The sequence below is a fragment of the Rhododendron vialii genome, chromosome 10a (genome assembly GCF_030253575.1).
Source record: "Rhododendron vialii isolate Sample 1 chromosome 10a, ASM3025357v1".
Taxonomy (NCBI): Eukaryota; Viridiplantae; Streptophyta; class Magnoliopsida; order Ericales; family Ericaceae; genus Rhododendron; species Rhododendron vialii.
The window spans coordinates 9,811,467-9,955,645 of record NC_080566.1 but is presented as its reverse complement, the minus strand read 5'-3'; the positions used below and the strand labels follow the sequence as shown (position 1 = coordinate 9,955,645).

At 37.5% G+C, this 144,179-nt stretch overlaps 9 protein-coding genes and 1 non-coding gene across 14 annotated transcripts; 5 read left to right on the top strand and 5 right to left on the bottom strand.

Annotated features, from left to right (window-relative positions):
- The first annotated feature begins 8,098 nt into the window (after positions 1-8,098).
- Positions 8,099-17,578, top strand: LOC131303312 (nodulation receptor kinase-like). The gene is made up of 15 exons (XM_058330117.1): positions 8,099-8,519; positions 10,574-11,120; positions 11,738-12,378; positions 12,673-12,823; positions 12,983-13,054; positions 13,139-13,207; positions 14,362-14,433; positions 14,585-14,656; positions 14,740-14,906; positions 15,164-15,390; positions 15,520-15,646; positions 15,726-15,794; positions 15,869-16,058; positions 16,195-16,327; positions 16,949-17,578. The coding sequence occupies exons 1-15, from the start codon at positions 8,426-8,428 to the stop codon at positions 17,279-17,281; spliced, it is 2,964 nt and encodes a 987-aa protein (XP_058186100.1). The 5' UTR covers positions 8,099-8,425; the 3' UTR covers positions 17,282-17,578.
- Positions 17,579-19,912: 2,334 nt separating this feature from the next.
- Positions 19,913-23,116, bottom strand: LOC131303311 (transcription factor RHD6-like). 2 transcript variants are annotated; one of them, XM_058330116.1, is made up of 5 exons: positions 22,469-23,116; positions 21,492-21,605; positions 21,065-21,130; positions 20,518-20,583; positions 19,913-20,238 (listed from the first exon to the last, which is right to left on the bottom strand). In XM_058330116.1, exons 1-5 carry the CDS (start codon positions 22,868-22,870, stop codon positions 20,116-20,118), a joined length of 771 nt encoding a protein of 256 aa, XP_058186099.1. In that variant the 5' UTR covers positions 22,871-23,116; the 3' UTR covers positions 19,913-20,115. The 2 variants fall into 2 exon arrangements, with proteins under 2 accessions (XP_058186099.1, XP_058186098.1); XM_058330115.1 differs by having other exon boundaries at positions 21,492-21,608; positions 22,469-22,976.
- Positions 23,117-27,946: 4,830 nt separating this feature from the next.
- Positions 27,947-120,263, bottom strand: LOC131303306 (double-stranded RNA-binding protein 4-like). Its single transcript, XM_058330110.1, has 6 exons — positions 120,248-120,263; positions 32,885-33,028; positions 31,690-31,952; positions 30,509-30,719; positions 28,920-29,373; positions 27,947-28,329 (listed from the first exon to the last, which is right to left on the bottom strand). Exons 2-5 carry the CDS (start codon positions 32,967-32,969, stop codon positions 28,931-28,933), a joined length of 1,002 nt encoding a protein of 333 aa, XP_058186093.1. The 5' UTR covers positions 32,970-33,028; positions 120,248-120,263; the 3' UTR covers positions 27,947-28,329; positions 28,920-28,930.
- Positions 39,039-39,112, top strand: TRNAN-GUU (transfer RNA asparagine (anticodon GUU)). The gene has a single exon. It is a non-coding gene; the product is annotated as a tRNA-Asn (tRNA).
- Positions 49,489-54,396, top strand: LOC131303304 (probable serine/threonine-protein kinase PBL7). The gene is made up of 6 exons (XM_058330106.1): positions 49,489-50,289; positions 51,099-51,356; positions 51,653-51,825; positions 51,931-52,010; positions 52,098-52,245; positions 53,782-54,396. Exons 1-6 carry the CDS (start codon positions 49,794-49,796, stop codon positions 54,121-54,123), a joined length of 1,497 nt encoding a protein of 498 aa, XP_058186089.1. The 5' UTR covers positions 49,489-49,793; the 3' UTR covers positions 54,124-54,396.
- Positions 55,688-56,190, bottom strand: LOC131303310 (polcalcin Che a 3-like). Its single transcript, XM_058330114.1, has one exon. The coding sequence runs from the start codon at positions 56,114-56,116 to the stop codon at positions 55,859-55,861; it is 258 nt and encodes an 85-aa protein (XP_058186097.1). The 5' UTR covers positions 56,117-56,190; the 3' UTR covers positions 55,688-55,858.
- Positions 63,841-65,030, top strand: LOC131303307 (calcium-binding protein CML24-like). Its single transcript, XM_058330111.1, has one exon. The coding sequence runs from the start codon at positions 64,063-64,065 to the stop codon at positions 64,561-64,563; it is 501 nt and encodes a 166-aa protein (XP_058186094.1). The 5' UTR covers positions 63,841-64,062; the 3' UTR covers positions 64,564-65,030.
- LOC131303305 (GDP-L-galactose phosphorylase 1-like) lies at positions 66,643-70,789 on the bottom strand. Of its 3 annotated transcripts, none has more exons than XM_058330108.1 (5): positions 70,162-70,789; positions 68,645-69,072; positions 68,371-68,493; positions 68,016-68,276; positions 66,643-67,158 (listed from the first exon to the last, which is right to left on the bottom strand). In XM_058330108.1, exons 1-5 carry the CDS (start codon positions 70,307-70,309, stop codon positions 66,826-66,828), a joined length of 1,293 nt encoding a protein of 430 aa, XP_058186091.1. In that variant the 5' UTR covers positions 70,310-70,789; the 3' UTR covers positions 66,643-66,825. The 3 variants fall into 3 exon arrangements, with proteins under 3 accessions (XP_058186091.1, XP_058186090.1, XP_058186092.1); XM_058330107.1 differs by having other exon boundaries at positions 68,371-68,556; positions 70,162-70,787; XM_058330109.1 differs by lacking the exon at positions 68,016-68,276 and having other exon boundaries at positions 68,371-68,556.
- LOC131303308 (protein C2-DOMAIN ABA-RELATED 4-like) lies at positions 102,364-106,299 on the bottom strand. 2 transcript variants are annotated; one of them, XM_058330112.1, is made up of 3 exons: positions 105,991-106,299; positions 103,620-103,715; positions 102,364-102,871 (listed from the first exon to the last, which is right to left on the bottom strand). In XM_058330112.1, the coding sequence occupies exons 1-3, from the start codon at positions 106,099-106,101 to the stop codon at positions 102,581-102,583; spliced, it is 498 nt and encodes a 165-aa protein (XP_058186095.1). In that variant the 5' UTR covers positions 106,102-106,299; the 3' UTR covers positions 102,364-102,580. The 2 variants fall into 2 exon arrangements, with proteins under 2 accessions (XP_058186095.1, XP_058186096.1); XM_058330113.1 differs by lacking the exon at positions 103,620-103,715.
- An 8,669-nt stretch (positions 120,264-128,932) lies between the features above and the next one.
- LOC131302864 (protein PTST, chloroplastic) lies at positions 128,933-139,067 on the top strand. The gene is made up of 10 exons (XM_058329657.1): positions 128,933-128,936; positions 129,735-129,973; positions 131,691-131,728; positions 132,119-132,431; positions 133,560-133,649; positions 134,625-134,693; positions 137,718-137,823; positions 138,103-138,191; positions 138,579-138,691; positions 138,772-139,067. The coding sequence occupies exons 1-10, from the start codon at positions 128,933-128,935 to the stop codon at positions 138,872-138,874; spliced, it is 1,164 nt and encodes a 387-aa protein (XP_058185640.1). The 3' UTR covers positions 138,875-139,067.
- Positions 139,068-144,179: the final 5,112 nt, after the last annotated feature.

The following is a 144,179-nucleotide window of genomic DNA, read 5'->3' as shown; positions in this document are numbered from 1 at the left end:
CCGCTGGAGTTGATTTTTTACAGGGCCCCATAAAATAATATTCAAAAATTTATGAATATTTTTCTAGATTTTTTCGGGATCCAAAATAGGGTCAAACGCGTTTATCTCTGCATGATTCTCTACGGATTGTCCTTACTGTTAGAATTTTTGTTTTTTTTTTGTCGACCTCCAATCATTCATTGTCAGGAATATTACACGAGAAATTTTATTCTCATGAAAAGTACTATAAGTAAAGTTTTTCTCAAAAGAAAAAAAAAGGTAAGTACGGTTAAGGAAGAGAACTATTTTCTTATATGTGTTCTGTTGTCAAATAATTTTACAAGAAAAAAGTCTCTTTTTTTGTTGGATACATTTTGCAGAAAAGTGTTTCCAAGCGAAAAAATTAAAGTTGTGGATAATGGCGTAGCCAAAAATATGCATCACTAGGGGCACTATAAAAATAAAAACTCCAATTATAGCTAACCCCCGACAACAACCCATGTACCCAAAACTTGATGATTGTTAGCGATGCGATAGTGATTTGTGTGTCGGTTGTGACTTCATGCAAAACGAAAGTGAGTTTTCCAGTTTTGGAGTACATTTTGTTCACTCATCCACGTAAACAATATGAACATCATTGTCCATATTTGGTGAAAATTACTTGCTTTTCAAAAAGTTCACGTCGATTTTTACTTCGATGATCAGAAATATTGGTTTTGTGGGACTTATTTTTAGGAAAATGATAATGCCAAAACTGTTTTTGTTGGTGCCAAAACTCTAATACACAAAAGGCTTGTACCATGTGTAATGTACAAGACTATATGCGCTGAACTTTTGGCACCAACAAAAACAGTTTTGACATTATCATTACCCTACATTTATAACAATTAAAGCAAATCATTCTTATTTTGATAAGTATTTGATCAAATAACACGTGTCTTGCTTTAAATTATTGGCAACATTTTTAAAACTACCAATTTCAAGTAAAACTAAAACTATTTGCAATATAAATTATAAAGAAAAAAACTGCCAATTTTAAGTAGAAAAATGTGCAGTGGGGCCCGTACCCTGGTGACCCTAGAGCGGTGGGTCTCACTCTTTATCTTTCACAGTAACTGAAGATTAAAAGAATGTCAAAAAAGAAGAAGCTAGTGGGTGGTGCAAGGACGCGGGGGCTCTGCTGCCCAGGGGTGGGCAGCAGCCCCTGCCCACACTCACACACACTCACACACGGCACCGTTTTGTTAAAAGAAAAAAAAAAATTCTTCCGCTTGCAATTTTAAGGAGCAGAAACGTGATTATGAGAGCTTTAGAGTTAAAATTTAATTATGTCTCTTTAGAATAATATGATCAGAATAATAAGATCTTCACGTCAATTCAAACGGATTGAAAATTGGAGCACTTAATTTTTTAATCATATTTTTTAATATATAAACGGTCTAAAAAATTAAATTAAGTGTGCCACTTTTTAATTCGTTTGAACAAGTACGAATATCTTATTATTCTAATCATATTATTTTAAAGAGATATAATTAACTTTTGTCTATAGGACTCTCATAATCACGTTTCTGATCTACAGGATCCTAAATAAAGAGCAGATACTTAATTATGAGAGTCCTAGAGACAAAAATTAATTATATCTCTTTAAAATAATATGATTAGAATAATAAGATATTCGTACTTGTTCAAACGAATTAAAAAGTGGCACACTTAATTTTTTAGACCGTTTATATATTAAAAAATATGATTAAAAAATTAAGTGCTCCAATTTTCAATCCGTTTGAATTGACGTGAAGATCTTATTATTCTGATCATATTATTCTAAAGAGACATAATTAAATTCTAACTCTAAGGCTCTCATAATCACGTTCCTGCTCCTTAGGATTGCAAGCGGAAGAGTTTTTTTTTTTTCTTTAACGAAACGGTGCCGTGTGTGAGTGTGTGTGAGTGTGGGCAGGGGCTGCTGCCCACCCCTGGGCAGCAGAGCCCCCGCGTCCGTGGTGCAAATGCGCAATCGGTATTTGCAGGAAATTGTGAGTAAAATGGCAAATAAAAGTGGGGTTGTGTGAAACTCTACAAGTAAAATCAACATATAAGCTCTGTTTGTTTGGCCGTAAAATATTTTCAGCAAAATTACTTTACACATTTTTGTCAATTTGGCTGCACAAATGCTCTGTAAATTATTTTATGGCATAAAATGACTCCCGAGAAGAAAGCTCGTAAATTGTTTTCTGAGTTGAGGAAGCGTCCATCCCCTCCATCGAGTCAATGAACAAATACACTTGGAGTAATTATTCCATGCCCTTTGCGAAACTACGTGGCGGTGTCCCAAACTCTTTATCTATCACACAAACTCTTCTCTATCACACATTTGTGTGGGCTTTACACAAAATAAAGAGTTTGTAACACCACGTGTCGGTACCCCAGAGGCATTGAATAATTTTCCATACGCTACATTCTATACCAAAGGTACCTTGGGCAACAACTGGTGGCTACATACACAACAAACCATGGCAACTCCTTGTATAGTTGTATCAGCCAAACAGTGAAAATACTAAAAAATTATCGGTAACTAATTTACAGTAAAGTATTAAACATAAGACACATACTTTTATGAAATATATTTGTCATTCAAACAAACGGAGCCATACGTGATCTTTTTTTTCTCCCCCTTTCAGAGCTTTACAATTTCGGAAACAATTGAAATTTCAAATTTCTTTACAAAATCAAGTTGTCACAGAGAGGTGTGAAAGCTCTGTTCCTGAAATATTATACTCACAGCATTCTATTCTTTAATCGCCACAGTAATTCGTCAAGAGGAGGGGAAATTGGAGAACAGAGAGAGTGCACTGTTGATCATAGAAGCGGATGCTTTGATTATCGCACAACTTCTTGCCCAATATAATATTGATGATCATCCCCTTAGTAATATGAGTATGACTTATTCACACAACCTGCCCGATCACATCCGTCTGTTTCAGCAATTAATGATTGAGATCTGCTTTTAAATTTTGACTGATAATAGGTATCTATCACCTCTATTAGATTGTTTTTAATCCGCATCGTTCAAAAGACTTTTGAACGATCGAAATTGAGCATCATAATCTTATTTACAAAGGCTCTGTTAATAAGATTTTCTCTAGTAATATATTATTTTTGACTACAGGGTCCTCATGAAGAGGTTTGAAGCTTTGACCATCAACCATATCTACTGTGCATGTTTACTGCGCGAATCTAATTAATGTGCGGATGCTCTAACAAAAGATGCACCCATTTCTGTTGGAGATTTTCATATTTAGTATTCGATTCCTAGTTGTATTGTTAGTTCAAATATTGTAAGGAGTTGAATACCACTGACTTGTATCCGTTTAAGTTTCTTAATGCACCTTCTATTACAAAAAAAGAAAAAGAAAGAGAGCTTAAAATTTCTTAAAATTTTAATTTCAGATATAATGAGACTTCCTAAGCCTCCAACTATATACCATCTTTAATTTCTTAAAATTTTATTTATTTTTAAAGTGTGTGTGTGAGCTAGGGGGGTGGTTAGGGCTTTCTTTTGTATTCAAGGTAAATGAAAAATTGTTCATTTTGATTTTTGTTTATTTACTTTATTTCTGTTTTTGCTAGTGTATATGTTACACACGTATGTTAGGATGTTTTAGGATAATAATGTTGTGCTATTTTTAGGAAGCATACGTGTTTTTGTTGTCTTCTAATGTATTTATCGTCAGCCCAGTGGACTGACAATAGTAAGACCGTTATAAAAAAGCCTTCTTTCATGAATTTTTTTATCTTATCCATGACTTAAAAAAAAAAAAGAAACCTAAAGAAAAACCAGCAGGTGCTAAAGAGCAACGACGGACGGATCAAGGAGCGAATATACCGGATGACCGCCTAGCTCGAATTTTAAAATTACTTTAAAGTTCTAGTACTTTTTATTTGAAAAACTTTACCAATTTATATGTGCGCCTACCCAATGATTTATTTATTTATTTTGAAATACCACAATTATAGGATGCTCTCTCTCTATCCACATGCACTCTGCACACACCAAGCCAGTGCAGAAATTTCCCTTCTCGTCTCTCCTAGACTTTTTTCAAACATTAAACAAGAACAAAATTACAATCACGACAACAAAACAAAACTCAAGAAAAGTCGTTCAGCTCCGATTTCAGACCCATCACTCTTGCTCGTGGAGGTGGGTGGAGGATCGCTACTAGATTTGGTCCTGTCGTAGTATCAATTTGCATCATTACGCTTTCATCGTCACTGTTGGAGAGCTCAAAAACCGCTGCCCTAGCTAACCGATTTCAAGAACCAGTACCCAGATCTAGAATCTAGAACTCCAAATCTGGGTCTCTGTAGTCGTAAAATAATGGGGAGAATGTGAGACTTCCTTGACCATCTCGCAGCCATTTAGGTAGGAGAGGAGGAGGAGAGAAGAAAATGGAGAGGACGGAGAAAGCAGAGTGGCTTGGAAAAGAAAAGGAAATTAATAAGGCAAGAAAACTTTCCCTCTCTAGGAAGAGAGAAGCTCTGGAGAGTTTTTTTTTTTCGGTAAGTGCTCTTGAGAGTTGCTCGCACTTTCACTACAAGAAAAATTGCATTGGGTGACGAATGAATATCGTCACAAATTGCTTGTTTTTCGTCACAAATAATATAGGTGACGAAAAAAAATTTGTCGACTAAAGGTTGTCGAGGATTCCTACCTGGTGACGAAATCTATTTTTCGTCACCTATAGTGTCTTTTGATGACGAAATATTTCGTCATCAAAAAGTGAATAATTGGTGACGAAATTTTTTTCCTCACTTATTGTGTTTTTTGACGACGAAGTTTTTTGTCATAAATTATTCCTTTTGGCAACGAAAAAATTCGTCACTGATGAGTCTCATCGGTGACGAAAATTTTCGTTGCAAAAGACATTTTCATATGGGAAAAAAATCCTTCTTTCTTGCTCTTGCTTGGTTTCGAACCCGAGTCTCTTGAGATTTTCGCGCAAGCTCTAACCAACTGCACCACACACACTTTTCAGTAAATATTTGAAATATCTAATATATAACATATATGTTTAACATAAAAATATATTTCAAATGTAATTTTGAACTTTTAAACATTAAAATTAGTAATTTTGATAAACATGAAAGTTGTAGGCAATTGAGTTATTGTTCAAACCCAATTTGAATTATCTCAATCGGAGTTTTTAGTAAAGAGTTATGTTCGAAATACATTTAGTGACAAAGCGCAATTCATAAATTTCGTCATGAAAGGTACCCATTTGATGACAAAATATATTTTTCGTCACTAAAAGCGTTAAAATGGTGACGAAATTATTTTTCGTCACCAAAGTTAAGCATTTGGTGACAAAATAAATATTTCATTACTAAATTGGACTCATTTAGCGACGAAATTTTTTTTTTGTCATCAAATGATTATCTTTGGCGACAAAAAATAATTTCGTCACCTTTTTTTAAGCTTTTAGTGACGAAAAATGTATTTCGTCTCCAAATGGGTACTTTTGGTGATGAAAATATTTTTTTCGTCGCTAAACAGGCATATTTGATGACAAAATTATTTCGTCACGGAAGTTGTCAAAACGGTGACGAATTTACTTTTTCGTCGCCAAATATACTCATTTAGTGACAAAATTAAATTTCGTCACCACTTTTTCGTCACCAATTTTCATTTTTCTTGTAGTGTTTGATACTACAGTAGCCCAATGAGATGAGCTATTGTTTTTTTTTTTTTTGGAACATGTAAGAAATGCATTGATAAGAGAATATTACAATCTACCGTGTTCAACTAATACAACCATTACAAAGACCTATTACACACAAGGAGACAGATAACACATCCAAATCAAATGAAGGATTCAAGTTCAGCGATATAAATTGATCAGACAGTCAGGTGTCCAAGTTGTGCATGGTACTGAGCTATTGGTTTGTAATAAGAATAAAAAAGGTGCCAGACCATGGCAATACCATGACTCAAAATGAAATGACTTGGTCTCATCTCTTAATTTGCTAAATTGCATTAAATTACTTAATTATGACTATGACAATGCTAGCTATAAGACAGTAGTAATTTGACCGAGCAATCTATCACCCATATGTCAGGAACATACATACATCCCCATCATATATATATATTCCAATCTGTCGTAATTAAAATTAACAGTCATCCAATTACTGCTAATGCCGTTCCTACTCCAGCACGGTAATATAATAAAAACACAAGTTAATTTCACTACAATATAGTTAGGAGTAGTATTAAGTGAAGATTGGTTATTTAAATTAAGACTTTTTGAGTTACATATACATAGGTTAATTTAATCCTTATACATACCGGTGTTTGCGATAGTTGTCGAACAGATTTTGTGCCTGTTGGGTATAAAAATTCTACCAGGGGATTAATTTGATGTTTTAGCATTTAAAAAGCACGCAAATTTTTGCTTTAGATTCTGTTTTAGATTATAGTATATATTGATTAGGAATTCACGTAGGAGTGGATACACTTGTTTATTATAACTATAAAATTATGATTAATCTATGATAAAAGCTAATAGTACAAATTGCGAAAAGCTAAAAATGAACTTTCAAATTCCTTATAATGCAGAATCTAATAAATAAATAAAAAAGCGCATCTCAAATCCAGCTTTTGTTTCTGAAACCTAGTTTGTGCCATTTTTTTATCTTATCTAATAGGGAAACATTTATATCTTAAATTTTGGTCATAGATTTTTTTTTATTTTAAAAACACACAGTTTGAGAAAAAAAAGAATTCCAAAATATGAAAAAAAAAAAATGCTGCAGTAAGAACTCAGGGGGACAAGATAAGTTGAGGCTTTTTTTTTTTTTTTCTAACTTTAGAAGTACTTTCATTGATATGAAAATCATATATTGGGAATGGGTAGCCACCCCAAGAAAGGAGGAAAGCAACCACAAATGAGGCATAAACTCACAAACGAACATTCAGAACTTCACACAGACAAGACTCATCTTCGATCTCGAAAAGCCATCAAGACGAAGTAGAAAGCCCACTAGAACTACACCCACAAGGAGTGAGAGAAAGTCTCATGCAAGGGTAGAAAACCAACAAAAAATAGCAAACAAAAACTAAAGCAAAATATACGATCGAGTAAACAACAGATTCATACCCCTAAGTCCAGCCACCCAAAAAACGCTGATCAAGACCCTTACTGCCGGCACCACCACTGCCACAAGGCCGACCGAGACACAGCTAAGATCACGGAACAGAACCTCGATCACCATAGAAGCCACACCCCACCGTACAACACCACAAACTGCTACCTCCGTCCTAAGAAACTACGCCCTTATCAGGGCACGAACCTATGTGAAGCCTAAAACGACAAGAACGGAGCCGGCTTGAAAACGTCAATGGAGCTGCAGAACAATTGGTAAGAAGAGCACATGGTGAAAAAGATCGGACAAAGGAGCAAATAGACGGACTGCTTTGTCGAAGAGAGAGAGAGAGAGAGAGGATAAGTTGAAGCTTGAAAGCCTTACAAGGGTGCAAATGAGGAGAGCTTTTTACAAGTCGAACACCAGTTAAACTTGAATAATCCATATGGTGGAAGGCAGATAAAATTAATTAATTACGATTCTGCATAATTCTATTTTTAAGTAAGTAAAATTTATGTGATTAATAGTTGGTTTGTATAAGGGTAGGTATTACTAACAACATTTCATAGAGGGTAACAAACAACATTTCATAGAATTCCAAGCCAAATCTATTTTCTCAATATTTCATAGAGGGTAACAAACAATTGAAGAGATTGAGACAATTTGATCCGCCCATTATTTTAAAGGAAATTATGAGTCCAAAATAAAAACGAACCATCACACGTAAAAATCCAAATGTTAATAAGTAAAAGTCAATTAAGGAATAAGTAAAAGTCAATTAAGGAATATGATGATGTTAATCATATTTAGATAATCTCAATTCAAACTTTTTGAGATTAAGACTGTCGAATAAAAATTTAAAAAAAAAATCAAATGTTAACATCTCTCTCTCTCTCTCTCTCTCTCTCTCTCTCTCTCTCTCTCTCTCTCTCTCTCAAACACACACATTGCTTCAGCAATACCACCTACATTTGAAGTCAAACACAGTTTTAGCATATTCTCTTCTCTCTGCTTCTCATTAGATGCTCTTTTGTCACCCATTGAAGCTTTTGAACCAAGCAAATTCATTGAAGACTCTCATAAGCTCGAAATTTTGCTTGTGTATATTTTTTTTACCAAAATTAAATATAGGAACTGAAGAGCTTTCTTTTCTTTTTCGACACGGGGACGCAGTGAGCTAGAGATGAGATTGTTGATAGGATTTAGAATAATAGCCAGTTGGGTAATCGGAGGAAGTTGATGAGTTTAAGAGTCTGCTTATAAGTTTTGATTACTCAATGGACCGATTTCTGCGTTGGAACTTTCGATGATGGAGGGATTGGTTATTCAAAATTCGAGATTGGTCAACTGTTTCATCATCTGCCTCTTAATATCTTTCAAATCAGCTTGTGCACAAGAAGGTTAGTATTTGAAAAGTTTTGTTGCAAATATATCATGATTGTCAATAGAATTAAGAAGACAGGGTTTTACCTTAATTTCTCAACAGTATTTACTACTGTTATAGATGACACAATCAGGTTAGTTGTAAGTACTAATTGATGTGATTGTCCGTTCGGTGCCAAGCTAGTTGGGATTGGTGGTTTTGGCTGTAATGCCTTTTTTCATCTTCCATTTTTTTTTTATCGGCATTTTTTTACCTTCCTTTTAATCTCTGTGATTCTTTATTGCCATGATTACTAAAATTCTGCTTATCAAAAAAAAAAAACTAATTGATGCACCACTAGTTTCAATAATATTTGCATCTTAAACATAAATTTCAAGGTCGGATTATCTGGAAAAGAATCACTTGTCCTTCTAGCAATAAAGACCATATGAAATTCCTTAGCAATAAAGATCAGGTGAAATTCCTCTGCAGAAATACTACCATCATTGTTGGAAGAATTAGTATAATATACATATTGCTAAGGATTTTTATTTATTTATTTTGTTAAATAGTCCATGTTTACCCCGTATGATTAACAATCAGGGGCGGCTATACAAGGGTATGATGGGGTTTGCGAACCCCCGAGTTCAAGAAATACACTAAAATTTTACATTTTTAATTGTACAAGTAATTTAATTTCTGTAATATTGTCTACATTGAATCCAAGTAAATAAAAATTCACTTAGCTTTGTGAGGTAGATATAATATAGCTCGATTAAACAAAACAAATCAGGCCTAATAAATTTTCAACAAAAATAAATATCTTTAATTTATATAGTATTTCGTCAACAAAATGTTTAAGTTTATTTTTGTCACCACTGAGTAAGAATCTTAGAGCCGCCCCTTGTCGACAGTTACAAGGATTGTTAAGTTTGTGACTAGTTAGATCAATCCAAATGTTACAATTTCTAATGAAGGGTATTTAACCTTCCTGTATAGTATATGAACCTGTAATTCAGTTCATAGAAGTCTATTACCCTGTAGTTGCCGAGTCCGGCTCCTCTACGATCCCGGCCCGAAAAAATTCCTTACAATCTCACGTCAATGATCGAAACAGTTCATAGTTTTACTCATTGAGAACATGAAGTATGCCAAAATCAAATTTATTGGACATCATTCGATATGATTTTGGAACACATTACCTTGCACCTAACTAATACCCATAATCGACAGCCGTTTGAAGTCCACGTGACACAAGTTCTATTTTTCCTTCTTCTTTTTTTGATATGTAATAAGTTTCTATTGAAAAGCCGTTAAGAGAATGCCAACCATGTTCAAAAGAAAGCAAGGAATAGAAAAGAAATTGTGAAAATTTAAATCCATGGTAGATACTTTGAGTCAATTCTTTGACATGTTAGATATTTTTGGGGGTAGAGGGGTTTATAAGTCCATGTTACATAAGTGATGGGCATATCTTGTGTAATGTGTAACTTTGATCAAATAACTTGCTTTCCTCTCTCCTCCGCCGCTGGTTGTCCGCCGGATTTCCTGTTGGGGTTATCCGGTGGGTTGTTGGAGCAAGGTTGCGTGTGTCTCTGCCGATTTTTCTCCTTAGATCAATCGGATTCTTGGCCTAACGACTTATGGGGCGGCCGCGGCGATCGGTTGGCTTGTGGCTGTCTGTTATTCCGTCGTCGTGGCTGGTGGTGAAGTTGGTGGTGTTTGCTTGAGCATGCAGTAGTAGGGTTAGGTTTGGGCTTGTCCCATTTAATCTGGGCTTGTAGTCCTTTTAGCGGTTTGGGTTGTGTCCCATCAGGTTTAATTGTATGGGCTTGTCCCATTTTATATGGGCTTTTAGGCCTTTAGGTGTTGGGCTTGTCCCATTAGGTGTTTTCTTGATTAGCATCTTGCCAATTAAGGGACTAGGTCTCTGATTCGACATTTGTGTTGTTCTCGTTGTTTCTGTTAGTCTTTGTAACAATTTCAAAGGTTAATAAAATTCTTTTTTGCTGTTAAAAAAAAAAATCAAATAACTGATGACATAACATGGTAAATTCTTACTGTAATACTGTTGAGTGTAACTTGATGCAGATTTTGTGAGTATAAGGTGTTGTGCGGATTCAAATGTTATTGATCCAATTACCAATATAAGCTGGATAACGGATAGCGAATGGTATCCGGATAGATCAAATTGCCAAGACGTAACCAGCAGGGCAATGCAAAACAACACAGTCGGATATGGTAGAGTTCGAATTTTCAGTTCACAGATTGGAAACAACAAATGGTGTTATAACTTGACGACGGTGAAGAATCAAGATTACCTGATAAGGGGAACATTCATTTCCGAAGGGACGCCTTCCAAGTCCTTCTTCAGCTTCAATGTCTTGATTGGTACTACGCTGATAGGAACGGTGAATTCATTGTTTGATATGGAAGTGGAAGGAGTTTTCAAATCTACCGGCGACTACATAAATTTTTGTTTAGAGAAGGACGCGAAAGTGGAGGAGGGAGATCCTTACATTTCCAAGCTTGAACTGAGGCCTTTGGGTAATTCGGTTTATCTAATGCAAGAAGAGCCCTCTAGTGTTTTGAAGCTGATTGAGAGAGTTGATGTCGGAAGCAATGAGCTAAAAATCAGGTATCCTCGGTCTCTGTTAGTCAAAAAGGAAAATAAAAAGATGAGACAATCTTCAAAAAAATATTGCTAAAACAAAATATTGACTGTCACAAACACAAGTGAAAAGTCATCTGCACCGAACCACCCACGAACACTGCCAACTGGTTCATTATCATAGATACGTACCAACCCTAATACTGCCGCCATTCTTAGAACATTCACGTCATCGCAACCTCTGTCACTCCACACGCATTGCTATGAGCGCCACTGCCACCGAGGTTTTCCTCCATTTTCGCCTTCTGGCCCTGCCAAACCGCAAAAACTTTCATATGACAACATACCAAAAACTTCCTTGTGACAAATCCAAGAAATGAAGAAATAAAATATCCTCCATTCCTCTAGTATGCATGTGAACATGAAATAAGGATCAAGATGTTCCATCTAAGGTCAGAAACGTTTGTGTTGGAGTACTTCATAAAACTCCTACCACCTCAATCAGAGTTGAAAACCGAAAACATTAATCCCGAAATAAATCAGCTGTAACGCAAGTTGCTTTAATCCATACCAAGGTTTTCTATATTTCCGACACACAGAAGAAACTATCTTTGTTTTCCCATGTTCACCATTTGCAATCTCAGGTATCCAAATGACCGGTATGATCGAATTTGGAGAAAGGAGTTGCATACCAACCAAGAAGCTAACCATACATCATCATCCGCTGCCAACATTAACAACACTGAAACCGCAGCGCCTCCTATCCAAGTGCTACAAACAGCTGTAACACATCCAGTTCGTTTAGTGTTCCTGCACAATGACCTTGTTCCCGGGAACAACAATTACAATCTGCACCTGTACTTTCTCGAGCTCGATGACTCTGTCCAAATGGGTCAAAGGGTGTTCGATATATTCATCAATGATGAGAAAAGACAGGAGAATATTGATATATTGGCTGGAAATTCCAATTACAAAGCAGCCCTATTGAACTTCAATGCAGATGGATTTCTTAATCTGACCTTGGTCAAGGCATCAAATGGATCACAGTTAGGGCCCATTATTAGTGCATACGAGATCTTGCGGGTACACCCATCAGTTCAAGGGACTGTGCAAAAAGATGGTAACCGAAATTCCAATTACAAAGCAGACCTTTTGAACTTCACTGTAAATGGATTTCTCAATCTGACCTCAGTCAAGGCGTCAAATGGATCACAGTTTGGGCCCATTATTAGTACATACAAGATGCAGGTGCACCTATCGGTTCAAGAGACCGCTCAATATGATGGTAGGTTACCATCACTTCTCACACCTGGATTTATAGTCCCACTTTCTTTGTCCATTTTCAGCATCCGTGCCCTTTAATTGGATCAACAAAAGAAATTCTCCCATCTCAAGATTTCAAGTAGTTCTCATCTACAAAGTTTTTGAAGTTGTCTGGAAAACAACAAAATAGGAAATATTAAAACTGCTTAGCAAAAAACAAAAAATTAGGCAAACGAAATGGGATGGAGGGGTGTAGCTGTTTACTTTGTGATGCTATAGAACAGTTTTATAGATCTGTCTCTCTGTCTCTCTACAGTGGATGTCATTACGGAGGTTAGGAATGAGTTAATGGGGGATAACCAGAACAATGAGGTCTTGAAGACCTGGTCTGGAGACCCATGTTATCCTATTTCCTGGCACGGTCTATACTGTGAGGCCGTCAATAATTCCTTAGTCATCACTATATTGTAAGTTGCAATTCCTCTCTGTACTTTTCTTAACGTACATCGATTACCTCGAAAAAGCACTATTACAATTCTGTATGGCTGCAGTGTCATACTTCCGTTTTTATAACTTGACCTGATCGTAGCAATAACTAGCAACCGAACCTGCCAAAACTTTTTCAGGAATATTTCTTTCAGTAACTTCCAAGGACCACTCCCCCCCAGTATGGCTGAGCTGACCCACCTAAAGGAACTGTATGACTCTCAACTCTTTCTGTTGTTGAACTGATCATGATGTAAAGGACTGTATGTAGCTAAGTACTTGCTTATGGAATGCAGGAACGTGAGCAACAATGGCTTCACTGGCACCATCCCAGCATTTCCAGCTTCTTCCATGTTGACATCAGTGTAACCTACTCTGCCTAACTCAAAATGAACAAGGCCTTTCGAATTCTCATGTGAAATATACAACTTTTACAAGATACTACAATTTGACAGTTAAACCAATCCAAAGTTTTCGTTCATCTTAAGTTTTATTTTTACACCATCTATTGGGTAAGGCTTGCGGATGTGGCTAACTCAGTTAAACGTATATAGAGAGTCAGTATTTCAAGTTTGCCTTATTGCTGCTTTAATTTCATCCCAACAAAGTGGGCCAAAAGTTCCCAACAATCCAAATGTTAATGAGCTCCGTAAGATGACTATCAACTAGAGAGAATTTCTAAACCCTTTTGTAATGTCAGGGTTCAAAACATTACATTCAGCCATGCTGCCTTGTCTGTGGTCTATGTCTAAGAAGCATGGATACAGATTACAGACACATGACACAACAGAGATACACAAACACGACATTTCTGTAAAAATTAGAACGTGGACACCTTGAGGGCACGTCAAATAAAATATAGTATATCTCTCCTTTATTCATGTATCTTGAAAATTCATATAAACAATAAAAAATAGTATTTCTATCAAATTAAGATAAAAACCACAAATGGTATTAACGTTGTGAAGATACAAATCAACTGTCATCATATGAGTCTTCAAGAACTAAACATCTACGGAAATTTTAACTCTGGGCCATGTTCTAAAAATTATTCTTTTACCTCCTACTGTCTCCTTAACGTGTCCCAAGAGTGCCTCACTGTATCCTAGAGTGTCCACAATGTCTGAGTAAAAAAACATCATAAAAGTTTGAACATCTTTTTAGGCTTGTTTGCATTTGTCAGAGAGTATCATCTCGTGTCCAACACGGATACATGAGGCTGTTATATGTTTCTGTGCATCTTAGGTCTATATAAGCAAAAAGCCAAATCCTTCCTTGCATTATAGTTAAGGGGTAGCCAAATTCAACATTGCAGACAAAGTTCTGTGCAATGTTAGCAAACCGACATATGTCATCTGTCAAAACCAGAGTTACCAAAAAGCATATATGCTAACAATTTAATGCTTCTCTATTTTTTTTCCTCCACATTTTCCACATACAACTCATCCCATGATATAGGTAGTGTCCATGAGTTGACTTCATGTTTTGACTGTTGCTTCTTTTGAATTGTCTATATCAGGGATCTGAGCCACAATGATCTTACAGGGAATATTCCAGGATCTCTTATCTCCCTTCCGTATTTGGAAACACTGTAAGGGAATCGCATTTTTTTGTTGTCATTATATATAAACTAGCAGGACTTTATCGGTATCCTGTTCTGAACTCCTGCAATAGAAAGGAAGGAAAAACAAAGTCCTTTAGTCCACACTGCAGCAAACTCAATATCTTATGGGCTACCACAGGTACTTTGGATGCAATCCTCATTTTAGTCAACAGCTTCCTGCCAGCCTTAACAGTTCAACACTTACCACAGAGTATGTTAATTTAAGCCTATTATTAAGTTATTGTTGTTAGTACTAGTATTCTTGTTATTAGTTCAAGTTATCGTTTGTTTCAGTGATGGGATATGTGGCAGTCAAGGATCCTCACATGCAGTTCATCAAAGAGTCATTGGCGCAGTTGCAGGTGGATGTTCATTACTCGCTGTTGCAGTTGCAATTTTAGTTATTCGCTTTTACAGAAAAAAGAGAAAATTCGACAACGAAAGTCATCCGATGCCAAAGAGTGAGTGCACCAGTTTCTCCTTCCCCCCAGAACTTCCTAAATATGTCCATGGTGACTTCAATTCAAACTCTTATTTATCTTATTGGTAGTTGACAATCTTGAAACTGTAATTTCCATCAACGATTGACCAAATACATCGATTATTGATAGCTTACTCAATCATTGGGTTCTGATATTTCTATGAGTTCATTTATTTTTCTAGTCTGCGTGTTTAATGGGGAAAATGGTTTCTCAATGAACTTCTCCTAAATTTGCAGATTTAATATTTTCCTTGCCCAGCATTGATGATCTTTTTGTGAAGTCAATATCCATAGAGAACTTTACTCTGGAATCTATTGAAGCCGCCACACAGAACTACAAAACTTTGATAGGTGAAGGAGGTTTTGGAGCTGTCTATCGAGGTACTCTACCCGATGGTCAGGAAGTAGCGGTAAAAGTCCGTTCAGCCACTTCAACTCAAGGAACTCGTGAATTCGATAATGAGGTAGAGTATTATATAAATGCATATTTCCATGATTGCAATCAGTTAAACCGAGATACGTGTATGAGTTTTACCTGTTTCACATGTAAGCCAACTGACACCTAATTAACTTGTTATCAATACTCTCTACAGCTAAATCTTCTCTCAGCAATTCGGCATGGAAATTTGGTTCCACTCCTGGGCTACTGTTGTGAAAATGACCAACAAATTCTCGTGTATCCCTTCATGTCCAATGGCTCCCTGCAGGATTGCCTTTATGGTACGTCTTGTCTTAAGTCTATAGTTCTTTAAGTACATCTTTCTTAATGCTACATAACCTTTCACCAATCTTTCAACAGGGGAAGCGGCAAAACGAAGAACTCTGGACTGGCCAACTAGACTATCTATCGCTCATGGTGCTGCTCGAGGCAAGTAGCACGGAATTTGTAGCATTCGTGGTTTTTGTTATTGATCTCTTCTTCTAAGCAGTTTCACTTTTCAGGTTTGACGTATCTTCACACGTTTGCTGGGCGCTGTGTCATACATCGGGATGTGAAATCGAGTAACATACTCCTAGATCAAAGCATGTGCGCCAAGGTGGCAGACTTTGGTTTTTCAAAATATGCCCCTCAAGAAGGGGATAGTGGTGTTTCTCTGGAAGTAAGAGGGACAGCCGGATACTTGGATCCAGAGTATGGATGCCTTCTTTGATACATCATTTCAAACTTCCATCCTGTTCTTTAACTCTTGTTGACTAAACAGGATGTGGATTTACTATTTTAACCACACATAAAGAAAAAACTAATTTGTGCACTAAAAATTGTTCAGGTACTATTCTACCCATCATTTATCTGCAAAGAGTGACGTCTTCAGCTTTGGTATTGTTCTGCTTGAAATGATAACAGGACGAGAGCCTCTCAACATCCACAGGCCACGGAATGAGTGGAGCTTGGTCGAATGGGTAAGGACTGGTTTATGCTTCTATGGTCTACCTACTATGCAGTTGCCACTCAAATGTTTCTCTTTACATGCCACAACTAAGGACCTCTCAAGCATGCATGCTTCCACACCTTCATTCAAGTTTTTCTACTCTAGAACTTTTGCTGCATAACTTAATTTCCCATGTCCTTAGAGGCCACGAACTATGGGCTTTGAAAGGACAAAAATCAAAAGTCAACAAACAATTGGTTAGCCGGTGGGGCATGCATATCCAGTTCTCACCTGTTCATCTCCTAGAGAAAACAACACTCTGATATTGTAGTTACGTCCACAAAAATTGAGTTGATGCAAGTCAGTTGTTTGCACTATGAAATGGTCAAGGACGTAAGGCTCGGCTACCTACATCCAATACTTGTTCCTACTCTGGTCCTGGCCTGGGATGCACTCAAACTGACAAAATACTCTGTAGAAACTACTAGCGGACATATTTTAAGGAAACTAAGTCCCAACATGTCTCTATAAGCTACTCATTCTTGGAATTTCAGAATCATATTTTTTTCTTTGAAATTGTGCATAAACGCTATTTGGTTCTTTAATCTCTATGGAGGAAAACGATTGATAATGAAGCACATTCTGTGTACAGGCAAAACCGTTTATACGAAACTCAAGGATTGATGAAATCGTGGATCCTAGCATAAAGGGAGGGTACCACGCAGAGGCCATGTGGAGAGTGGTGGAGGTGGCACTAGCATGTATCGAGAACTTCTCTGCCAATAGACCATGCATGGTTGACATTGTCCGAGAGCTGGAGGATGCATTGATCATAGAGAACAATTCATCGGAATACTTGAATTCCATAAGCTTTGGAGTATCTAATGGCTTCTCCATAGAGAGGACAATCATCCATCCGCCGCCGACAACACCAGCAGAGGAATCCCCTATCCCTTCGCAGCCCGCTCCTCCACAACCAAGATAGTTCTTTGGGTCGATGAGATTTCCTTTAGTCGCATCAGACGATTAGTTTAAGCAAACGACACACGATCAATCATGAGAGAGAGTGAGATTGATTCCTCAGTTACTGAGGCAACTTGATGTCAATCCCATTTTTTAAGAGCCAGAAAGACTCCAGCAACAACCATGAACTCTTACTAGATATATGTTTAGGCATTCTTCTGCATAACATTCTTGTCATTATTATCCAAAATTGGAGAGATTACTCAAACTGGTGCCTCAACCGTTTGTAATTACCAGCAATCAGACATCCAGTTGAAATGATGTTTAGCAAGTTCTATCTGCAGATATCGATAGAGAACATCTACGGTACACAAGTATGTACAATATGCACCCGTATAACTAAACCACTAAGAGGCATACCCAAACCATTGAAAGACATAACATTTTTACCAATAGACATAACAAAGTCGTAACCAAAACTAGGCGTAACCAAAACATTGAGAGGCATAACATAGGCGTAACCGTGCATACCGTATGCACCCTTAACCATTGAGAGGCATAACATATCTAGTTATACCGGGTGTGTATTGGAGTTTTTTTATTGATAATGAATCAGGTTTTTTGGCTCGGCTCGTTTATATAGGCTCGACTTGTTAAGTAAATTGGCTAGGCTCGGCTCGTTTACACCCCTAATTGTGAGACATAAATTCCTGCTAATTTTAACATCGCCTTGATTATTCATTGTACTACTATTTCCCTTTGGAGAGAAACTTATTCACAGTGAAGAAGTTATTCACGGCTCCGTGCGATCTCGGCCGTCCGTTTCAGCTTTGGATGGTCCGGATATCAAAAAAACTTTTCCGGGGAGTTAAACTCTTCCCTGGAAAAGTTTCATTAACATCCGGACTATCCAAAACACTTTTGGACGGCCGCGATTAGTGCCGTAAAAAAAAATTTCTCCCCTTTGATGACACTGTGTTGAAATCCTTCTATCTTGAGGGCGACCGTAAACAGCATGCCTCTTTTCTTTTCTTTTTTTATTTTTTGCCAATATTGTAATATGCATCAGCCGTGGGGTGTTAGAGTTAGTATGTTAGTCAATAGAGGATCTAGAGGCTGTCCATTACCTTGAACCCCAAAGTTGCTTCCCATGGGGCTCGAACATCCGCCTCCACTATGGAGGGAGGGTGAAAAACCAACTTCACTAAGAATCTTATCATTTTTATTGGGGCCTGTTTGGGCGCCCTGGTTTTTCGTTTTCTTTATATATATACCAAAATGCCGTCTGAAAAAAACAGAATGTAAAAATCATCAAAGATGAGCTATTTCAAAGGGAAATTGATTTTGGCATTCCCATTTTAGTTACTGGCTCTCTACTTTGTGTGTTAATCATGAGAGAAAATAAAACTAAAAGTAAAGTATCAAAATCATTCTAATTACACTTTACACAAAATCCCAAGTCGGTACGACAACACGAAACCCACAATGTACATCCAGATAAAGGGACAAATGATTCCACAATATCCAAGCAAGGAAAGGATATATCCCAAAGAAAGATTAAAATCTATTATGCACATATCATCCAAATATTTTTCCAAATTTCTGATTCAAAAATCATAATCTAAAAAATAATTGACTCCCAAACACTCCCATAATGTTACTCTCTTTTTTTTTTCTGGTACTTCAGAATGTTATAAAACTAAACGATCAAAATGTTATGCATCAGATGTGCGAGCATAGTTGAATTACTACAGACCCAGAAATCAAAAGTCTAACCCTAACCAATCAAGGAGCCGCCTTAAATTAAGGCGAGCCCGAATCCAGAATTCCCTAAGCCAAGCCAGAGTGGTTTATCCATCGAAGCCACTAAGTCTTCATTCTGCTCATCTCCTAGCCTTGCCAAATGTTCATTGGTTTGCCTCCCGGTATATGTTACACTTTTGAACTATAACCAAACCAAACCAAACCAAACCAAGCCAAGCCTTATGTCCCAAACACTTGGGGTTGGCTACATGAATCTTTTTCCTCTATTGAGCTCTGTCAAGGGTCACTTGTTCACACAAACCCATAATACTCATATCTTTGCGCACAATAGCATTTAATGTCAATTTAAGTCTACCCCTCCCCGTAGCATTGCTACCCAAAGCTATCATATCCGCTCTCTTAACTACTGCATCTCTTGGACTACGGTAGACATGTCAAACCAGCTTAGCCTATTTTCCATCAACTTCTCCACTATAGGTTTTACACCTACCATCTCACGAACTGTTTCATTTCTAATCCTGTCTCGTCTAGTCTTACCACACATCCACCTCAACATTCTCATTTCCGTTATACTCATCTTGCTCACTTGTTGTTTCTTAATAGGCCAACACTCTGTCCCGTAAAGTATTGCTGGTCTCATGGCAGTTTCATAGAATTTTCCTTTCAATTTTGTTAGTACCCTCTTCTGACATAGTACACCAGTACCGCTCCTCCACTTGAACCACCCCACTTGGATCCTATTGGTCACATCATCGGCAATCTCTCCATCTCTACTAATAATTGAGCCTAAATACTTAAAATGATCACTCTTTGGTATCTTCTGGTTTTGGATCATCACTCTTTCTTCATGCGCACTGCTAGTCTTTTATTATTTTTTTGAGCATGAATGAACGAGAACTTTTAACTTATTTCATCAGATCCAATCTAATAGATACAACCTTCCCAACTCATATTTTAACATACAATTAGAAAAGACAAAACAAAACAAGGTTGCATCTCAGAGTAGTAAATTCCAATGGACAACTTTTTCTTCACAACAAAAACAAAATTAATAATAAAATTGTCTTCTTCTTGTGGTTGTTTAAGAATTAATCAATCTGAACTTGAGTTTCTGTCCTTGTGAGAAGAGAGGATGGAATCAATGGCTTCTTTCACTTGAGAAATATCAGGAGCTTTTCCTCCTCGTACTGGCCAAAATTCATCTGTTGCCAACACCTTAATCCAAACATACAACGTTAATTACTAAGATTACCATAATAAGATTTTCGTTCTGAATCCTACATTAGTCGTTTGCGAAAAATTTTGAGCGCGGATTATGGGATTCGGACTTCTAAAAATCCGTAGTGGAGTGTATTTTGCATATTCTGAAAACAGCTGATTTTTTTAGAAGCTGTGTTTTGGATGCTTTTACAAGTTCTGAGAAGCTGTGATTAATTTGCGTAAAGACGAAGATATCCCTTGCCATTCTAGCATGATTTGAGTTCTCATACGTACCTTCACTTGTAATTGAAGAAACTTGACGTAACTTATGGCTTTCTCTAACATGGTCACCAAATCAACCTGCAAACAGTCAATATGAGCAGAGCAAAATCGTTGTAAGGTTTTCTCCAACTAACATATTTTCGTGCACAGATCGAGGTGTCAAAAACTGTTCGGTGTAGGTGAGCCCCACTAAACAATGAGGGTCCAAATGTATCAAAACATTCCGCACATATCCATGTCTAAATCTATATACGTAACATTTCTCGAAATAATACTCTAATATAACAAAGTAAATCAAATGACTTATAAGGGATCTTTCCGAGTAGCACAAAACTACAAATTTCATTAAACATATGTTGAGGACTTTCTGAAAACTACAAATCCAAATGATAGCATTATAGGTGGATTCGGATCATATCATATTCAGATCGAATCCAAATCCAGTCCATCGGCAGGCCTACACGGACGACTCTAAATATGTGTCGCGTACAGGAACAACATGAGATTTTCGCAATCCGAATTGAAGAAAAGTCCTTATCCAACTAATAGTGAAGCCTACCTTGGAACCATTGGGAACAAGTTCCTGCAGAACCTTGAGCCTCTCAGTAATCCTTTCCCGTCGATTCTGCAACAGTACAAACATATATATTCGCTCAATATTAATGCTAATAAGTTCCAGATCTCATAAATATTTGTGGATACAGATAGATACATAGATAGACGTAGATGAAAATTTAAGTAGGTATTTTTCAGCAGCCAGTTATTTGGGCAAGCTTGCGAGCTCCTTGACCAAACCCGAGGTCCTAAAGCTGGAGACCACGCAAAGCTCCGATGACCTAGTTTAGAATGTAGGCCTTCGTGAGATCCCATCTTGTGACCTCTTAATTGGTAAGCTCTTGAGTTGTTGTCTCATGCCACTCGACCAAACGCCCCAGGGTTATGAAAATTTAAGTAGTTAACTATAAGAATTAGACGAAAACCACTACCTTGGCTGCAATACTTTGTGGGTCCTTGGATTGATGAGTTGGCTTTGGTTTTGCCTTCCTTGTTGCAGTACCTGTGCTGCTGCACTGCTTCTTGAGAGGTTGCATGCTCTCACCCTGCTATGATTGTTCATGCCATTTATATATATAGTCAAGAAAAAGATGAAAATACCAAAATACCTAAAGGATTCACATTAGGAAAAATGTGATGAAAAAGACAACGCAAAGGATCCTCTGTTTTCAAAATCTGCACTTTCAATTACCACCCGTGGGCTTGCCCCAGCGGAAGGAGAAGACTCTTGCTTAGAAGTGGGCAGGGTTTGACTCCTCTCCAGGGCTGGTACCGCGATTTACCTGGAGGGTTGGGGTGGTAGTTGCTAAGGTCCTAGTTTTGGGACCTCGGGCCTGCTGTGCCCCAAGTCATGGATCTCATCTCAATCGGCCTAAAAATTTTGTGCAAACCACTAATTTTTTCCGGCTTCTCCTTTGTCTTCTTGTAGACAGTCAGACTGATCGAATATCGGTAGCTATACGAACAACATACTTCTCTTTTGAAAAAAAAATTGGCTAGTGTAATTTTTAAAATAAATTTCTAGACAGTTATGTGCTACTGCAATTCGATTGGTGCAGATTGGTGCAGCTTTTTACAAGCACGATAAGCCGAACAAAGCAAACAATTTGAATCACATCATTTTGAGCCTTAGATGGAGTCCATGTTGATAGGCGCAGCAGGATCTACTGTCCAACAATCACATCAAGCCCCAAGGTCTATAGACAAATGAAAAGCAAAGCATAGACAAATGAAGTAAATTTTACATTACCCAAAACATATTTTGTCTGAAAATCGCAATCACATCGTGCGGCTAAGAGTGCAGTGAAACAAAAGTAAACAATTTTTCGGTTCAGAGGTTCCTTGGTTGAAAAGAAACAAAGAATTTTGAGGACAGAGAATCCGAAGGAAGAGAAAAATAAAAAGTTACCGTATGAGGACGCTTATTGGAGCATGCTTCTTGTGTTCCGAACTCGCGATTCGTTCCACTTGTGGGAATGACATTTGCCTCGTCTGAATCTGGCCACCCGAACGCATTGCCGCATTGATCAACACTATCGATATCTTGCAACAGGCGCGAGTTGGAGGCGGTGCGCTGGGGATTCAGCTGATTCTGGTAATTCTGAATCGGGTCATAATTGTCTTCCCAAATTGTGTAACCATGCTGTTGCGGGTGCGGGTTTTGTAGGATTTGATCATTTTGGTCGAATATAAGAAGAGATCCACTGTTGTGAATGGAATTGCTGTACCCTGTTTTGAAGTTAATCACAGAGTGAGATTCTTCACGCTGAGAGCTTGTGGCAGTATACCCGTTAGAATTGGCAAGAGCCATGAGAGAGAGAGAGAGAGAGAGAGAGAGAGAGAGAGAGAGAGAGAGAGAGAGAGAGAGAGAGAGAGAGAGAGAGTAATCAAGGCCTCATCTGTGTAGCAGCACTCATGTGTAGAGTTTAGACTTACGGTTCTTATATTGGTGCAGATGGGCTTACTTGAATTCATAAACTTGTGGTTCTAGCTCACTTGGTCGTGTGTCAATGCCTAGGTGCTTGGAGGTTCTGGGTACTTGGGTGATGGAGATTCTGGGTTCGAGCCGATAGAACATCATCCATTACGTTAATCTATATTTGGATAACCGAAATCTTTAGTAGGAATAAAAATATGATTACTAAGAATCAAATTCCTAAGAATTTTCTTGAGTAGGAACATGAATATGTATGAATTAAATTCCTAGGAGTACAATACTTGGAGTAATTTTATTCCGGTGTTTGGATTAATTCAGTAGTCTTACACATAAATCAATTATTTTGGAAATTTATCAATTCATCAGAGGTTTGTCAGTTTCAGCTTTGGGATTGAACAGGTAAGCTGCGGTGCCTCGTTTCATCGGCCGCCATGGTCATGGGTCGTTCGGAATTTTAGCCCAGGAGGATTTCTTTTCCGTTCGTCGTGCCCGGAGCCCGTCGTGACAGCGAGGGCTTGCCGGAGTTTCTTAGCTCCATCACTTTGGTTGTGGTCCGTCCTAGCATCTGATGACGTCGGGCGTGCATCCTACGGCCAGAGCAGGCCGGCGTGCTTTTTTGGGGCTTCTCAAGGTGGCGCGGCAACCGACCTGCTTGTGTTCAATCTGTTTCCATCAGTGCTTGGTTGCTGTCTTTGTTCAAGTTTCTTCGCCTACCCGAGGCAGTTTGGTGGACAGATTTTATGCGCCACGTGACCCGACCCTTTGAGGCGGTGTGGAGGGAGCTTAGGCTCGGCATAGATCTAGAAGCTAGCTTGTCTCTTTATCCTTGTGTTTTCATGTATTTTTTCTGTGATGGGTAGTTTGTAGATTCCTTTACATTGTATTCGGATGGTTTCGCTGTAAGTGCCGCTTGGCTTTATTGAAATGAATTTCGGATCAAAAAAAAAAATATATATATATATATATATATATATATATATTTTCTTTTTTTATGAATCTAAGATTATCACGGGGTAACAGATTCTCACTCAATCTGTAATGTGATTCCTGGTCGGACGTGTTCTCGGAATCACAATCCTAATAATGTATTTTCCAAACATGGAAATCCTAAAAGTATGACATCACATTTCTATTGATGTCTCTTTCAAACGTCAGAATCATGAAAGTATGGCATTCTCATTCCTTCTCAAAATTTCTAATCTAACTAACTATCATATTAACATATTGGTTGTGGGGGGGGGGGGGGGGTTTGGGTTGGTTGTGTGTGTGGGAATCTTACGAGATAGTTGGAATAGCTAATGTATAAATTATTCATGCCAAAAACCAGAATTACCGAACATATATTGGTTGTCATCTGAACAATTCGTAGTCTTCTCGAAAAAAATACAATGGGAGTACTAGTTACGTGTTAATATTCGATTAATTGGATACTTTTTGTACCAATATATAGTATGTTAAATATGTACAAAATAAACAACTCAGATCATCTAAATTGAATCGTAGTAATTCATTTGGTGTCCAAACAGAGCTAGCAGCTACAGTCGCATTTTGAATCACACAAAAGAGGATACAACTCCATGGTCGCATTTGCAACCTTTCCTTTCAATATACTGCCCAAATGTTATGGTAACAAGAAATTTGTGGTGTAACCCCAAGGGTCGGCCAAGTGGCCGGTCTTGACTTGGGGCAACCTCACTTCCACACGCGTAAGCATGTAAAATAGCCATAGAAGAGCTATATGGATTAGTGTGAAATGCGAGCCGGACAGTAGGTGAAGACCATAAGAGAAGATTGCCCTCTCGGTAAGGAAGAGGCGAAAAAGGTGCTGTCATCTATTTCAACTAGTTTCCCTAGGCGTTGGAAATTCAGACAAAAATTTGCTCGGGACACCTTGCATTTCCCAAATTGAAAAGAAAAATAAATTTGTAGTGACCATGCATATAGATCTAATGAACATGCCATAGAATGTTTATTTTATTTTTGTATGGGGATTGTTAGCTGGCAGAGATTGAAAGAAAGAGATTAGATTGAAGAAGAAGATGATGAACAGAGAGCAGATCAGCAAAACCCTCGCCGTATAACTCGCCATCCCCACGTATCGGATTCCCCCCATACTACTGTTTTGTAGTCTCTCACCTTCGATCAGGAACCTCCATTTTTATATGCATTCCCTGCACTGCACATGATTATTTATGATTAAAAGTTGTCTCAGTTGCCTAGAATATACTAGTAGGATTTTCATATGAGCAAATATTACTTTCGAATATTTAAGGATGAAACTTCATTTCGCACTTTCCCTTGGGGTCAATCTCCTCAGTCCTCCTGAAAACCCATACGCTTTTGTGCCGAGCGATTTTTCAGTGGTTAGATTATATGAATTTTTTTTTTATGCTTTAAATCTAAACGGCTAGAAAACCCTACGGCACAGAGGCACAGGGGGTTTTCGGCATAGAGGAATCTATCTCCTTCTGAAGTCCGATCTCTTTTGTCCCGAAAACCCATATGCCTCTGTGCTAAGCGGTTTTTTAGCTCTTGAATTGTATGAATTTTTTTTATATTTTAAATTTAACGGCTTAAAAACCCCTTGATACATAGGCATAAGGATTTTCGGCATAGGAGTACCTGCCTCCTCCCCCTTGAGGTCACTCAAGCCTCAAGGCTTAGGCCTATAGAATTACTGGTTTATAATTGTGTACACGAGACTATATATACATGGGAGGAGGTTTCTATGTTGTGCGCCCGTTATTTGACCCACCCTACGCCTGTCTATTTAATCTGAATCGTTTACTTTTTATTGTTTGCTGAATAGGTGTCTCATGTAAAAAACTCAAATGGATCATATGTTCTATACCAGTAGTCATGTGATACAAAGCACATTTTCTTGATGAATTTGGCTTGTCTGCAGTTCAAGTTGTTGCGGTCCAAATAATCTCAACCGTCGAATAATGTTTTTAATGGTTCAGATTTGTTTTCAATTTATTACTGTTAATAAAAAACTTTTACCGATAATAGATTCAACAAATCTGAACCATTGATTGTCAATATGAATGGTTCATATTGAACCGCACATCTTTTTCCGCAGTTGACTGCAGAGAAGCCGGGTTCTACTTGATAGCTTACTTTCAAGATCATTTTCAAGGTTTTTTTTTTTTTTTCAACACAAATTTGTCCTTACTGCATGGCTTTCAATGTTTGATGAATTTGAATTCTTACATGGGACACCTACTTGGTAAGACGAAGAAATAATAAGGCCTAAATCACAAAAAAGAGACCCCAAAAAAAAAAAAAAATCAGTTTTGAAGAATGAAGATACTCTAAGATATGAAATATGAATTTGGGTACCGAAAAAAAAGGAAATGATTTTCACGCTCCTATTTTTTATATCTGCACTCCCTTTTTTGTCTTTCGGCAAAAGAATGCACACACTTTCAACACTAAAAAATAAAATAAAATGTGAAAATCACTCAAAAAAAAAAACAAAGGGGAATAAAGAAAAAAAAATAGTGTCAGAAAACCAGGCATTCAGACCAACTTCTCCAATTCGGTTTCTTTCCAAAGGTAAATAACTCGATCACGAACACATCTATACCAAAAGAACAGCAAGGAGCCCAATGATTAATCCTGTTGGTCAGTGTGTTTGCTTCTCATACAATTAATCAGGGTTTGATTATTGGGATCAAACTGCAAGAAAGAAATTTCTTGTGAACTCCCTAGTCCCAATGTAAATGAACTACCTTTGACCTAACCGAAAAGGAAGTCAATTGAGGTACGTGTAAGCTGACCCTCACAATTTGACCTGACCAAGAAGGAGATTAATTGAGGTGTGTGAATCCTTTAGTCCCGACATGGAATACCTACCTTTGACTTGACCAGGAAGGAGATTAATTGAGGTGCGTGAATAACCTATTCCCGACGTGAATGCCTACCTTTGACCTGACTGTGAAGGAAATCAGTTGAGGTGCGTATAAGCTGATCCACCGTGTGACCTGACCAAGAAGAAGATTAATTGAGGTGTGTGTGGGCTGGCCTGACCATCAAAAAAAAAAACACACACACATAAGGATGCGCTAGGAATTATACAAAAGTGTGACCAGAGTCTCTGATTCAGTCAAATAGCATATAAGTATATAACTACTCCCATTCCTACATAATTTGGGTCTTCACAAGTGCTTACTTGAAAGCACTTCACAGCTATCTTATGCAAAGTTGTGAAATTCGTTCCCGGTGCTTAAACGGAACACAAAGAGTCAAGATCCGTTCCGGTTGAAATATCGGCCTGCTCCGGCTAATACCGGATGTACCGGACGATACCGGTCTATTTCGGACATTTTCCGGTATTCCGGATGGTACAAAATTACCTTCTCTTTTTATTTTTATTTTATGACACAAGTTAAAAAGCTGGCTGAACCAAAAAAGAAATAGAAAAAGAGTATTCTCAATCAATACAAATATTTTCTAATCGTCCCCATGATATCACCCCTCACGTTTTTCTCTTTCAAAAATTTAAAATATCAGAACTGATTCGTGCACAGCAGTCTGTGCACGTAGCGCAGCTCTTAAAATATAAAGGAAAAAAACAACATTCTCAAATTAAAAGAAACTTATGAGCTTGTATATGATTTTCTTCAATTAAGATCACGTTGAAATCCTGATCTGTTTCATAACTTTGTTTTGAGTCTTTTTGGATAATTTTTTGCTGCCATTTGTTTCACGGAAATAGTTTTGCAACCGGATAAATATATAAAAAATATTAATTACGGTAAATCCGGAACGGTACCGAGATACAACCCGGTACCGGTACAGGATTGACAACTTTGATCTTATGCTAAGTTTACCACGGACAAAAATTCCATCTGCGGACTTCTAATTAAGTTAAACCCAGAAGACAATTGTCCTTGAAACCTACCAGTACTGCCTCAATGCGACTCCGAATAAGATAACAAATCGAGCTCACGAAAAGCGAGACTTCAATTGGTTGCCGGTACAAGATTACAAATTTGAGAAAGCGAAACGAAGATTTCATTCCCTCTTATATTTGCATAGAAGGGAACTCAGCAACCACATGGGACTAACATAGAATACAAGCAAGGGGTTCAACCATTACACATAATACCGCAACAGATAACCACCACCAAAACATACTAACTAATCATGACTGGTTTGTCCTAAAATAATCTTATACAGTACAGGAAAGATATCAATGGTCCAAAAAGGAAGAGGGAGGCCCTGAACTGCACCGCGCAGAGTACACAAATGGAATTGCACTTCTCATCGAACAAGTGAATGAGGATACGAGGATGGGCTTCATTCAAAGCGTTACAGCAGCTTGAAACCTGCATGTTTTATCCAGGGATATCAATTAATTTCATTATTTGGCCTACTGAAAGTGCTTAGGAAAGACAAAGAGGCACATACAAATATCTTGACATATTCGTAAGTTAGAGAATGTGCAGAAAACTGGAAGCAACCCATAAAGGAGATTCCATCGAGAATGACGTCTGAATGAAACATTAAATGGCTACAAACGGGCTTCGCTGGGTGAGCATCCAACAGCGTGAATACGACGGTACAGGGATTTGAGCTACTCTCTACTCTCATTGAACAACCAAACAAGAATTTGATGCAATCAACTAAAAGAACAGATACTAATTCAGTTTAAAAGAATAAAAACTTATCGAATTTTAACAAGGGAACAGACACAGCCGACAGACACAAAATCACATACAATAGCACAGAAACAATATACACAAATCGGAAACCATAAACACAAGAAGGTGCAGCAGTGACACAAGAAGCCACTAAGCATCGCACAGAAGGAAGCCTGTGATACAAACATAATTTCGAACCTCAAACCAAAGGGTTACCAAAGCAAATAATGAATTATGGTAAAAACTACACCTTGGTTAATATAGACATTACTTACAGAGCAGAGCATCAAGCTGGATTTTTCCTTTTAGCCTTCTTGTTCTTACGATTTCTCTTTTTAGCTGAACTTGAACCAACACCAAGGGACTGTTCGAGCACTGGAGGCACAAACACAATCGGTGGAGTGATTGCTTCAGAGGATGGTACGAATTTAGGTTTTTTGAATTCATGGAAAGACTCGAATGTTGCTGGAACATTTCTAAGTTTGCCAGACAATGTCTTTGGACTAGCCGTGGTTGGCATGCTATTGGTACACCCAGTACCTTCCAGTTCCTTACCCTTGCTGAGCGGAAAGCCTAAACTATCTCCTGAGTTCACAGCCGCAGGCATCACAGACACAGGCATAAAGTCATTGTGGGCATTGTTTGAGTCTGTAACTTCACTTGAAGGAGCATAAAGCTTGAATTTACACTTAATGATCTCAGACATAGTAGTTCCAGAATCAGAATTACCTGCACAATAGCGTCACCAGCTCAGTCACACAACAGTTTTATACACACTCAAACATGTGTGTGTGCGCGCGCTTTTTATATGGTAAGACTTCAGAGAATCTGTTGGGCCAATTCTAGGGAAAGAAACACAGGCCTCCAGGCAATTGGTTGTAGATTTTTTTGCTGCTTATGAAGTCCACTTCATACTTTAGGGGAAACCTAAAAAAAGCCACTTTTCAGGACTGAAATCTGATTTTCAGCTTTTACTACACACAAATCTTAACATATTCAGCTCTTTTAGACAGCCTAAATTAACACCTAAAGTAACAGTTCTTTTTATTTTTATTTTAGAACACAGAAATTTAGCTTATCTAAAATGCAATTCAGCTACAGCTTTAGCAAACCTAAAATAATTGTGAGTTGATTTATGGCATTTGCCACTCGATAAAATCGTTTTATATTTTGTTCTTCGAAGACAGGATGCAAGTATGCTATTGTAACTTCAAAACTTGTAAGTTGTAACACAATGTAATGCGGTGTTTGCAATAGAATCGTTTATCACTCTTTTTTTCTTCCAATGTTTAACTTCATTGATTGAGTAGGTGACGGGAGACAATTATAGGAGGATGGGAGTCATGGGACACTCAAAAGACAAAAAGTCGAGAAGTGGTGATTCCGTAAAGGATCACGGAGACCATATCATAACGAGAATAAAGGATCACAGAGACCATATCATAACGGGAATAATGCTCTTAGGATCATTCATTGGCTTTTCGTATACACAATTGGACTCCTAAGAATCCTCTCGAATAAAATTTTAAATAGATCAGTTAGCTGATTTCTAAACAAGTGAAATGGTGTGTGTGAGTGTGTGTGTGTGTGTGTGTGGTGGGGGGGGGGGGGGGGGGGGGGGGGGGGGGTTCCGTGCGGGCTCAAAATCAAATGGTTCTTGAGATCAAAACACTTTAGACCATTCAAACTCCATCAAACCAATACACTAGTCAGCAAATCCAAATGTTTAGTTGATCAATTAGGTGCTGCAATTTGCTACACATTCCGCACACGTTATAGCCTAGTGAAGCCAACACACAGAAAGATTATCCATATACCTAGTAGATTGAAGAACAATTTGTCAAAAAGGATTTAGAAAGGATACCCATGATAGATTGGATAACAACCCGTGCTGCCAACTGCTCAGCCTCTTTCTTGCTTTTGGCTAAGTCACCAGTGTAAGTAGCACCGTTGAATACCAAATTAGATACAAAAACTGGAAGCACGCCCCCTGGCTGAATTGTAGTATAAGTGGGCATCTCTAGATTCATCTTGACTGCATATTCATTGAGAATAGATTTACAAAATACTGTATCCTGGATGAGAGAGAGAGAGAGGGGAAGAGAGAGGGGGAGAGAGAGAGAGAGAGAGAGAAGCCAAAAAGGACGAAAAAACTCAGACAATGGAAAACAAAACAAAAGAAGTACAAAAAATTACTACTGTCGCCAATGTTCTAAATGGCGCTTGGCGCTAGTAGGGTGGAGACCCACCTCCAAGCGCCAAGCCGCCTAGGCGGCACCAAGCAATTTGGCGGTTTTTTTATTTTTTAACAAACCATTATCCAATCAAACTATATTCTCTGTATCCATAATGCAAGTTCAAAATTCTACATAACCATAATGCAAAGTTTAATATACAAACCCAAATGAAATTAAGTAGTAGCAACTAGCAAATAAGTTGAATAAAACAATTAGTAGAAATAAACGAGATCGGAGATCCCTAATGCCAAGTTCAAAGTTCATCTCCTTCCTTTAACTCTTCTCCTCCATACCTTTCCAAAACTTGATCTCCATTAGTTTAATACTATACATTTTAGGCTGCCAAAGGCCTCCAAAGACCCCGATGACGCCGCCATGCCCCGCCAAGGCGGCCGCCAAGACCGCCAAACCTCCCTGGGCACCAAATCAAACGCCAAGGGGTATTGGCGTGCTGGCAGGGCACCTCCAAGCGCCTAGGCGGCCTCGGCGGCCGCCTTTTAGAACACTGACTGTCGCATCAATGAAAATCTAAAAATACAAATTGAGCATACTTAGCACCATTAGTGCAATGAGATATACAAATAAAACAATAACTATTGTCATCAACAGTAGACTGCAAATAACTTGCTTTAGTTATAGAACATTTCTGCAGGAAATTAAGGATCAGAGCATCAAGTCTATCAAGCAAATTAACACATCCACCATGCATTCTAATCAAGTGCGACGTGGCACTCTTGATTTCTAAGCGAAAACAGCAAGGAAAAAGGTAATTAAAAGCTAAAAAGGAAGAATAGTGTGCACCACACACCTTACAAATAAGACGACGTCCTTCATCTTTCATCTTCGGTGTTAGTTCATCCAATGCCACCCTGGAAGCATCTTGCTCTGCAGCCTTTCGCTGTAGAAATGTGTCTGTACTAGTATAGGATGATCCATCCACTAAGACAGTGGACCTAAACCTCGGGGCATGCTGAAATCCTTCATTAGTTGTTTGATATACGGGGAAGGGTAAGCCTAATCTTTGGGTGTACTCTTGCAAACGGTTCTTGTACAGTTGGCGTTCTCCAAGATCTAACATTATGAACGAAAATAGAATATCAGAATAATGTACCTCAAGCACTTAATGAAGCATACACAATATTATCATCTCATGCAACACGGCCATGCCAATACCGATACTACATTCATATTATCAACTCTATAGTGTCTTCAAAGAAGTGCAAGACTTGAATCAGAACTCTTGACTCTTGAGCACAACGACTAGTGATTGTGCGATACGCGATATTGTTATTGTCATTCACATATAAGCTCTAAGGGAGTTCACCTCAGTAAGCTGGCACTTTGTTTCTGTGCAAACCTACTTGCAAAACTTCAGTTCAAAATTGTCATCATAGCTTCATAGTCAAACACATTTCCTAAAAACCACAGGGAAAAGAACTCCTAGAGATAGTAAAGATTCGAAATGCAAATTCTAGCTGATAGATTTCAATAAGCTACATAAATTTTTCTGCACAGTCCAACAGAAACCTCTCAAAAACCCAGATAAATAAGAAAGCCATGAAATTAAAGTAACATCCCATGGATCGATGCTTTTCCAGTCAAGAATGCAGTAACTATCATAAGCCAAGTTGACAAGCACCACAAAAACCAAGATTTCACAAGAAAAGTCGAAAGTCAAATGATAAGCAAAAATCCCGTGGGTTACCAAATACCCAACTGGAAGAGCTCAAAATTGCATCATTTCCTAATAAACTCAGGTCACCGGTTAAAAAAAAAATCAAGGGCTATCAGCATTTTCTCAGCATCCAAACAAAATCAAGAAAGTGTGGACCCAACATGAAACCCGGCAAATAACCAAAAACCCACAAGGAAGAGCTCAAGTTGGATTCTTCCTATCAGAATTAGGTCACATATCAAGAAATCTCATGGGTAATCTGCATTTTCTCAGCAACCAAACAAAATCAAGAGAACGAGGGAAAAGCGAGGTGAGAAAAAGGGCTTACTGTTGGGCTGATTAGGAACTGGCTTGTTCAAATGTTCAGCAACTGCGGGTTGTTGGGGAGAGATGATCGTAGAGAGGTGAACCATGGCCGAGTATTCACAGAGCACAGTGATTGTAGTGAAAACGGTTAGGGCTTTTTTCGGCAGTCAAAGCCTAGGGTTTCATTTCGTTCAGTGGGCGTACATACATAGGTTATCTGTTTGCGTAATCCTAGGTGTACCGACGGAACTCTAAGTACAATGTACCGACAGCGTGTGGGTCCCTTTTGAGTTCCACACAAAAAATTTGATTTGCTCTTAATTTTAAAATAGCTTTTCGAGTATTCTTGCAAAAAAATCAACTGGTTTTGTTTGGTAGGTATTTTAGTTTAGTTTAGTTTTGATGGTAGGTGAAAAGAAAAATAGAATAATGATTGAAGATGTGGGTAATGATTGGAGAGAGATAGAAAGATATGAGAAAATAATAATTGAAAAAATAGAATAATAATTGGAGAAATAAATAGAATAATAATTGAAAAACTAAACTAAAATGGTAACCGAACAAGGTGACTGTATAATTGCAAATGTATTAGTGGTTAATCCAATTTCTAAGTCGAATTCAGAATCTTAAACTCTGAATGAAAAGTTGAAAATTGAATCAATCTTTTGTATTTGTCTAATTTAGTTGATTTTTTGTAAGTCTATTTAAAAAATTATTTTAAAATTAATGAACAATTCGGATCTTCTTTGTGAGACCCAAAAGTGAGTCTCACTCTCACACTGCATCGGCACATTGTATATACGATTTCCGTCAGTACCTACGGTGGAACTCGCTGTGGAAATACTCTCCACAGGCCTGTTTTTAGCTAGTTCCAGACATGGTAAAGATTAAGGAACACCGTGCTTGGTTTCCTAATTTCTCACGTGGAGAGATTTTGAGTTCGAGTCCTCGTAGAGGAGGTGTTCAACTCCCGATATAAACACTAACAACTAAGTCCCAATGTCTTATCGTATCACAAAAAAAAAAAAGAGACATATTAGGGCTAAGGAATTTTCTGCTTCGCTAATACAGATCCGGATCCTATGTGAAGATCTCTCTGTGGGCATCTTGTGAGGGTTTTAATGTGAAGCTGCCACCACATCAATGAAGAGATCCAACGGTACGGTCCATAACAGTCCTCCCCTTTTTCTATCCAAACGACGCAGTTTTATAGGATAAAAATGTAACAGAGGAACGGGAGAAAACACCAAACCGAAAATGATTCGCTCCCTCTCAATTTGACCGAAACTAAGATTCATTTTTTTTATTTCCCAAATTCATGTGTTTACCAAGGAATCTAATTTGAAATTGACAAATTTTGATTTTTTTTTAATTTTTCTTGATATCCGACACTGAGATCAACTTATTTTTGGATCTAGATGTTAGGGTTTCTAAGCTACTGCTTTTTCTTACAAACCCATGAAGTGGGTGAAGAAATTCAAGCTTGTTATGAGTCTTGAGCAAAGTATTCAGGGTTCCAAGGATTTTCCAATTTCTCATTTGAATTAGAAACTCCCAGCAAGCAACAAAGTACTATTTCCCCTAGAAATTGAAGTGAGTCTATACAAACACTGAATATCACAAGGTTCGACTCGATTCGGTTCGTTTCCACCCTTACTCACAGGGAGATCCTCACGTAGGATCCAGATCCAATAATACTAGCTACTTGTGACTGAGCATTTTTACCAAGTAAAGCTAATATGAGCATCTCCAGCATAAATTGCAAAATTTACCAAAACTAGCTTCAAAATTGTACTTTTTTATTTTTCTATAAATTTGACAGGTGGCTCTAGCAGAATCTACAAATTCGAGATTTTTTATCATTTTATATTTTTAACAATTTATGAACAAATTGACCCATTTCTTTTGGATATTACATTTGTGTCATTTATGTACTACATCTGTCCCAGTTTATTTGTCTATCTTCGATGTTTTGTGCCATTTTTCAATTATTCATATCTTTCAATCTATAATATTTTTCATAATTTTAAAATTTTTGTATAATAGAACTAACCAAGAACAAGCAAATAAGATTCATATCGCATATCTTTGAAAATCACATTGAAAGATACTAATTTTGAGCTATGCCTTCACCAACACAATGTCTTCAACCATAGAGAAATTGTCACCTTTTTTTAGCCTTACCACTTGCCAATGAATTATCTAGTTTTTTGTATGTGGTTCAGAGGATTGAGAAGCAAATTAAGATTTTTTTTTTCCCCTCGGAGCAAATTGAAATTGTTCATCATCAATACATGTAAAAAAAAGATATTTTTGTAATATAAAAATCATTTTCTGCAACATTTTATAAAACTCATGTTGAGATTAAATTTTTTTTAGGAGTGTAAAAAGTTCAGAAAATTTGGTAGTGAAAAAACTCAAGAACCAGTAGTATTTATGGGCGATGATTAAAAAAAAAAGTACTCCCTCGGTCCCTTTTTTAGAGTTCAGTATTCTATTTTGGATTGTCCCTTAATAATCTCCATTTTGTAAAGCTAGTAGATAAAAATTGGTACATATTCCATTTTGTCCATAAAAGTATATTTCATTTTGAAAAGTTAGTGAGTAAAAGTGTGATGATGATGTCTCTATAGAGAGAGTAAAGTAGGAAAAGTAGAGATAAAAGTTTATGTGAAAAGTGTAAAGATAAATGTATCTTTAATAAGTTGGAATTACAAAACTAGACACTTAAAAAATGACGGAGGGAGTAGTATTTATAGGCAATAGTGTAAAATGATTAAAATAAACAATAAATGAAGATTTGAATTAACTGTTTCCTTTTTTTTAGTGAAAGAGCAAGAAATGCATTGATGATATGAAAGAGTACAGATACTGAGTTCATAACTGAAACAAAATACAACAAACAACATAAGCTATAGACATAAACATAAAGCATGTAGATCCGCAGTAGCGCCAGTCCAAAACGGTGTGCCTCTGGCAGCTGCTAAAGAAGAAGACACTAGTGTTACCTGCTTTGGCCAGGCCATGGGCAAGATAAACGTCTTGGCAGTCAACCTTGGTAATCCTGCAAAAAACTAACTTCAAAATTTCCAAACCAAGGTTGTGCAACAAAAAGGTGTTGGCAAAGTGCGGCTCAGAGCACCTTGCTAACTGCATGACAGCATTTAAACAATCAGAATAAAGGAAAACAACATTGAAATTGTGAAGTACAGACCATGCGACACCCAAAAGAATGGCCATGAGTTCAGTTTGTAAGGGCGAGGCACTGTGGCATGCTACAAAACACTGTTGGAAGATAGTCCCATCATTATGGGTGGCATAGAAACCCAGTCCACTCCGTGGGTTGCTAGCTTTCCAAGCCCCATCAATATGAAAGTTAACCACTCGTTTTTTTTTTTTTGGGTAAGGTAGTTAACCACTCGTTGTTCAAACATGATGTAAGGAGGATAGGGTTTGAGAACAAAAGTTGGTGGTGGCTGTGCGGGAGACGGAATGTGGTTCTGGTTGGTAAGAACGTTTCGAGTGTTCCATAGAGATGCTCGCTTAAACCAAAGAGAGCTGTCATGAGCCATGGCTAAGGCAGAACTGCAAGCAAAAGGCCTAGCGGAAAAGGCTTGCTCATTTCTCGTTTTCCATATCGCCCACAGAATTGCAATGAAGTGACGGAAGGTGTCTAAGTCAGTGGCAGAGGCTGTGAGTTGTAAGATCCAATCCAAAAGCCAATTCTTAAAAGAAAAATTTGCCATTTGGTCCACCGGGGTGGTTAAGAATGGGGTTCCTGCCCAAACAGGGACCGTAAGCGGGCATTGCAAAAAAAGGTAGGTTAAGGATTCCTCATCACCCGCACACAATGGACAGATGGGTGAGAGGTGTTGCATTCTAGAAGATCACCCTTTTTTGACCACCAGGATACCCTTGACGCATTTCCAGATGAACATGCACTTTGAGTCGTTCAGGAAGGTCCAAATGCCAAATGGTTTTCCAAACGTTAACACCTCTATGTAAATTCAGAGAAACAACTGGAATATCTGAGGAGTTTCGTTTGGCGTCGTACAAACACCGATACCCTGATTTTGTATTATAGTGACCCGAAGCCATGTGTGGCCAAATGCGGATATCATCTTGTGGCTCGGAAGGCAGATGGATGGAGAGAATTTTGGGGATAGCCTCCTGAGGGAAAAGATCTCAGATTTTTGGAAGGTTCCAACTGATGCTATTCTCTGTAAAGTTGAGGATACTAGAAAGTTTAGGTTGAGTAGGACCAGTGGCGGGGAGGATGTGACTGAGGGGGGCGGTGGGGGATCCATCAGTCCGAGAACAGGTCAATTGACTCCCCATTACCAACAGTCCAAGAGACGTGATTAGCAATAAGGTCACGGCCATAAAGCAAGCTTTTCCAAGCCCATGAGGACTGAGGGTGAGGCCTAACGGAGAGGAGATGTGAACGAGCACACAAGTGGTAACATTTTGAGAAGCAAAAAAGTTCATGTAAACCAATCGGTTAGTCTCACCAATAAAAAGAAAAAAGGAATATACCAAAAGGAATACAATAGTGTGAATTTGGTGTTTGAAGGTTGGTAGGTAGGTAACAATTTTGCAGAGAGAGAAAGTGATTTTGAAGGTTCAGTTAAATTAGATTGGTGTTTGCTACCTCTGCTGGAGCACCTAAAATCTATCAAACGTAACAAATTAATTTGATGTTTGTAAACTCAGAGATGCTCTAAACGGATTGAAAAAAATTGTTAAGCCTCAAGGGTTAGTTCAGTTGGCATGTTAGTCCCCACATGGTTGGATTAAAATTTTCAAGCAAAGGTTTTTTGCAACGCCTCACATGAAATTTTTTTTCACAATTAATTAGGATTCGATTCTTGAGATCAAGTCACAAAAGAGTAATTTCTTGTGAATTCTCAAGTGACGGTGCGGTGGCCAGCTTTTGACTAGATCGAAAAAGAATTAATAGAGTTGCGTGTTAATTGGCAAACCTCTTTATCTTTACGCCATCGAACCCTAAACTTTAGGGATGTAAACATTTTGGTTTGGTTTGATTTAGGCATTTTTCATACCAAACCGAACATTTCACTTTGAACATTTCACAAACCAAACCAAATATAAATGGTTCGGTTCGGTTCAACTTGACCAATTTATTCCAGTTTCCGATTCGTTACTCATGCCGCTTATAACAAGAAAAATAAATATTGGAATTCGGACAACATGAGCTGTCAATAAACCTTTTTCCTTGCTTCTATCCACTGTCCACAAAACAACTCCCTCTAGATAGGCATGCCTAAGGTTGTAAACGAGTCGAATCGAGCCAAATATTAGAATATTCAGATTCGTTCATTAAGTTTTTTAGCGAATTCGAGCTCTAGCCGAATTCAATAAAAATTATGACGAGCCAAACTTGAACCGAGCTTGCCCAAGTTTGTGTCAAACTCGAGTTTATTCACGAGCCTTAATGATCCAATAATATCATATTTTTATGCTCTCATACAGGTCTAAAACTACAAATAAATTTTTCATTATGTACATAAATATGTTCATATACATATAAAATGATAAAAACATATACATAAGTAAATTCTAAGTAATTGTAAACGTTTGGACTTGTACAAGTTTTAAAATTTTCGCTATATAACCATATAAAATCCCCATGATACACATATACTCTAGGTTCGAGAGTCTAATCGAGCCGAATACTGCTGCATTCATGTTCGGCTCATTTATGAAACAAACCTAAAATTGAGGTTCAGGTTCGGTTCATTTAGTAGACGAATCAAACTCGAACGAGCTTTTACCGAGTCGAGCCTCGAACAGTTCACGAACGGCTCAATTCATTTACAACCCTAGGCACGCCACACATGTAAATGGAAAGTGAGCCCTCCTTCATTTCTTCCACAAGCACTCAAAAGTAAAAAAAACTACTGCCTGTTTGCCTAGTTCATAAAACGAGAATTTAAAAATATTGCATTTCTTTTAAAAAAATTCAATTTTTTTTCATAATTTAAAAGAATTTATCAATATTTAGTGAATTGTTGAAAAATAATTAAAATTTTCTTGCATAAATTGTATTACTTTTACATCATCGTTTTGTGGACCAAACAAACTTGGTAGGGTAGAGGGAGTACTAGCAAAATCTTTAGTTAAAATAAAGTTTCGGCCGAGAACACTTCAAAACGGCTGGAATAGCTCAGTTGGCTAGAGCGTGTGGCTGTTAACCACAAGGTCGGAGGTTCAAGCCCTCCTTCTAGCGCAAATCAGTATTTTGTTTTTTAGGGCCCACTACCTCGATTGTCAAGTAAAAAAACCCATGGGCTTCAACTCCTTGTTTTGGGCCTTCTTTGGGTTTCGAGACAGATGGTGTACCCATTTTTAGGGCCATAATCGAGCCGAGTCGAGTTTTGAGGTGTATCCTGTCATTTTATTGGTATACCCTACTACAACAACAGTGATGTGTTTTTACAATTTGGTACGGTTGTGCGCCCAAACGGCTAGTGTGTTTGACATGGGTGGACCCATGTATGGACAAGGAGGGTCTATTGACCCCACTGAGTTGGGAAACCCGCCTGAGATATATATACTAAATTTTCGGACATTTTCGGTAATTTTGCTCCATAGGCTTTTGAATCCGTGTTTGTTGCCCCAAGGATAATAGAATTGCCCCATAAATTCTATATTCTTTGGTTCTTGTCCCATAAGTAAAATATTTGTCCAAATTTTTAAGGTAACTCTCTCTCTCTTTCTCTCTCTCAATAAGAAAGACACCGACTTTGGGGCAAAATAGATTGACTGTGACTTTTTTTTTTTGAGAAGTTATTCCATTCTCCTGGAGATATATTGAGCATGAACTTGGACCACATATTTAAGAGGGTTTTACACATTTGGAAGTGGACTTCATGCATTTGTGTGATCGTATTTCTTGTGTGTGTTTATGGAAGAAAATGATTTTCATATACCTTTTTTTTTTTTTTATAAAGGCACCCTGTTTTTTTGTCTGTAAGTGAGGGCTTTGTGTGTATTTTTTATTAAAATAAAATAAGAAGAGTGGACTTATAAAAAAAAAAAGAGTGCGAAAATCATTGCTCTTTTGGAATTGTAATTTTATGGTATAAATAGATATCCTTTTTATTTTGAGAAATTGTATAAATAGATAATCCGTTTAACTACTTTTTGTAAGGCATTTCAGTGTAATTTTTGAAAGTCTGTTGTAAATTGACTATATAATATCAACAGATGTCTTCTTTAATCTTTTTGTATATGTGTTGCAGGTAATTGATACCACTGTCAATAAATTCTGGGTCCGCTCTTGTTTGATCACGTTTATTTTTTTGATTAACTAGAACATTACAAAAAACTAAAACATAGTCCTTGGAAACATAACTCCCCTAGAATCGTTTAACAATTACTGTTTGAGACTGTTTGGATACAAAGCAAAAACAACGAAAGAACTAGTATTACTGCTGCTGAAAATTTGGCATGACACATGAAAGAAGTGACAGTGTAGCCAAATTTAGCACGTCTGATGTTTGAGGCATTGTGGAGTGCAATCGGGCAACAAGTGACACTTACGCCTTGAATTTAAGTTACCTTCTTTTAGTAAAGGGTGATTAATCCCTGTCTAATTCTTGTTTTTGATAACCGGATGTCTAAATCAATTTACGCATACCTCGACTAATTTCAAGTTAGTTCATTAAGCAACATTGACAGTGTCAACGAAAACATTTTGGGGTCTAAAGCGAACTTAATGTACATCACAAGCAAAACAATACAATGATAAATCCACTTCAAAACCATGACTATTAATAGTCAACAAGCTACAATAACAAAATCATATGTCATGACAAAAATTCCAACATTATACCTTACTACAAAACTTTGATACTATCACTTAGAGACAAGGCTGGGGCTGGGGCCTGGGCCTCGGGCATTTAAAAAATTTCAAATTCTAGGGGCATTCCAATATTATTTATAAATATATTATTTGTTCTTTTTATAATATAGATGTTTTTACTAGCTTAGTGGTAAGTTGATTTTAGTCCATGTGGAGTGTCCAAATTTGAGTCTTCTGGGTAGTTTTTTCTTTTGAAATATTTTTTTCCAAAAAATAATCTATTGCAATTGCTAGGTTTCGAAACCAAGTTAAGTAAAATCCAAGGCAACCACTTTGGCCGTTGATGACAAAGTAATTAACATATATGCATTATAAAGTCTAAAGTAGTAATATAAAGAAACATTTCCATTTGTTTAATTCTAAAAATACATAGGGCACCACCCTACAATTTAACCTTGGGCATCCAAATCCCTTAGGCCGACACTGCTTAAAGATCAGCCGTCTTGCATTTTTAGCAGCAATAATACTAATTACTCTAGTATAATCAATTTTTGTTCTATCTCGTTTCAATGGATAGCATATCTAATCTACTTCTTAATTATTTTGTATAAGTTGTACTCTCTTATTTGATGGGTTCAATTTTGAATGGATTTTAATTTTATATACCTATAGTAAAATACATACTACTACATAATTTTAAGGGGCCTCTCGTTTAGAAAATTTTTGAAAGCCTAAAACGATCGCTTTGCTCACTTCTCCTGATCATGGCCGCCACTAAACATTGGTCTAATGGTCTCCGATTAGTCTGTTCAGTGGGGACTACCCAGTCTTTATAACCTGTTGAGTACTAATAAGCCTACAAGTCAATGCACTTTGTGAGAAAGAATAATAATTCGCAAGGGATCCCGTCCGGATTGAAAAACAAACTTTTCCAGTAGGAGTTAACTCTTTCTTGTAAGAATTTGTTTTCAATCCGGACCATTAATTGCCGAGAGGAACGATCCGAATGCACCCTATATCCGCTGGACAGGGATCTGCTTGGCAGCTTTCCCGGGTCCGTATAACACATGCTAGCTAATAGTATATTCTCATGGGACTAGTAGAATGTGGCACTGATAATTGATGGAGAGCAAAAAAACGTGGCATAGATCCGATGCTTCCGGATCCAAATGATTTTTCTAATGACATCCCTGTAAGAAATTACTATTGTCGGACACAATAATTTGCTTGGAGTCATGCAACAAATCTCATGTTTGAAGCAGAGGTGGTTTTCTTAATCTTTTTATATCTCAGGTTTTCTTTCGCGCACCTCTGGCTCGTTCGGTTCATCTATCTGCCTTACTGAGACTTTACGAATGAGTAAACCCCTTACTCTTATAAAGCATGGATTTGAAAATCCTGTAGTGCGGTTGTGTACTACTGGGTTGTAGCGCAGTCAATCCGACCATTCATTTCAGCACAGACAGATCGGATTTAATCCGTGCTCTTACTGTCCGTTGCCGAAATAAACGGCCAGATCGGTCGCACTACAACCTTGTAGGGCAGCCTGCCCTACAGGATCCCCGGATGGCTCATATTGCTCCATCATCTCTGATGTTGCCTGATTATATGGTGCAATTTATTGAAATTCAAACAGCAGGAAAGAAAAACAACAACAAAAAACCAAAAACTGCAAAATGTTGTCAAACTGTCAAAAGGGAACAAGGAGTGTGTATGCATGTGATCATAACTGAGAACCCTCTAACTGGTTTCAATTTAAGGGGACCATCTGTATTCTTTTGATGAGATCCCATTCAGTTTTTTAGGTCCTGCTATCTCTTTTTTTTATGGAAAAAACAATTAGATTGATTTGATAATCGTTGCCACATAATTTTATCATATTTGGGATCCGGGGGCCAGACAATAATACCATCCGGTCCATTTTTATAACCCGATGTTCCGGCTAGTTTGCACACATCTCGAATAATTCCGGATTCTTGAAGATAATGGCCGTGTAAACCCTCCAGTAGTTCCAAAGTTTAGAATGTTTGGCATCTGTGAAAATATATAAACTTGATTGGGAGAAGCTTAGTCCATTTTCGGGCGTTACATTTAGTTCTCGTTATTTATGGCTCAACTGTAATTTCGGCACTCAATACTCTGGTTTTTCTAATTTAGGACCCACGTTATGAGAAAGTATTTCCAATTTTGACGGGTATGTGCATTTCATCGGCAAAATCCAAACAATGAACAATTCAACTAGGACCGTAAACGAACCGAATCGAGCTGAATCCTGTAAGTTCGGCTCGGGTTCGTTAAGGTACTAATCTGGCTCGAGTTCGATTCGAGCCTGAACTACTTGGCTCGGGTTCGGCTCGATAAAATTTTTCAAGGCTCGGTTGGGTTCGTTAAAGTACTAGTCTCGCTCGAGTTCGGCTCGGGTTCGATTCGAACCAGAACATCTTAGCTCGAGTTTAGCTCGTTAAACTCAAACAAATCGAGCTGAGCAGAATCTAAGCTCGAATTGAGCTCATTAAGACTTGGGTTTGATTCAGCTCAGCTCATTAAACTCAAGCCAACCCAAACTCTCTTATTGATCGTGTAAAATTTGGAAGAAAAATAAGTATTGAATTATATGTACAATCTTAAATTTTTTTTATATTTACAAATAGACTCCTATTGAATTATTAATTAAATTTAAGTATAGGTTCACGAGCCTAATCGAGCCGAATACCGTTAGGCTCAGGTTTGGCTCATTTACAAAACGAGCCTAGAATTGAGGTTCAGGTTCAGTTCGTTTAGCAGACGAATCGAACTCGAATGAGCTCTTGGTGAACCAAGCTTTGAACAGTTCGCGAATGGCTCAATTCATTTACAGCCCTAAATCCAACCAATTCGAACAATTTACAAGAATAGTACTTATAAAAAAAGAAAGAAAGAAACAATTCAAACAAATAAAAGATGCAAATATACAGAGCCCAAGTGTTATTCAAGAGCCACTGAAAATTAGTCCGATTCATGATTTTAGGTTTCAAAATTAATCGAGGTGTCTATAAAATCACTTTGGACACCCATTTACAAGATATGGAGTAGATAATAGCTACATGCGTACATATGTACACACTATTTTTTTGTTATAACTCAGGTGTCTGGGTCACCTTATGCGTATCTCGATTAATCTTGGTAGATTACTCTCACCGTTCACGAGTGGAGGCCCAATTAAAACAAGGGGAGAGCCTTATATGAACTGGCTCCAAAAAAGTTAAAAGCACTAAGGGTTTATTCGTTTTGGATCTCAAAGCTCCTGCACACTGTCCGTAATACATTTTTTCTATCTCTCTCTCCACTCATTAATCTCAAAACCCAAACCGAACAAAGTCCAAGAGAATTTTACATATGAGACTTTAAAAGAGAGCAAATTCCTAAGTCTCAACTCTTGACCATCAGGCAATTCTTTGGTGTCAAATTCTTAAGTCCCAATTCTTGACTAGGCAGATCATCGGTGTTGTAGTTGTATACATGTACAAGTTAATGTGACAAGTATATAGTACTATATGTTATGGTTAACCATATTGCAACATTTGTCATGATACCCTTGTCATCAAAGGAAATAATAGGTGTCAATTTTCACCTTCATTCAAAATAATAAAAGTTACAAATCATCACCTAATCTTATGGTAGGACGAATTTGGAACCGATACATCTCACACGTGCAAGGACCCCTTTGGTCCATAGAAATTATCCAAATTGGCTTTAGCAAATCCACGTCCCTGGCCCCATCGACACCGCATTCTTCCTACATGCTAGGGATCCAAATCCTACTCTGTCCCCTTTAATAATTGCTGCTATATGGCTGGAAAATAAAATAAAATAAAATAAAATCCTATTCTATTGGACCATTGTATTAGGTTGATTAGGCTTGTGAACCGCATAATTTGTACTTGAATATTTGGTTCCTATCAACATTATTGCACTTGGTGAGTTTCTAAAAGATAAAGAAAGCTAAACTCTTAGGCGCCAACAACAACAACTACAGCTACATTAATACAACCAATCCCTAGCCCTCAAATTCAGACGTGGTAACTAACCCTATACTCATTCGCAGCCCGCAACTCATAGTACACTAATTCACAACAGTGACATATAGCTAGCTAGCTAGCGAATTCAAATCAAATTAACTAACTTGGGCAAGTTTAGTTGGCCATAACTCTCGTATCTCATTAGGAGATCAGGCGTTTGGATCTCCTCACCTGCGGTGGATGTTCTTCTCTTAGAGGGCTTTTCTTTCTTTCTTTGTTTCTATTCTATAATGAACTTATTTCTTGTATTGGTTGAGTTGTTGAATTTGGTTGTCTCGTGAATTCTCATAATTGATATAATGTCCCGGATTTGTACTTTATTCTTCATATCTGATGTAAAAGGATCTCTTCTATAGATTGACAAAAAAAAAAATTTCGAACAAAAAATTACTTGTAAATTCGAATTAGTCCTAATTAATTATGTGGCTCTATGTTATGGAGCAAGCCAACATGCTTGGTTGTCTAGGGCGGTGGTTGGGGGTGGGCAAGGTGTAGGATGGTCACCAAACTGGGGATATTGAGAATATCTTCCTCTTTGGTAGGCTCATAAAATTATGAGCTAATAATTGAGTATATGTTAATTTCCTCAAAGGTATAGGCCCCACTAGTCCCAACCTTCCTCTTTCTCTTACCCACATCTCATGTAAATATTACAATATGCTATTGCAAAATGTTCGGATTCTCTTCTGCTTCTTCTTCAATTTTTTTTTAGCCAATATGGTATTGCGGGGAGTTAGTTAATTAGTTAGTCCGGGTCTAGAAGCTGTCCATAATTTTGAACCCCAAATACCTTTGACGAGGCTCGAACCCTGGTCCTCCCCAATCGCTGGGCTACAAGCACTTTGGTTAAATGTTCGGATTCTTTTTTTTTTCCTAATTCTCAATAGTTCAAATTTTGGACTAGACAAGATACTCCCTCCATCCCGGTTTATTTGTCCCCCTTTTGACTTTTTGAGAGCGTTTGACCTCTCAAAGAATTGTCTATAATTTTCAATTCGTAATGTTTTTAATATGCAATATGGATCTTGTTTGATAGATCTCAATTAGTTTTATTATACAAAATCTTCAAAATCATAAAAAAAAAAATTATAAAATGTAAGATATAAGTATATTTTTGAAAAATACGAATTTTGACAATTTGATAAACAAATTAGGACGGAAGGACTAGTTTAAATATGGACTATCCGAACTATTAATTGTAACAATAAATGGTCCAAATTTGAATTAAGCCACCTAATTCAAATTAAGAACCGGAGATGATTCAATTCTTATTCTAAAATTAACGAGGCAGTCTTTTGTTGCAATTGCATACTGGATGAGTGGACGGACGACAACTCGACAATAAAGGGAAAGTCAACATTGTTAGTCATAAGCTTTGAACCCCTGGAAAATGAACGAGAGTGTATGGGGATTGGATCCGTCAATTTGCCTTCGGACTAGTTCAGTCCATTTAGTGCATTAGAGCTGTTAAAAAAAGTGTTTTGGACGGCTCAGATTAAAAAAGGTGTTTTTTTTTTAAAATAATAATGAAAACACCCTCTTTAAATTTGAACCGTCCAAAACACTTTCGGACAGATAAAATTACTCGATCCTATTACAAATAACCCTAAGAGCATCAGCAGTGGAATAAGCAAATGTGAATAATCAAAACATGACATATCAGATTTTGATTATCCATTTAGAGGTTGCTAAAGTTAGCAATGTCAAATCCCACATTGATTTTTTGTTGCCCATAATCAAAATCAATGGGCCCTCCAAACTTTTTCCCTTCATTTTACACATATTTTTTGAAAAAAACGGTTTTTGAAGGAAAAAAAACAATTTATGTTAGAAACAGTTAAAAAAATAGTTTTTCGAAACAAAAAATAGTTTTTCAAAAAACACATTTTGTTCACTTAAAAACTGTAAATACAATTTTGAAAGAATTATATTTACAAAAATAGTTTTGAAATTTTAAAAACTATAAATACAGTTTTTAAAAACAGATTTTGTGTAAAAAAATAATTTTCTATAAAAGAGTTTTGAAATTTCAAAAATAGATTTTTGAAAAACACACTTTATTTACTTATAGTTTTTATAATTTTTGAATTTTTTTTGGAAAAAAAAAAGTTTCTGAAAAAAATAGAAAAAAAAATCTGAAAGTTACAGTTTTTTTAAATTATTTTTTGAAAACATTGTTGAGAGAGAGAGAGAGAGAGAGAGAGAATGGAAGAGAGAAGATTTTTGTGTAATGTTGGTGTACTGGATTGAGATATAAAATTTGGTTATTGACAAAATATTGCTAACTTTGATTATTGAAGAGCCAAAATTTGATGAGTTGTTAAGAGGTTGCTAGGTTTGGTTATTCTAATGTGAAGACTTTTTTGATCCAACATTACTAATTTTAACAATTTTTTGTTTTGCTTATTCTACTGTGGACGCTCTAAGGCCATCCACAGTAGCATAATCAAAAGTAAATTATTTTTAAAGTTAACAATATTGGGATAAAAGATGGCTCACAATGATATAATCAAACTTAACAACATTCTTAGAAATAATCAAATTCTGGGCTTTGGATAACCAAAACTAGCAACATTTTTCAATAATCAAAATTTGTGGATCTCACACCACATAAGTTAACTGGTTCTAAAATTTATGTACACGCGTGTTTTAAATTGTATTTTCTTCGCCTGCTCTATATCTCATTTTCTTCAGCCACAAACTCTTTCTTTTTCTTTCCCTCCAAAATTAAGAGAGAAAATCGATATTATTTTGCCCAAAAAAAACCGTAATTGAGGGAAGTGATCAATGGTGGAAAACATTTGTCGCCGCATTAAGGTATTTCACTTTTTTTTTCCGTTTTTTTTATTCTTTTTTCGTTCCTCTCCCTGTGGTTGAGTACATAAAGAACCTTACATTTTTTTACAAATTCAAGAACACATCTGTTTTTTTTTTTTTGGAGTACATGATTTTTTTCCCAAATTCATAATATTAGGGAAGGAAGTCACCAATTTTTTTCCCAAAATTAAAGGAGAAAATCGATATATTTTTGCCAAAAAAAAAGTGTAATGGAGGGAAGTGATAAGTGGTGGAAAACACAAGGGGAGAGAGAGTGTAATTGTAATGTATCCCTTATTTTAGTTATGGACTAGAAGTGACCATTGTGGACCTCAACATTGTTAAGCTCAGTAACCTCTTAAATGGATAATCAAAAGCTGATGTGTCAACTTTAGATTATCCATTTTTGATTATGCCACTGTGGATGGCCTAATAGCACTAAACTTAGGGGAATTTTGGCTTAATAAATTTGTGAATTATTTTTTAATTAGTTTCAAAAGCTTTGCCTTTGTTAATTTTGAGTTCTTTTTTTTGTAAATTTTAGATTCCTCTCGTCGAGATAAAACAATAATTCATAGAAAAATGACACAAAACTAGCAAAGGCGAAAAAATTGAATAAAGACAAGAATAATCCGAAAAGATTATGTAGCAAAACACCTCTTAATTTTTTTTTGTCAATCGATAGTAGAGTTCATTTGCATCATCTATGAAATACAAAGTACGAACCTGGCACACTATACTAATAGTGAAAGTCCACGAGATAGCCAAGTCCAACAGCTCCACCAATACCAAAAATAAGTACATAATAGGGAAGAAATAAAGAAAGAAATGAAAATCCCTCTAATGGAAGAACACTCACACGTAGATGAAGGGATTCGAATTCCTGACCTCCTAACGACATGCAAGAATCTTAACCAATTAAGTTAGCCGCAGTTAGTTAAACACCTCTTAACTTGACCCCACAATGTATGTAATTCTAAATTTTCAATTACACTTTTTAAAAAACTGTGTTCTGTCGCTAATTGATAGCCTTTTGCTTATTTGTAGGTTAATTTATTTTGTGTTTGCCAAAATAAAACATATATAAAAATCCAAAATTAAAAAAAAACAAATGAAAATTTAATAGGTGAGGTACCAAACGGAAATGGAGCAATATCACAAACTATTTTTCCGAGTAATACTACATAGACAAGCGAAAGTTGTACAAATTCTAACGCAAATGTATCTAAAATCATTTCTTACACTTGAGTCTCCTACAATAGATATAACAATTTCGACAACATTTTGCATCTAGATGACTCAATCTATGCACAATTTTACTGTGTCCTTAATATTTTTATTGTTTTTCCATAACAAATTCCTGAACTAGATGGGCAGCTCAAGTGTTTTTCTTTCTTGGATAACCAACTGGACTAGAGTCTAGACTATGAGCAGCATCCTTTTTTTCCTTGACCAGTCACCTAGCCTCTAAAGTCTAACCATCTCTCTCTCTCTCTCTCTCTCTCTCTCTCTCCCCCTTACTTTGAACTTGTCTGCGTCCAAATTTTCCATAACCGTACCTTTATGGGTTCTTTCTGTCTTGCCAAACCTTAACACCAAGAATCTCATTCGCCTCCAGGCCTTCCACCCACTCCATGCTTTTCCCCTCTCCCAAATAGTGGACTGCTATAAAACAATAGAGATTTGATCAAGTGGGTATAAGAAAGTATGTAAAGAATGTCCCAAAAAAATTGCAAATTCGAATTCTAAAAATGCAAAGTATCAAACTTTCCAAACGTTGGGACTATTAGAGCTATTTGTCCGATCATTTATTTCAATGCCCCGAAACTAATTTACATGCATTTAAATTGATCCGAACATCCATTTATATTAAATAAAAAAAATGAGTGGACTACTACAAGACGCCCATCAACAAATCAAACCCCATTCATTCTTCACCTGGGGTCTCCTCCTTTTGGGTTCTCTGTGTCCCCATCTCTCTCCACCTTCTCTCCCATTAATTCCACACCACAACCCAAAAGCCAAATCCAATGTACCCCTTTTCCAATTCCCCACACTATAATACCACCTCTCCCCCTCTCTTTTCCCTCCTGAAATTCTCTCCCTCCCTTTGAGCAAACGCAAGAACATCATTCCCTCCCTCCCTCCCTCCCTCCCTCTCTCCCTCTCTCTCTCTCTCACTCTCTCTCTTCTTGGGTTTTGTGTTCTCATAAAGGATCCGCTTCAAAATGGGTGTTGAAACACCTACGGGCACGTGCAGCAGTGAACACAGCCTGGTAAAATCCAAGACGTTGCTCCAGAAGATGATCTGGGAATTCGGGTCGGGTTGTTTCCTCTCGGGCAAAGACCAAGACAAGGACAAATCAGAGCACAACAAGGCGTGGTTGCTAGCTGAATCAGGTGCTGGGTGCGGCGGTGGTGGTGGGGCCGATTTAATAACTTCGAATGTGGACCCACAATCAGTTCACTCCTCTTTCAGGTTCAGCTTATGCTCCCAAGTTGAACTTGATTCACTGTCTGCGTCAAATTCTTCTTCCTCTTCTGCTTCTTCAAGTGCTACTGTTTTGATGTTGAATTTGGAAGATGGGTTCACGGAATCTCGATCTGAAGAGCTCAAATGGCGAAGGATTGAGTCACTGGAGAGGAGTATCTCCCCTGTGGCCCATAAGTTGGTTAGGTTTAGCTACGCAGAAATCCTCTCCGCCACTCGGAATTTCTCTAAAGGTATTCAATTGGGTTTGGTCAATTTGATACCGTCACTAATCACTTTTGCTCTATTGGGTTTCCATTGATTTTAGCTGTTACCAATTGGCAATGAATAGTTACAGTGTTTAATATCTTATTTTGTTTTATTATTTGTTAGGAATTAGGTAGTAGGTTTATGTAGTTATTAGTCATGTAGGTAGGTATCCTAGTTTTTAGGTAGGTTTGTTATTATGTTTCTCCATATAAGCATTATGATGTATGAATAAAAAGAAAAGTTGAATATTAATCAAGTCTTCTATGAAGTACAGTGGTCCGGTTCTCCTCAATTTGAGTCAATCAGAGGCCTTCCCCTTCGGAGTGGGACTCTTCTCCCCCTTTCTTTTATTTTTATTTTTGTTACAAGAAAGTTTGTAATAGGGGAGAGGCCATCCAGACTCCTACACTAGTTTTCAAGTGGTAAATAATCGATATGAGATAAATTCCAACACTCATAAATAAAGGATCCGAAACACACGGATTATAACGAAATAAAGTGCAACTATGACACAAAAAAATAGGAAAAGCCTCCGAAAACTTCTAATACCATGTTAAAGTATCCAACTCAGAACCAATTGGGGGTGGAAAGGCCGCCCAGGCTCATATACAAGTTTTCAAGTTGGTAAATAACCGATGTGAGATAAATTTCAACTTTTTCTATAGGTGTTTTATATCATGTTCAATTGGAATTCAATTTATTCTGTTGGGTTTTCTTTCTTTTTACCCGATTTGATTCTTGCAAATCCGACTATGTGGTTTTGATTTGATTGTTTGTTTGTTATGCTTGCTAGGTAGAGTTTTGGGTAGAGGGGCATTGAGTTGTGTTTTCAGAGGGACGTTTGGGTTTTTGAGGACTACAGTAGCGATTAAGCGGCTGGACAAGGAGGATAAGGAGTCATCAAAGGCATTTTGTAGAGAACTGATGATTGCTAGTTCACTCCAAAACCCGAATATTGTTCCTCTTGTGGGGTTCTGTATCAATGCTGAAGAGGGTTTGTTTTTGGTGTACAAATACGTATCCGGTGGAAGCTTAGAGCGGTATTTGCACGGTATGATTTCTTGGTCACCACTTAACTGTTTAAGAGCATCTCCGGCATCTACCCATAATTTTACTCCAGCATAGTTGTAAATGGAGACAGAAAATAATCTTTCAAAATTTTGATCTCCCTTCATTTGAGCAAAAATTTGAGTAATTGGTATAGGATTGAGTCAAGAATTGGAGTGAATTCTGAAGGATTTTACTCAAATTTTTAGTTCGCGTAAACACAAGGGTAAGGGCTAGAGATGCTGTAATTGGCTTCTCTTTTGATGTATTTCAGTGATTTTAAGAAGTATTTATTTGCAGAAAGGAAGAGGGGAGCAAAAGGTGGTCCATCACTACCATGGTCCATGAGGTATAAGGTAGCCGTTGGAATTGCAGAGGCAATCAGTTATTTGCACAACGGAACTGAGAAATGTGTTGTTCACAGAGACATTAAACCTTCTAATATTCTTCTATCTTCGAAGAAAACCCCTAAGGTAAGCGATTCCATGAGCTTACAGTGAACCTGTTATGCTAACCGGAACCATTTTCTAACCTACTGTTTAGTACTGTGCTAAACTTACCTGATCTAATATTTCTAGGTATGTGACTTTGGTTTGGCTACGTGGACTACTGCTCCTTCAATACCTTTCCTTTGTAAAACTGTGAAAGGAACTTTTGGGTATGATCTCAATTCTCATGTAACTTTGAATAAAGAAAACATTGCCTCATTTTTCTCCTTTACTGAATGTTTGACACAATTGTGCAGTTACTTGGCTCCTGAGTATTTCCAGCACGGGAAAGTGTCTGATAAAACTGATGTTTATGCTTTTGGGGTGGTCCTGTTGGAATTATTAAGTGGACGGAAGCCAAATGAAGCAAAGAGGGGACCAGGGGAAGAAAACTTGGTTGTGTGGGTAAGCCGCTGTTTTAATTTCTGTTAGTCACCTTAAGTTTCTGTTACTTTTTGAAGATTAAATGAGCTGTACCGTATTGTCTTCAAGTAAAACAAATGGTTCTTGCTTTGGCTAAATTTGATGATATCATATAGTTCAAGTTAGAGGACAATATGATCAAAGAACCTGCTTCTATTGGTTATTTGTTGCGATATGGTTCTAAGCTACGATTCGGTCACTTCAGTTTTGTGGCGTGGTAGAAGTTGGTGGAAATGTGTTCTTTACTTTGATACATACATAATAAATACTTCACATATAGTTAGGGATTCTGATTCTTGGCATTTGAGTTGTTGCTGTCATGTCAAACATCAAACCTTTTTCAAAATGCTGCTTGAATACTATCACATTCTCCATTTGGAGGAACCAACAATGGACGAAATAGCTACATGGATGAATGAATTCCTTATACTGCCTATCGTACTTTAGAGGAATCTAGTTTGGTTTTCAGTGCCAGCCAAAGGAAGTTCTATGATTTCCCACTAATATTGTTATTATTATCTACTTGCTGATAATACCATTTCGTCTGCTTAACTTTATGCTAGGCAGATAGACGAAATAGCTACATTTGCATGTTTGTTTAAAGATCTGCCCCTGATATTATATTTATACACATATTCAAGAATATGAGCATTTGGCATTAGACTGAGGCATTTTCCACTATGAAACATTCTCCAAGTCGTCTTTTGGGTTTCTGCTTTACGTGAAACAAGCGATGTAATTGTGCCTGTATTGTAGGCGGTAGGTCCATAACAATGTGTCACATGTATTCAAGAATATGAGGATTTGGCATTAGACTGGGGCATTTTCCACTATGAAACATTCTCCAAGTCGTCTTTTGGGTGTCTGCTTTACGTGAAACAAGCGATGTAATTGTGCTTGTATTGTAGGCGGTAGGTCCATAACAACGTGTCACATGTTTAATAGCAGCTATGATCTTTTGCCTTGAAATCTAATTTCTGCCAAGACTGATGCTTCTAGATGGATTGTTAGTGTAGGACGTGTATGGTTAGGTTCTATTTGTATACTTGGTGGAATCTGGCATATCTTAACCAAACCCTTTTCGTGGGCTCAAATGCGCACTTGTATGGTATGGAGAGTCTTACTTGTCTTATAGTTTAGCTGCTTTATCTGTTTGTGGTTTCATTGTGTGTTGTTTTACGGACCTACTGGACTGGAAGCCTCTCAAGCTCAAGCATTTAGTTTTCTAGCAGTTTTTCCCCTTGGCTTTTATTTTTTCTCTTTGGGTTGCTTGAGTACATTTTGTTGACGATTCACCCCTGTCAACACCCTGAACTGATGGAACCATATTTGGGTAAGAGTTCCCCATCTTCATTTCCATTTCCCTTACCCAAGAAAAGGACTTAAACTAGTGATAGTATTGTATGTGCTCTAAGTATTTCATTGGCGACTTTCCATCTTTTTGCCTTTAACGTTCTTTACCTTTATTCACTATGAAAGTAAACGCTAAATGGTTTTTTTTTTTTGCTTTTTTGGCAGGCAAAACCCCTGTTGCAGCAAGGAGCCACTGAAAGGCTGATTGATCCACGACTCAAATTCACTCGCAAAAACTCAAATAAGATATCTCGGATGGTTCAAGCTGCAGCTGCCTGCATTAACAGTGATGAATCTCTGAGGCCAGCGATTGATGATGTTATTACAATATTAAGACAAGATCCCGATTTCTCCAACAACAAAATATCCAGTTTTCCCAGCAGGGGTTGCATGGTCGATTGGTGCCCTCAATTGCAACAAACAAGAGGTGAGATGAAGGATCATCTAGCTTTGGCAATGGTAGGAGTATCAGATGTTGAGGATGATGATCACCTGTACTGTCGTTGAAATCTGATACACTGCTTGTGTGGAGATTGTGGTGAGTCTAGAACTCCAACCGCTGTTGAGAAATGTACATGGAGAGGGAGTTTCGAGAACCAATGATTGTGTACAGATTTTCAATTTAATTGTCCTTCCTTCTCCGGGAAAGGGATGAAATAGGTTTTGATTTTTGCAAGTGTAGAGGGCAGATGGCATCGAGTTTGCTGGAAAATTAAATCTGTGTATTTTCTAGGCTAATCAAACAGTGTGTTGCACCAAGGCATATCTTTCTCTTCTTTCCTTTTTGATTATATACTGGTGAAGACTGAAAACACATTTCCATGGCGGGATCAAGCGTACTTCATCAGATTTGTTAGGTTGACATTAACAGAACGACGAACAAGAAACTCCAATAAACTAGGATAGCCCACTACATAGCAGAGTTGATTAAACCGGATACCTAATCGTATAAGAAGATCCAACAAAATCTGCCCGGAAATACCTAATCGTATAGGAAGATCCAACAAAATCTGCCCAGAAATACCGACAAACGAAAATCCGTGCAAGGGCCTTGAATAAAGAGGAAAGAAACAAATCGCTCAAGAAGGCCAATAGTAGATTAGGGGGACAAAAGGTAACGGAAAAGAAAAGAGAATTGATTTTCACACTTCTTTTTTTGTTTTTTTATGCTAAAAGTGTGTGTATATTTCTGCCAAAAGACAAAAAAAGAAGGATGGATAAAAAAGAAAGAAAGAGTGAAAATCAATTCCCAAAGATAAAACCATCCTTACTTTTGAAAAGGACTAAAATTTCCCACTTGAAAGTGTCAAAGCCAACTGCGCAAGTCACGTCTCCTTAGAGGAGACAAACAGGGTGCATGGGATGGGAACAACATGCATGTTGGGCCAATCCGGGCTGTCCATGCTCGCAATAGATGACTTATGTTTTATCTCGGCTGGACGACTGAGATTTGTTCTGCTGAAATTTGAGTCATTCATTGCTGAGCATGGATAGCTCGAATGGGGCCAATCCATGCTGAAAAGTTATAAGGAGTTGCAACAATTCGGTTTTTCATGAGCGTGTCAACGTTTTTCATATTGAAAAGTTATAAGGAGTTGCAACAAGATAAGAATCCAGTTTATGTGCCCCTCGGTTAATTCTGGGGACCAATTCCATCGGATTGGGGGTTGGCGCTGTGCAGCACAGCACCGTGCTGCACGGCTTGGATGCCATCCGTTCGGCAATCCAACTGTTCAAATCTCATCTACACCCATGTTGCATCCGCGTCGTTCATTGCCAAGATGAGATTTGAACCGTCGGATTGCCAAACGGACGGCATTCGAGCCGCGCAGCACGCTGCTGCATAGCACCAACACTCTATCCAATTCCGTCGGCCACTTGCACGAGTCCCAATTAAATCCAAATAAATTTGAGCAAAGTTTCGTATGGACTGGCCTCAAAAAAGTTGATAGCACTTGAAACTTTAGAAGGGAGCAAACCCCAACGTCTCGGGCCTTAATCACCAGGCCAACCGTCAGGATAATTTATTGCTCTCTAAATAAAATTGAAAGTGCATAATGAGAGAATTAAGTAGTGAAAACATTGGGAGGGTACCCGCTACATACACAAACAGGTTTGTATTTCATTAGAAGACAATTTAAAAAATGTTGATCCTCTATGCCTCGCCTTAGCCACACATTTCTGTTCCGAAAAATTCCAGAACACTTCTTTCAAGGCATAAGAAAAAAATAACAAGAGAGATTTAGAAAATTTTAGCAACATCCTTCATAAGGCCCCTGTTGGCGAGGGCAAACGCGGTGAACTCCGCGAATGAAATGAATCCGTCCCCATCCGTATCGATCTCCCCCATCATGCGCCCGACCTCCTCTGCCGAAACGGATCCCAGCGCCTTCAGAGCCTCTTTAAGCTCCTGTGCGGAGATTTTTCCGTCGCTGTTCTCGTCGAATCGCTTGAAGATCCGCTCGCGAATCTTCATGTCCTCGGGAGTGTCATCCGCCATTGCTTCTTTTTTTTTTCTAGTGTTGGATACGAACGAGGAAGCAAAAACGATTTGTGTTGTGTGGAGATTGGGATTGAGGGAATTCGCCTTTTTATAAAGAGAAAATAATAGATGTTTGTGGTAAGTTTTATATGGTTGCCCTTAGGACTCGGGTTAGCAAATAATGGATCCCCTGAGGATTGTAACTGAATTAACTGTCTTCGCATTAATAGAAGCTGATGATCCACAATTAACCACCACATACTTTGAATATTTATTTTTTAGGAATCATGGTCGGAAACAATAAAAAAAAACACAATCTATTGATTGGGCAAAACTCTTAGGAAATTTTAACACTATGAATTACCTAATAGTTTGTTTTAACAGTGTAAATGAGTTTGAGCACGGACCGGATTAGTCGGTTCTATGGTAAATCAAGAACCAAACCAACTCTTACGGATTGGAGATTTTGAGAACCAAATCAATATGCAAAACACATGAAACCGAACCGATCCAAACCATTAGACTACCTTTCGGATTCGTTTTTGAACCACGGCTTACCTCAAAGTGAGATAATTTATTTAAAATGCATTTGAAGGCAATGAAGTTTTGCGAAAAAGGAAAAATAATGTAACGCCCCGATTTTTGAAAATAAAATCGGAGGTTTTAAATATTAATTTCTAAAAATTTATTAAATTAAAATTCGAAATCCAAACCGGATAATTCACCCTAAAGTTTCGTCTATTACAAATTATCGTAGAAATACTGAAAATAGTCCTTGTGGTAATAAACTAACAAAATAACAAAGCCATCCTCTAAGTTTGATACGGATCCCAAGCATATTCTGGCTCGGCTCCCACCTCTGGGTTCTCTTCAGCATAAAATTGTTCACATTCGGGATTTGGTGTCTCTTCTTGATTATCTGCAAAATCTGGCACGGAAGTCAGGCAATCCGTACCTGAGTGAACGAGTTCACCCCGAAGTATAATCCAACCCAACTACCCTTCTTACTTTATAGTTAGCAAGCAGCAGGATTAATAATAGTGCGAAAAAGTAATACAGAGTTTGTTCCACATAAATCAGTTCATTTCTATCCATTAACTTGACGTGAAATCTAAGATCTCCTCCGCGGGATCTTTCCTCCCTCAACCGCTAGCCATGCTCGGTCCCATGAGGTCACTTCCCTTTGCTGTCGCAGATGCATCTAAGTTATGTACCGAGTATGCATCCCAATAACTACAACAAGGGGAAGGCTTATCATGCTTGAATCACAACTAGGGTTCACCTATCTTATATACCACTTCACCATCATCACTGGACGCACGCCAGTTTATCAAATCATCACTGGACACACGCCAGCACTGGACACACGCCAGTTTATCAACTCATTACTGGACACACGCCAGTTTATCAATTCACCACAGGACACACGCCAGTTTCAATCTCATCACAAATCTCAACATCACGCCTGCAGGCATTCTAGAAATAAAACTTTCCAATTCATCCATTATCTAGTATCGTCTAGGTGAACTCTACTCGCATACCACCCCATGTCTCTAGGGTCCAATTCTATCACTCAAATCGATGCAATATACAACAAATCAATAATAATTAAAACAATTAATAAACAACGTAATCACGCAACTTATTATGAACGGGCCGTTGCCCTTAATCTTGTATAGTCACAATGTCAACAATAAAGTAAGAGTTTTAAAAGGAATTTAAAAGGAAAATTTTCTAGGCTTTTATTAATTAATTCTAAGATAATAGATTAATTAAAAACTAATTAAATACATTAATTGGATAAAAATATTTAAACATTTATCATGACCTAAATAAGAGTCCTACAGGTCCTATACAACTAGTCGAGTGTCAAAAGTTGGGTCCGGAAGGTCACGGGATTAATTTAAATAAAGACGTTTAAATAAAGTGGCCGAAAGTGAAGTAAATAGATAATAAATAATTTGCAAAATTAAAATATGCTACTGTTAACAAGATTTCATCTTCAGAATGTAGAGAGTCTAAATAAAATTATTCGGGCATTTATAATAAGGTTATAAGGTCGTAAAGAATTTTTGATTCAAAACGCTATAGAAATAACAATAAATAGTAAATTAAATAAAAAAAATATTATCTTAACAAGATATCATCTTTGAGATGCAAGAAGTCTAGGAAAAATTAGTTTGGGTATTAAAATGTTGTTTGGAAGGTCGCAAATATTTTTCGTTTGTAAACTTTGATAGATAACGAACAAATAATTTAATAAATAGATAATTAAATAAAAAAAATATGATCTTAACAAGTTATGATCTTTGGAGTGTTAAAAGTCTAGAAAAAATAGTTCGGGGGTCGAAAACGATGTTCGGAAGGTCGAAAAGTCGATTCGAAACGAAACAGAAACTACCGCAAGGTTGGACCGGTCAGAGGTTGCGGCTGGAGTCTCTGCCGCGAACTCGGCACTGGTTCTTGCGGTCCGCAGGTTGCAGCCGCAAGGTTAGGGTCAGATTCGATTTTTTTGGTTTTTGGTCATGGTTTTGATGCATGGGTTCGTTCGGGCTATTGGGTTATGCATAAAAACACTAAATATACTTAGAGGAGTGTTTGGAAGGGATTATATTACCTTGGTTCGGGCCGAATTGATTTTAGAACGAAACTTGATTTTTGGAGAAGACGACTACGGTTTTGGCGATCGGGGAACTTTGGGCTCGAATTGAATGATGCTTGGGGATGCTTGGGATTGAAGGAAGAGATTGGAATGGTCAATTCGGATCTCGGTTGGTCGTGGCTACGAAATCCACTTTTCTCTCTCTTTCTTTCTCTCTCTAGAACTCCATGGATTGGAGTTCGGTTTTTCTCCGATTCCTCTCTCTTTCTGGACTGGTGGGGCGTGGGAAATTTCGTGGTATGCCCTAGGGTCGGAATAATGAGGTATATATAAAGAAAAAATTTTAAAGAAGGGTGATAAAATTGTGTTTTAATGGGATTCAAACTCTTGGCCGAATATGGACGAAAAATAGGGTTAGGAAGGAAGTAGAGGTTGAGTAGGAGAGGAAGAGATGGAAGGAATTTCGGAATAATGCATGCATGCAAATAAAAGAAATTAAAATGGGATAATTATAATAGGATAATTATAATAGGAAAATTCTTATTTGCATTTATCTTAAAAAAAATTAATCTCCTTATTAATAACACTAATTAAATGTTATTATTATTAATTAAAATTTTCGGGCTGTTACAAATAATACCAATATTTGTGTTTGAACCAATTTTGTCAAAATCAATGAAATAGATTCAAACTCACCGTAAGTCATACTAATTAATTAGGATGAAAATATATCATGGTTGAGTTTACAATTATCTAGTTTTTCTAAATAAAATACTACAATTAAATGTAATGTTGTAGGGAGCCGAAATATCCATGGTTCGGAAGGTCTAGAGGGTTCTCTCGTACTCAGAACCAATAGGGCGAGTCCCTCAGTTCGTAAATAACATTACTACATGTCGTGGGAAGGAACTCCACTGTTCCGTCGAGCGTGTGCAGACCCGAGAGACTCTCCCAAGCGTATTCCCTTCTTGGCATGTTTTTCTACATGATCGCTCCGTAAGACCTTAGCTCGTTCGGCGATGTGAAGCTTTCGTTCGGAAGGTACATTATCATTCGGGAAAAAATATCAAGAATAGTGCTTGCAAATGGAAATAAAAAAGTCATCTAAAAGCTTTCTACAAGAGATTAAATTGTACACGGCCCCGCCGTGTACAAGGGTTGTGTGGCAAAGGCCCGGATGAACACCACGTCACCACTTGGCTCATCTAGCGTGTTCAATTTCTCTCTTTCTCTCCAATCACTTTCTCACACTCAGTTAGTTTAATTCTTTTAAACTATTTATATATTAAAAATATGATTAAAAATTTAATTGTTTTGATTTTCAATCTTATTAAATCAGTGCAAAAATCGTGATTAAGTTGTCTCTAGAGCTCTCATAATTAAATCTCTGCTCTTTATTTAGGACCCAATGGAGCAGAAACTTGATTATAAGAGCCCTAGAGACAAAATTTAATTATGACCCTTTAGAATAATATGATAAAGATAATAAGATCTACACATCGGTTCAAACTGATTAAAAGTTGGAGCACTTAAGTTTTTAACCATATTTTTTAATATATTAACAATCTAAAAAAATTCATGTTCCATAGGGTACCAAATAAAGAGTAGATACTTAATTATGAGAGCTCTAAAGACAAAATTTAATTATGACCATCTAGAATAAAATGATCAAAATAATAAGATCTTTGCACTGGTTCAAACAGATTAAAAATTGGAGCACTTAATTTTTTAGACCGTTTATATATTTAAAAAAATATGGTTAAAAACTTCAATCTGTTTGAACCAGTGCGAAGATCTTATTATTCTGATCATATTATTCTAAAAGGTCATAATTAAATTTTGTTTCTAAGACTCTTATAATCAAGTTTCTGCTCCATAGAGTCCCAAATAAAGAGCAAATACTTAATTATGAAAGCTCTATGGACAAAATTTAATTACGATCTTCGCACCGGTTTAATTAGATTGAAAAGCGAAACATTTAAATTTTTAACCAAATTTTAATATATATAAATAATCTAAAAGAATTAAACTAAATTTAGTGCGAGGAAGTGATTGGGAAAGGGAACGCACGAGCCAAGTGGTGATTTGGCATTCATCAATGCCTTTGCCGCACAACCCTTGTACACGACAGCGGGGCCTTGTACAATTTAATATCTTCTACTTATGGCTGAATCTAAGGACGGAACCAAGATCTTGTAAACACGGGAGCCAACCTATGAACACAATTTTGAAATTTGAAAGTTCGGGAATCTAATAGTTTGTTTGGTTTAAATTTTGAGGGAGGTTATTTTGGGTAGTAAGTAGAGAGAGATAGAAAAAGATATGAGATCAATAATTGAATGAAAAACTTATGGGAGACTGTGCACAGAGAGAAAAATTGAGTTTGGGGACAAAAAACGAACACATTTTTATGTCTAAATAATATCCAATACAAAATACAATACCTAGATGTTCTCACCAAACAAAAAAAATTAATATTTAAAAAAGAAAAAAAAAACCCGAATCAGCGCGGGGGCCTTGGCCCCCATATGCCCACACCTCCCTCCGTCTCTGGCTGAATCTAGAAGCTTTCTACTTATGATCAAGTCTAGAAGTTTTCTACTCATAGCCGTAAGTGACATCATCTACTTGTCCAACATTCAAAGCCTTGCCTATAAATAAGAGGTGATACCACAAGGTAAATGATTTAATCTTTCTCATTCTTACAAACTTTACTAAAAGCATACTTTCCTCTACCTCACTAACTTACTCGTCGGAGCGTTTTTTCGGAGGTAAACCCCATTTCGATTTTCAGGTACCCAGTTCACTGTTCTATCCTTTTACTGTACAACAGCAGGAGGAAGCGGTTCAAGAATTTTTTCAGCCCCCCACAAATGTTAATTATGGTTCAGATCGATTTGGAACATGCAATAACCGTGAGAATAAATCTGCAAACCAAACCATTTAATTGGTTTTTTATTTTTACTAAAACGAATGGGGTAAGGTTGTGCCAGTAATTGCTGGTAAACAAAGTTGAATTAATCCGTACAATTAAAGGATTTAGTTCAACGCAATTTGAATTAATTCCTATAATATTTCTCACATCTATTTCACATGCTACCATGCAAATGTATGGAGTAAGGTGGATTCGGATCCTCTATGAGGATTCTCCTGTGAAGATCTTGTGAGACTTTTGCTATGGGCTTGACAACACACCAATCAGAAGATCTAATGATTCCCAGTAATTGCTAGTAAACAAAGCTTTAAGAGAGACTTGAGACTGCATTCTTGTAAACTTATGCTATGTTTCGATTGGTGTTTAAATTTTTTTTTGAAAAATAATAGAGGTAATAAGTGAAGAGAGATAGAGAGAGAAATGTTGGAAGTAGAAGAAATCTAAGAGGAATTTTTTGAATTGTAAAGAAAATAAGGCATTATAAGTCTAAATTTATTTCGGTATTTTTTACATTTCGTAACTTTTTATTTAGCTTTTCGTCGTAATTTTTGAAGTTAATCGTTCGTCTTGACGAGACGAATCGAAATAGTATAAAAATACGGTCAAATGTTGAAAATTTTCAAATAAGACAGTTATTTGATTAAAAAGTGATTTTATTTTTTTTATTTTTGGTCATTATTTTGTACTTTGTAGATTGCCCTCGTCGAGATGAATAATTAATCCAAAAAATAAAACACACAAAACAAAGAAATAAGTTAAGTGTAAGGCCCGTTCTTGGACTTAACTTAAATATGAGAGTTTTGTCCTCTATTTGAAATTTTCTTGCATTTGTCAGTTTTGCACAAAAATTTGTGAGTCATTAATTCGTCTCGCCGAGAGGAATCGCAAAAGTAATTTTTTTATACTTTTATCCAAATATTTTGAGAAATAATCATTTTTTAATGCAAAAATGTCTTTGGCTCAAAATTAACAAATACAAGAAAAATTCAAATAAAGAAAAAACACCAAAATTTAAGTTAAGTTCAAGAGAACAAAATAAACCCAGCCAGAGTATCAAATCTTGACGTCGGTCATCGAGTTTATACTTTGAGTATTTTATTTGATTGTCTAATTTTTTTCTAAATATAAGTAATAAAATAATCGCCGCTCTCTATATTCAATTCTTGAAGGGCGCCACTATTCGCAGCCCTCTATTTTCTCCCATAGTCTGTTAAAAATTTTCAATTATACTCGACAGTTAGTTACCGAAATTGAGATATATTTTCAACATCCAATTACTGAAATGTAATATTTTTTTCAACAGATATTTACCGAAAATGTATGTTCGACAGTTGTTTACCGAAAGTTGAACATATTTTCGACATGTAGTTACCGAAATATAATCTTGTTTTCAACAGCAATTTACCAAAATGTTATTTATGATTTTCAACAACCATTTACCGAAATGTAGTGGGCTATGAGAGAAAATAAATGGCTGCGAATAGCGGCGCCCTTCTTGAATTCGTCGCTGGAATCTTCCAAAAAAAAAAGAGGAAAAAAAAAGAATTCTTCACTAGTGATGAGTCACTACTAAGTACTAAAACTTTTCTTATTAAAATACTCCATTTCTCTTATTTTCATTATCTATTATTCGGCTTGTTTTTTTATGTCTTTTATTTATATCTTTTTATGTGAATTTTGAAAAATATGTAATATGAATCTTGTTTAATAAATTTATATTAATTTTATATTACAAAAATTTTAAATTATAAAAAATATTATATATTAAAAAATATAAATAATTAAAAAACATCACACAATTCAAAAATTAACAATAAAAATAATACGGAATGAATACAAAAGAAGAAAGAGATAATGACGATCCTATCCGTACCAGATGTAGCAAGCAGCAACCACGGCCCACCCGATGTTTCCACGTGCCGTTGGAAGTTGGGTGTAGCCAAACAGTTTTCGGAATAGTGTATTCCGTGCGAGGAACACATGCCACGTCAAAACCTACAAGTTGTATATCCCCACTACTGGGAAAATTTTCTCATTCTCGCGTGAGTATCACGTGATACTTGTTTGACGCAGTTGAATTAGTCATTATATTTTTTAACGGCTTGAATTTGAAAAGAAAGAAGAAAAGAGAAACTGAAATTTTAACCCGATCCATCTAAAAGTATACTAAACGAACCGAATATATCGAACGGCTACCATATATCCCCACAGCCACCGAAGAATTTCTCACAAAACTGATTTCGGAATCCCGTGTCCCGAGACAAAACTAACGCGTCCAAACCGCGTTTACCCACCTCTATCGTTATCCAATTTATATATAGGAGTAGTAAGTAGTGGAGTATATCCCAATTCGATTCAACTCTACAAATCACAACGTTGGCTTCCAAAATTGAACTCTCAGCTCTCTCTCTCTCTCTCTCTCTAGAAATGGCGCAAACTCCGAGCAATGCTATCCATCAACGTTCGCTCACCTCCCTGGGCAGCATGGACGAAGTGCAGAAGGTGTTCAACAAGTTCGACACCAACGGCGACGGCAAGATCTCCGTCTCCGAGCTCCGTTCCGTCTTCAAGGCCCTCGGCGTCGACGTCGGCACGTCCTCGGGGGACTTGACCAACGCCGTGACGGAGATCGACAAGGACGGCGACGGCGCGATCGGCCTCGAGGAGTTCGCTGACTTCCACCGCGCCGCGGCCCGCGGCGGCGGCAGCGATGGCGAGAGCAACGACGGCAAGGCGATCGGCGACGCGTTCAAGATGTACGACCGGGACAGGAACGGGCTGATATCGGCGCAGGAGCTGCACGAGGTGATGAAGGGGCTGGGGGAGAGGTGCTCGGTGCAGGATTGCGCGAGGATGATCGGATCGGTCGACGTGGACGGGGATGGGTGCGTGAATTTCGAGGAGTTCAAGAAGATGATGAGGCCTTGAGATTTTTAGGGTTGCGGAATGGGGTCCTGTACTGTACTGCGCTACCGTGTCGTGCACCCGTAGTACGCATCTGGACCGTTCTTTTTCACAATCGATGGTTTAGATATATTTGTCAACTTTTACCGAATATAATTAACTTTGACCGGAGTGCTTCAGCGAATCAAACCCATCGATTGCAAAAACGGACGGTTCAGCTGCTGACTACAAGATGATGCACTACACGTAACGCACTACAGGACTCCCGGGGTGGGGTTGCGAAATCGTGTTAAGAGGAATAATTGAAAGAATCGAAGGTAAGATTAGGGCTCGAAATAGTTGGATTATGATGCATAATGTACGGATTTTGATTTTATCTTTCCAGAAGGCAACTAGTGTTCAGTACCCCGGTGTTTCCCTGTTGTGCCCTTAAGCTTCAAGTTGTAGTTCAATTTCTCATCAGTCAGTTTGGTCCAGTTTTTGTAGTTCAATTTCTCATCAGTTAGTTTGGTCCAGTTTTTTTTATAACTCAGGTATGAGTGAGTTTACGCGTACCTCCACTAATCATGGAGCTCAATTCGGCCGGCCACTAGCGAAGAGCTAATCATGGAGCTCAATTCGGCCGGCCACTAGCGAAGAGCCCAATTAGAACTGGAGTGCCTCGGTATGGATTGGTCCAAAGGAGAAGATGGCACCTAAAGGTTTCGAACCTGAAATTTTAAGAGATAGCAAACCTCTTAGTACAAGCCTTGATCATTAGGTGAACTTCTTGGAGTGTAGTTTGGTCTTTTGGGCGGTTTGTGAACTCAATCGGGTTTGAATTGTTCATATGTCAAGTTTTAAAAAAAAAAAATTGTTTTCGTAATAAATGAATTTGATCAAATATTCATACTATACTAGTGTAAATAGCTCACATAAGCGTCGAAACTTCTTTTACCGTTCATATTGTCGTCTACAAATGAGAATGTTTTTTTGGGGGAAGATGATATCGCGGCTCAAAACTGGAGCAAACTCGAAAATGATATTCACACCTCCTTTATTTCGGACCAGGAATCTTGTAGTGCGTCTAATGTGCTATAAGGTTGTAGGGTGCCTCCTTGTGTCCGATCGAAATTTCGTTATTGTGATTTGAACTGTTTAATTTGTAGAGTACTGAGATATCATTGGCCTCTTGGTCAAACAATGTTAAAGTAAGAAATGGATATCGTTAGCCGTCTAGCCCTTGGTCAGACAATATTAGGTAAAAAATAGACGGTCAATAGGTAAAAAAATAGATGGTTAGTATGACATTAAAAATGAATTGGGATACAAATCTATCTAGATCATGTAGTATGTAGATGTCGATGTCCATTAACTTGATTTTCGATTTGCACAGTGTTCAATCATTTCTACAAACTAAACGATTTAGATGATAAAATTTCGAGTGAGCACATTGAGAGAACCCATGCCTCATAGTGCATTGGTGCATTGCAGGATCCCTTGGTCGCACTCTAGTGTGAATAGCATTTTCCTTTCGTTCGAAATTTCTAAGGCGCAGTACTTGGTCTAAGCTAGGCGCATGGCTTTGAAAAAGTAAATACAATTTAAGATTGTATTTGGATTAAAAAGTCAAGGGAGTGATCTGTGTAGGAATGAAAATATTAAGATACAAACGGAGTGAAGAATATTTATTGGAAACTGTGTCGAGAGTTAAAAGTAACTCTCAAAATGTTAAACCAAACGAAGTGAAAAAGATTCTTACTGTACATGTGAGTCACATATAAATTCATTGTATTGATTAGTAACGAGTGACTAGATGAAACGAACTAATCCCTCTAGCCCACCATCCCACGTTAGGTGGCCCCAAGGACAAATCGCAACCATGCGACCTTGGGTTGCATGCTTGCATCTCAGGAATAGAAGATCTGATTCTGATCAGAGTTGTAGGCATCATACCCGTAGATATTAAAAGTAAGAAACATACCCACCACCAGGCATAGCGAAGAGATTTGATCCCACAAAAATCGTCACCTGTTACGAACCACAACACACCCAGATTCGTATTTCAGGTTACAGATTAACGAAATATAGTGCAGCAGTTGTGAATGCCATGCAAAACAGAAGTGCTTAAAGTACATTTGACTGGTTTCTGGCATAAATTCCATCCAAATAACATACGGCTAGTTTCTTCTGATAACTAAAAGTACTTTGGTAAAAGAACAATGACCTACTCCAGCAGAAACCGATAAAAAGAGGTACCAAATGTTCCAACAAGTTTCCAAAAAGGCGAAAGCAGACAAGTGTTTCTCAGTGCAGAACCATACAATCTTGAGTTAGATGCGAGGTGACATGTGGGGGATGAGGCTTTTGAAGAGATTCTTCCTCGTTCATGCCATTACCCACTGATTCCACCTCCTGCAAACCAGCAGCTTCCAGGATGTGAGCCTTCACCTCTTCGAACCTCTCCTCTGACAGAGAAACCTCAGCAAGAAGTCTACATGCATTCTTCTCGGATGCATCATCGTAGTCCTTCCTTCTCTTCAGCACCATATGTCCGCTGATTTCCCACACAGCAGGATTCACTTGAGTGTCCAGAAGCTCATCACTAACTTCTCCAAGTGCTAGTTTCTTGGCATAGCACTGACCATTCATCAAGAACCACTTTGATTATTTTTCTTATCAAAATATCACAACAAAAAGATAAATATTAAATAGTATGATAACTGAACGCCAATCAGAAAAATCCATCCTCTCATACTTGTTTATTTGAAAATGGCATTGTTTGCTTGTGAGATAATGACGGAAACTACAAAAAAATTGACCATATCAAAATGTTCATTATTTATTTCTTGACAAGTCCACATCCCACACGTTTATTTGGACAATCACATGCCTGTTTACCACGTTTTCCTCTCATATGAAGAAAATTATGGGCACCCTTCCTAGACTTACATCCCACTACAATCATAGGCCAGGACATGCAGCCTTGGGCTGTCCTAACTCAACATAGAGGGTTGGAATACAAAGAAAGGTCAGTTACAACGACCTAGGTTAGTCTTAGCCAGATTAACCCGTTTATTACGTACTTTCAAATTTGAAAAATTTACATAACAATTACGGAAAAAGACATCACGAATGTATATACTATCAAATTGACAAATGTAGTAGAAATATCACCAAGCATACTAAATAGACCTGTGACTTCATATGCCAGCTTATGGAAGATCAACGGAAGAAACAAATCAGAAAGAGATCCAAAATTAGTCTAATCGATAGGCGGAATTATGCTAGGTGGAACTATGCACTGTTGGTTAGATGGAAAACCTGAATATATCAAGGCCTAGTATTTTCCCATTCTTTTTCAACAATAAGCAATCATCAAGAACAAGTTTATGTAGCATGAATGTCTACCAATAATACTCAAAGCATACCTCACACATAATCCTCAATCACTAGACATAAAGCAAGGCCAATATTTTGGAAAGAGCAACATTTACCTGCGGGAACAGGAAAATTTTTCTCCCACAATCAGCAATAAGAACATTAAAAGGAATATTCTTGTTTTGAAGCCTAATGCAAGAACTAGCAACAGCATTGGATAGGTTGCGCAATTTTAGTCCACCCTCAAAAACAAAACCTCGCACGGGATAGTTCAACAACTGTGAAACCACCACACCATTATCAGGAATATCCTTGCCCATCCTTATCCTTTGAGTAGGGGCTTTCTCAACTGGGAAGGGCACTGATAAGTAATATGCCTGTCATTTGTATAAAACAAAATCATCTGAGACGAAGAACAAGAATGCTACAACTTGCAGTTGATTTTCAAGAAACAGGTGAGTCATTAACAACCTGAAAGTGGAGATGATTAATTGTTGCAAAGGCACCCAAGCTGTTGTAACCCAATCTGAAGGAGGGTTCTGAAGCTACTTTAGCCATATGAAGGGCGAGCAAGAAGCTCTCATGGTCAATCCTCTGAGGCAAGCAGTCAAGGACGCGGGGTATCAAAAGGATATGTCCATACTCAATAGGGCTAACCTAAAAGTAGAAATATAGGAAAAACAGTTAGCCACAAGAGCATTGCATTAAACTAGAAATGCTGAGTGAACATATCAAACTGGCTTACATTAATAGCAACAACATTCGGTGAATTTGAATCAGCATTAACTGGTGAGCTGCTGCAGAAATGGGACCGGGTATACTTGCCCTGTTCAAATCTGAAGAGCACTTCTTCTTGGCCAACTTTGGTAAAGTTGAACTTTGTATCATCGAAAGGTTGAAGAACCTGATCAACCCGAAACTCAGTGGGCCTCTTTTTAAGGTGTCGTCCCTCATTTAGCTGCGCTATAAAACCGAAATCCCCCGGAATAATCTTTGTCTCACATGTGGTCACATCATACCTAAAGAGCCCTTGCTTCATTCGTTCCTCCCACTTCGCCAGCAGCAAGTTGTTGAGGAAAGATACTGGGCGCCTGCCACTGCAAGAACTGCCGCTGAATTTATCTGTCGACTCATATTCATCTTTCTTGAAGGCATATAGCGGAAGTTTAGAAACTGAAAATGTCAATATGTTCAGTCAGTATAACTGGCAGAAAGAAATGGGGAAAAGAAGAGGAAAGACATGGGCATATCCGATTGAACTCAGCTATGCAGATAATATGATACAGGGGCAAACCAGGGATCTATTTTGAAAATTAGTTTTCTCAGAGTCCATAAGTCTAGTAACTATCAAATGGCTTTGTTTATATCTTAATTCCACCATAAGAAGTAAAATGCCATATGCTTTGTAGCAACTCAATTTCCTTTGTGAACAAGAAAATGTGTTTTTCTTTGCTAGTGTTGACTTTGGAGGTCACTTCACCCGCTCCAGCAGTCATTGAGCATTACCTAGCTGCTCTCGTTAGCTCCTCATCCACCTCAGACAGACCACTTGAGCCTTCAAGCAGCGGTGGACAATTTCCAAACACATGATGTCCGAATTTGGACTTGATCTTGACTTTCTAAAATGACATTTTTCGGGATTTCCACTTTCCTTTAATCTTGGATTGCAAGGAAACCAAAGTGGGAGGGAATACTTTGCCCAGGCCTTCTTCTAGACTATTGTGTACATCTATGAGGATTGAGGAGATTCATGTTGGGTTTGTGAAGCTTGATTCAGTCTAATTTGCGCCTTGTCGACTAGTCTAGGTTTACTCATGGGGGTCCAGAGGGCAGCACCACCGAAACCTAGACAGAAAGCTAGACAGGGTTATTACAACAACTGATGAAATAGTTGTGCAGGACCGAAACACACACACACACACACGATATGCGAATAGAAAACAGTAAAGAGAAATCAACACAGAATATACATGGTTCCCTAATACTGGGTATGTCCACGGGAGTGAGAGCGGCTGTCGTTTCTTATTTAATCAATTGAAACAGGGTTTACAACATAGAGTATTTATACCTACTCTATGTTGTTCCGAGAGCGGCTGTCGTTTCTTATTCGCTCCACTCACTTAGCTCCGTCCGGGCAACTGGTCTATTTCTACAACTCTTTAATGTCTTTTCATACTTAACATATGAGTCACAGTTCTAACAAGTAGCATTCTTCAATCGACTAAAGAACTATTCGTAAGGACTAATTAAAAAAAAACGCACCAGGTAAGCAGCACTTCCCAAGGCAATTGCGCCCACAACCTAGGGTTAGCGTTTGGGACTGGATCATGGTATCTTCTGAACCTCCTCCCACCTGATAATTAGAAACAACCGTGGGTACCCTTTTTATGGTCAGCATCTTTTCTTCCATCAACGTATCCGTATCGATCTCTCTATATATAACACTGTATACGTATCCGTATAATTGTCAGTAATCGGTTTAAGAGGACAAAGAAGAATAAATTAAATTGTTGGGTTAGAGAGAAAAGAGAGAAGGGTGGATTAAGCCGCCGCCGGCGAGGAAGAGGAGATCGGAAGGGCAACCGCCTTCGGAAGGGAGGGCACCCCTGCCGCCGTGAGGGGACGGGGTACGGTGTTTCTCGAGCGTACGGTTGGACTCCACCGCCGTACGCTGTGGTGGGATTACGGTTTTGTTGAGGTTGGGGTGGTGGTGGTGGTGGATGGTCCACCGGAGGGTTTCAATTCCGAGTAAAGCCGTGGTGGTTCCACAATGGCTGTCGTTCTCCGGTCGTTTCGTCGTCTTCTCGTTGTTTTCTTGAGAGAGAGAAAGAGAGAGATGAATTAGAAAGAGGGGCCGGGCTTACATGCTAGAGTGTCTCCGACCCATCTCTAAATCTATGGATGTGATGTGTATTATGGCCCGTTTGATAACGGTGATAGATGGATTGGATTCGTAAGGAGATCGTATTAAGATTGGGATTGGTAATGAGTATGTTTGTTTGGGATAAGATTCGATGATAGAATTATTAATATTATATTTGTTTGAGATGAGATTAGATGATGCGATTAGATTGAGAGAAGAAATTGGTAATGAGAATGCATTGATAATGAGGAGAGGATGGGATGAGATTGTCAATACCATCTCCAAGATGATATTTTTGGGGTATTAGCAATCCGACCGAATTGATAGTCCGGACCTTTTTTGGGAAACCAAACAAGGTATTGATAATATCCTCACTCTACCAATCCAATCCCAACCCCTTGGAGCGTTATCAAACAGGCTCTAGAGGAAAATTTTGTAATTTATTATTATTTTTTACATTTTATGAGATAATGCTTTTTAGATATTTGAGTATTTACAATTTGCCTTCGGTTATTCGAATATGGAGATTCTATTTTCATTTTAGAGATAAATTTTTTAAAAAATACGATGAATCCCTCTTAGATTCTTTCATAAAATGCAAAAAGTGGGGATATTATAAAATCTTTCTTTAAGAGCATCCTCATTATAATAAGCAAATGAGTGTGAATAAGCAAATTTAACAATAATGTTCAAAAAATACCCTACATTGTAATAAGCAAACTTACAAATTTTTTAGCAAATAACCAAATTTTACTCATTTCATAACCAAACTTAACAATTTTAACCAATAATCAAAACTCAATAACTAAACTCAAAACTTAATAACTCAAAAATATCCCACATTAGAATCGTCTCATCGAGTAATTTGGTATAGTCGGGTGCGTGATTAAAACTCATTTGCGATTGGACAAATGTGCATTGTGTATTGTGGGGTTTTTTTTGTTGTTATGGATGCAAAAATAACCAATGTGGAGGTAGAGATTGTTGGATAATCAAATGCTGACGTGGCACATTTTGGTTATTGGTTTTGATTATTACCATTGCAGATACTCTAATATGCTACATTCACTCTCCATTTTGGAGTTTTAGAGATGGGTTGGAGTATCTCCAATCTTTACCCATTTTACTATCCATACCTAAAATTTGAGTAAAAAGCCTAAAAACTCATCTCCAATATCATACCTTCTTTTTTTTTTCAACATTGTATACATCAGTAGGAGTTAGTTAGTGGGGAGAGTTAGAGTTAGCACAGGAGGTCCAGAGGTTATCCATAGCCCTGGCTCCAAAGCCTCCGCCCCCCGCGAAACTCGAATCCTAGTCACCACCGGGAGCTGGGGAGATTAACAACCAACTTCACTAAAAGTGCAATGTCATACCCATTTGCCTGACCATTTTGAGTTCTACCTATTTTCTTACAACCCTTTTTTTTCACTCTCATTAATTACAAATATGTACTCATTAATTACAAGTGTGGCATTCAACAATAGATTTGGATAAAAATATGGATTTAGCATTAGAGATACATTACCTAAATCAAACTTCTAACCTAAATCTCTATCCAAATTTGGGTGGAAAAATGGTTAAGGATTGGAGATGCTCTTAGGACCATAATCCTTAGTCATTGCTCTCTCTTTTAATCATTGCTCGTTCTTAATCCTCGCATTTAAATTTTTTAGTAAATTGTGAGGTTTTTGAACGACGTTTTCCACGCTTGCATGGCGCATTATGTGACTTAGGTTGGACCTAGAAGCCATATAACGAGCGAGGGTTTGAGCGAGAATTGAAAACGCGAACGCTAAGAGACAATTAAGAGTACAAACCGAGAGTCCTACTAGCAGATTATTTGCCTATGGGTTGAAAGGTCAATTTGCCATAATCATAAAACATTCGAAACTAGTATTAAAATTCGTAAGAGCGAAAATTGAGAGCGCTAATGATAAAAAAGGATTGAGAGTGCGAGTCGAGGATCACACTAATAAATTAGTTAACTAAGGGTTGGAAGATCAAGTTGCGATAATCAGACTTTCCTTGCCCAGTAGGCCAGTGGCGGCCCAACTTGTTGGACTTACGGCGTAATCGATATCTTTTGAGATAATGCCCAGTCGATCCTATTTTTTTGAGTTTATGGCTCGGAAGTTCATTGCCTTACAAGTGCAATACTATATGGTCTTATGGGGTGTAATTTTACAAATTTAGCTCTATTTGATAATAGACAGTACATGTGCGCATGCAATTCTACATGTGCCCCTCTCTTTCTTGCGGGGAAAGCAGCACTAGTGGTCGTGAATTGGCCGGCGATGGTGGTACACGACGGAGCACGAGAATAACCACGGGAGTTTGTCAACGAATTCCAGCGAGGTTTCGGTCAAGTGCGAACTAGAGGTTGCCACTGAGGAAAGCAGCATTAGTGGTCGTGAAATGGATCAAAGTGGTGTGACAGGCGCGCCACTCGCAGGACCTACTAGAGAGGCACCTCGTGAATAGATGACTTCAGAGGAGATCGTTACTTCGCTCGAGGACCAGAGCACCGCCACCATCCTCCGTGTCCCCTGCGCCACCTACAACTTCATCAGCCCTGAAACAGGAAAAAAATTCAGAGTATAAAATTCAATCACCACAATATAAAATTCACATTAAAAAAATTGTAATTTTAAATAATTTTATATTCGATATTGATCTCATTCAGTAGATCTCTACGTGTAGATTTCAAATATATAATTTTTATAAACAATGAATATGTATATTTGATGTTATTAACATTTTTAGATAAAAATAGAGAGAGAGAGAGAGAGAGAGAGAGAGAGAGAGAGAGAGAGAGATTAATCCCACGCATGTATGACGTGGGATTTTTTTGGGCCAAAGGGTATTTTTGAACAAAAATTACAGGACCCAGTGGGGTATGGACTTTTTTCTTGGATTAGATTGCTAGGACCTATTGGGGCTTTGTTCACCTACGTAGGACCGACCCGAAAGAAGCCAATTTCTTTTCTATACTAGATTTTCTCCATTAGCCAATAGGATTTGGTTGGTAGAGAGGCTAGTGGAGGCTCTAGAAGACCTGCCTCCTTCCCATCTATGGTTGTGTTATTTGATGGGATGAGACTAGATTATTTTGGTCTAACATGTAAAGACCCATAATTAATTCTTAAATTTTAATGTTTGATATGTGCTTGAGTCATTTAAGTATGGATAATGATGTGAAAATGCTTTGGGGTCTTCATGTAATAGAATGAAATATATGGTGGGAGTTGGTGTAGTATTGGATAACGGAGGGGTGTGTGTGTAATTTTCCTTATAAGCACCAAAGTTAGGAGAAGAAATATCATTTTTTCCTTTTCTTTCGCTCTCTCTGACTATATCTCTCACTTGGCCTCTCTCACACACACTCTCTCTCACAGTCTCACTCTCTGATTTTGCATCTCTACTCAAATCTCGTTGAATGCTTAGCTAAGCTTAGAGGGATGTTGTTCTTGGTGGTTTTCAACTTTGGAGTCTAGGGCTTGGCTTGGATGTAAGGACCCACACTATCTGACCTACTAACCTTTAGCTTAATCACATAACTCAAAAGGTTAGCATATGAATTTATATAGTAGCTAGTCGGAATCACTTATATACCATATATTATTTCCTTTTTGTTGCCGATGTAGGACTCCACAATCTCCCCACCTTATGATGATTGGCCCAGCAACCTTTCCCTGATGATCATAGTGTGACACTTAGCTTTGTACATCATATCATCAAGCTCGTACCAGATTCTAGAGATGGCCCCCACCATGTAGACCATGATTGTGTTCTGATACCAACGATAACAACACGTGTCAGCTGACCTGCTAACCCTTAGCTTAACTATATGGCTCAAAAAGTTAATCTTATGTTATACAATTGTTGGTCGGGTCCTATTAGTCTTTGTAATTTATCAGAGATTAATGAAGTTTTATTTTGCCGTTAAAAAAAAACAGTAGCTGGTCGGAATCACTTATAGACCATATATTATTTCCTTTTTGTTCCCGATATAGGACTCCACATTGGATCCTTGGGTTTTGCTTAAAACCATTTGAGGTAGCTAGGGATTTTCACTCTCTCTATATATTGTAAGTTGATTTGGTGCTCAAAGGTTGTGTTTGATCTTCTGTTTCGTGTTTGGTTGAAAAGTTGCAAATCGCGAGCTGAAACCCCGCGTGCCATCGATAGCCAGTCAATAGAGCTGAAATCTTTGATTTTCCTACCGATGGCATCATTTCCTCCTACCGGTAACAGTCTTTACCAGTGCCCCTTTCTCACCCCTACCGGTAGCATTTCTCTAGAATCGAAATCCTGAGTTCTCCTACCAGTACCACTCTTTTCCTCCTACTGGGAACAACTGCATTTTGAAAACTCATTGTTATATGGATTCTAATGTCATGGTTCGCATATAATGGATCGTTTCTATTTATTAACATGAGATTGAACTCTTAGACACATATTTGATGTGTGGTGATATGAAAAGTCGATTTTGATGATAAGTTATTGATGAAATGAGAACATGGATCATGCAATGATTGAGTATCAATTGAAATTAGAATGTGGATACCTAATTCATGAGATTGAGTCTTTATATGCTTATTTGACCTATTATGTGGTGTTATATTAAGGGTGGTTGGCATCTAGATTGAAGTGAATAATGAGCTTAATGAGAAATGAGAATGAGTAAAACAATTGTTTTAAGAACTTGAAATATGATTACATAATGCATGATGAGGGATGTATAGGGTCCCAAATATCCGGGACTAGGGCCACGTTTAGGTATGACACTAGGCACGGGATATACGAGATCGCAAATACCCGGATAAGGTGAGATATATGGAGTCCTACTTAGAGTATATGAACCACTGATGATGTACTGGTGATAAATGGAAACTTAATAACAAGGGATATAATTGATGGAACAACTTAGATTTATGGCATTCATACGTACGTGTGTGTGAATGAATGTTGTGATTTTGCTAATTACGATTTTAAGACTTGTAATGGTATAGTATATGCTAGTTTTATTTAAAAGATGAATTTAAAAGCCAGTCCCGTTTTCTAGGTTCGGTGCCTATATAGTCCTGCACAATTATTTGCATTTATTATTCCAACTATGTGCCCTGCCTTCCTCACGCGTGCAGTAGCCACGGAGCTAGAGAGCATCTAGTATAGGAAAATTATCCAATGCTCATGGAGCATTGGTGCACCTTAAAACATTGTTTAAATTTTAAAAAATCATAACTTTTGTTGTAGATATTCATTTTAAAAAAAAATTACATTTTTGGAACCTACTCGACGATATCCACTGAACAAGATCCATATTGAATATGAAATTATGCAAAGATAAAAAAAATACCTTTGGCTATGAGAACTGTCTATATTAGAATTGGCTATGAATCCTACACACAATTCACATAGCCTCAACACACACGGTTCACATAGTCCAAATATACACTAAAATACACAGTTTATATAGCTCCAACACACTAAAAATGCATAGTTCACATAGCTCCCCACACACAGTTCACATAAACTACCACACAGTTTGTAGGATCAAGCGCTTACCATCTTACCAAAACCCGCAGGTAGTGGTAAAGGCGCAACTCTATTTCCTTATACAAGTGGTATCAGAGCCAAGGTCGCGGGTTCGACTCCCCTGGATGGCATGCTGCTTGCGGGCAGGTGCTGGGGGGGGGGGATTGTTGGTCGCGGGCCAGCATCCTGCCCACGCGGGTCGAACCGTGGCGCTTGGGGCTTGCTACGCTATGGTATAAGGAAATAGAGTTGCGCCTTTACCACTAATTGTTAGCCCCAAGGTTTTTGAGGTTTTTGATTTTGATGATAACAAACACGACCAGTTAGAATTACATTAGTCAATTGGGCATCATTGGTGAGATATATTATTATTGGGCTAATTATATTATTTCTTGATTTTGAAGGGTCTTAGAAGTAATTCTTTGGCTAAAAGCTTAAAAGATGTTCTTTCACAGGGAATCATTTTCTAACCTAGTCTTCTCTGGCCCTCCACGTTGAAAAGAAAAGAAACAGGCGATGTAAACAAGAAGGAAGAGGGGCTGCGAGAAACAGGGGTTTCGGTTCTATCAAAGGCACAAATTGAGCAATTTTCTTCTTCAAAATTGCTGTCTCCAATAGATAAGAGAATTGAAGAAGGAAAGAGATTAAGGAAAATCTCTTCCTATTGACTAACGGCTGGAATGGGTTCGAAAAGGAAAGAGGAAATCTTGTGCAGGAAATATAGAGATTGAAGGAGGAAGCAAGTAAGGCAAGGGCTGTTTATTTGCAACGGCTAGTGGAAAAAGACTTCCACGTTCTTCTGATTTTTAAAGATAAAAAGGGAGCAGAAGAAGGCAGAGAAACATACACGACTCTTGAAGAAATCCACTGTGAGCTTTCTCTTAAAAATCTGTCAGTCAAAAATTCAAAGCTTTCATCTTGAATATCTACACTAGTTTGAGTGTTATCATTGAACCATATTGTAAAAGGGTTTTCACACCCTCGTCTGAGATTGAGACTGTTTTTTGTGAGTGATTTTTTGGTAGAAAAAATCATTTGGGTTTAGGTGTAACTAGCGCCGGAGTCTTAGCTAGTTGGGAGTGGATACGGAGTAATCGCTCGTTGTAAGGTTCTCTAGCACCCGCGAAGCTAGAGGTTTGTAACGACTATTGGAGATAGTGCAGCAATTCCCGAGTAGGACACTTGGGGAGTGGAGTAGGCCGTGAAGTTGCGGACCGAACCACTATAAAATCCTCGTGTTAATTTTCTCTATCCCTTACTCTTTTTCCTTTATGTTCTTGCATTTCTATATTGCATAAGCTAATTGATAAATTACTGAAAACAGACTTGGAGTAGAATAGATCAATAAATAGGCAAATAACCAATTTATCAATCTATTCTACTCCAAGTCTGTTTTCAGTAATTTATCAATTAGCTTATGCAATATAGAAATGCAAGAACATAAAGGAAAAAGAGTAAGGGATAGAGAAAATTAACACGAGGATTTTATAGTGGTTCGGTCCGCAACTTCACGGCCTACTCCACTCCCCAAGTGTCCTACTCGGGAATTGCTGCACTATCTCCAATAGTCGTTACAAACCTCTAGCTTCGCGGGTGCTAGAGAACCTTACAACGAGCGATTACTCCGTATCCACTCCCAACTAGCTAAGACTCCGGCGCTAGTTACACCTAAACCCAAATGATTTTTTCTACCAAAAAATCACTCACAAAAAACAGTCTCAATCTCAGACGAGGGTGTGAAAACCCTTTTACAATATGGTTCAATGATAACACTCAAACTAGTGTAGATATTCAAGATGAAAGCTTTGAATTTGTGACTGACAGATTTTTAAGAGAAAGCTCACAGTGGATTTCTTCAAGAGTCGTGTATGTTTCTCTGCCTTCTTCTGCTCCCTTTTTATCTTTAAAAATCAGAAGAACGTGGAAGTCTTTTTCCACTAGCCGTTGCAAATAAACAGCCCTTGCCTTACTTGCTTCCTCCTTCAATCTCTATATTTCCTGCACAAGATTTCCTCTTTCCTTTTCGAACCCATTCCAGCCGTTAGTCAATAGGAAGAGATTTTCCTTAATCTCTTTCCTTCTTCAATTCTCTTATCTATTGGAGACAGCAATTTTGAAGAAGAAAATTGCTCAATTTGTGCCTTTGATAGAACCGAAACCCCTGTTTCTCGCAGCCCCTCTTCCTTCTTGTTTACATCGCCTGTTTCTTTTCTTTTCAACGTGGAGGGCCAGAGAAGACTAGGTTAGAAAATGATTCCCTGTGAAAGAACATCTTTTAAGCTTTTAGCCAAAGAATTACTTCTAAGACCCTTCAAAATCAAGAAATAATATAATTAGCCCAATAATAATATATCTCACCAATGATGCCCAATTGACTAATGTAATTCTAACTGGTCGTGTTTGTTATCATCAAAATCAAAAACCTCAAAAACCTTGGGGCTAACAATCTCCCCCTTTTTGATGATGACAAACATTAGATTAATAATATTCAATAGAAAGAGCCGAGAGCAAAATTAATAAAAAAAATAACTCCCCCTTAATTGATGCACAATCTCTTTTCAATTTGCTCCCCCTAAAGTTATGCCGCATTTGCTCGAGCTTGTTTTTAATATTTCTCAATACTTCTCCCCCTTTGTCATCAACAAAAAGATTGTGGGATAAACCTGTTTTTCAAGGAAAAAAAAAAACTAGACCATAAACTGTGAACATAAAGGGATAATAAAATTCTCATTATCGAATGCATCAAAATTGTGATTCCAATCAATATTAGATGCATTTTAATGCAATATGGTCAGCCAAGTTATAAGATCTCTCCAAAATTTAAGCCACACCAAGAAAGACATTAGTATGCTTAAAAAGCCATATCGAGTGTAAGTCATATACACCACATAGAGAGAGTGACAAAAAAAAATTAAGAGCCATAAAAAAAAAAATGAGATCAAGAATATCATCAAGGATTGGACATACCAAGTTCCCTTCTTATGCTGCAAAATCTATCCTCGCTTAGAGGTTTCGTAAAAATATCAGCAAGTTGATTATCCGTTCTCACAAAATCAATAACCACATCTCCTCTTTGAACATGATCTCTAATAAAGTGATGTCTAATATCAATATGCTTGGTTCTAGAGTGCTGAATAGGATTCTTAGTCAAATTTATAGCGCTAGTATTATCACATTTAATGGGAATATGATCAAAGAATAAACCAAAATCCTCTAACTGTTGTTTCATCCATAAAACTTGTGCACAACAACTTCCAACAGCGACATATTCAGCTTCAGCAGTAGATAAAGCAACAGAATGTTGTTTTTTACTAAACCAAGAAACAAGAGAATGTCCAAGAAATTGACATGTACCACTGGTGCTTTTTCTATCTATTGAACAACCAGCAAAATCCGCATCCGAATATCCAATTAAATCAATAGAAGTGCCTCTAGGATACCACAATCCTAAAATTGGAGTACCAATCAAGTATTTGAAAATTCTTTTTACAGCAATGTGGTGTGATTCTTTAGGAGAGGATTGAAATCGAGCACATAGACACACACTAAACATAATGTCCGGTCTACTAGCTGTTAAGTAAAGAAGAGATCCAATCATACCTCGGTATTTCTTTTCATCAAAAGGCTTACCCATTTCATCTTTGTCGAGTTTGGTAGAAGTACTCATAGGAGTACCCATTGGCTTCGCTTTTTCCATGTCAAACCTCTTCAATAGGTCTTTGATGTATTTGGACTGATTGATAAAAATACCATCAACTGATTGCTTTATTTGGAGTCCAAGGAAGTAGGTGAGTTCACCCATCATGCTCATTTCGAATTCGCCTTGCATACGTTTTGCAAAATCCTCGCACAAGCTTTCGTTAGTAGCACCAAAAATAATATCATCGACATATATTTGAACAATAAGTATATCATGATCTTTGGTCTTTATAAAAAGAGTCGTGTCAATTTTTCCTTTTGAAAAACCATTTTCAATCAAAAATTTGCTTAAACGATCATACCATGCCCTAGGTGCTTGCTTTAAACCATAAAGAGCTTTGGAGAGTTTGAAAACATGATCTGGAAACTCATGATTTTGAAAACCAGGAGGTTGTTTACAATAAACCTCTTCGGAGATAAAACCATTTAAAAATGCACTCTTTACATCCATTTGAAAAAGTTTGAAATTTTTAAAACATGCGAATGCAAGTAACATTCTAATAGCTTCTAGTCTAGCAACGGGTGCAAATGTTTCATCAAAATCTATGCCTTCCTCTTGATTATAACCTTGGGCTACGAGTCGGGCCTTGTTTCTAATAACCACACCAGATTCATCCATTTTATTTCTAAACACCCATTTAGTACCAATGATAGAGTTATTTTCAGGTTTAGGGACCAAAGTCCATACTTGATTCCTTTCAAATTGATTGAGTTCTTCTTGCATGGCAAGAATCCAACTCTCATCTTTTTCAGCTTCAACAAATGACTTAGGCTCTACTTGAGATAAGAAAGCAAGATTATTGCATACATTACGAAGAGAAGATCGAGTCATCATACCTTGAGATGGATCACCTATAATTTGTTCTTTGAATTGATCGCGAGCATACCTCCATTCTCTTGGAACAGTATCAACATCTCTATGTTGTGGAGTGATTGAAATCAATTCATTAATTTGTTCAGCAACAGTTGAGGTGACTCCATTTTCATGTTCTACTGCATTTGAGCTAACTCCATCAGCATTATTAGCACTTCCAGAAACTGAGTTTGGTGCAGTTTCCACATGAATTTCATTTCTTATTGATATTTCTTGAGGCACCTCATCATCTATGCTGTCAATACGAGGAACATACTTGGAAGGAACATGATCAGACTCATCAAATGCAACATGAACAGATTCTTCGACAACTAATGTTCTTTTATTAAAAACTCTATATGCCTTGCTAGATGTGGAATAACCAATAAATATGCCTTCATCAGATCTAGCATCAAACTTACCCAAATCATCCTTGTCATTATTATGAACAAAACATTTGCAGCCAAATGCACGAAAGTGACTAATATTAGGCTTTCTACCTTTCCAAAGTTCATATGGAGTCTTATTCAGAATAGGCCTAATCATAACACGATTCATAACATAGCATGCAGTATTAACGGCCTCAGCCCAAAAATACCTAGGTAGATTTCTATCACATAACATAGTTCTTGCCATATCTTTCAAGGTCCTATTTTTTCTTTCAACTACGCCATTTTGTTGAGGAGTTCTAGGAGCAGAAAAGTTATGATCAATGCCAAGTTCATCACAAAACAATTCATACTTGTTGTTTTCAAGTTCTCTACCATGATCACTTCTAATGCTAGATATGAGAAAACCTTTTTCGTTTTGAACTTTCCTACACAACTTAATAAAAGCAGGAAAAGCTTCATCTTTATGTGCAAGAAACATAACCCAAGAAAATCTAGAGTAATCATCAACAATAACAAGAGCATAATGTTTACCACCAAGACTAGCAGTTCTAGTAGGACCAAACAAGTCCATATGCAAAAGTTGTAATGGTCTAGATGTAGAAACAATATTCTTAGCAGAAAAAGAAGTTCTAGTTTGTTTTCCCATTTGACATGCATCGCAAAGTCTGTCTTTTTCAAACTTCATCTTAGGAAGACCATCAACCAATTCCTTATTAGAAAGTTTTGAAATCAAATGCATGTTAGCATGTGCAAGTCTCTTATGCCATAACCAACTATTCTCATTCATAGCAGTCAAACATTTATCATCATTAGAGGATAGAGAATGAGCATAAATAATGTAAACATTGTCATGTCTAGTCCCAACAAAAATTGGTTTCTTTTCTACAATGTTTTCTATGATGCATTGTGATTTTTCAAAAATAACTCTATGACCCTTATCACATAATTGACTGATACTTAAAAGATTATGTCTCAAGCCATCAACAAGAAGCACATTTTCAATAGTAGGAGAAGGATCCTTACCAATATTACCAATACCTATGATTTTACCTTTGCTGCTGTCACCAAATGTTACAAAGCCACTTTCTTTAGATGATAAGTTGCTGAATAGCTTTGCATTGCCGGTCATGTGCCTTGAGCATCCACTGTCCAAGAACCACCTTTCATTCTTTGCCTTTGTGCTCAAGCATACCTGCAAAGTGATTTAAACATTGGTCTTTGGTACCCATACTTGTTTGGGTCCTTGTAGGTTAGTGACCGAATTCTTTGGAACCCATACCTTTTTTGTTCCAACATAGGTGTTTCTTTTCATAGGACAAGAATGTAAAATATGACCTTTCTTACCACAATAGTTGCAAGTAGTAAAAGGACAAATTGAAGAAGTAGCTTTCACAAAGAAATTTTGATAAGACTTTTGCTTTTTGGAGGGATCAAAACCTAATCCAGCTTTGTCAAAAATACATCTTTGTTTTCCTAGAATAACATCCAAAGTATCTCTCCCTTTAACAAACTTAGACAAGGTAGTTTTCAAGTTTTCAATTTCCTTTTTCAGATTTTCATTTTCAAATTCCAAATCAGAATTTTTGTTTGTTGAAAAATCTTTTTCTACCTTTTCTTTTAAAACTTCATTCTCTCCTTTTAAAAGTTCATTTTCAGCGAGAATAGAGGAGTTATTCTTTTTGAGAAAACTATTTTTGGAGGCCAACTTCTTAAATTCAACATGCAATTCATGAAACGCATTTAACAATTCATCATAAGTAAAATCATCAGAATCCTCAAGAGAGTTTACCTCGCTGTTTTCATGAGCCATTAAACATAGGTTGGCTTGTTCATTATTGTCATCTGAATCACTTTCATCGCTGCTATTTCCCCATGCTGCAAGCGCTCTTTTCTTTGCCTTCTTGCTAGAATCTTTTGCTTGAGGGCATTCAGACTTGACATGTCCTGGTTTCTTACATTCGTAGCATATGATGGGATCTCTCTTGTTCTCACTTTTTGTTCCATCCTTCTTGAAGAACTTCTTGCCATTTTCTTTCTTCTTTCTCATGAACTTTTTGAATTTCCTTGTAAACAGTGCTATTTCTTCATCACTGCAACTTGATTCTGAATCATCTTCATCATCATTCTTTGAGGTGGAACACTTGAGGGCTATACTCTTCTTTTTCTGGCCTTGATCTTCTTCCACATTCATTGTGATTTCGTGAGTCATAAGTGAACCCAACAGCTCATCAAGGCTGTAGTTTGTGAGGTCTCGTTTGGTCTCGATGATTGCCGTCACTTTTGGCTCCCATTGCTTTGGTAATGACCTGAGAATCTTTCTCACCAGCTCAACATTAGAGTAAGATTTTCCAAGAGACTTCAAGCCATTAATAATATCAGTAAAGCGTGTAAACATACTAGAGATGGATTCATCAGGTTTCATTTTAAACAATTCATACTTATGAACAAGCTGGTCAATTTTAGATTCTTTAACCTGACTAGTACCTTCATGCGTGACTTCTAGTTTATCCCAAATTTCTTTAGCCGATTCACATGCAGAAACTCTATTAAACTCGCTAGGATCTAAAGCACAATATAGCAGATTCATAGCTTTAGCATTTAGTTCAATTCCAGTAATATCACTAGCATTCCATTCCTTTTCCTCTTTAGGAATAACTACTCCATCTACGGTTTTAGTAGGACGGTGCGGCCCATCTACAACAACTCTCCACAACTTGTAGTCAGTTTGAATATAAATACGCATTCTAGCCTTCCAATAATTGTAGTTAGACCCGCTAAATAAAGGAGGTCTATTGCTCGATTGGCCCTCGGGAAGGAAGGTGCCATAAGGGGTTGCCATAGATCTTACCCTAAGACGATTAAGTCAAATATATTTAGAGCCTTGCTCTGATACCAATTGTTGGTCCAAAAGCAACCCAAGAGGGGGGTGAATTGGGTTTCTTACTGACTATTCTCAAATTAAAAAACTAATTGCAAGGTGAAACAAAAACAACGCTTTAGCACAATATTTGAGTCGGACTCAAACCAGACAGCAATACTATAAACAAAGTAGATGGAGTGAGCTCAAAATCTAAAACACAGCAGAAAGCCAAAAACAAAGAACTAAGTAACAGATAAGGAAATAGAGTTGCGCCTTTACCACTACCTGCGGGTTTTGGTAAGATGGTAAGCGCTTGATCCTACAAGTGGTATCAGAGCCAAGGTCGCGGGTTCGACTCCCCTGGATGGCATGCTGCTTGCGGGCAGGTGCTGGGGGGGGGGGATTGTTGGTCGCGGGCCAGCATCCTGCCCACGCGGGTCGAACCGTGGCGCTTGGGGCTTGCTACGCTATGGTATAAGGAAATAGAGTTGCGCCTTTACCACTACCTGCGGGTTTTGGTAAGATGGTAAGCGCTTGATCCTACACAGTTCTAATAGCCCAAATACACACTAAAATACATAATTCACGTAGTCCTAATACACAGTTCACATAAGCAGTTCACATACACAATTCACATTTCACAATTTACAGTTCACATATAGCTCTAATCCAAACTTTTATTAATTTTTATTTTGTAAATTCACACAAATCCAAACTTAACAATGAGGAAAGTCGAAGACTAAAGTATAGTAAAGAAAAAATCACAAGCACCTGCCACAAATTAAGCCTCTGTACCTCGCTTTCCCTTGGCTATTTTTGCGTCCAATTCAACGGCAACATATAGAACTACAACTACAATCACAAGCACCTCATGACGAGTAACTGCTAAAATTACAGAAAAAGTCGATCAGGCCCGATCCTCTCCTCACTGCCATACTCATATGAAGATTTCTACCCTCGCTCCAGCATCTCCAGTGTGGATCGGTCCCCGTTCACATGGACTCACCACCCGTCGCCATGAATCAATTGCCACCGGTGGAAAAACCTGCTTCCGTCGCCGCCACCGTGCTGGAGGTGGGGATTTCTTGTTAGATAATCATGTGTTCAGGCACGTTTGGAGCTATGTCCGCTGTCGACGGTTGTTTTCTGGCGTTCGTCGAAGTGGACGTAGCAGGACGGGTTGAGGTCAACGGTGAAGGATCCGTCGGAGGAGAGAGAAGGATTTGACAGCATCGACAATGTCGTGGATGTCTGCGATTGTTGGTTTTGTGGTGGTAGGTGTTGTGGTTGAGAGGGAAAGAGATGGGTGTTGGAGAGGAAGAGGTAGAGAAAGAGAGATTGTCCTACGAAATTTATAGGTGGGCAAAAAAGTCATCACCAGCCGAGCCTATGCAAAAAAAGTCATCACCAGCCGAGCCTATGCAGCTTCGGAAAAAAATTTCAGGATTGGGATTAAACTGAACCTAAAAAGAAGGATTGGCCTCTAATTTTCTATATTTAAAAAGGGAGTATTATGGGTGGATACATGTGAGTTCTTTGATTCTAGATCATCATGGTGTTTGTGTCCCAGCCTTATTCATATTAATTTCATTGTTCATGTTACGACACCCTAGCACATGTCATCTTGTATGCAGATAGAGTCAGTAGTGATTTTCCTACTCGACAATTGTATGCTCAACTCTTCTTTTTTTTAGTTACCAATCAAGATCAGTGATATGGAGTGCATGACGTACATTTTCTGACCTATTTTTGAAAGCTTACACTGAAGAGTTATTCGTTCATCTTTTGCAAATCCTATTAAGGGGATGAAAATGTAATTTATTTCTTGCATCTTTTGACTTGGAAGAATGTAAACACTTAAATCTCTTTCCATTCTAAACTATGCATGAGATATTGGATTGCGACCCTTTTAGGAGGTATAATCTGAGACGTTGATGAATAATGAATGACGTTAGTATGACATTATTGGGTAATTATGTATGGTGACGATGATATTTTATTTATGAAACCGTAATAATTATTATATTTAAAATTGAGGGCGTGACATAACATAAAAGTAATTAGAATGATTTTAAAAATAAATTGTAACCTAAGTGTGATTTGATTACTTCGTTAATGATGTCTAATCAATTTGAATTCTTTTCATGAAGCACATATTCAACAAGCCCAAAAGTAAATGATGCAACTCAAATGAAGATCCATAATAAGCTTGATGATAGAATCACATCACATGTGTAATACGCACAAGAATTCACTAAAGCCAAATGATCAATTGCATGGTAAAGGGACTTGTTGTTGATTCAGGATAAGCTCAATAATGTGCTCACATCACAAGTGCAACACGTACCAGAATTCAATAAGGCCAAATGACTAATTCCACGGTAAAGGGGCTTTTTCCACAAGTCCTTTAGAGGCATAATATATTATCACATAAAATTATTGAAAGACAATTCTGTAATTAGAAAAAACAAGATTGAAACAAACTAGAAACCTTAAGGACGAAACTGAAATGTTAAATAATATAAGGACTAAATTGAAACCTAAAAATTAACTACAATGATGAAATTAAGACGCTGACCTAAAATAAATTATTCTATGTAATTAAAAAAAATTAGGAGTAACATTACTAAATTTTATTCGAGAAAAATTTGACAAAACTAGGATCATTACGTTTAGGATGGAAATATAACTAACAGTTGGTTATTTTCTTTTGTTTGGTTACGTGAACAAAAGTAAATAAACCAAGAAGTCTTGTTTTATGTAATGCCTCGATTTTTCAAAAAATATAAATAAATATTTTCCAAAATACCTTAATTGATTAAAATGATTTCATTGAATTAAAAGGATAACCAACATAAACAACGAAAAGCGTAGTTTCGGTTAAAAAAATTGAAATACATGTAACGACCCGGATTTCCGACCCTATTTTTTAAAATAATAATAGTAATAATGATAGCGTTAATATTATTAATAGAATTCATATTAAGTTTTAATTATTTTTTTGATAATATGTATATACACTCCGGATCTGTTGAGGGATCCCAGACAGAGCTCTGGTGCGGGATTGTGTTCTCAGCCCTTGCCCCCTTCGTTCATTTCACGTAGACACTTTAGAGAGAGAGAGAGAGAAGAACAAAGATGAAGACGAATAAAGCGGCGAGAAGAACACAAGAATCACGAAGATCAAAATTGAACGGCTGACGACTGAAGGTCTCTCTCTCTCTGGATCAATTCTTGTAAGGACCAAATTCCGGGGTCTTAATTGTATTGGCAATTCTGTTCGACAAAACACGTATTTTATATCGAGTTGTAATTTTATTATTTTTTATAGGCTAGTAAGTCTGTACAGGATTAGAGTGGAAGGAATCTTTATTATTTGTAATTGAGAGTGAGCGTATTGGATAAAAAAGAGGTCGACTACAGCAAGACGATTTTTGGCAAAGACGGATCGATGAAGGGATTGATCTCGTTATCTATCGAAACTTCCTGTCCTTTTAATTGAGAGAAGAACCGTGCAAAAACAAAAGGTCCAATAGAAGTCTATTTATAGACTTGTTTTATTTACCTCCTAGGTATCGGACAAAAGCATATATAAAGAGAAAAGGGGTGCAAGCCACAGTGGTGCACCGGGATTAAAAAGAAAAAAAAACGGGCAGCAGTAGCATCTCTCGCGTGGCAACTGTACGAAGCAAAGATGGAAGCAACGAGTTTATTTGTGTGCTATTCGTGAAGGGATTTCTCTGAGTTTATTGGAGGGCTTGTGGACTCAAGGCCATTGGCGATCAAGATCACTAGGTGCGGTGTATGTGTGACTCGACAGGTAGTACTTAAAACGGTGTAAGGATTTATTTCGTTTGGATAGGTATATCTGTAACTGCATAATGATTATAGTGATTTGATTTCTTCTCGTGGTTTTTACCCATTCTGAGGTTTTCCACATATATCTCTGCGTTATGTGATTGATTGCTAGTGTAGTTTTTTATTGATAGTATTAATTAGTGATTCACTTTCATACTATTAGGGTTTTTACGGATTATTAGGGAACCCTGATTTTTCAATTCTCTAATCTCTCTCTCTCTCTCTCTCTCTCTCTCTCTCTCTCTCTCTCTCTCTCTCTCTCTCTCTCTCTCTCTCTCTCTCTCTCTCTCTCTCTCTCTCTCTCAATTTGTTCCCGAACGAAGAACACAAGTATAGATTTTTTTTGTTCTCTCTCTTGTCCGATCTTACAAAAGTTAGAGTTAGGGTTTATTACGGTTCGATTTCCATGCAAATGCTCTAAACTTGTTCCGCCATTCCAATTAAGACAGTACCAAGGATATGTTTGGATCTTGAATTCATGAAGGAATTTATGGAGAGAAAAGAAAATTTACTGGATTTCCCACCGTAAATCCGACATCCAAACACATTTTCTTGGGCTGCACAAGGTTCCAAGTGATAAGAAGGAAAAATCCCCAGATTACGCGTCTGCAAGAGACTTGCCAAGCGGGGTTGGTTTTTTTTGTTTTTTTGTTTTGAAACAACGAAGAAAAAATGGGGCTGTAATATCAACTTCAAAGGGGAAAAAAAATTGAATGGAAGAAATTGCATAGTCCAAAAGTTAGGGTTAGGGTTTATTACGGTTCGATTTCTGTGTGAAACCCAAAATTTCAAAACATATGTACTTTGATTTCTCTCTGTATTTTTATGTTTATTAGGGTTTGATATCAAGGTATTAGAGTTCGATTTCTGTACAAAGGAAAACGACACGGCCAATTTACTTTTCTAGATTTTGTATTTACATGGGCCTCCCTTGTCATATGGAGACAGTACCTTAAAGTACAATGATGCCGGAAGTCAAGTATGAAAATGTTGTTGTAAGATTTTGACCGAACAAGATATTTAGAAATGTGCTGTTGGATTTTAACAGATAATATCTTAGTTGTTTTTCTCTAGATATTGTTCAACTCATTTTGGTATTCATCAAAAGAACTAGTTGAGTCGTGGTATGAATCATGTCCCTCGCCTCCCTTAACTTTGATCGATTTAATTAGAGTTTGATGTTAGTTTTCCCTAAAGGAATGTATTCCATTGTAACACAGTCAACTATGCTTCAATTGAAAGTTTATAAAAAATTGATTTTGGATCTCATTTTGGATAACTAAGGCCAAAAACTAATTTGGAATCTTGCCTGATAATAAAAAAACCCTAATTCTAATACAAATTCAATTTCATTGTCTCTGCTATTTCTAGTTACACATTGTTAAGGAGGAAAAATGTTTGAAGTAGACCAAAGAAGGAACGAAGAAGAAGAAATGGAACAAGAAGATATTTAGAACGTCAATCCAACCCCCTTGTTTCCACCACCACCACCAAGGCATCTCTCTCTCTGGTGTAGAAAAATAGTGTACTTACAATCACTATGGTGTACTTATTGTTTTGACTTTTGGTGGTTAGAATGCAGTCTTTAGAAGATATACAACTACTCTCACCGCCACATTCTCAACCGTTTGAGGAGTCTGCTAATTCTTCTGAAGTATTTTACGCTCCTCAAGTTAAAAACGAAGTTATACCGAAACTTGCATAAGAATTTGACAACTTAGAGGATGTTAAGAAGTTTTACAACAATTACGCTATGGAAGCTGGTTTTAGTATGCGAATCCATTATAGCAAGACGAATAAGAATGGTAAAATCATTAGGAAGGAGTATGTTTGCTACAAAGAAGGGGTGAGTCAAATTTCTGGGTCCAGTAAACGACAACGGGCAAGAAAATACTCAATTTTCTTTACTATCTGCTAGTGCTTTTAACGTTTCCGGGGAAAGAGTTAACTCCACAATACTGTTTATCGAACCATCAGTTTCTATGGACTTAGCAATGCCCTAACTTTACCTCCGCACTTGCACCAATGTCGTGGTGTCTACAACTACCTATTGTGAACATGTATGTATAGGAATCCATAATTGATGCGTAATGTAACCAACTCGCGAGTGTAGTAGACTTTTTACAATACAATACAATTCAAACTTAAAACATGTTCATTATCTTGAAAAATTTCTACGAGGGCAAAGTAGATATTGATTTCTCAAATACAAACATAAGTATCATCCTTTCATCAAGACGAGACATTTAAGGCATCAATGATAGATCTTCTTCAAATCTCCACATATTGCAACTGTGAGAAGTGAGAATCCCTTTAAATCAATGATAGATCTTTTTTGATTGAGCGGGAACTATTTGTAAGTACTTACTGAAATCTATTCACGTGGAACATAAAATCACAAAGAAGTTAAAGGTTCTTCAATTCTTTTACTGGTAATTGACAATATAAGTCTTTACATTTGTTTATCTAAAAAATAATTATATGTATCCCTTTAAGTTGTAATTCTGTTGTGCAACATTGGCTTTGTGAGTATAGCAACATCCTGAACCAAGAAAGCCCAAATTATATTCCAAGGTTGCTCAAGTGGAACATTGCAAACTTGGGGAAAGCGCTCAACGACGTGAAACAGTTGCAGCAACTCCCAAATAAGAAGGTAACATGGTGGTTAATTGTTTATATTTGATTTTAATGTTCATAAGGAGACCTGTATATGAAGAAACTTCTTGATTTAATGGTATTGCCTCTTAGTAGGTAAAAGATGGAACATTTGAACAAATCATTGAAGAAAAAATTGAATATGAATTTGAGCAACATGAGGTTCAGCAAGATGCTAAGGAGAAAGATGAAGTCAAGCAACATGAGGTGGAGAATAATGAATTTGTTGAACTTCTTGAAGCTCAATTTGAAGTTCAACAAGATGAGAGGGAGAAAGTTAAAGTTACTGAAGTTATTGAGAACTTGCCTGATAGTTATGGGTTGAAAGTTTTTCGATACACTCATTGAAATGTTTTAGTCTGCATTGTGCTCATGCGTAATAGATGAATCATAGCCTGTTAGTTTCAGATGTGATGAAGTGACCTCTCCCAAATATAATTCCAATTCAACTCTTGAACCTAATACATTGAGTGGAAAATAACAACCACAAGAAGAAGAATGCTTGAATAAACTTGTGGATAACATATTAGATGATTAAAAGAAGTATGCACCTGCAATGCTTGATGAATTGATAGAAGAAAGACACTCAATTAGTGATAATCTCACTAAAATAATTGAATATTTGGAGAAGCAAATGGAGATTGAAAAACAATCAAACAAGGATGCATTTGCCATGATTGACGAAGGAAAAAAGACTCAATTACGAATGATATGTCCGCGAAGATCGAATATTTGGAGAATGAAAAGAAGCAGATGGAGATTGAGAGAGAATCGATTTGCGAGCCTCTCCATGACGAGATTGCAAAATTGAAGAAACTGTTGGAAAGTCAAGACAAACAGATTATAATGTTAAAAGATGTTATGAACAAAGGCTCACTCACAACGATGCATAAACTCAAGAACCAAAAACAATCGTTGCAAAAGGATCTAATTGAAAAGGTTAAAAGTTTAGAGAAGGAAAAGAAGCAATTAAAGCTTGAGAAATTGAAAATGCAAGAAGATAATGACATTGTGCTACAATCTAAAGATCGGCAGATTACAGCATTGATAAGAAAATTTGAAGAAACAGAAGAGGAAATGAAGAATGAAATGCAGAATGTTAACAAACAAAATAAGAAGTTGTGTCCGGCAAAGAACAAATACATATAGATACTTTTGAATAAAGCTAGTGTCCTCGAGAAGCAAAAGGCTAAATAACAAGACGTCATCAGAGAATTAAAAATGCAAATTGAGGAGTTCAAAGTTCATGAAGTAACACAAGGTTCTGCTGATGAGACTGAGGGCGGAGTGCATCAAGTAACGCAAAACGCAACTTTTGAGAAGATTCGAAGACTTGAACATGAGAAGGAGCAGCTTTAATTGGAACTCTTAGATATTAGAGTGCATGAAGAGAGAGAGAGAAACGCAAGGCAGAAAAATCTCCGATCTCTCCAAATTCGAACATAATAGCACACAAGGCAAGAGAAAGAAAGAAGAACACATATGTGAACTTTGTCTATGAAGAAGTAAAGAAGAAGACAAAGACTGTAAGAGAACTTTTCATAAATGTAGATGATTTCGTCCAATCTCAAGAGGACGAAAAAGAAAAAAGGAAACTGAAAAAGTTAAAGGCAAATACTGAGGTACCAAAGCTTTTAAGTCGTGAAAGTTGGATAGCAATTGAAACACTTTGAAATACAACAGACAACAGGTAAACAAGTTAGTCTTATTTCTATGTAATGTCGAAATAATGCAGAGTTTGGAGACTTTTGACAAGTTATTTTCATTTTATTTTTCTTTTGCAGTACTGTAGTATGGTCTTCGAAAAAAGAACAAATGCATGTCAGTGCTGATGAAATACAGAACCTGTTGTTTGAAACAGCATTATCAACCTGGGTAATGTTTAAATTTCACTGGTTAACTGTACAGATACTGTTAATTGCAGATACTTTGCTAACTATACGAATTCTGTTCTTATATACAGTCTATTGATGCTTACATGAATATCCTTATGCAACACGTAGAACAGCAACTGACATTCATATTGGAAACGGAACCAGCTAAGTCTTTTGTGTTTCCCAGCTTTTTTTGGGTAAGACACTAGCAGTGAACTCGTGATATACGTTGGACTTATACTTCTTTCGCGATTTCATGCATATTCGTTTCTGGTGAGTTAATGTAATTTTATTTCACCACAAGATCTATTTTATTGCTTTGTAAATCGTTAATCCTCAATGACAAACAACCAATTAAAGTGAAGAGGATTCTTGATCAGATGATGCCGAAGGCTGTATATGCAACTTTCCTGTTTTTTTCCATAATTCATGACTTCCATTGGACATTGCTGATGCTTCATAAAGATAAGGGAAATTGGATATTCTACAATTCTTTGCTAAAAATGAATGAATTCCATTGGACATTATTGGTGCTTCATAAAGATGTGGGAAAGTGAATATTCTACAACTCTTTGTTAAAAATTTATTGAAGCATCTTTTAAACTTTTAACCATAAAACATAAAATTTACCAGTAATGTCCACTTTTCCCTCATCTTTATGAAGCACCAGCAATGTCCAATGGAATTCATGAGTTATGGGGAAAAGCAGGAAAGTTGCATACACGACTTTCGACATCATCTTATCAAGAATCCTCTTTACTTTGATTGGTTGTTTAGCATTGAGGATTAACTATTTACAAAGCAATAAAATGGATCTTGTGGTGAAAGAAAATTACATTAACTCACCAGAAACGGATATGCATGAAATCACTAGAAAGAAGTATAAGTCCAACGTATATCACGAGTTCACTATTAGTGTCTTACCACAAAAAATTGGGAAACATAAAAGACTTGGCTGGTTGCGTTTCCAATATGAACGTCGATTGTTGTTCTACGTGTTGTTACATAAGAATATTCATGTAAATATCAACAGACGGTATAAAAGAACAAAATTTCTACGTTTTGCTGCATAAGAATATTTATGTAAATATCAACAGACGGTATAAAAGAACAGAATCCATATAGTTAACAAAGTATCTGCGATTAACAATATCTATACAGTTAACCAGTGAAATTTAAACATTACCCGAGTTGATAATGCTGTTTCAAACAACTGGTTTTATATGTCATTAGCACTGACATGCATTTGTTTATTTTTCGAAGACCATACTACAATACTGCAAAAGAAAAATAAAATGAAAATAACTTGTCAAAAGTCTCCAAACTCTGCATTATTTCGACATTACACAGAAATAAGACTAACTTTTTTACCTGTTGTCTGCTGTATTCCAAAGTATTTCAATCGCCATCCAATTTTCACGACTTAAAAGCTTTGGTACCTCAGCATTTGCCTTCAACTTTCTCAGTTTCCTTTTTTCTCTTTCATCCTCTTGAGACTCGACCAAATCATCTACATATATGAAAAGTTCTTTTGCACTCTTTGTCTTCTTCTTTACTTCTTCATAGACGAAATCCGCATCTGTGTTATTCTTGCTTTCTTTTGCCTTGAGTGCTATAATGTTCGAATTTGGAGAGATCAGAGATTTTTCTGCCTTGCGTTTCTGTCTCTCTTCATGCACTATAATATCAAAGAGTTCCAATTCAAGCTGCTCCGTCTCATGTTCAAGTCTTCGGATCTTCTCAAGAGTTGCGTTTTGCGTTATTTGATGCACCACACCCTCGGTTTCATCAGCATAACCTTATGTTACTTCATCAATTTTGAACTCCTCAATTTGCATTTCTAATTCCCTGTTGATGTCTTGTTGTTTAGCCTTTTGCTTCTCGAGAACACTGGCTTTGTTCAAAAGTGTCTATATGTATTTGTCCTCTGCCCGATACAACTTCTTATTTTGTTTGTCAACATTCTGCATTTCATTCTTCATTCCCTCCTCTGTTTCTTCAAATTTTCTTGTCAATGCTGTAATCTACTGATCTTTAGATTGTAGCACAATGTCATTGTTTTCTTGCATTTTCAATTTCTCAAGCGCTAATTACTTCTTTTCCTTTCCCAAACTTTCAACATTTTCAATCAGATCCTTCTGCAACAATTGTTTTTGGTTCTTGAGTTCATGTATCGTTGTGAGAGGGCCTTTGTTCATAGCATCTTTTAACATTACAATCTGTTTGTCTTGACTTTCCACCAGTTTCTTCAATTTTGCAATCTCATCATGCAGAGGCTCGCAAATCGATTCTTTCTCAATCTCCATTTGCTTCTTTTCATTTTCCAAACATTCGATCTTCATGGACATATCATTCGTAATTGAGTCTTTTTCTCTTCCTCAATTCGTCAATCATGGCAAATGCATCCTTGTTTGATTGTTTCTCAACCTTCATCTGCTTCTCCAAATATTCAATCATTTTAGTGAGATTATCACTAATTGAGTGTCTTTCTTCTGTCAATTCATCAAACATTGCAGGTGCATACTTCTTTGCGTCATCTAATATGTTATCCACAAATTTCTTCAAGCATTCATCTTCTTCTTGTGGTTGTGATTTTTCACTCAATGTATTAAGTTCAAGAGTTGAATCTGAATTCTATTTGGGAGATGTCACTTCATCACGTCTGAAACTAACAGGCTGTAATTCACCTATTTCGCATCAGCACAATGGAGACTGAAACATATCAGTGGGAGTATCGAAATTATCCAACCCACAACTATCAAGCACGTTCTCAACAACTTTACCAACTTCAACTTTCTCCCTCTCATCTTGCTGAAATTCAAATTGAGTTTCAACAAGTTCAACAAATTCATCATTCTTCACCTCATGTTGCTTGACTTCATCTTTCTCCCCTAGCATCTTGCTGAACCTCATCTTGCTCAAATTCATATTCAACTTTTTCTTCAATGGTTTGTTCAAGTGTTCCATCTTTTACCTATAAAGAGGCTATGCCATTAAACCACGAAGTTTCTTCATAGACAGGTCTCCTTATGAACATTAAAATCAAATATGAACAATTAACCACCATGTTACATCTCAATTGGGAGTTGTTGCAACTGTTTCACGTTTTTGAGCGCTTTCCGCAGTTATGCAATGTTCCACTTGAGCAACATTGGAATAGAATCTGGGCTCTTTTGGTTCAGGATGTTGTTATGTTTACAAAGTCAATACTACATAACAGAATTACAACTTAAAACGACACATAGTTATTTTTTAGACAATGTCACGCTCTTGATTTTTAACATAAATAATAATACCATTTTAAATACAAATCCTCACAATAGTACATATGGTACTCCAAATTACAATACAGTTTATAAATCTCACAAATCTATCAATTGATACAGTATTCCAAGATAGAGAAAATAGTACAATGCAAATTGATTTACGAAGACAGACAGGTACTTCAGAAAAAAATAACTTTAGTCTGTGGTGTCTGCATACACTTCAAACTTTCCAAGATTGTATCCCCGTAGTGTACTTGAAAATAATAGGTTGAGTTATACTAGCCTAATAGAGAAATCTATACTCAAACTATATGAAAATGCGATGAAATATGCACAAAGAGTGAAAGAATTCGATAAGTGAACATGAGAAACATGGATTTATCACAACGGAAGGCAAACTACGGCCAAAGGGTTCCAAACGTCTTGTAAATGTTCCTAACAATTCGCATGTCATATAGAAACATTAATAGACTCACATCAACCAAACGTACTGACAATAGGTTCGCAATCATTTCGACACTTCTCATAATCTCAATCAGTCTGCATTTCCACCCATAGTGTTGCAATTTGCATTACCACCCCCTGCGTTGTATCCATTTTCTCATACCAATTCTCAATTACAGCCACTCGAATCTCAACAATCACCCAATCCCCTCAACAAACACTTCTCATAATCTCATGACACAATAAAACACATCAATCAAACCGACTTATAGGTTAAACACACATCGACAATCACATTTCAATGCATTCCATACAATCAATCATAACAGAACATCGACTAATAAAAGAGTACGCACCTTTTTCTCTTAGCATATCACAATATCGTACCAACCTCCTAGCGACTCTACAACATACTACTCGCTAATATTAATATTTAGATCTCATGGAACGAGCACCAAAAGAGTTTGAAGAAATCTGAATGATCAACGAATCATTGAAACTCGAGTAATCAAGCTTAAGAATGGTTTTAACGATGTTTAAAAATGGATTAGGAGTGATCGAAAGTCAAAACAGACGAATGAGAACTAACGGATCAAAACTATCCCAACGAGCAGTCAGTGTTCAATAATTTAATATTTTTCAATAATTCTAACACCGAAAGATCACCAACTTACCAATTTTCAAAACCCGTAAGGACCCATAACCAATAGCGTCATTTAACCATAACAAATGATGAAAAAAGCAGCCCTGTACACCGCCCGGATTTCCAAATTTCAGTTCAATCTTCTAAAACTCATTATAAATCGAGTTCTTAATACTTTTGAACGATTCCAGTCCCAAAAGTTGCGCGAGTGAATGAAGCTTAAAAGGTATGAAAGAACCCTAGTCAAATCTGCAATCCAAGAATGGTTAAACAGGCATTTACCGAAGCAATACGAATCTATAACGCATCAACGTGACAGATTGACACACATCTACTCAAATGATCATAACTTTCGGTGTACTAAGAGTTTTAAGGCGATTCCAGTGGCAATACAAAGCTGACTTCAAGACCTCAAAATCGATAGAAAGTTTGCATGAATCGAACATCAGACGAGAAAGTTACAGCCATTTGAAGTTGGGCGCAAACCGAAAACTAGCAGAAACAGAGACAGATTCGTGGCCAGATTTCTAAAATCCACCATTAATTCAATTCTTAACGGTTTCAAGTGATTCTAGTGGCATTAGAACAGGCTTTAAGTCTACTCTATTTCATACGAAAGAATCAAAATTCAATTCTAAACTTAAGAAGGCGAAAAATCCCAAAAATGAAGACCCTGTTCTGTAGATTCTTGAAAATGGAAGAAATAACCTCAAACAACGAAACAAGGCACGATCTAAATACATAAATATCGTATAAACGCATAACAAGAGTAAGAAATCCCTACCTCAAGGGTTTTGAGCAAAACCCGACCCTTTGACCAAGTCAACCATAGCTCCACGAGGTCCAATCATGATTTTTCTTGGATATTCAGAAAGTCCGTACTCCGAATAGCAACTTTAATACTCGGGCCTTGTCCGGAATCACACCCTAGGTGGACGAAATCGAAGAGAGAAGAGAGGAGAGAAAGTTTCGAAGGAGAGGAGAGAGAGACAGTGAGCCGAGGAGTGAGGGAGAGAAATGGGAGAATCATTCTCCCTGGGAAAAAATAAAGGTAGGGGAGGAATCCCCTGCTTCTCGTGCCACACACTCACATGTGCACCTTTCACATAATCACCCTTATATCCTTCCACGAACACGCCACACCATTTATCTCGACAAATCATACAATTGCAAAAGAAAAAAAATACGGCCTAAAAAATACGGGTCTTTACAGACAAACAAATGTAAATAGTTATATTGTCAATTACTAGTAATAGAATTGAAGAACCTTTGACTTCTTTGGGATCTTTATGTTCCATGTAAATAGATTTCAGCAAGTACTTACAAATAGTTCCCGTTCAATCAAATTGTTTTATCTTATTCAAGTCTTCCATATAGCGAACATAAACCCAATTGATTGTGGTTTCACTTGTAGAGAAGAACAACGTCACACAAAGGAACAAACATAACAATCTTGCGATATCATCCATATCTTCTTCCAACTTTTTGTTTTGCTTTTCTTTTAAAAGCTTCTTATTTATTGAGGTATCCAATCTTTTCCCATTTATTTCCCACTTGACCGCTAACTACACATCTTCTTTTTTACAATAACCTTGGTTTATTTCCTCATTTCCACATGAACTCCCAAAAATCAACTTCACATCTTCCTTTTCGAGCTTGACATGTTTGTTTTCCAATCTAAATGTTATTGTATTTGCATCATAAGACTCTACAATTTTAACAATCACCTCATCAAACTTTCTACAATGATCACTCTTCATCTTCTCCTCAATAAATGCATTGATCAAAATCCAAAAAAGTATTTTTTTTCAGCGAATCCTTGAGCGCAGGAGTGACAGGAAATTCTTTTATTAATCTAATTATCGTTTGCATGTTACATCTATTAAAAGTGATGTGTTGTGATTCTTCAGTCGCTTGTATCTCTTGAGTCTCAACCACAATTCTTGGTCTCTTTCTAAGAGGTTGTGACCGAGGCGCAGCTTGTTCTATGTTGATTCCTTGATTTTTTGGCGATCTAACTCGAAGGTCATATTGAGATTGAACATGTCTTTCATGTGAAGCCTTTGGGACAAATGATAAAGTAACTTCAATTGGTTTTCTTCCCGCCAATTTTTTCGTCTTTAACTTCTTTGGCGGATTTGAGATTGTGTCAGCTTCTATAATTCCTTTTGATACTTCCTCATGAGGCAGGACTTCCTCATCACTTGTCTGTTCTTCTGTATCTTCTTCATCACTTATGTAATCTAACTGCTTCGCCTTCCCTTTTCCTCGAACTACTGCATACAAAAACAATAAGAAAATGCTTGTAACATATGTTTTCAAATGTAAAATTATCAATGTTTGCAAATGTAAAATTGTGTAACATTGTCAATTCAAATGAGAAAGTCTAAAACTGTCAATTTACAGTATTGTTTTCAAAATAAAAATGTAAACTTTGACATTACTCTAACACTATCAATTTACAATGTTGTTTTCAAAATAAAAATGTATACTTTGACATTACTATAACACTGTCAATTTCTTGCATTCCAGAATATATTTTCCGAAATATCATTGGCAGACAACAAGTGGGAGGAACTATAAAACCTAATTTATGCTTTTAAACATGAAATGTGGTCCAAAGGGTTACAAGGCATAAACTGTCACACAGCTTTAAAACAATTGAAAGAGAATATTTCAGTCCCTTAAGAATGCATTGGCAGTAGGTGCGAAATGCAGATACCCATTTTGCAACAATACCAATATATGTTAAACCTAGGTAAAGTTTGGCTTGAACTAACTTGCATGTCCACACCACCCATCACCTAATAGGGAAATTTTTGAACCATCTTGACCATAGTTAAACATATCAAATTTATGGATACACGCAAATGAGGGACTTTGTATGATACTTAAGTAAGGGCACAACAGAACAAGGGAGTCAAAAACAAAGAAGAGAAAATTATGATCATATTTAAAGTCAATCTCGGTAAGTCACCTCAAGAATGAGGGTTCTCACTTCTCACAGTTGCAATATGTGGAGATTTGAGGAAGATCTATCACTGATGCCTTAAATGTCTCGTCCTGATGAAAAGATGACACATGTGTTTGTATTTGGGAAATCAATATCCACTCTGCCCTCGTAGAAATTTTCCAAGATAAGTAACATGTTTTAAGTTTGAATTGTATTTTAGAAAGTCTGCCATACTTGTGAGTTGGTTACATCTCGCATCATTTATGGATTCCTGTACATACATGTTCACAATAGGCAGTTGTGGACACCAAGACATTGGTGCAAGTGTGGAGATAAAGCTAGGGCATTGCTAGGTCCATAGAAACTGATGGTTCGATAAATAGTATTGTGGAGTTAACTCTTTTTCCGAAAACGTTAAAAGCACCAGCAAATAGCAAAGAAAAGTGAGTATTTTTTTCTCCTTTTCAACAAGTGCTAGATATATTGATCAAGAAGGAAAAAAAAAAAAACAAGTGCCAGACTTACGAAAACACATGCGATGCAATAATCCGAAAGTGATTTTGGATTAAGCATTCAATAATCAGCATAATCAACTACATAATGATCAAAAGAAAAAAAAAAACAAGTGCTAGTATTTTCGAAAAAATACTAAACCTAATAAATCTGAAAGCAACCAATTTTATTCTAAGAACCTAATAAATCTCTAGCAAAATCAATGCTAAACCACAGCTCGTACAGTAATACACACATAGTCCTTGACAATTGCCTCAATTTAAACATGCAATGGAGCAAGAATTAAAATTCTTGTTGTTGCAGATTAATAGATGTAAAAATATCAACAATACATCAAGGCCAAATTCAAATGACAATGAAATCTCATATAAACAAACTAATTTTCAAACTAGTTTGTTTTTGCCAAGAACAATGAAAGGCAAGCAATACAAAATTGAAAACACATACCTTTTCTCCCCATTACAAAAATGATGCAGATGTATTTGGAGTCGGAGGAGGAGTCTGAAGAGAAGTTAGAGGGAGCGAAGATGGTGACAGAGGGAGGAGTCGGATGGTGACACGCGAAAGAGCCGCTGGCCTCGATGACGTCGGAATCGCAGAACACGCACCAAAGGCGGTTGTGGGAGGCGAAGAGGGGAGAGCTTATTTCGAAAGGGGTATTTCAGGTAGGGAAATTAAGGGCCATCCTTATTGATTGGGAAAATGACGGCCAACGACATGTTTTAATAATTAATACCCGCCAAGGACATTTTCAGCATTAAGAATTGTTCTTAGCATATCTTTGGAGGGTATTAATTATCAAAACACGTCCTGGGCCGTCATTTTCCCTTATTGATTCTTTTAGGAATTGGGCTGGACTGCAAGGGAAGTAGGCCAAAAAAGGTAGACCGGCCCGTAATTCTTCGTTTCACAAACCTTTTCAGTACCGGCCGGTGAATCTCTGCCCGACTAACATACTATACACAAAGCCCAACACGAGGCCATCCCGGCCTGGCCCATCTCCATCATCATGATCTCAACCCTGGCCCATCTCCATCACCATGATCTCAACCCATAAGATTTCGTTGGGCCCTTTATGTGGGTTTATCGAGATCGCAATTTTTGTCGACCACCATATTGATCGGATTTCAATAATTTTTTAATTTTTCTCGTCGAGATGAATGTTTAGTTACCGAATATTTTGGCAAAAAACTGGACTCGGGAAATGTGTAATGAGCAATGTCACTACAATGTTGTAGTGAGCATCTCAGCAATCAACGGTCCGGATTTAAAACAAATTATTCCTTAGAAGAGTTGTTTTCTTTTGCGGAAGAGTATTTTTTAAACCCAGCCGTTGAGAACACTTTTGGACGGCTGGAATTGCTATTTACAATCCTGTAGTGACTTTAATCACTACAGGGTCCTCGAATCCCAAAAAACTAAACAAAAATCTCAAATCCTAAGCAAAAATTTCAGATCCTTCAAAAGAATACTCATTGTTTCAAAAGTTAATTAGTTTAGTTCAAACGTCTTCTAAAATGTGAATCCCATTTATTCACTCATGGTGTTGACGGACAAAGAGGAGTAGTACAATGCATGACACTCAGAACATGAAAATGCCCATGAAAGGAAACAAACGGTCCAGATTCACAGTGCGTCTCCTTTCATAGACATTTTCATGTTCTGAGCGTCATCTGTCCTAACATTTTGGATGGACAAAACCCTAATGCATTAAAATTATTTTCAACAAAAGGGGAAATCTATAATACACACCCCTTAAAAATAGTGTACCATATACACCTGTTTTATGATTCATTTATAACATTTTAGCGTGTTTCGTAACTTTTGTTCTAAAATTCATAACTTTTCAGCAGTACGATTCGTAACATTTTCATTATGATTCATAACATTTTAGTGCATTTCGTAACCTTTATATGATTCGTAACTTTTTAGCAATACGATTCGTAACATTTTCTCTATAATTCATAACATTTTAGAGGGTGCATATGATACACATCCGAATAAGAACTGTGTATTATAAGTCTTTCCCTCAACAAAATACCGCGAGATGTTTAAAAAAAATAAAATAAATTACACAGAAATTCCCCAGTCGGTTCACTTGCTACTCATTAGATTTACACAGATACAGAACACAGAAAATACAACATAACAAGCAAACTAATTTTTTCAACTTAACTACTTGAGAAACTAATCTGGTGCCATCATGTTAAGTAGGGAGCTAACAACATCGGTAGAAACACAACACACAGTTCGTGTATCTATTGCGTTCAAATTCCGCGGGAACCGGGAATGTCGACCCACTGCAACTGCAATTCCACCTCCCCAAGCTCGACGTTTCGCAGTCTAAGAATCATGTCCTGGACGACTTTCCCGTCCGCCCAGACAATGCAGCTCTCTTCGGATAGGCAGTTGTCGCGGGTGGGTTTCACTGTTGTGAGTATAGTGTTGTTGGGGACTCCTTCCAGCCGCATTTTTACCGCTTCCAGGAAGTGTTTGATGTCGAATTCTGCATCTCCCATTTTGTCGTCAGCGCTGAATGTATCCTTGTCGAACACTGACTGCAAGCACAAATACAGAAAACCATTAGAAATTTAGAATCTTCGGAGCAAGCAGGGAAAAACATCATAGGTAATGAGATTAAATTCTTTCCGTCAGTGGTGGAAACCGCGGGATATCCGCCACCGTCATTGTGGAAGTTCATCTTATAGGGCCCACAGAATAAATTATCCACACAAAAACAACTTGATTGGACATCGTCGATAGATTAAAAAATGAACTTTAGTAGTTCATAGAATTGACCAAATCTTGTTTAATCTCAAAAGTAATAACCAATTCTTGTATAAAGAACTGAAATAATCGCTTCTCAACATTTTTGCGAACTCAAAACATTTTCAAAGAACTTCATCATTACTCTTCAAAATAAATGAATTTTCAAACTTACCCTTTTACTATGTGGTGGTAAATTTGAAGTCAAATACAACTTTCCCTCCATTATTGCAATTAGAAATTGGAAGGAATGGCAAAAAAAACCTTTTTCTACTTAGGCTAGTCAAAATGGACAACTAATTGGGGTTACCTAAAACTGCAAAGATGTACCAAAATTTAAGAACGGAACGAGTATTTGGGTTCAAATCTTTTAGGCAGGGTTAACGCCTATTGGATCTATAATCCTACTAACCAATTGTGAGACGTATATATTTACCATGAGAGCTGCGGTATTATTAATCTCGTCACAAGTTGCGGTATAATAGTCGATGCTATTGTTCATGTCTAATAATTACTATCACATAAGAGTCACAAACTTACAACTTTGATTGGGAGATTTGGGTCTGCAATAGAAAGTGTCAAATCCTCATTCCACTCAGGATTGATATTCCTCTTCACTACACGAGTCTTCAGTTTCTGCTTCAAACAGAACAAAACGGCATTAAAAACTGTCCGTTGTAGAGACTTTAGGTATTAGTAGTAGTTATCCATGACAACCAAAAAGACCAAAGAGTTAGAGCATCTCCAACCCTTGACTTCAAATTGGGAATGTCAATTTTTTTTGAAAGCTGATGTGACATTTTGGCTTCTCTAATTTAACATCAAAACCTTCCTTTCCAACCCTTATGCTAAATTCTATTTATTTGACATCAAGCTATCTCTCTCCAACCCTTAATGTCAAGATCCAAACAGTCATTTTTAAAATTTGGCAAGCAAGAGGTAGGTAGTCAAAGTTGGCATGCTTCCTCCCCCCTTCATCCATGTCAAATGCCACGTAAGATTTGGTCTAATAGAAGGCATCTGGATTGAAAGGTGAATTGATGCCAAAAGTTACCGTTGCACTGTCTACGTCATGTTTAACATCTCCCATTGGAGATGCTCTTAGCCCCAAGGAATAGCTTAGGCAAGTAAACGCAGATATTGTGAATTCAAAATTTGGCAACTTTCTGGGGCCAAGTCATAGGAGAAAAATTTCTTGTGAATCTCCTAGTTCAGGTACGGATGACCTATCTTTGACCGAACTGGAGAGAAAAATAATCAAGGTATTCGTAAACGGTACACTGGCTTGGACACTGCTGCCCGCTGAACAAAAAGGAAAAAAGAGTTGTAGCCCATTTGTCTTCAGTATCATTTTTTATTAAACCATAAACGTCAACTCCCAAACAGGCCATCCACTTGTTGCTATTTACTAGCATATATATCTTTTATGAATAATAAAGACAAACGACCCATGACAATAACCAAATAGGAATGGAAATGGTGTTTTGTAGAGGCGTGCGCAGCATCACGCTGCGCTCCTCCGAGCCATTGGATCGTGCCTCTGACGGCTTGGATCTTATCTCGACAATGAACAGCTCTCGATCGTTGATTGCATCTGAGCTATTGGATGCACGATCCAATGGCTTGGAGGTGCGTAGCACAGTACTGCGCACACCACTGCACAGCACCAACCCCAATTCCGACCAAATGAGCCGACCCAAGTCCCACCAGAAACACATATAGCCTCCTAGTCACCAAATTTACCAAATTTGCTCATTTAGTTGTACCCTTGATTTTTAACTCATTAATTTTTTGCTAATCCTCCACTAATGTGTATACCGTATTAGTACCGTATTGGCACAAAAAAAAAAACTATTCCCCTTGGTCTTGTCTCAAACAAATAAGAATAGTTGAGTGGGAACATGGATTTCTCACCCTGAGTCTGCAGATGCGACTCTCAATGATAGCAAAAGTAAAAAAATAAAAAAATTGGAGTCACTTGAAATTTGCAGATGCGACTCTCAATGATAGCAAAAGTAAAAAAATAAAAAAATTGGAGTCACTTGAAATTTGTTCGATCGTTAATAAAAATATCTCATTAATAGTCGATATACGAAAGCGGACCCAAACACTCGGTTAAAGAAGAAAACAATACCAATAGACAATCAAACGACTAGTGATTCCCTTCCCCCGAAAGGATACCAAAAAAGGGGGTGCATATGTAGCGAGTAGTTTTCATCTTTGAACCTCTCTTTTTTTCAATTGATAAAAGAGATCATTTACACCATGCATAAAGTACGAAATACAAATTCGGGATAGTAGATTGAGAGCCCACAAGATAACTAAGCCCAACAAAAAACAAAGAAATAAAGGAAAAACCCCTCTAGGAAAGATCACCCACACGCACGCAAGTTGGGATATTCGAACTATTGCATCTCTTGGTGAGATACATACAAGAGTCATGTTCAACTGAGCTAGACCCAGTTGGTTCGTCTTTGAACCCAAGGGATGCTCGCTGAGATTGTTATCTTACAGTTTAACGTGATTCTTTTAGGGGTTGTTTGGCACTCTATAAAAGTTTTAAGAAAGATTTTTGGGTAATAAGTGGAGATAGTGCCGATCAAAAAAGAAAAAGAAAAGTGGAGAGATCATAAAAAGGTTTTGAGAACCCAAGTGAATAAAGAGGATATTCCCAAGCATGAAAAGGGTTTCAATTGGAAAATGGGTGATCAGCTCCCAAGAGTGAGAAATTGATGAAATCTTCTCGGTTTCAAGCACCGGAAAGTGGAAACTTCACCACAGTCCTCAACAAGTCACCAAAAACTTCACTACCCAAACACAAACCCACCTCAAGCTTATCATTATAACTAGCCAAAACAGAACAAGATCAAGTTCAACAAAAAAAATCGAGAGAGAGAGAGAGAGAGGTTACCTGTCTGCCCATCCGGACAACAACGTAAGGATCGCTGCTCCTGACATCTCTAACGGCAAGATTTACTCCTTTCTGAATGTGAATCCTTAGTAGACCCAAAAGGTTTTCCATTTCCAAGTCCTGTGTTTTGCTTCCACAAATTTTGATTCGTCAAAGAACAAATCAAAAGTCCCAAACGAAGAGAAAAATTGACTAAGTTGGGTTGGTTGATTGATTGTTGGGGAAAATTGGTTTGGTTCTTTCGGAGGAGAGAGAGAGAGAGAGAGAGAGAGAGAGAGAGAGAATGGTGGTCTGAAATTCCGATGGGCTGCTTAAACTCCAATGGGTTTTGGTCTCTTTTTATAGTGGCCCTTTCAAAGCTTAGAGTCGTATTTGATGGTCACTGTCAAAGTCAACTTTCAACATTACTATTGTTTAATCCGGACACAATTAAATACTATTTAAATTTGAAGAGAATCAGGCGCTGATTTGGACTCAATCCCACCGTATGCGCCCTCATGCATGGGACTGATTATTGGAGATGTTTTTTTATAATTTGATGTCCGAACCTGTTTGCGCACATTTTAATTAATTTTGGGATTTTAAATATTTAACTTTTGTAGGAATGAAACATGTGGTCTCATGGAAATGAGAGAAACTTTTGTTTATATTAGGGGATAGGAGGGGTGGTGGTGTCCCCTTCAGTCCGTTTTCAATTTTTCAGCCATTTTCCAAAGACAATTTGATAATCAGCTCCGTTTAATTTGTAGAACTTAGCAAGGACAATAATCTCGTCAAACAGCAAGTTCATCGGATTTCAGTAGATACATGATTGGCACACGTAAAAATTGAAGAAAAACAAAAATTGGGTTATGATTCAGTGTGTTTTTGGATCCAGTTTTTATTTTTTTTAATTTTCACGTATACTGATCATATATCTAATAAAATCTGATGAATATGATTTTTGACAAAATTATTGTTCTCGCCAAGCTCTAACAAATGAACAGAGCTGATCATCAAAATATGTTCAAATAATAGCTGAAAATTTGAAAACGGACTGGAAGGAGACACCACCATCCCTCTTATCTCCGGTATATACAAAAGTTTCTCTCGAAGTGATTATTGGGACATCCTTTTAAGTTTTAACCGAAAAACAAAACAAAAAAATTTATTGGGGCATCTTTTAAACTTTTAACCATAAAATATAAAATTTACCAGGGCATGCATGTTTTAAGAAATATACTAGTGTATGTAATATTTTGATTTTACTTATTTTGTTAGGGAGTATTGCGGGGCAATTTGTTTGTGCCACGTACATTAATTACATTGTGAATGATAAAAAGGCTCAATTGCCCTCTCAGCAATCAAAATTATACACCTTTTACTGCATTAATTAGTGTTCAATCCTTTTAGTGCCTAGTCTAGTAGCATGGGAGGAGTTAAAAATGAAGAAATCATTATAAGTTAAAGTTTTGAGAAGTTATTGGTAATTCAGTTGTTTTTTTTTTTTAATCGTATCAACTTGGTTTTATAGAAGAAAGATTTTGTTCGGAGTCCTACTATTGGTACCGAAGTTTGGAGTATTGAAAATGTACAATGGTTTGCGGGTCAATTTTGGATCACACACAAATAATCCCAACCATTCATTAATTAAAATAATTTTTCAAGTGGCCTTTCAAAAAAATCTGCTCAATTGAATATGCATAAGTGGTTGATCCAAACTTCAAGTTGTCATTTAGAATTGTAAACTCTGAATGATAAATTGAAAGATTAGATCAACCACTATTGGAAATCCAATTGAGCTGATTTTTTGCAGGAGCCACTCAAAAATTTATTTTTCAAATTAATGAACGGTTTGAATTATTCGTGTGGGACCAAAAAGTAGGCCCCACATGCGATTGTACATTTTCGGTACCCCAAGATTCGGTACCGATAGCATTTTCGTTTTGGTTGGGTCTTGTGATAGTGGGAGTATCAAATTAGATTAGGAATAAGATCAGGAAAAAAAAAAAAAAAAGGATTAGGAATGGAAACAAAAATGATAGAAGAGGATTTGTAGACTGTACGCGGAAAGTCACCAAGAGACATTTTTGAAAAGCTAAATGAGAAGAGAAACCAAAACAATTTTGCTTGCTTGGGAGGGCAATTGAGCCTTTTTTACAATTCTGTCTAATTAATGTCCGTGGCAGGAACAAAACACCCGTGGCATTAACAGCTTTCTTTGAGAAATAGGTACTCTAGAGTATTTAATTTCCTAATTTAGTTTATTTAGTTTTCTTTTAATATTTAGTTGGTCAACAAGAAGTATAGGTTGTAGTAGTTTCTGTAATTCTCTCTAGGTAATTATCAGGTCTAGGACATGTCTTTTGTATATGGTAATTTGTAATGGAAGGTGCTACGAAACCGACACATATTGGATGGAGATAATTTTTTTTCTGGCCCATTCGGTTTTTTATTTTGAAATCATTGAATGGTTCGGATCATTTGTACGAAGTACGGAGTGGGCTCTGATGCCGTCAATACGCCGATCGGTCTCCCCCGTCGGTTTCTTTAGTTTTCTCTATTTGTAATATACAACTTCCTGTTTTGCTAATCTCTTTTCGATTAGGTAATTTTTTTAAATTTCTTTAGTTTAGGCTTGATTGACAAGTATTGCCTTTTATTTTTATATTTTATAGTATGTTTTATGGTAATTGGGTTGAGTTTTGAATAAGAAGAAAATAAATAGAATCAGGGGTGTTGTAGTGCACCCCTTATAGTACATGTGTAGGGCGACACAGCCGTCGATCTAATCAATCAACGGATCAAATCAAAAATCAATTATGACCAGTAAACCGATCATAACTACAGGGTGTCTTGCAGAGCCTTGCACAATTGCACTACAGAATTTTCCAATCAGATATGAAGTCCCCATTTTCACCTTATACTTCCAACGAATGACGTAGTAAGAAATTTCGTGGGTGACACATCAATATACTTTCATTGGGTTATATTAAAGTAACAATGCTACACGCACAGATTTTCGCAAACAGACAGCGTGTACAGATGAACTTTGGACTCGTTTTGGATCCCACAAAGATGATCGGAGCCGCTTATTTTGTTCAAAACATCTTGTTTAAGGTCACCGTAAAAAATCAGCTCATTTGGATATCGGTAAAGGGGTTTACGAAACACCAAACTTTGCTTCAGAAAATAGCCTGTTTTTTGAAGCAAAGTTGAGTGTTTCGTAAACCCCCTTACCAATATCCAAATGAGCTGATTTTTTGATGGGGATCTTAAACAAGATGTTTTGAATAAAATGAGCGGCTCCGATCATTTTTGCAGGACCCAAAAAGGGTCCAAAGTCCATATGTACGCGTTGTCTGTTTTAAAAAATCTATGTCGGTAGCAGTTTTGATATTAAAGACAAAGGGGTAAACTCGCCAAGTGTGTTGGGATAATTTTTTGATCAAGATACTGTGCAAGGGATTGGATTGGAAAATCCTGTAGTGTAAAGCTCTGCAAGGCACCTTGTAGTGTATACACGGGTCATCGATATTGACAATGAATAGTTTGAGATATGATTTTTAATTATGACCGGTTTACTGGTCATAATTGATTTTTGATCTGAACCGTTGATTGATGAGATCGATGGCTATGTGTCGCCCTACACATGTACTACACGGGAGTGCACTACAGCACCCCCAGATCCCTTCTTATCTCTCAGTATATTATCGAAGCATCTGATCTCCAGGGATTGATAAAGTAGAAATATTTTTGTTATTGCTTCGACTCATCTTCCCGATAAAGTGGATCCCGACCTAATAGCTCCGAAAAAATTCATACGTGCATTGAGGAACGAAAGCTTCTTATTCCACGAGAATGAAAGTACTTTCCACTCGTTCATCGACTAGGAGATTTCATTTGGAAAAGAAATTAAATGTTCCATACTAATGTGATAGAGTTGGGTCTATAATCATGGATCCCGATGCTCGAGATCTTGTAGTACTTACCAAGACGCATAATACTACGAGAGCGTTCAATAATTACTCCAATCGCGTAGTTCCTTTTTTCCAATCAAATTCTTATTTTTTTTGTCAGTGCTCTGTGTCAAAAACCAATTTAATTAGCCATTGATAGGTGCATGGTCAAATCGTGTTTTTTGTTCTATATAAAAAACAGCCAACAGAAGTAATCTTAAAATTTCAACAGTTTGTTTTAAGGTTTTTAATGTGTCAAAATTTGATGGAATTGATTTAGAAAAATGATTTGGACACTCTGGGTTTTTTTATGATAGCACTCCAAAACTTGTCCATTAGTGTAAAGATTATACATAACAAGGCATAGTAAAAAACAAGTTTTGAAATGCTATTATAAAAAATTAGAATACCAAAATTATTTTCCTTTTAATCAATCAAACTAATAGTTTTCAAATATGTTTTCTTTCCAAAACGGACGAGTGGAAAAAATTTATCCTTGTTGGCCAAGATTGAGACCAAGAAGAGCTAAACCCGTTTTTGTTTTGACATTCTCTAGAAGACTTGATTGGTGGATTGAGTCAACCATGTTGGGTATTCGGTTAATCAGGTTATGGTAATTAATAATGACTTGTTCACTAATTTTGATTTTTGGTGCAATAATTTAAGGAATCTTCTTCTGTTAGTTAATCAGGATGTCAACCCACTCATATCAGGTTCGATCGATCTACTCTATTTTGAAAACTCCTGTACCTCTATGTCAAAAGATTTTCCGGCCGTTGGATTGTGCGATTTTTTTTATGTTTTAAATCCAACAGTTGAAAAACCTTTCAACACAAAAACACAGAGATTTTCAACATGCACAGAGAATCTTGCCTCCTCATATCGGAGCAATAATATAAGGAATCTTCTACTGTTAAGTGGTGTTTGTCAATTAGCAATAGTGTCTTGGTTGAGGCTTATCGTTAAACCAAAAGCATTGGAGTCAAAGTATTTCTTGTTTTTAATTTTTAATTTCCAATAATTAGTTATTGTGCAAGTTGAGTTATTCAGGTGACCAATATTTTAAATGTTTTATTCAAAAAATTTCATGTTTTTTCAAAGACATACTCAGAAAAAGACTATACGGATAAAGTCTCTTTTCTTTTGTGGTAAAAGTCTTCTTTCGTGATTTTTTTTTTTTTTGCCGAATTCATCTAATCTTCTACTCCATTATCTTAGATTTCATGAGAATATTAATAGATCTGAAAATAATTTGTCGGGGAAGCTAAAATATATAAGTTAAAAAAATTCTGTTAATTTATCAAACCCGTCCTTGTTTAAAATATTTTTGTTTTTCGTTTTGTTTTTTGTATTTTCTTGTTATTGTAATTAAAATCTTTTTGTTTTAACATAAAAAGAAAGATCTTTCGCTAAAAAAAAATAATAATAATTTGTTTATGGGAAAGGAAAGAGTCAAGAGTTGACGGGGGAGTCCGGGTTGTTCTAGACTTCTAGTACACGCGCTTGGAAAATCTTCGGGTGGTGTTGCCTCCTTTGGTTGGCTCGAGAGTCAGTCCACCATTGGCTCTCGCCGGATCAATTAATGGAATGGGGCAACCACAACTGCGACCCTTAGCTGTCAGTTTGGTTATTGTGTCACTTTGGTCCTTCTAGTTTTAAATGACTTTTATTGGTGAGACTGATAAGTTAGGGGAGTTATTACACAATCCAAACACTAAATTATTCTATTTTTATGTTGAAAATTTAATGAATTTGAAAAATATATTTAAATTTAGATTGTTTGTGAGACGAGCTAATTTCAAACGAGTTTTTATCGAGCCAAACACCATAAGTCAATTTCACCTGGCTTGAATTTTTATTGTGCATACCAAGTAGTAGATTGTTCGAAAAAGTAAAGTAAGTGCAACACACCCTAGTAGAAGGGCCTTAATAAGTATTTTTTCTCTCTTTACGAGACATGTTATATGCTCTCACAACACAACTTATTTTAGTTAGTGCAACACACCCTAAAGAGAATTTGCCTCCTATTTGGCTATTTGCTAAGAGCAATGTTAGAAACAATACCCATTTGGATCCGGAAACCATGTAGTGCACTACAAGACGTGTAGCGCAAATCACAGCCGTCCAAGAGTGTTTTCAACGGTCTGAATTTAAATGAAACTTTTCCGGAGAAGATATAATAAAATAAGAATCATACAACTGGTAGAAACTTGCTGAATAAAAAACTAACTATTGTTTTCACTTGCTGGATCATACAACTGTGTGCTCCTCATGCCGGATTAAAGTTGATGTAGAATACCAATAAAAAAAATCAAGTCTTGGTATGACTGAAAAAATCTATTAGTCCATAATCAACAATCAGAAATTCTATTAGCAAAAGAAAATTTCAATCGGTAATCATATAATGACTGAACCAACAATTGGAAAAAACTAATAGAAGATACTCTGTCAGGCAAGCTTAGTATCTAAGAGAGTACGAAATACTGAAATACTCTCGACCTCATTTCATCAATTTGTCATGCATTTCACTTTAAAAATATGAGTAACCCAATCCAATGCCCGTGCAAAATGGTTTTTGGATGAATTTTTCGATTGACTCCAACTCCCAATTAGAACCCAGAACTAATCTAAACAACATGGAGAAAGAACAAAAAATTGGAAAAAAAAAAAAGAAGAAGAAGAAGAAAGAACGAAGAGCCAAAACTATGGAGAGAGAACCGGAGGGAGAGCGAGAGGGTCAGGAAGACAGGAAAGAGAACGTTTAGGGGGAGAGAGAGAGAGAGAGAATAAAAACGGAAGATGAGAAAAAACGTCAATCAATACCAATCCATCCCATTACAAAAATATAAATCAAGCTTCCCATAAAAATCAAGCCAATCTGTCATTATGTATTTGTCAATATATTCACCCAATCAAATCTGTCAATAGTCCCGTAAATTAAGTGACTCAACATTCAAACTAATTACCAAAAATCAAGCCAATCAAATCTGTCATTAAAAATCAAGCTTCCCGTATATGTCAACATTCCCTTATTTGTCATTGTATATTCATTATATTCACCCAATCAAATATGTCAACATTCCCGTAAATTAAGTGACTCAGCATTCAAACTAAAAAAATCACTCTCAACCGATGGATGAAATAAATCTAAGTCATCCAATGTCAAGGGTTGAATGAATGGTGGAGATTTATGCATAAAAATATGTGATAAATCAAATGGTCAAGATTTATGTAAGAAAAATATGGGGTCACCATACCGTCGCGATTTGTATAATAGATTTGGTGGCTGACTGTGATACCCCAACCTATAACTTTATGTGGTAGAATTTTGGGCGCTTTGAAGATGAATGGTCAAATAGTAGTACTATTTTTGAAGGATGCCCTCAAGGTAGTTAAAGCATGCCGGAAGACAGATAGCCCCGGGTTAAGGATATTTGGATGCTTGTGTGTGGGACGGACAGGTGATGCTGTCGAACGAAAAACGAGGGAAACCAATCAAAGTGATCATGAATTGGCTAGGCTCTTACGTTTTTTTCTTTTTTTCTTTTTTTTTTTATGGAAATCGAAGGACCGCTGAGTGGTGAAGAACTCTCAGAGCTCGCGGCCAAAGCTATAGACGAGGAGCTGGCTTCTTGTTTCTTCATAGTGTATTTTGTCCTCCTTTTTTTCTCGTCCTCCTTCCTTTGACGTTCTCCTCAGGAGAAAAATATGTATGTCGTAGAGTTTTTGTTTAATCCATATTGGGTCTCACTTCGTATGATCCTTGACATGTTCGTGTAATTAGGTATTAGTCGGATGCGGGGCCAGCTCTTAGATTTTCGGGACCGAAAACGAAATTGTGAGGGAAAAAAAATATTCTCATAAAGAAAAGAGAGACCCCTAGGACTTGAACCATGTATTTATTGAATATTAGCAAAACTGAGTTTTTCTATTGGACTAGCTAGGTTATTTGTTATATAATTGCTATATTGAATATATATTACATACCTTTCTATTTCTATTTGCGGCCCTAATTTTGAGCCAAACTTCAGGGACTTAAGTTGGTGGCCTCGTTTAGCTTAGCTCAAAGCCGGCACTGACTCGGATGTTTTGTTGATTCATATATAGTAATATTCTAAGCGACAGTCTCTAACGGCCATTTTGTTTATGCAGAATGTCAGAAATTAACTTTTATAAGTAAGATGAAATTCTTACTCTTCCACACCTCATAGGGGATATACCTAAGTTTTTTATTTTGTTATGACAGGCGAGATGTACCATATTTGTTTATCCTTTGTTTAATCTTATGATTGACTGAACCGTTGATGTAAAGTAGGGGTGTAAACGAGCCGAATCGAACCAAATATCGGCATGTTTGAGCTTGGCTCAATCAGAATTCGTCTGACTCGAGCTCGGCTCGACAAACATGTACAAAACTCGAGCTCGGCTCGTTAGTATTCGGTCTGGAATAAACGAGCCGGCTCGGCTCGAATTCGAGCTCAAATTCATCAACTTTTTGGCCTTGATATTTAAAAAATTGGCTAAACGAGCCGAGTCGAACCGAATATTGGCATATTCGAGCCGAGCCGAGTAGAACCTATATATTTCGAGCAGAGACAAACCTGTTCGCGAACCAATATATTGGCATGTTCGGGCCGAGCCGAGCCGAACCTATATATTTCGAGCCGAGGCGAACCTGTTCCAGCCGAGCCCTGCTAGGTTCAAGCTCGGCTCGTTTATCAAACGAGCCGAAAAATCGAGCTCGAGCTCGGCTCGTTTATCCTTCGAACCGAGCCGAACGAACCCTTACCGAGCCGAACCGAGCCGAACTCGCGAGCTAGTCCGCTCATTTACAGCCCTATGTAAAGGCATCAACTTCTCTATTTCCTATAGAAAGAACGTCGTTGATAGAAAGAAAGAAACGGCTCGATTCGTTAATGAAAAGGCAAAACATTGACACGTTTGAGATAACAAATAATTTTGACACGAACTCGGAACTCGGAAATGACAGAAACTCGAAACGACACGAATCAAACGTGACACGGCACACGGCACGACAGGATGCTTACACTTGGTGCATGTCAAGCGTGACACGGACTTTCTGTGTTTCCTCCGTGAAAAAATAATCAAAGAAGTACAATACTATTAAACTAACACGGGCAAAAAGTCGCTTGAAGATTAAAAAGTTCTGTATGAGAAAAAACAGAAAGTCTAACCCTACTACTCTGTTTCACCCCTGCTTTCAATTTCACCGTCCAAAAATATTTTGGTTAACCCTTCTATAAAAGAATTCTCTTAAAATCTGGACTATTAATTGTCAGGACGAACGGTAAGATTAAGCGCTGCGACGAGAGGAATGATAAAACAGAGCGGTGGGGGTTGCACCGCTCTAAAAAAAACATCGCTCTTTAGAAAAAACCAAAGACGGCCAAAACCACTGTTCAGTTCCTTCTGTTAGCCGCCATTTTTGCCTACCCCAAGTAGACTGATCCTGGATATGTCAATTCTATGAAGGCTAGCTATGGTACTTTAGTGTGGCCTTTTCATAAGAATTCCATGTGCTCACCTAATTGCGGGGTATAAACTAATTGCAATCACATGGGATGCTTTCGTGTCGTGCTCTCGACTAATTTACTAGACAGATTTTGCGACCAGGGCCGGCTCTGGGATAAGCCTAAAAAGCTCCCGGGCTTGAGGAATTCCTCACCACGGAGCAACCAAAAAGAAAAAAAATTAACTACCAAGTATGTAATAAATATTTAAGCTAGCGACGTATATAAAGATAGTTCCTTTGGCCCAGTGGAAAGTTTGGGTCTTTCCTTACCACGCTCGCATGTTTGAGTCACAGCGTGGAGATTCCCCTTTTCTTTTTCTTCATTTATCCTGCCCAGGCTGCCCTTCTTCTTCACTTTTTTTTTTTCTTCCTGGAAGTAAATAATCCGAAAGGCATTATTGTTTTGTCGGTTGAATAAGAAACAGATTCTTCTTCAGTTCTTTGTCTCTTTATAGAACATATCTTTTTTATTACTATTATTATTTGCTCAAGTTTCTTACTATTACTTCTTTCGGTTTGATTTTTTCATGTAATCTCTACTATTGAAAGTTAAAGGGTTTATTTATAAATTTCATATTTCTTTTGATTACAATAACTGATATAGATGTTAAAATGTCTACATAGGTAGATATTACTCGCTTAATTTTAACCTTATATAGTAGGCCTTTTTTTTTGGCTAAAAAGAATTTGTAAAAATAGTTGCTTCGACAACGAGTAATTTTTCTTAGTTGAAGTCGCATAAAAATTTACCTTCGGACGACTATGTCATACGAGAGATTAAGTGGATTGACTATGATCTTAGATTCTCAATTGAAAATGTGTATACATAGATAAGCTAAAGCACGATAACTCAATTGGAGATTTTACTTCAAGAAATGCAAGGAAAAGCGGTTTTCTTTGAATTGAATCGTGGTAATCATATAGCTATATAACCAGAGTTACATTTTGATTTTAATTTTTTGATGTAATTCCAGCTAAAAGCACAATGTAACATTGGTTTTTTTTTTTTTTTACTTGTATGTCATTCTATTTTTTTATGATTTAATAGTATGTGGGCAACCAAGCTTGAAGTCGGATTTGGGCAACCTAAACATCGAGACTGACACTATTTGTGACTGCTTCTGGCGTACCAAAGAGGACGGAATCGAGTTGACTAGTTGACTCAACTATATAAAACCGAGTTAAGGCCTGTCATGAATATGGTTTTATTCATCGGAGTTAAGGCCTCTTGCTTATACATATTTGATGCATGGTTAGTACCAGTATACAAGCAAATTTTGACTCAGAAAATTAGTAACTGCACAAAATAAAAAATAAAAAAAGCAATTGGTTGTATTTTGGTTGATATTCATACAGAATATAAAAAAAAAAACCAAACACCATTATGAACTTAACAATTTCATTTAGTACTTATTAGCAGAGACGACTGCAGGATTTTAACTCAGCAGTAACAAAATGTATACAAAAGAATTTAATATACAAAACATTGTATAAACTTTACTTTGGTTGAAAACTTATCGGGCCTAGTTTATTTTATGTTGTGTGGACTCACAAATTTGAGTGAATTTTCATTTACTTTGGCTTTGTTCGATTGATTTAGTGCAGACGATATGAAATAAATATCAAATTAGAGAAATGTTATGGTAAAATTTCGTTTGAAACAATATGGTAGCTAGAAAGCAACGTGTGACTTGAAGGACATGATCCGTTGTGGATTTTTACACCCATCACTTTATAAAATAATGAAGGTGCTCTTGGCTCAACATCGGTTATTCTGTTATAAGCCAAAATATATAAAATTATAGTGTAATTTTTGAACCCAAATGCTTCGCAATGGGACTTGGGGTCCGATCATTTTATAATATTCCAACAGAGACCACTTTTTTAACGACAAAAAAGATTTCATTAATCATATCATAGAGATTAAAAGAGGAAGCCAGTTACTCCGCCCTTCCAAAATAAAATAAAATAAAATTTGTTACGACAGAGACCACTCAGGTTCAACTGGGTTGAGTGGATCAAAGCAATTAATTAATTGAACACAACTTTTGGTTTAACCATTTAGTCGTTATCAACTATACTTCCACTAGGAGCCGGGTGGGTACCACGTCACCCGGCTGACGTGGTGTCCGAGCGGGCACATCCGAGTTGTCCAAAAATGTATTGGACGGTACAGATTAAAACACTCTCTCTCTTCTTTCTCTCTCCAAATCCGAGCCGTCCAAAATCGAAATGGATGACCCAAATGCACCAAATAGACACCATGTGGTACCCGGCACTGAAAAATTTCTCCTTCTACTAGATATGGCTCCCTTCCTTGTCACAATCCAGAACTCTTCTTAATTGTTATATTTGAGTTGTTATTGCCTATAATTTACCATCAAGACCTCAAATTTTGTTGGTGGCTGCTGTTGGAGCCCGGTATTGGAGGGAGATGGCGGTTCTGTTGCTGTCGGTATGGTTGGGATTTTTTTCTTTTAGGTTTGGGCTAGACCCAATTGGTGTTATGGACTTGGCCCTTTAGCTTTAGCCTTTAGACGTGGGTTTGTCCCAACGAGTGTTTCCTTAGTTGGCATCTCGCAAATCTCAGATTGGGTAATCTCGGATTAACACATGATTTTTCTTAATGGTTTAGGGATATAATATTGTCTAATCCTTGTTCCCTTCGCTCTTTGTAACAATTTCAAAGATTACTAAAATTTTCTTCTGCTGTTCAAAAAAAATTGTGTAACAATTTCAAAGATTACTAAAATTTTCATTTGTTGTTCAAAAAAAATTGTGATAATTTCGGCTCCTATATATGTTTAGCTATAATAACTAATAAGGGACTGATGAGCAACGGTTGGAGAACTATTTCCAAAGTATGCTTGAAGCTGTTTAAAAACTGTCAACCTAGTGTTTGTATCTCTATCATAAATGGACTATATAAATTTGGTTATCTTATCTTATTCGTAAAAAAATTAATAGCCATGATTTAAGATTTTTTATTGAACAACAATACGGTTGATTTAAGGTACGAGTTTTTATTTGTCGACTGACTTAATTTTCAAATAAAATGATTCAGAATACTTCTACATTGTGGATTTACAATGTTTTTGGAAAATCTCGATTTATATATATAAAGAAAAAGAGGAGGTTTTGTTCCAACCTAAAGAATACAATTAAAGTTTGTGTATTAAAATTTCTAAAAAGTTATGATGATGCTGGAAGAAAGTGTCGAAAATATCATATTCAATGTCACAAGTTTATCATCTCTCACTTATTATCGAGGGGGAAAGTCAAATTATCATCATTTTTGGAACATATATGCCTTGCATATATGCAAATTCAAGTCATTATTCAGTAGTCTTGGAATACCGCCACGTGGTGTCATAACATTCTCCTCCATGACATATTCATGTAGGACCATTTGCCCCTTTTCTTACTTGACTCGGAAGACCGAGCTTCTAGACGAATAGCATAGTTAATCAAGAAATGAAATTACAATTTTGTTAATTTCATAAGCACCGAAAACGGCCGAGTTCATCCAAGATGGAAATAAGGTTCTCTAACGATTGAACAGAGTCTTCAATCGAGTTCATCCGAGTTCATACACGTATAGTCTCGAGTTCCATATAAATGTGTGACAGATGAGGTTGTTGAGCATCACGTTGCAGTGTCCGGAACATATAATCTGTCATGCACTTCCATTAATCAAGAGGTTGTTTCACAGAAACATATAGGAGTACATGCATCCACGATGAATGAATAATTGTTCAATTATTGTGATCAAGATTGACGGCGCGGTGGCTTGCTGACTCCGCTCTGTTCGTTGACGCCTACACTTTGATAGTGATGTTTACCAAATGTTTAGTTACTGTTTTTTTGGGTGATACAAACAAAAATACATATTTAGGCAAGTTCCGTTAAGGGCTTTTTGGTCTTTTTTTATTTTGTCATTATTCAAAAAAAATCGCGTTTCTTAGTTTTGCGCGTAACATTTGCGGATTATTGATTCGTCAAAAATAAAATAAACGTTTTTGGGGTTGTTTACACCCAATTTTGGCCAAATTCTACAAAGGAATTTCTTAATGGATTAGTGGCCCAAAATAACATTTTGGGTCTTGGTTGAATTAGGCCTCGATTGATTTAGGCCTTTGGTCAAATGTATAGTGGGCCTATTTTTAGGCTTGTTTGGCCCAATTGAGTTAAAGCCCAGATTAGGTTCAAGCCCTGACCCAACTAATCAAAGCTCGGACTAATTTTTCAGGCATATTTAGCCCAATTAGGCCAAGATTCGTTTTTCAGGTCTTGGCCCAGTTTTTTCGGGTTTATTCAGGCCTAAAAATAGATAAGTCTCAAAGGCCAAGCTGGTCAAGCAGCTCAAAGGCCTAGAAGCTTCTCCCTAGCAAGCTGCTCACAAGCAACTCAAAGGCCAAACTGTTCAAGCAGCTCAAAGGCCTAGAAGCTTCTCCCTACCAAGCTGCTCAAAGGCCTAGAAGCTTCTCCCTACCAAGCAGCTCAAGCAGCTCAAGGGCCAAGCTACTCACAAGCAGCTCAAGGCCTGAGTCTCTACTTTCCTTCAGCATGAAGCAAGGCTTGGGACACATGGCAGCCATGCATGGAGACATCCCAAGCAGCTCGCAAGCAGCTTAGGCCTGCACAAGCAGCTGCAAGCAGCTCAAAGGCCTAAAAGTTTCTCTCTAACATCACACAAGTAGCTCAATCAGGCCTACGTTTTTGGCCTTAGTGAGCCCAAATATCCCTTTTTTACAAGCATCCATGCACACAAGCTGCTTACAAGCAGGTCAAAGGGCCTAGGGATGCTATGTTGTTGCACATTCCTTTTGCTTTAACTGATTTTTAGGCAAAAAGGAAGTTTTTTAGACCTGCAGCCATTTTCTTGGAGTGGAGAGCAAAGCTTGAACAGATGGCAGCTTCCCATTGGAGCATTCAGAAGCTGCTCAAGCCTAAGCCTTTACCAGGAGGACACTTGGCAGCCATGCATGAAGGCCTGTGGAAGCAGCTCAAACAGCTCAAGGCCTGGAACTTCTACTTATAAATACCATAATTTCAGGCATTGGCAAGGGTCCACGACCTCAAGAGCTCACAGCTTATACACCTACATTTCCATTTCTTTCAAGCATTACTTGTACTCACTTCAAAGTAGTTTAAGTTTTCTGTACCCAAGCTTCATTAAACCGTTAATGGAGTTCGTTTGATTGAAGTTTAGCTTCGCTTTATCTTTCTTTCCATTTTCCACAACGATTAGAAAATTTTAAATCCTTAGCCCGACAAGGCAAACCAACGAACCATCTCGAGGCCTTACCCTTTGGGCCAAGCACAATCACTCGAAAGGAGTCAAATTTTGAGGTACGAAGGCCTTAAAACAACTCGGACAGCAATCCTATCCAGGCATGCCCGCATTCCAAGCCAATTCGCTTTTTGCACCTTTTGTGGAGCAATCCTGTCCTGGCACGCCCGCATTCCAAGCCAATTCGGTTTTTGCACTTTTTTTTTTAAAAGTTGAATCAAACGAACTCCATTAACGGTTTAATGAAGCTTGGGTACAGAAAACTTAAACTACTTTGAAGTGAGTACAAGTAATGCTTGAAAGAAATGGAAATGTAGGTGCATAAGCTGTGAGCTCTTAAGGTCGTGGACCCTTGCCAAGGTCTGAAATTCTGGTATTTATAGGCAGAAGTTCCAGGCCTTAAGCTACTTGAGCTGCTTCCACAGGCCTTCATGCATAGCTGCCAAGTGTCCTCCTGGTAAAGGCTTAGGCTTGAGCTGCTTCTGAATGCTCTAATGGGAAGCTGCCATCAGTCCAAGCCTTGCTCTCCACTCCAAGAAAATGGCTACAGGTCTGAAAAACTTCATTTTTGCCTAAAAATCAGTTAAAGCAAAAGGAAATGTGCAGCAACATAGCATCCCTAGGCCCTTTGACCTACTTGTGAGCAGCTTGTAAAAAAGGGATATTTGGGCCCACCAAGGCGAAAAACGTAAGCCTGGTTGAGCTGCTTATGTGATGTTAGAAAGAAACTTCTAGGCCTTTGAGCTACTTGCAGCTGCTTGTGCAAGCCTAAGCTGCTTGCGAGCTGCTTGGGATGTCTCCATGCATGGCTGCCATGTGTCCCAAGCCTTGCTTCATGCTGAAGGAAAGTAGAGACTCAAGCCTTGAGCTGCTTGTAAGCAGCTTACCTAGATCTGCCCAGCAAGAACATTCTAGGCCTTGGAGCTGCTTGTGAGTAGCTTGGCCCTTAAGCTGCTTGAGCAGCTTGGTAGGGTGAAGCTTCTAGGCCTTTGAGCTGCTTGACCAGCTTGGCCTTTGAGTTGCTTGTGAGCAGCTTGCTAGGGAGAAGCTTCTAGGCCTTTGAGTTACTTGACCAGCTTGGCCTTTGAGACTTATCTATTTTTAAGCCTGAATAAACCCGAAAAAACTGGGCTAAGACCTGAAAAATGAATCTTGGCCTAATTGGGCTAAATAGGCCTGAAAAATTAGTCCGACTTTGATTAGTTGGGCCAAGGCTTGAACCAAATCTGGGCTTTAACTCAATTGAGCCAAACAAGCCTAAGAATAGGCCCATCATATATTTGACCAAAGGCCTAAATCAATCGAGACCTAATTCAACCAAGGCCCAAAATGTTACTTTGGGTCACTAATCCATTAAGAAATTCCTTTTTAGAATTTGGCCAAAAATGGGTGTAAACAGGGGTGAAACAAAAATACATAAAACTCCAGGTTACTATATATGTTCGTTAATAAGCATTGTATTTTTAGCTCCGCCAAGAGACTATATAGAGATTTAAACTCAAGAACTATTGAGCGGAAAAGTTAGAAAATTGATTTTGGTACTCTACTCTTAGCCACTAGCACTTTACTTTGTATCTCAATCATGTGAGATTACAAAACAAAAAGTGGAGTGCCAAAATCACATCCCAAAAGTTATAAGTCCTTATCCTTTAAACCAACCAATAGGTGGTAATGTTTAGATGTTGGTCGGGGAGGGTATTTCAGACCACTACAAAGCTAATATTATTTTTCATTGATTCTTCTATTCTTGTGACTTTATCTAGAAAAAAAAAGAAGAAGAAGAATTGGACGACATGTAGTGCAAGTTGTGGTTCCTGCGTAGTTTTGCTCGGGGGATTATTTTTTGGAAGGAGGAAAAAAATGGATTGAATAAATGATGGGAGTAAACGGGACAAGTGGTTCCTGTCTAAGTCACATGGTCTTATTCGTTTTGGGGTCATAAAATTCTTGGGCAGTGTCTCCAATAAATCTTTTTTATCTATCTTTCTCCACTCATTACTCTAAAAAAATTTCTCTCAAAATCTAAACTGAACAGGGTATTTGTTGTTTTTTATTTTGCTGTATTAGTTTATTTTGGTTGTTGATTGTCCTAGCTAGTAGTAACTAGCTTGTTCTCCGTATTAGACTGCAAGGGCATTTCTTGTTTTGGTTGATTTTTTCTCAATGAAAATGAACTTACTCAAAAAGGAAAAAAAAATTGACCATGAAAAGTGAACAAGGGGATGCTGCCAAGCGCCTTGCTTGGCAGAGGTATTAGTAGGTCCGGATTAGTTAGTTGCACCTGATAACATGTGGGACCATATGTTGTCCTTGTACCATGGATGCAGGTTTTAGGCTAAAGTTTTGTGGATCTGGGGATGCTGCCAAGCACCCCGGCCACTTGGCAGCAGTGCCAAGCTAACCTTCTGGCTGTTTATCTCGGCAATGGACGACTCGGATCTCTAATTCGAGCAAAGGACGATCAAGATTTTTATGCACTGGATTAAATCCAAGTCATCCGTGTCAAAACGAACAGCCCATCCTCGGCACGGGTGCTCGGCAAAGTTTTGCTAATGGCTTTTTGTGATTTTTGAATTTTTTTCTTATTCAAATTTTTTTTGCATTTCTTTAGTTTTGCACCTAATTTTTGGAGATTATTGATTCGTCTAGTTAAGACGAATCAAAAAAGTAAAGAATTATGATTGAAAATATCTAAGATAAAGCCCAAAAAATTACAAACGCAAGAAAAAAATTGAATAAAAACAAAACAAGAAAAAGTCTAAAAATTTTAGCGAAACTTAGCCTACTGCCGGCATCAAACAAGCCTAATGTTGTTTGGTAGGTGAAATTACCCTCCTTAAAAAAAATACTGTACTACTTATGTACGCTTTTTGTATTTTTTTTTTGGAAAATGAAAACATATGTCTGAGAATCAGAGATGCTATATACGCGGGGTTCACGTTGTGGGCAACGTGCCCGGAAAAATAGGGCGGATCGATGAGCGCGCTTTATTTTGGTAGACGAGCGCTCAATTCAGAGTCGCCACTTGGGTTTGAAGGTCCGACACCCAAGGAACAAAACTCGAAACGCTTGCTGCGCTGTTTGATTTAAAAAAGGTAAAGGCACCAGTCCGTCATAACCATATTTGGGTTCGGGAGCCAGGTTACGAGAGGGGAAGGGTTTTAAGGCACCCCTCTCTCCCAAAACGGAGATCGGTCTTTACTTAGGCATTTGCTAAAAATGTTTGCGATTCTGTTTGATTAATCAATTTTTTAGCCAATTAGGGCGGGGGAACAATTATAGGGGATTTAAAACTGTAACATGTTTGCAGGATGTGATAGAATAGCATGGATGACAGTTAGTATAGGATGAGAACAGACTCATGTGGGAGTTTAAACAAACTGGAAGGCCCTTGTTTTGGAATGACGTGCGCAGGAAGAAACCAGCATGCACTGAACAAGTCACTGCATGTTGTTTACTCCTGCGCGTGCAACTCCAAGACACGCGCACGCCGGTGAGCTCAAACCCACAGCTCTTATTCTCAAATCCTCTGGGCTCTGGAAGGACCAGTGCACACCTAGGACAAACCACGCAGTTATAAGCAGCATAATATACAGTTTAAAGGCTGTAAAGCCCTACAAATTAATAAAACACCCCATAAACAGTGTGGGAACAAAATAATGGCCTAAGGCCGAGCTACCCGTGCAAGGCCACGCACTGGTCAGAGGCAGTCTGGCGCGCGATGGAGCCAGTCTGTCGCGCGAGGGTGCGCCCTGGCGCGCGAGGATGCGCTCTGGCGCGTGATGGTGCGCCTTGGCAAGCGATGGTTTGAGCATTTTAACCAGTTTGTGGTTTACATATTTCTGGGTTCTGGAACATGTCCAGAATGATCCCAGGGGTACTCCAAAACAACAGAAACACAAATTAACTACAAACAAACTAGCAGTTTCTAACAACAGAAAGTGGTAAACTGGTTTTTAACATGCTTAACAGTGATCTATATATAAATAAATACACAACAACAGCAAGAAACCAATCCCCACGCGGTCCATCGCGCGATGAAATGAAAGTGTTGTGCGCGTATATGGGACCGTCGCGCGCTGGTTCTTGCCTCTATGGTTTTTGAAATCTTGCCAGCTTTAGGACCAGGACTGATATTGATTACCAGCCTTGGCCCTGCCAGCCCCCCTCAGGGATCAGAACAGAGAGCAAAATAAAGGTAAGTTATACCTTCGGTTTTTGAGTTTGAATGATGTTTGAGCTTGAAGGTTGAAAATAGGATTTGAAGTGTTTATTTGAGTGGTTGATGCAAAGAACAAGGTAGCTTGTTGCTTGGTTGAGGTGTGAAAATGGTGGTGGGATGGTGTAACCCTTTGAAATTCTTGAACCCTTTAAATGGATGAACAAATGATTAGCACCTAAGATTGTATGATCTTGGGACTTTAATCCTCTAAGTTGTAGCTTTTATATGTTTAAGTAGTCGTTTTTATTCCATAATGCACGTAAGGTATTTTTGTGTGTATTTCAGGAAAAACGTGCTTTTAAGGCGATTTTGAATGCCAATCAACATTCCGGGATGAACCAAGTGTCCAAATGCCCGCCGGTATTCATTTCATTGTCACCGAAGCCTAACGGTGCCACAAGAAGCCTCGGAGATTGGCTGGAGGTCAAGGTTGGCAAGGAACGTGCCAAAGTGATTCAAGCGAGCCTAATGCATCGAAGATAGTCCTCGAGGGCATCCAAGAGTACAAGGCCATAAGGCATACCTCCGCCAAGTCCCGTTGATCATGTAATGGAGCATTGGAAGGCCGTCGGGGCACGACAAGGCATGATGGCCCAAGCTGACTCTGTTCTGCAGTTTTCACACAGAGGTACCAATACCTCATTTTTTAGGTATTGATACCATCATGCCGAATTAGAAGACAGTTGAGTTGGTACCAATACCTCATTTTTTAGGTATTGGTACCAATGCCCTTCGACCAGCACCTTTTTTGCTGAATATTTCAACCTTCCATATATGAAAAGTTTCTACTTCTAGTATATTTTTAGGATATTTTGGGGGCCTTTTTGTCCATTGTAAGGCTGATTTTATAAGCCATATAAATAGGCTTGTATGCCATTTATGGAAGGAATGGCCATTAGTTAGTTTTTAGGCCTAGTTTTCTAGTTTTTGCTCTAGGATTTCCATTGTTAGTCTTTCAAGCTTTTCAAGTTATTTTCTTCAAGAACTCAAGTAAGTTTAAGTGTTTTGATGTTTTCTCATGTATTAATGTTGTAGCTACTTGTTAGATCTTCTTATAAATCAAGTTTATTTTCGTTTTCATCGGTAAATCATGTTTTCCATGCTTAACTCTTTTCCTAGTCTTTTTATTATGAGTGAGTAGTTAATCGATTTGATCATCGGGTGAGGTTCACCCTATGGGTTAGTCCATTAAATGGTTTCTCTTAACTTTAGCTTAATCTCAAGGTTTTGAATGAATTAAACCTATGATTTCTAGCTTTGATCATGGGGTTGGTGGCTTCTTTGATCAATGAAGTCTATCGCCTTGTGCTACGAGCTTGATAATCCTACGCGTGCGAACGATCCTTTTTCGTCTCTCACTTGCGTTAAATGAGTTCAATTTGAATTAGAGCTTTGAATTAAGTTATATGTAGTCTTCTGCTTTTAATTCTTCTAGTGGAATCCGGACGGTTTCGGTCCACTCATGAGTTAGATGAAGGAACCGTTTGATGGCTAAGTCGTGAGTAATCGATCCCTTTGACTTGACCATTTCTAATCTAGTTTAATTCCAAATTTAAATATTGTTAATCGAATCAAAAACCAAAGTTGGCCGCTTGAACGCCATAACTCTCTACGCAACTTCTATTCCAAATTCGCTTAAGAAAATTTCTCTGTGGGAACAATTCCGGTTTTACCGGTTATTATGCTTTCAACGACCTAGCCCTATGCTTGGGGTGTGAACCTTTCCAAGAGGTTAGGTTGCGACGAAGCAACAAATGTGGTATTTATAGGGAGAGAGGGAGGTGAATCTGGTTGGTGCAAGGAGAGGAGCTCAGACTGTCCACGAGGCTGGCTGAGGTTTGCTTGGTGGTTAAGCTTACTAGCTGATAAAGGTGATGGGAACATCTTGGACAATCGCGCGATGGAGTCAGTCTGGCGCGCGATGGTGCGTCCTGGCGCGCGATGGCAACGGTCAAGCTTTGACTGTTGACCACCACCTGGCAGTTTGACCATCGCGCGATGGTGCGCCCCAGCGCGGAATGGTTGCGCCCTAGCGCGAGATGGTTGCGCCCTGGCGCGGGTGTACCACCTACTCACGCGTTGGTCAACGATCAAGCTTTGACCATTGACCAACACTTGTCAAGTTGATTTACGCGCGCGGGCTCTCAACCAACGAGTACCGATAGGGTTTTTGGCTCTTTTGAAGTGGCTTAGGCTAGGTTAGGTTCAAAGGCTTTGCAAACATTCAAAGCTCAAACACGCTATCATTCCCGGGGTGTTCTTGATCTATTTCATCATTGGGGAATCAAAAATCGTAAGTAAACTAATCTGGAAGCCCAAATTGGGGTGTCTACACACGTCGGGGTCCACAAAAATGATTCCAATTATTCATTAAATTTAAAATACTTTTTCGAGTCACCATGGAAAAAATTAGCTTTTAATCCAATCGTTTAAATTTTTTCCAACATTCCTATGGAATTCAAAATCTTGAATTCTGAATGAAAAATTAAATCAAATACTTTCACGTATCCGATTGAGCTGATTTTTAGCGAGGAGACTCAAAATAATGTTTTATATCTAATGAATGGTTTGGATCATTTGTGCGGGACATCGACGTGAGTCCCATACATCCATCGTGCACAATCTGTGCACAGTGGGTCTGTGCACATTGGATTTCCGATTTACTAGTATACATCAGATTCCCAAAAATGAAATTTTTGATGTGGGCCATGTGGCCTTTTGGCTTTGATGCAACAATCATGATATATATATATATATATATATATATATATATATATATATATATATATATATATATTCCCAACAAGAGCAGCAGTTCGTCTCGTTGAGATTCCTGGTGTTTGAACTACTAGTTACTGATGGTCGGTTTGTTTTCACCCCTTCCCTCACGGTACTACTTCGCTGTCAGTCACCCAGGAATATGACTTTTTCCCCCATTTTTTCTGTCCAGTCCAATATTTGTTCTTGAACGTCTTCTTTCATTCCAATCCAGATATCACACCTGATGCACATTTTGGCAAAACTTCATATCTAGAATTAATAGTATCAAAAGAGAAAAGTCTAACCAAAGACAAAGACAACAAGTATCCGGACAATCAGATGGATTCTAACTAAGTATGATCACACCAATAAACTCTCAAAATTACAAATAGACTCCAACCAAGTAAGTCTTTTATATTAACGAAAATAGAAAAAATAAAAAATAAGAAGTCAAAAAACACCTCTCCACCTACTTCTGGCTTTTGTTTTCTAAACTCAAAAATCGAAAATACATCCCAAGTGAATTCGGTCTATGGTGAGGGGGCCAAACACCTCAAAGTTAAAAATGAGAAAATCAAAATGGAAAAAAGAGACTCCCAGTGAAAAGAAAAATGAGAACTTAATCACACAGGCCAGCATCCTGCCTATGGGGGTCGAATCGTTGCGCTTGCGCCCTGCTACATTTTAATATAAGAAAATAAAGTTGAGTCTTTACCACAATGTGTGAGTTTTGGCAAAACTTCATATCTAGAATTAATAGTATCAAAAGAGAAAAGTCTAACCAAAGACAAAGACAACAAGTATCCGGACAATCAGATGGATTCTAACTAAGTATGATCACACCAATAAACTCTCAAAATTACAAATAGACTCCAACCAAGTAAGTCTTTTATATTAACGAAAATAGAAAAAATAAAAAATAAGAAGTCAAAAAACACCTCTCCACCTACTTCTGGCTTTTGTTTTCTAAACTCAAAAATCGAAAATACATCCCAAGTGAATTCGGTCTATGGTGAGGGGGCCAAACACCTCAAAGTTAAAAATGAGAAAATCAAAATGGAAAAAAGAGACTCCCAGTGAAAAGAAAAATGAGAACTTAATCACACAGGCCAGCATCCTGCCTATGGGGGTCGAATCGTTGCGCTTGCGCCCTGCTACATTTTAATATAAGAAAATAAAGTTGAGTCTTTACCACAATGTGTGAGTTTTGGTAAGATAGTAAGCGCTTGATCCTAACAACTGGTAGCCAAAGTTACGGGTTCGACTTCCCTGGATGGCATGCTGTTTGCGGGCAAGTGCGGGGGTATTGTTAGTCGTGAACCAGCGTCTTGCCCATGCGGATCAAATCGTGGCGCTTAAGGCCTGCTACGCAATAGTATAAGGAAATAAAGTTGCGCCTTTACCACTACTTGCGGGGTTTCGTAAGATGGTAAAGGCTTAATCCTAACAAATGGGCCCCTACAATTAGAAGACTAGTTTCTCAAACAAAAATGGGTTCCAATCTAAAAAAACAAGAGTAATTACTCTGGCTACGTTTTATTAAGGTTTTTATTTTTTAAATTTTCTGCTTTACAAGATATGTCATTCTTTCATAATACATTATTTTTATTTTAAAAAATAAATATTTATGAGGCACAACGTGCCAGTGCCCTAAGCTTTTTCTCAACCACATTTTGTTTGGTTCCTGCCACAATATGTGGTTGAGAAAGAATTTGAAGTATCACGTGGCGGTATTCCATGGATTTTGAATAATTTTTCCAAAAACAATTACTAGTATAGAGTAATTCTACCTCCACATCCAAAACACACACCCATATACACACTCACACACACAAGTGTGTGGACTCCACACATACTAAAGTGTGCAGTGTGTGTGGGGCCCACAAACTTGTGTGTGTGGGCGTGTATTTGAGTGTGTATTTGGGTGTGGTCCTAGAATAATTGTACTAGTATATCAGATTTTCAGGTGGTTTTTTTTTTGTTTATCTTGATTTTCAGGCGTTTGTCACGTGCTACAGTATTTTCCATCTCGAGTCCATCCCTTTTATTGGATTTTGTTCTCGGCGGGGGAAATCCAGCCTCTCCGGCATTCCCACGTGGCCGAGCAAGATCGGAACACGTGGCGGCGTGCTGATAGCGCTTCTTCTCTGCCACAGATTGACGCACCCAGAGGCATGTTAGTCTATGCGAAGTGCGGTAGCAGTTGGAGACCTTCCTTTGCTTCAGCTTCACTGCTGGTATGTGCCCCCCCTCTCTCTCTCTCTCTCACACACACACACACGCGCACGCACACACTAGCCCTCAAAGAGTATATACTGGATATTTTTTGATAACTCAAAAGTATTGGGACCAGCTTTCGCGCACCCTAAGTAATCATTGGGTCAATTCCACGGTCCACTTATCAACTGAAACAAAGTTCTGTAAGGATCGGCAAGGAGTTGATATCAACCTAGAGGTTTCGAACGTGGAAACTTATCAAGGACTGCCCCAAAGGAATTGATATCAGGTGAGAGGTTTCGAGCCTGGAAACTTATGAAAGAGCAAACTATATCGTTGATTACAGAGCAAACTATATCTAGTATAGACCACTAGGCCAACTCTTGGGGTTGAGTACATACTATATCATTGATGTTGTTCTTTATGTGTTTGAGTAAATGCCTATTTGAAAATTCTGCTTCGGGGACGCTTATTTGAAGAACGGAAATAGTAAGTAATAAGCCTAATGACACACTTATCAGTACTACCTTAGCCAAACTTGAGTGGAAATTTGAGAAAAAGGTCATTTGCTACGAAACATTTCAAGGGACAAACTCAAATCCAAGTACAAATTGGAGTAAGAGCTTAACTAATGGCAAAGTTATAAACTTAGACGGAAATGAAATACCCAGATATTATAGAACTTGAGGTCGAGCTTTTTCCATCCAAGGGCAAATGATGAGGTCAACAAAAAGGGAAATTGCTACATGAGGCCAACAAAATGTAGCGGTGGTGGTCGTTCAAGGGTCATCACGAATCTAGTAGTTGCATGTGTTTGCATTTAGATAGCCCAAAAGGATTGGCCTAGTGGTCAAGGCGTATGACTTAAGGTTTGCTCTCTCCTCCTAAGGGGCCTTGGGTTCGAAAAGTGCTATCAATTTCTTTGCGGCCATTCTATACAGAGCTTTGCCGACTTTAATTGGGGGGCAAGTGGGCGATGGAATTTGTCCCCCATGATTCTTAGAGGTGTGTGTAAGTTGGACACCTGTTATCCTCAAAAATAGAATATGCATTTAGATACATTTAACACGTGTTAATTTGTTGCATGCAATTATTGTTAGATGCATTTTATGCGTTCATATTTAAGTTCATTCACATAATTATTTTCAGTGTAGGTTGATCACATGATAATCTTTTTGGTAGTATTCTTACAGTTTGAACTGACACAATTAATATCACCTCTAGCACGTTATAAAAAAATTAATATTTGCCCACCCAACCTTGGAATTCTGCGTCCGTCCCTGGATCCTCTTATAAGGACTAGAATCCTGCGCCCCCCAAACCTTGGTTATTAGGAGTAAAATTGATTGCAGCATATATACTATTTCTGGGGGACAAATGTGAATGTTATTCAGTGGGTTTTAAGAATTGCCGTTTGTGGTCACCATTCTTCTGCCACAAAGGGCGCCTGAGTACATGTTTGTCCGGTATGAGGCCGTTCTGCTGTTCACTTCAAAGGCTTTTGCTTAGCCTGTACATGTGTTTCTTTGTGGTTTAGTGCAATGACAGTAAGAGTTCAAGCCCATGTGGGGTGAGTTTTTTGTTTGTCAGAGGCTGGTTTAGTGCCAATTTAACTTTTTATGCATGCACTCAATGTGTTCTTTCAAGCGTAATGCAAGCCCATGATCATTCAAAGTTTTCTCTGTGACGAGTGTGGCTTCTGATATTCAAGTTTTGTTTTCCCTTATTTGGCAGTAGTTCTTTGCCATGGAATGTCATATTATGGAGACGTTGAGGTAAATAAAATTTGCAAGGCATTTTTTTTTTCCTTGCAGACTAACGTTTTTATGTTAGGCAGGCCAATTGTTTGCTTTTCAGGTACTTGAGTAGTTTCTTGATATTTGGTATGTCATCCACCCTTATCATGTTTCTAGTCAACCCTCATTCAGGCAAATAGGTGGAAAACTACTTATTCTGGCTTTGTAACTGGATAGTTACAGAACTTGAATTGGAAGTACCGTTCATAGATCCACTCATGCACTAACATCTTAACCTTTTCTCCACTTGGTGAAAATATCCGATTGATATTGCTGTTGGTTTCAACTTTCATGTTCAATGTCTTAAGTAAATACAATTTTTTTGAGCACTTGCCCTTAATACGATTACTTTCCCTGTGATCTTTGCAGTTATTGTCCTGACAACCACTTATTGTTATTTCCATGGCAATCGAGAAAGTTAATATTGGAACGTATTCGTCACTTTCAATGTGATGCGGCTGCATGGAGATTGAGAATGGAATCCAAAATGTTAATTTATCCAAAATTAGCTTCCACTGGGAGAAATTTTAAGCACAGCATATCCTGGAGAACATTTGCCATGCCTCTGAGTCTGGAAAAGGAATCTTCATCACCAGAACCAGAAAACTACTCCTGCAATGATGATGATGCTCCTAAGACTTCTTCTGAAGAGCTTCTTGAAAATCCATTGAGCAGTGACGAGGTTAGCTTTAAGATTCACCTGCTTTTGTTGCTTTTCTACATCCTATGTAATCGTAACTACACAAGTAGTTTTCTTTATTAAAATATGCTGGGACTAGTAGATGATTTGTTGTGCAGTGTTCCTTTACCTCGCCTAGGTTGTGCACCCTATACAATGAATACGCCAACGTCACATATCATTACCCAATAGATGCCTAACATGTACGAGATTCCTGATAATGGTGACGAGCCAATGGTAAACTGACTGGTTGCTTGAATTACGCTTTCACTCGTACATGAAGATATAAGGTCCAATATTGGATTCTGGGCATCTCAATGATGAGAAGGTATGTTGCCTAATGCTTGATCCAAACTTGGAATCTGAGCCTTTCAATGAGGAAATTACACTTCAAGTTCAAGCTCGTGCTATCATTTTATCACCTGTGTAACTTTACATTGTGAGGCTTGGCTATGGTTCTGGAGAACTATAGGTTGAAATGGATTCTGGGAATTTAAATAGGTCAGTTGCATAGTTTTTCAATACCTTGGTGTTGGCTCCGGTTATGTTAAAGCCAGAGTCCCCATAATTGTGTTGTTTAAACTCAAAGGAAAATTTTTGCTGTCTACAGCTGTCTACATGACTACGATTTGTAGATTTGAAACAATTTCTTGTCTTCTTTCAGTCACCATGAATATTCATTAATCTTTACTGTTTTCTACTTTTACACTCTGCTACGAATTCCTTAATACCTTGTAGTTGTAAATACTCTTCCCTGAAGAACAAGATTTTGCTTTCTCTCTATGCTGTTTCTGCTGTTGTTTCCTTGTTCCATAAACTGCTATTGTTTGGATGACTTGAGCCAAAAGTAAATAAAGTTAATCTATATGCTGATTTGGCTTATATGTAGAGTTAAAATGGACTGGTTTGAGCAAACACATGAACTTTCTCTGTTCTTAATTACTAGATGTCCACATGTCATACCCTTGGACACTATGTTGTTAATGCAATTTTACAACATTAAGGTAACTTAATGTATCTAGGTTGGTTAGATTACATATATGATGCTTACAATACAAATACGAAACGTCTTACATGGACCGGTAGCGACCACATCAACTCTTCAGAGCTAATAGAGAATCTCTCTCACAGTTGAAGGCTTTGCTTGCTGATTCTGAAAGAGCAAAACTTATCATGAAACTGAGTGAAGCTAATCAACAGAATCGATTCCTCAAGCGACAGGTTAGTGAAAATTGTATCCTAGAAGTTTGTTTGTGACACATCAATGTCTTTCGTATAATTAATTGACTGCATGATCTGCATTTTCTGTACTCGATACTAAAAAAATGCCATTAGCTTATTGTAAAGTTAAATGGATGTGTTTTATGTGCTTGAAATGTTTAATTGCGGTGATGACTCCTTTCTAAATGTCCTAGGTTGTAGGGTCACACAGTGTATTTCACCAACAATTTTAACATTACAGATGAAACAACAAAAATGCAGCCTGACTAGTTGGCTTCGAATTTCCGTTGGCATAAAATCTGTCTGAGTGGTAGGACAAGCTCATGCGTGATGCTTGAGAGTGGAACATAGGAGAGGGGAACTGATGGCCACCTTGGAAAAGATGGATGCGTGTCGGATTTTTTATCAGCAGTGAAAACAAACTTTATCATTAAAACCAATGTTTATAAAATTCTTGGCAATTTCTAATCACATCATCGTCCTTGTTCTTACTCGGGTATTTTTTTCCTTAGCAAAATCTAATTCATGAAGTTCCTCCTGTTTTGAATAGGAGATATGTAGGCCTTGACGAGCAATTTGACTGCCGTAAGGCTGATTAAATCGCTGTTGCAATCACTACTTTAATTAGTATTCAAATGGTCCACTAGAAGCAGGATGTGCATTTCGAATGAAAATAAATAAATAGATGGAAGTAACTTTTACGTGGTGAGCCGTATTGCACGGCTTCTAATTGCATGTCAATTACTGTTGTACCTTATTGGATTGAAAGTTCTGTCCTTACCTGGATGATGAATTCATGCAATCAATTTTAGGTAGGACTTTTCCAAAGAATCATCTGCCATATTTGGTTCGAATTTATTTACAAAATAATGTTATTGGTCGATGTTCGAAATGCAGATTATACTGCATAGTCTTGTATGGTATTCTGTTTGGGAAATGTTCTAGTAACATTGATTTTTTCATTGTTTATCACAGTTGAATATAAAGGAGGGTGCACTGGCTAATTTCAAAACTGAACTTGCTGTCTCGGAACTGGAGATTCAGGTCTGTACTCTGTGGATCTCACTCTTTTGACCGTTTAAACTTTTCTTGGGAACATTCAATATATATGGTATCGTCCATCGGTATCATTTGTCTACTAGGGGTGAAAAATCAAAATCCTTGTTACTATTTTCCATTCATCCAGTAAAATCAGCATAAATAGCTTATAGTTTGGCTTTCTGAGATTCTCCTATAGGTCTCCTGTAACCAAGGAACAAAACAGTTTTGGTTCTGCATGGAAGCACCTCAAAACATGTTGATAGTGATTAGATAACTGTCTCAGAAAGTTGCAAAAACTTGGTTTCAGCTTACTTCTATAATTTAAAAGACTGAGGCATTCAGTAATTTTAACAATTGCAGTAGTGTTCCTTCTGTTTTCAACTATCATGAAGCAATAATTTTCTGGCTTTAACACTATCCAATAGTACCAGAAATCAAAAAATGAAAGCGTGAAGCATGGTTCTAGAAACTATGGAAACAGAAAGTAATTAAGATGGAGTTCAAATGGGTGAATATCGCACTTAAAATTTGAATGATGATAGTTATTCTGGTGAAAACTCTTGCAACAAATGTTGCAGGTTATTTGTTTGAAGAAGTGGTTGAAATGATTATGTGAGAATAGAGAGTGTATTAGGGCTGTACAAAAAAAACCGAGAACCGTGAAACCGATCCGGATCGATCTGATCTGTGCTTTTTGGATTTTGTCCGTGGATTAATGGTCCGGACACGGATTTGAAAATTAAAAAACCATGAGATACGGATTAGGATTGGATTTTCATTTCAAAACCGTGGATTAACCGAACCGGACCGTGAGATATTTAAAAAAATAAAAATATAGATATGTGTGTGTGTAATATATATAAATAATTATAATTTTACTAATTTGCTTGTTTGTTTTGAGAAACTAATTTGCTATTTTTTGTTTGGTTTTTATGGGATGTAATAAGTAGATCATGCTTGACCAGAATTTGTGTATTTTGGACAATGCTTAGTTTTATTTGGTTGCTGCCTTTACCATGTTTATTGCCTTAATGCCTTTACTGCCTTTACAATTTGGACAATGTTTATGGAAATTAGTGTTTGCATTTTTATTTGGAATATGATCATAGTAGTAGCATCATTTTAATTTTTTGGAAGGAAATCTGTGGATAAAACCGGAACCGAACCGTGAGACTTTTGGATTAGGATTGGATTGTATTTTCTAAAAAACGTGAGATACGGATTAGGATTGGATTCATACGAATCCGATCTGATCTGGCCCGTGGACAGCCCTAGAGTGTATCATGCACTGGGCATTTTAATTTCGCTTCGAAGAAACTCCCTTAGAATATTGTTCTAGCGAGTTTTCATGTTAACATATTTCTCCTCTCACAGTAAGTTTCCTGAAAACAATACTCTATCCACATTGAATGTTACTGGATCACCCCAATCACCGGTTTCCATTCCCCCATCAGTATTAATGTAGCTTATCCTCAAGCCACAACTCGTAGTTAGTCTCATCGTGAAATGATCAGGATAAACCCATCTATCATCTAGGTTAGGAGTTCTGGGCAAAAGATCTCATCCATTAACAGTGATTGGAAATGGGTGATAGTTTGACATTCTAATATAAATCGTATATGGGTATCTTGATCATTCAATGACCTGACTTACTAAAAACTAACTAGTCAACTTGTTTTCAAAGACAGAGAACGAAGTACTCTATTCTTCCAGTTTCAGTGGTTACTTTCTATGGAGTAACGTAACATTCTGTTGAGATTCAAGTCCTCGAATGGATGCCCCTACCTGTGCGATCAGATACTTGAGATTCAGGTCTCCATGTAACAAAGATTTCCCATGGTTCCGAAGCATGTCCAATTTTGGATAAGGAAATAATGGCATTGAGCTTCTGACCTGTGTTTGCGAGTCTTTGAAACATGTCTTTTTGGGAACACGCATGGCCACATTCTTAGAAGTGTCCATGCTTCTTAGCATACCATTTAAAAATGCCTGTCCCCATGATTTGTTCTTCGACATTGAAGAAATTGTTAATTGAAGCCTACTTGCTCACATATGACTTCTGTATCTGGATATGCTTGCCAAGCATGTGACAGACACTAGTGCAGTAAAGCTCATAGTTGTTAATCCCGTACCGTACCGGCCGGTACGTACCGGATTTGAAGAAAACCGGTACCCTAACACCCCAATACCGATCCGGACCAAATACCGGTCGGTACCGCTCGGTACCGGCCGTTTCGGGAAATACTGGCCGGAAAACGGTTACCGGAAATTCCGTCCGGAATTTTGCAGAGGTTTTTTTTTTTTCTTCCTGGAACGCTTAAAAAAATGTTTTTGTTCTTTTTTTTTGGTTCTCTGGACTTAAGAAAAAAATAATAATAAAAAAAAAGTTGCCGGTTTCAGAATTTTAGCAAAACGTGGGTTTAACCATAGTACGTGCGCGAGGCTTAAATCCCGGATTTGCACCCCCCCTGCGCACGAATAACCCGTGACGCGCACCCGGTTAATTGGTTTCCGAATCAGTTTTTCCAAATTGCCTTCGGCCACGGCACATTTTCCCGAGCGCGTGAGACCTCTTATTGGGTTCTCATTCACAAGATCACTAGTGTGCAAAGTCATTTAAAGTGGAAAAGAGTTTTGTAACTAAGCAATGTGAGACTAGAGAATCTCTAGTAGAGATATTTTATGATGAATTGTATGATATGGGGGATTTTTTTGAATTATAATTATATATAATTATTATATATATTGTAGTTGCGGTAAATCCGAAACGGTACCCGGTACCTGACCGGTACCGGTACGTACCGTACCAGTAGAAAAACCGGTACCCTGTCCGAAACGGTATTCGGAACTATGGTAAAGCTACCTTGAGGGAAATTAAAACCCTAAAACCCTGTTTGTTAGCCGTTACTACTTTGTCGAGTAATGCACAGGAACAGTTGTAGTTTATGTTCTATGCAAGACAAATATTTCAAGGCTTTTTTTGCTCCCCCTTTGTTTACCTCATGGACTTAGTTGCTTTATGGGCAGGCTTTGGTTGCACTGGCTGAAGAAATAACTAAATATGGCATTCCAGCAGGTTCAAGAAAGATCAATGGGAAGTACATTCAGTCCCACCTTCTTTCTCGGTTAAAAGGTTTGGTTTCATTTGATTACTTCTCTATGATTGACCTGAGGTTCAAGGGTAATAATCAGGGATGTGCTTTTTAGTTCGTTCCTTTGGAACTGTGTGTGTGGTACTTCAAGCATAAAGGGTCTCTCTTGATTTCCATCCATAGCCAAAATATGGTTTGCTTGATGTAGCACGGCCGCACGGGATCTTCATAAGATATTTTGAAGTATAGTTTGGTGGGTGTAAAATTGTTCAAATGTTATGCTCGTCGTTTTCTTATTAGTATCATTTTCTTTTGTCAAGCTGTTGATGATAAATTGAAGGAACACACAAAGGGTGTGGAGGCTGCACAGTCCAAGCAGGTGCACTTATTCTGGTGTGGCATGGCTGAGGTAAGCTAATGAGGATGAAGGTGTCACTTTGTCTATTTGACAGAATTGTTTATTTTCTTCGTGAAAGATTTGATTTTACTTTTACATTTATTGAGTTGTACCTTTCTATGCTTCTCATTCAATGCTACCTTGGTGACATTTGGTTGCTCCTTCAAATTCGTTTCAATATATTTCTTTGTTATATAAAAGGCACGGGTGAGAATTTATTTTTGTTGAAGTTTGAAGGGGAAAATGTAGGTAAGTTTGCTTCTCATAGAATTTACTGGAAGAAATTGTTATGTCTATTTCAATCTGTTGATTTGAAAATACCCTAGATGACTAAGTTCAAGTTATTTTTAAAATATTTGGGGTTACACGTTGAAAGAATCTTCTGATATTTTGTATCAGAGTGTGCAAGTAATGGGCACCTTTGATGGCTGGAGTCAAGGAGAGCACCTGTCACCAGAGTATGATGGTTCTTACACGAAGTTTTCTACAATGGTAATGCTCAGACCTGGAAGGTACTGCTCTAATGTAGCCCGTCAAGCCTCTTCTTCTGCCTTCTCTTTGTTAACTAGCAATTTTTTTTTATTTTGTTAAGATATGAAATCAAGTTCTTGGTGGATGGAGAGTGGCACCTCTCGCCAGAATTCCCTACCGTGGGTGACGGACCAATGAAAAACAACTTGTTGATTGTGGAATAGCTCCAGGTTTGCACTGATTTTGTATGAAGTTCAGGGAAAATGATATTGCTGCCTCGGTAATTTTTTTCCCTCCTGATGTATATTTTCTCCAAGTAAATTTAATGTTGAAGCTGATGTATAAAAGATAACACACAGTTGAAGGTTTTCTGAATGGAATTTTCCGAAATAATTATCGAGTTAAAAGTGGAAGCAAGTATTTAGGATTCCGAGATTAATTTCAGCTGTGATGTCAGTCTGCCAAACTCTTGAGATTTGTTCCTAATGGATACAATTCGAGCCTGGATGGGTCATTACAAGATACTTTATGTAATGAAGATATGGAAGAGATTGTTCTTCCTTCTACAGAATTCTTTCTTCAGCATGATCATCAAAATTTTGAAATCCCGTATAAATTCTGCATTTGAAACTCAGCTCCAAGCTGTCTCTGGATTTTTTACATGGTTTGGGGGATGAGATCTAATGGAAAGTGATAATGACAATCTTTCATACTTTTGGAAAATAGAATGAGTCCATGGTGGGGAAAGAATGCTACGCAGGGATCCTCCTCATATTTGTTGCCGCCGCTGCTGATGTCACGATCATCTCATACTTGTCAAACGCAGCAACAAGCATCAATAATTCAGTTGTTAACTCCAAGGTTTCATTTGAAGTGACTTTGGTGATTTTGTCCCATAGATTACTAATTATCTAACTAATTAAGAAAAATAAAAAAGGAAAAAATATAAGTTGAGACTACAGAAGCCCCCTATACTACCAAAATAAAAAGTGAAGGCTGTGTTTATTTTCCTAACAGTACATGCCTTGGTGGTGACTGGTGAGTAGGTGCTGAGGGTGAATGATTTTATAATGCCTCTTGCGAAGCGAGTTGCTTTTACAGATGATCATTCAGTATAACCGTGTAGATTTAGATTCCCTTCCTATTAGAAAAAAGAAAAAGAAAAAGCATGTTAGGGGAAACAAAGTGTTATGGCGCGTGTATGTGGTGGCCTAATCTGCCCTCCTTAGGTAACTAATTTTATGTTCGGGGAGGGGAGTATGCATTGACAGGCCTGATATGATGACGTCCTATGTTGTCTTAATCCGTAACTAGCTGCTGGTGTTTGGTTGTGATTTCTTTTCTTTGTATGTGTTGCAATTTGGTAGTTTTTATTGGTATTACAATTTGACCAGTCATTTTACAATTTTTTTGTCCTTAATGTGAAAGAGATATTAGAGGTTTTATGTAGCATTCCATTTATTCAGCATGTTCTCTTTATTATTTGCACGTAATTTTACGTTGGGAATTCTGTTGCTTACGGGCCACTTAATATCTGCGGCCTACTTGTAACGCTATGTTGTTTTGCAACTGTAGACTTATTTCTTCGTTAATGAACTTGAAAGCAGTGAAATAATTATTCTGGCCTTTAAACTTCTTTGATGAAAGAGTCAATGAGTCGAAGACATGAGCATACTTATTTGACAGAAGAAGACATGAGCATACTGGCAAGTTATTCCATGCCTTAATATTTTACATTCCACATTCCAGATTTCTCCTGCATAAGTTTTCTTGATTTCCGAATGCAGCATTGTCAGGTTCTTCATTAAGCTTGCCGTAGAATTCAAATTTGTTGATTACAGCATAGAAATACTGATAAATAGGTGCTTGGAAGTCCGTTATCCTGTTTTCCTGAGCCTGGTTTTAGCTACAGATGGCCAAAATGTCACCTTGAGGTGAAAGTAACCATTTCGGCTTAGTGCTTGACTTAGCATTTTCAATGATCTTGTCGTATTTCAACCATGCTTATCATTCACAGGCTTATGTTTTGTCTCCACCAGATCGAATACTGAATTTGGTTTATAAATTATAATAGCGTTGGCCCCCTGTGGGAAAAAGTCAACTTCATATTCTGCATGCTGCCATACTTTTTTGAATGCTTTAGTTAGTAGGAGTATATGATGTGGCCGATCTAAGTTCAGGAAACAGCGGGTGCACAGGTTTCAAGCTACCTTAACTACCCCGAATATGGTCTTTAGTAGGAATATTAGTGAATGGATTTGGGGTAGTGATATTCGATTGCGACTCCACTGATAAATAGCTGCTGGGTTTTTTCCCAACTGAATTAGTTGTCACCTGCTTGGTTTCCTCGTCATGTTCCTGCATTTGGTATTGAGGTTGACATAGGAAACAACACAGGAAATAACATCATACACGTCACACTTATTTAATCCAATAGTGAGTCCATACACACCTTTCTGCTGAAGGTATTTCCCTGTGGTAGCTTTGGGGAAAAAAATATAGCTATAAAAGGTCTTTCTCTAACTCCAAGGGTTGGTCAAGTGGTATTGGCCTGAGATTTAGGTGTTTGTTCCATTTTAAGGTTTTAAGTTCGATTCTCCATACCAACAAACTCTTGGGGCCACCTCACCCCATGCGTAAGCGTGTGAAATGACTGTGGGTGGGGCTGTAGGGATTAGTCCGAGGTGTGCGGAATCTAGCTCGGGACACCCTGCATTACAAAAAAAAAAAGTAAAAAAAGAAAAAAGGTGGTCTTTCTCTAATGCTTCTCTTAGAAAGTATGAATATTGCATATTCTAGTATTAGAGTGGAATTTGCACGAGTCTGGTAGTGATGACTGTTGGTTTTGGCTGGTATGATCCGTTCAGCTATTTCCATTTGTCCCTGACTCGTTCTTTTAGGATCAAAATCTTCTCATGTGACGATTTCTTATGATACGATAAATGGCAATTCTAACCGATTATTTCCCAAGTCTCGATGTGCACGTCATCTATGTAGAAAATCAGAACAATGAATGATGTTATTTTGTCTTACCATCTATTGTTCTTGCAACAAAATTTGATTTGACGAAGTCTCTATTAATGTCCGATCAAGTTGATTTTTGCGTGAATAGTTATATATGTTTGTGATCTGCAAGATGAATGAATCAGTTCGTATGTGTCTCAATTAGGTCACATGAGAAATCAGATGGATTATTTGCTCACGAGTATCTGTAGTCATACTTACTTTTGGGCTTAGTTGGGGGTGTGTATGTAGGTATGGCAAGAATTACATGCCCACGGGACCCGGCTTCTCTACGGTACTCTAAAACTTTAGACTGCGCATCTCGGTTGTCAATCTCGATAATTGGCGGTTCAGATTTGTGAACATCTGGCTAATCAAAACACTTTTAGACGGCTGTGATAACATGAATTATCCTCTGTTCTGCAATCTCAAAGCGGAATGCCAGAAACCGGATTCTTTTAAGATGAAGGAACAGTGGACAAACCTTTAAACCTAAAAACGAATACGAAACGAACACAACCACACTTAGAATGCGTTTTCATTTGTTGACGTTAGTTGCTCACGAGCATTGACTATGAATTGGATACACTCGTTACCGCGAAACTTCCCTCGTACATTTAAAAATATTTGAGTGTTTTAATAAGATTGATTAATTCGCACCCTTTTATTTATTTATTGATCTCCCAGCGTAGGAAGTAAGCGAAGGTTCTAAAATCGAGTTGGTGGAGTAGTATTAGAATCTACAAAATATGCTAATATATGTATTCTATAATATTATACTCCCTCCGTCCCTTTTTTAGAGTCCAGTATTCCATTTTGGGCTGTCCCTTAATAAGTGTCCATTTTGTAAAATTAGTGGGTAAAAGTTGGTGCATTGTCTATTTTACCCCTAAAAGTAGATTTCTTTTTGAAAAGTAAGTGAGTAAAAGTGTAATGATGATGGGTAAGTAGGAAAAGTGGAGGAAAAAATTGATGTGAAAGGTATAATGATGATGTCTTTTTAATAAGTTGGAATTACGAAGCAGGACACTTAAAAAGGGACGGAGGGAGTACTAACATCCACCCTCAAACTCAAGTAGGTTTACCAATTTGAGTTTGAAAAAGCCAAAAGAAGCCAAGAGCTAGGAGAATCAGATAGGAGAAGCCATGAAAAATAGCCAAGAGCACCCAGGAGAAACAGTCAGGTGAGCAGCCAGGAGTCAGGAGAAATAGAAGTCAAGAATCAGGAATTAACACCAGAGATTAAATTATACGGTGGTGTAAATATTCTTTTCCTCCAAATCAATTAGATTGCGCCACATGTCGAAACAGTTGTCCCAATTAGTAGAACATGGCGACGTGGGAGCAGCATTAATACCCCATTGTAGTCTTCCAGCCAACTCTATTCCTCACAAGCCCACATCCATTTCTCAACCTTGTCCAATATATCTTTCATCAAACTAGAGAACCAAAACACAAAGTTCACAGTAGACAAGTCCAAAAAAGAACATGAATTTACGGCAACAAAGTAATACAACTCATTGCTGGCTCCGTTCCAGAAACCTTCTTAAAAAATAAGCAGCTTATTTCACATTTTCAAACGCAAAAATAATGTAAATGAAAAATAATTTTTTAATTTTTTTTGCATCGTATAAAAGATCTCAATGAGATGTTTCAAACAAGATCCATATTGTATATTTTTAAATTTCAACAAACCCATAATTTTTGAACTTGAAATTGCTTTTTTAAAAAATAAGAGCTTTTTTCTTGTTCTGGAACGGGGCCTAGTCTCATGAAAAAAAAAAAAAAAAAACACATTTGTGCCTTTTCGATCTTTTTAGTTTCACTTTTTTTTTTTTTTTTCAACTCGTCATTTAAATCCTTGGTATGCGTGGCCACTGCCCTCGAGGCTTCAACTTTGTCTGCTTCGATGTTACTCATTGTGTAATTAGGATTGAAACCATTGTGTAACACAATAACGATTTCAGTAGGTCATAGTAACGATTGTGTCCTCAATGAGTAGTGAGTCAAATTATTACACGATGCGTCGATAGACTCTTGGTACTGTTCCATCAACTCGAATCGGAAACCTCCCATCACTTAATTACCGTACGGCGGGATGTCAATACTACTACACCAACTTGATGTTAGAACCTTCCATCGCTTACTTACGACACTAGGAGTCAGACCCTTTCGAGCATCATAAGATAACTGATCAATAAATAAATAAAAGGGTGCGAATTAATCAATCTTATTAAAAAACTCAAATATTTGTAAATGTATGAAGGAAGTTTCATGGTAACGATTGTATCCAATTCGTAGTCAATGCTCGTGAGCAACTACGTCAACAAATGAAAACGTATTCTAAGGCTCTATTTGGAACTTGGAGAAAATTGGGGAAAGAAAAGGAAAATATGAATTTTCCCCTCTAGGTTGTTTGGTTCCTGGTTTCAAGAGGAAAGAAAAAAAGTACTGCGGAATTCTAATAGGAAAGCTCTTTCGCTTTCTCCTATTGCCAAAGAGAAATCTTTTCCTTTCTCAAATTTT

Bases quoted from the DNA above. Each gene is read 5' to 3' on its own strand.
- LOC131303312 (XM_058330117.1), top strand. From the start codon at position 8,426: ATGATGGAGGGATTGGTTATTCAAAATTCGAGATTGGTCAACTGTTTC. The intron at 15,391-15,519 runs GTAGAGTATTAT...TACTCTCTACAG, and splicing joins CTCGTGAATTCGATAATGAG to CTAAATCTTCTCTCAGCAAT. The intron at 16,328-16,948 runs GTAAGGACTGGT...TTCTGTGTACAG, and splicing joins AGTGGAGCTTGGTCGAATGG to GCAAAACCGTTTATACGAAA.
- LOC131303311 (XM_058330115.1), bottom strand. From the start codon at position 22,870: ATGGCTCTTGCCAATTCTAACGGGTATACTGCCACAAGCTCTCAGCGT. The intron at 21,609-22,468 runs GTAACTTTTTAT...GAACAATCATAG, and splicing joins CCAATAAGCGTCCTCATACG to CAGGGTGAGAGCATGCAACC. The intron at 20,584-21,064 runs GTAGGCTTCACT...GACTGTTTGCAG, and splicing joins TTGTTCCCAATGGTTCCAAG to GTTGATTTGGTGACCATGTT.
- LOC131303306 (XM_058330110.1), bottom strand. From the start codon at position 32,969: ATGGTTCACCTCTCTACGATCATCTCTCCCCAACAACCCGCAGTTGCT. The intron at 31,953-32,884 runs GTAAGCCCTTTT...TCATAATGTTAG, and splicing joins AGTTCCTAATCAGCCCAACA to ATCTTGGAGAACGCCAACTG. The intron at 30,720-31,689 runs GTGTGTGGTGCA...TCTCTCATCCAG, and splicing joins GACGTCGTCTTATTTGTAAG to GATACAGTATTTTGTAAATC.
- LOC131303304 (XM_058330106.1), top strand. From the start codon at position 49,794: ATGGGTGTTGAAACACCTACGGGCACGTGCAGCAGTGAACACAGCCTG. The intron at 52,011-52,097 runs GTATGATCTCAA...ACAATTGTGCAG, and splicing joins ACTGTGAAAGGAACTTTTGG to TTACTTGGCTCCTGAGTATT. The intron at 52,246-53,781 runs GTAAGCCGCTGT...CTTTTTTGGCAG, and splicing joins AAGAAAACTTGGTTGTGTGG to GCAAAACCCCTGTTGCAGCA.
- LOC131303310 (XM_058330114.1), bottom strand. From the start codon at position 56,116: ATGGCGGATGACACTCCCGAGGACATGAAGATTCGCGAGCGGATCTTC.
- LOC131303307 (XM_058330111.1), top strand. From the start codon at position 64,063: ATGGCGCAAACTCCGAGCAATGCTATCCATCAACGTTCGCTCACCTCC.
- LOC131303305 (XM_058330107.1), bottom strand. From the start codon at position 70,309: ATGGAAGAAAAGATGCTGACCATAAAAAGGGTACCCACGGTTGTTTCT. The intron at 68,277-68,370 runs GTTGTTAATGAC...TACAAATGACAG, and splicing joins TTAATCATCTCCACTTTCAG to GCATATTACTTATCAGTGCC. The intron at 67,159-68,015 runs GTAAATGTTGCT...ATGAATGGTCAG, and splicing joins AAATTTTCCTGTTCCCGCAG to TGCTATGCCAAGAAACTAGC.
- LOC131303308 (XM_058330112.1), bottom strand. From the start codon at position 106,101: ATGGAAAACCTTTTGGGTCTACTAAGGATTCACATTCAGAAAGGAGTA. The intron at 103,716-105,990 runs GTAACCTCTCTC...TGTTTGAAGCAG, and splicing joins TTGTCCGGATGGGCAGACAG to AAACTGAAGACTCGTGTAGT. The intron at 102,872-103,619 runs GTAAGTTTGTGA...TTGTGCTTGCAG, and splicing joins CAAATCTCCCAATCAAAGTT to TCAGTGTTCGACAAGGATAC.
- LOC131302864 (XM_058329657.1), top strand. The intron at 131,729-132,118 runs GTAAATAAAATT...TGATCTTTGCAG, and splicing joins CATATTATGGAGACGTTGAG to TTATTGTCCTGACAACCACT. The intron at 138,192-138,578 runs GTAAGCTAATGA...ATTTTGTATCAG, and splicing joins TCTGGTGTGGCATGGCTGAG to AGTGTGCAAGTAATGGGCAC.